The sequence below is a fragment of the Capricornis sumatraensis genome, chromosome 2, assembly GCF_032405125.1.
Source record: "Capricornis sumatraensis isolate serow.1 chromosome 2, serow.2, whole genome shotgun sequence".
Lineage (NCBI taxonomy): Eukaryota > Metazoa > Chordata > Mammalia > Artiodactyla > Bovidae > Capricornis > Capricornis sumatraensis.
The window spans coordinates 133,451,418-133,595,596 of NC_091070.1; the positions used below are offsets into that span (position 1 = coordinate 133,451,418).

Below are 144,179 nucleotides of genomic sequence, written 5' to 3' on the forward strand. Positions count from 1 at the left end.
AGGTGAGGGATACTGGTAACAACAGCAGCCATACTGAGGATACAGCAGTGGTTCTTGGTTCAAGTTAGGTGTGCTTTCCAGAATCCTGGGATGAAAGGCTGCTAGCCTTTCGTGAAATATTTGAAGTTGAGAGTGATTTGACAGTAGGAATCTCAGCTGAAGGAGTCAGTGAAGAACACTACATTGTTTCCATCAATAGGTCTGTCTGCCCATCACTTCCAGTTTGGAGCTTTCCATTTTAGACATCCTACTTCCAACTTCATTATTTTGAGAAGCCAGTTCAACTCTTTGGCTAAGGGCAGAGGGATCTCCGCATTGACATTTTTTCTCTGGGAAGAAAAGAGAATCATCATCTTAAAAGTCCAAAGTTTAGTAGTCACCTGGTCCCTCTTCCCTCTGTATCTCTACTGACAGCTTCTGTTTAAATACTGTAAGGGTCATGGAAACTTCTAGAAGCATCCTGTTTTTCAAAAATTCCATCTTTTTAATGTGTGTATGTGTGCGTGGCCCTCAGAGGCCCCTGGATTCTGTACAGAGAACACAAATGTTGTTGCAGGATGGAATAGGAGGCTGGGGTTACCGAATTGAAGTTAAAGTCAATATACTTTCATTTCAGGGCACAGAGACCTACTGCAGGTGGCGCATGTTCTACTGTCCACATGCCACCCCAAACTAGGCTGCTACTCTTCACAGCTTTCAAGAGTTAGTGCACTTTGTTAGGTAGTTTATGCCAGTGGTTCCTAATCCTAGTTCCGTATCTCAGGACTGGAGTCCTGGGGAGCTTATGAAAATATGAGGCTCCATCTTTAACCTACCAAATCATCATTAAAGATAGGACCCGGGAACCTGTATTTTTAAAACTTCTTCTGCTGATTCTGACACCTAACTGGGTATATAATATGCTCACAAGAATCAGGATCAACTGAGGTTTACTATAAACATAACTTGATCTCATGTTGATGGTTATGTAGAGTTGACCTAGATGTCTTCCAGATTTCCATTATGCTGAAAAAGATTCTAGCACCTGAGTCTGTAGCTTCAGCTCACTAAAACCTAGTATAGTGTAGAAGATAACGCTGGACCAGGATTCAGAAGATATGGATTCTAGTCTCCATTTGGAAAAGGAACAACTGTTGTGACACTGGTATGCCATTTAGCTTCTCCAAACCTCAGTTTCCACTGTAGGCAGTTAACATCTGCTGTGTCTATCTCATAAGACAATGATGTAACTCTGCCAAATTTAATTATCTTTCCTTCTTTTTTCCTTTGTCCTACCTTGTGACATCTGATCTACCCTAGCATTTTCTTGTATGAACTTCTCTACCCCAGATGCTGGAGAAGTTGCTAGCAAGCAAAGATAGTGAAAACTTCCCTTTCCTGCTACATTCTAGCAAAGAAATGAAAGGTTTCACTACCACTGCTAATCAAGATTACATGGAATTGATGGAATCATTAGAAGTGCAAGAAAGAGTTCTGGTTGCCAGGCAAAGCAGCACAGCTATTGTGTATCCATAATTAAGAATCAATAGTAAGATACCTCATTTTAGTCAATAGTTTAAACTTCTGCTGTTTGCCTCTTCATTCAAGCAACTGAACTACACACAATAGAAACAGATCTGGTTTATAGTTACTGAGGACACCTGTTTTTTGTTTCAAACTTGTAGCCAGAAAAGGAGAGTGGAAATATTCAATAATTGCCAAGAGAGGCACAAGCCTCTCTCATTTTAAATCTGGGGCAAGGGCTTGAGATTCTGAGAGCTACTAACCAGTCAATCCTAAAGGAAACCTGAATTTTCATTGGAAGGACTGATGCTGAAGCTCTAATAGCTTGGCCATGTGATACAAAGAGCTGACTCACTGGAAAAGACCCTAATCCTGGGAAAGACTGAAGGCAGGAGGAGAAGGAGATGACAGAGCATGAGATGGTTGGATGGTATCACCAACTCAATGGGCACGAGTCTGAGAAAACTTCAGAAGACAGTGAAGTACAGGCAAGCCTGGTGTGCTGCAGTCCATGGGGTCACAGAGTCAGACATGACTTAGCAGCTGAGGAACAACAACAAAGACCTATTAAATTCCTCTAGACTTTTAAGATTATGGTTCTCTTTTTACAAAGGGAAAAAAGACATAATCTCAAGGGCGACAACTATCACAACAAAAAACCTTCCAAGAGGGAAAATGAACATAGCACTCCCATGTTTTAAGTTAAACAGTTTTATACAAAATAGAAAGGTCAGAGGACACATGTTGACGATGTAGCGGACAATCTTATTTACTAAAGAACAAAAATAAATTTTGCTTAAAAATTTAAAAAGTGACATTAAAACTTAGTTTATCTTCCCACTGAATAAAACTGAGGAAAAAAGACTGGCTTTCGGATCATATGTTTATTTAAAAAAATAAAATGGATCGACAAAGTTACCACATTATTATGCATGCTAACAGGATTTCCCAAGCCCATGAGATACCATATCTTGAGCAATAAAAAAATGACTTCCTCAACAATGTAAAGATAGGAAACTTTTCAATCCAAATTCAAAATCTTTATCAAGTTCCACCTCATAAGCTAGTAGAATGTATCTGTGCCACAAGCTGAGCTCCTTAGTAAAGAAAGCTTGAGAAGATACTAAACAAGGATGTCACTAAAAAGATGATGATTTGTTAAAATTATAAAGCAACGAATTTTGGCCTGGAAATATTCTACATTAGAAATCTCCACCACTGGGGATCTGCCCCCCAGGACAATTTTACTCTGAATTCAGGATAATTACAAACACATGGTATTTTTTTCTTGCATGCTTTCTTGGGCCAACCCTGCATGACAACACGTACATTTACAGGATGGAACTTGAAATTCCCATTCTCACACAGGGATAGTTTAGAAGTGTTATCAATAACAAAGAATAAAAGTTATACAACATTGATTATTATAAATTGTTCTTAACCGCCCCATTCTCCTTAATATGTTCGGATTCTTTCCTGCAGAAAACATGAGCTTCCTATGTAACATCAGTTACATCATTAATGATGATTAGAATGAGCTGTGGAGACCTTGATTCTGAAGACATGTATATGCAGGTGAGATGCAATCTGATTGCAAACACTGACACAGTAGCGAATCAAATCAAAGAAAGAGAAGACCTGGAAAATACAAAAAAAAAGAGAGATTATTAGATTCTCAGCACCTGCTCAGGCCATCCCTAAAGCCGGAGAGGCTTCTGACTTTCTCTTCTCCTGAAATCCATCTTCAATTCCATACAATTTAATAACTCAATTTCCCCACAGATCTCCTTTATACCAAGGAGCAACAAACTTAGTGAATATTTTATGCTTTGTGGACCATACTTTGTCACACTGTTCAACTCTGCCTCTGAAGCATAAAAGCAACCACAGATAAGACATAAATGACAGGGCATAACTATGTTTCAAGAAAACTTTATTTACAAAACCTGACCACTGGCCCACACAGTATAGTCTGCCAACTACTGCTTTATAGTCGGAAATACGGAATTTATGAGCCAGGATGTAGGCAGGACTAATAAGAATACAAAAGAATGACTAAAGACAAAGTCACAAGGAACTCTCATGAAGTCCCATAAATGTTTTCTGGTATTCTAAATCATTACCATTAAAAAAAATTTTTTTTGGCCACACCCATGGCATGTGGGATCTTAGTTCCCTGATCAGGAATAGAACCCAAGTTCCTCATTTTGGCAGGTGGCGTTTTAACCACTGGATAACCAGGGAAGTCCCTAAATCATTATATGATCTATCTCTCAGGACTGGCGCACTGAAACAAGAAAACAAGCAGCCTCCAAATCATGAAATATAACATAGTACAAAACTTACCAGGGCTATCCAAAGTACAATATATTCATCAATAAAGCTGTTAAAATACTGGTCCAGAAACAAAAGTGCTGGACCTATGAATGCTGTGTCATGTAAGTGCATCTCACTTTTAGTCATGTGTGCCACCTATGAATAAAAGAGAATCAGTGATGTCGGCAGCCATATTCATTTTACAGCAATTGTGAGCTACACAGTAATCAGTATTGTGATCAAATATCATGTTTCAAGAATCCTTTAGCAGTATCTACTGAATGTTTAAAACTAAGATGACAACACAGAGTGGGTTTGGGAGCTATACACTGAAGGTATGTACCATGACAACTAAATCCCCCCCCCCAAAAGCTCTTCACAAAGAGCCTTAAGTGTACAGAATGAGAATGAAGAATAGAGATAAACTAAATAATGAAATTAAACTGTGGACAGAAGAGTTGCAGAGGTTTTAGGAGCTTCTGTTAATCTCAAATTGTAGCTTCATGTAACAGTAAAAACAGTTCCTATGTTGATGTCAAGAGATTTTGACTGGAGGAGAGCAAACTCTAGAATTGCTTAAGAAACTGTGAAATAAAAACTCTGGCCATAAAACCAAAATAAGAAAGTTAAAAACAAAACTGGTGCTTACCACAAGCTTATTGGTGATTTTGGCAGATACAAAACCAAATGTCAATATATAAAGACAGGGATGCTTTTCGAAAAGCTGAACTGCTGATTTCTTATAAATCATTGCAGCTAATGTAATTACTGATCCAATATGGAGGAAAGGAGAAAGGACACTTGTTCCCTGTTTAGAATAAAAAGAAGTGAGGAATTAGTGGTATTCTATACTGATAAGATACTGTATGGATCTGCTTGATGTAAGATAGCAACGAAACTTCTAAGAACCTCATGGTGTCTGAAAGCCAGCAATTTTTATAACTGAATACCAGAACTACCAGGGAAAAGTAGCAGTGTGGACTGGTTAGGCACAAACTGATTTTACGTAAAGAGGCCAGACATATTTTACAAAGCAGATTGCACTCTAAAAAAGATACACGTTTTTAAAAGTGTGTGTGTGTGTGAGTATATGTGCGTGCACAAAAATATGCAAATATGAGCATATAAATCTTTACATGTGTAAATAAAACAGAAGTTTCAGACACTACTTTTTTCTTTAACGCTAAGTGCAAATTCTCAATTAACAAGTGATTTTTAATTAATTCAAATAACAACTCAAATGAAAAAGCAATTACAAAACTAAGTCCGAGCACAGAGATTACAAAACTAAGTTTGAGCACAGATAATCACCGGAAATCTTAAGAAATACTTACTGCTATCGTTGATCCATTTTTTCCAACACCACCTGTGAAGATTACACGGAAGTAATTTGTACAGGAAAATATGGTCCCTGCTACAGTACAAAGTGCAGGAAAAATTTTCATTTGAATATTCAGCACTGGAATCTTTAACAGGTAGAGAGAGAGAGCAATTAATATATATATATACACATATACAGATTAACAAAACATATATTTGATTCATATTCTGATATATTCTCCATTCCTTCTATGGTTTGTAAATACTCAAACTGATGGAAGTTTCCCTAGCCTTTCCATTACAAACAACATAACAAGTCTCAACAAATGAGAGACTACATAAAAATTAATCTTACTTCTGATGCAACTTAAAAAAAAAAACTGGTTCAACTTTACTAGTCTGTGTCATAGCTAAGTTCACCTAACACATCCCAGAAGTCTGGCAACACTGAATCAGGTTATCCTCTAGCCTTTTTATAAAAGAAGTATGCTTTGCCTTTTTCTTTGTGCGTTTTTTGAACTCTGCTGATAAATCTGTCACTAGTTACTAATTGTTATGAGAAAAGCATAGAGTATAAAGAACTAGAAGTATGTGCAACAAGATTAAAAAAAATCTCCAAACTTGAGAATGGAAGACAAAAGTTCTACTGAAAAGAGGTCCCAGTTCCAAACTGTTGGAATATAAGCTGCTAGCAAAAGCAGAGAGCAACTAAGAAAGCATTCATATTCAAGAAGCTTCTGATAATCTCAAATTGTAGCTTCACATAAAAGTAAAAACAGCTCCCATATTGATGTCAAGAGGTTCTCACTGGAGGACAGAAAACTCAGGGACAGGAGGAAAAATATATGACACACACCCAAGCAGGTACAGCTCTATAATTGTGTATCCAAAATTTTAACATACAAGTTTACTTTTCGGAAGAAGTAATAAATTTTTGTAGTGTATGGAAAATATGAATCAATTTACCTAAGGTAAGGGCGGGCGGGGGGTGGGGGGGGCGGCTCAGTAGATTGAGATCACGTATCTAACCTTGCAAACACAATAACCTCATTTAAAACAAAACACACTTGTACTAAATCTTAAAAATCATTTTTAAATTTCCTTTTTACACTTCTCTTTTTAGCTTTTCTGAAGTCTCCAATTTTGTCCAGTATGGAAGGAAAAGAAAGCAATAGTAAAATGATAAATTCTATTAAGAGAAACAGAATGGCTCTAGAAATAAGATCCCAAAAGCTATGGTTTTCCAACAGCAATCATTCCAAAACAATGGTTTAATAGGTAATGAGTTCTTACGATGAAGACATTTTAATCAGGGCTATTTATACTTTTCAGGGCTGCCATCTGCCCATATTTTAAAAATCGAATAAATGTGAAATTGCCCATTCTTTTTGTGTTTAAAACCCCATGAAGATTGACAGATACAAAATTAAACATTTAGATACTCTGTTTCTTTAAAACTCTCAAGAATTCAGTTTATTTACACAACTCTATGACCTCTTGCAAAACTGTAGTCTAAAAAACAGGGGAAAATCAACTATTCAAATTTCAAGTTGTACTGTGGCAGTGTTTAATTTTCTAAAATGAAATAGGTCAACTTAAAAAATTAAGCCCAGAACTTTATGGAGCATCTTAAATTGTCCCCTTTTTTCTCTAATTGATCTCCAAACTCTTATTACAGTCCAAATTCAAAGTTTGTTTCCAATAAAGGAGAAAATCAACACCACAGGTTGCTCTGAACTCCAAGAGATTTCTTCTTCTTCTTTTATTTTTTTTTTTGCTCTCATTCAGAAAACTAAAGATATCACAATCTAAATCTGATGCACCTGGCTGAAATTCAATACTCTGGCTAGTTCCCCTTTCCCTCCAGACAAAGGACCTGCCTGGCAAAGGAGGAAATACTACACTCTTTCAGATTTCAAAGGAAGCAAAGCATTAATCCATTACAGCAGCATGCCTTTATTAGGGCCAGGGTACTAAATGAGTGCCAGTGACTTAGTGCCACAACTAAATGAGAGTGTAGCAGTAATTTGTGCCACAACTGAACTGAACAGCATCACTGCTGCTAAGTCGCTTCAGTCGTGTCTGACTCTGTGCGACCCCGTAGACAGCAGCCCACCAGGTTCCCCCGTCCCTGGGATTCTCCAGTCAAGAACACTGGAGTAGGGTGCCATTGCCTTCTCCAATGCATGACAGTGAAAAGTGAAAGTGAAGTCGCTCAGTTGTGTCCGACTCTTAGCGACCCCATGGACTGCAGACCACCAGCCTCCTCCATCCATGAGATTTTCCAGGCAAGAGTACTGGAGTGGGTGCCATTGCCTTCTCCAGAATAGCATCACAACTGTATTTAAAATTTGGTGAAAATGGTTTAGGATCATGGAAATTTTTGCTCTTTGAAAGAACAAACAGTAATATTACAAAAGCCAGCCAAAGCTTGGGCCACAAACCAAGCTACAGACTTGGGGCAAAGAATCATAAACATTCTTAGGGCCCTCTTCACCTCTGTCATATATGATAGCTATATACACCAAAACATTCACTCCTGAATGTAGGTTTATGCTTAAATTGATTTTTATATTCTCTAGAACCCTGGATATAGTAGGTGTTCAATATAAACTTGTCAAATAGATTAAGATGTCCTCCCTTTCTCTTACTCTCCATGTAGAACTTTTTTGAGATGCTATGCAGACACATCTTGCCCCCTCATTAAGAAGGAAAAAGGAAGTTAGCTACAAGAAAATGAGGCAACGTGAAGGAAACGCTGAAGTCAAAGGAATCCCAAGTCCTACCATGTGATTCCTTAAAGATCAGCCCAACTGAAGCACCTATAAAAAGTACTAAAAGAGTTGTCACTTTCACCTCACTCAAGATCAAGGAGGGTGGACACATTCTGTCTTTCTCAACCCTTCTCCTTCTGTCCTCATCTTCCTGGAACGTGTTCAAGGTGATCAAAGTGCATCCACCTTATAGACACTGACAGAAAGCTGTATCAAAAGACACCTTCATCTCAGGCCTACTAAGAGTGTCCTCAGTCTGAGGCTCGAAAGAAAACAAACTCACTTGGGTCACAGTGTCTGCTCTATAGCTAGGGTGAAATCCTCAAGTTGTTGCTTGGTCTGGTTGTTGTTAAGTTGTGTCTGACTCTCTAATCCCATGGACTGTGGCCCACCAGGCTCCTCTGTCCATGGGATTCTCCAGGCAAGACTAGTGGAGTGGGTTGCCACTTCCTTCTCCAAAGGGTCTTCCTGACCCAGGGATCTAACCCCTGACTCCTGCTTGGCAGGCAAATTCTTTACCACTGAGCCACCTGGGAAGCCCAAAATCCTTTGGACTCATGCCATAAATTATACAACCAAATAATACCAATCTAATGTAATTCATTTTCCAGAGATGAAAAAAATCTTAAACTCTCAGGTTTACAGATTAAAACAGACACAGATTTTGGTTGAATTGCTCAGATTAAAGCAAAATATCAGTTACTAATAAAATACTCTTATAGGCTTTGTAAATTTCAGCAGAAAGTATAATTTTGAGATTAGATACTTTCTTCCAAAGAATGTGGATATGTCTGTTTGTAAGTTATGACCAACCTAGATAGCATTTTAAAAAGCAGAGACATTACTTTGCCAACAAAGGTCCACCTAGTCAAAGCTATGGTTTTTCCAGTAGTCATGTATGGCTGTGAGAGTTGGACTATAAAGAAAGCTGAGTGCCAAAGAATTGATGCTTTTGAACTGGTACTGGAGAAGACTCTTGAGAGTCCCTTGGACTGCAAAGAGATCCAACAAGTCCATCCTAAAGGAGATCGGTCCTGAGTGTTCACTGGAGGGACTGATGTTGAAGCTGAAACTCTAATACTTTGGCCACCTGATGCAAAGAGCTGACTCACTTGAAAAGAGCCTCATGCTGGGAAAGACTGAAAGCAGGAGGAGAAGGGGACTACAGAGGATGAGATGGTTGGATGGCATCACAGATTCAATGGAGATGAGTCTGAGTAAACTCCGGGAGCTGGTGATGGACTGGCGCACAGCAGTCTGTGGGGCTGCAAAGAGTCGGACATGACTGAGCGACTGAACTGAATGTCTGATTTACTTAAGTATAAAGGCACTCCTGAAGTCTTTCAGTTTATCAGTAAGATATCTAATGAATTCTACCTAATGAATTCTGAAACTTCACCTGTAATGTTTGTGTGTACGCTCAGTCATGTCTGACTCTGTGACCCCATGGGCTGTGGACCGCCAGACTCCTCTGTCCATGGCAATTTTCCAGGCAAGAATACTGAAGTGTGTTGCCATTTCCTCCTCTCAGGGAAATCTTCCTGACCCAAGGATGAATCCTCTATCTCTTGTGTCTCCTGCATTGGTAGGTGGATTCTTTACCAACTGCGCCACTTGGGAAGCTCTTCTCCTGTAAAACCCCTCACCTGTAATAAACCCACCATTTGCCTAAACTGGATTCTAGAAGGTGTCTCCTGTTTTAACACACATTTATTTAACACACATCAACTGCTACTTAAATAATCAAATGTCAGTGAAAGTAACCAGCAGGGGGTTTTATGTGGATCCCTTCCAAAGTAATATTCCTTTTTTCAAGAGTAATATATATGATAGAAGATAGTTCCAAGACATCCCAAAAGGATATATTCTTTTGGAGAAGCAATACACCAAAAAATGTCTTGTTTCTTGCAATGAATAAACTATGTAGTAACTTTTGTGCATGAGAATAATTTCTTTTCTTAAAACACGGGGGAAAAGAAACACAAACCACACACACACAAATCCTAACCAACCTAAACAAACAAAAACTGACTACAACCTCTGGTAAAACAAACAAACAAAATCTCTTTGAAGGAAAAAAAAAAAAGCAAGAAGTAGGTGATCAATAAGCAGTAGATGGAAATCACTTACCTTTGCAAAACAGCTGATCTTCTAAAATCAGCTTTAAGAAGACATTTGCACTGTTTTTATTTGTTTTCACCATAAAGCTGCTTTCTTAAATATCAATAAAAGTCTTTAAATGAGGATTTGGAAGGCAATTTCCATTTTATGTCCTCAGGCTCAAGAGACAAAAAATTCATTCCTGGGCCCTAAATAAATATCTCCTCTCCACTTTGGCACACAAATAAATCAGGGCACTGGAAGTATAGTCTTTCCTGAACTAAGACAATGCATTTCAAAACACCTTATTCAGCCATGAGCTCATGGGGTCATGTATAAAGAAAAAAAGATAAGAGTGGTTGAAATCAATTATGGGAATCTGTACTGAAAACTGCTCAAAGAACACAAATATTTCTCTAAGCCTCTGAATATCACCAGAGAGGACAAGTCCTTTCCTTTTAGTTTAATGATGGTAACAGTAGAACCAATGATACTAATGATAAGACATGGCTTTGGGAATCTGTTTTCTTATTGCAACCGAACCTCACTAATGCTGGAATTGAATTGCTGGGTCTGGGACTTCCAATTCAGTCTTGGGTCTGAGAGTTCCTCAGATTACTTCTTTAAACATATAATAAAAAAGAATGATTGCATATATCTTGTCAATAAAGACAGGACAAAATATTTGATCCTTTTAAAGAAAAATAATTTCTGTTATGCACATGTACAGATTCTGTATATAAATCCTAATAAAGGGAACATGTTTACTTGAAGCAAATTTACTGCCAGGTATCACCTAAAAATTAAGGATATGTGTATAGCCTGCGTGAATACACAACTACATTGACAACAATGCTTTCCGTACTTCCATGCTGATATGGATAATTAGGTATATATACTTGATGTTGACTTGTTTCTAGACAATTAAGCCAGAAATTCTATTTTTTGCTATTGATATGTTGAAACAGTACAGGTAATTTATATGTGTATAAGAGATGCAAAGTAAATTTGGAGGGGGAGATATTTTGGTATAAAACACAAAGCCTATGAAAAAAATAATATAGTCAAGCGATAAAAAAAAATTAAGTGAGAGACAAGCTTTAGGCTTTATAAAACAGTTTCAGGAGAAGACTACTTTTTCTTCCCTTCTACAGCCAAACTGTTTAAAACTATTACCTATTTAACATTTTTATAGCTACTTATAACTGTTTACTATTTAGCCTACAAGAGAGCAAAAGAAATAACATTATATGAAATCCAAGATCTACAGAGAGATACATATATATAGGAGATGTTTATGTATCTATAGATCTTGGATTTCATTAGCGACAGTACTGGCATTTGAGACTAATGTGTAAAAAAGATGTGATTTTGAATGATACTATGCATGAACGGTTTCAGAATTTTCCTGGTTGACTAATGATTATTTTTATTCCTTCATTTCCCTCCTCACAAGGCTATCCTGTCAACAAAAGCCATTACGCAATTTCTGGTAATAAATACTTAGGGAAACATGTTAATTATACTTCCTCGAGTATCAAATTCACCATCATTAAATGAGTTAGGTAAAGGGAAAATTTTGCTGAGTAAATTTCCCTTATACTTAAATATTAATCTGACTTTTAAGAACTGTGTTTGTTTCAGTTCAGTTCAGTTCAGTCGCTCAGTCGTGTTCGACTCTTTGCGACCCCATGAATCACAGCACGCCAGGCCTCCCTGTCCACCACCATCTCCCGGAGTTCACTCAGACTCACGTCCATCGAGTCCGTGATGCCATCCAGCCATCTCATCCTGTGTTTGTTTAGGAGTAGGAAAAATTCCAAATGTAAGACCAGCCACAACTTCTCTTGAGGGCTTATCATTTGATGGAGACTGTTCCTGAGTGCTTTACACATACTCATTTAATCCACAAAATAACCTTATCAGACAGGTACTATTATTGTCCTCATTTTATAAGAGGAGAAAACTAAGCCACAGACAGTTGAATAACAGATCAAGTTCACTCAGTAGGCAGTGAAGCCAGTACCAAACTCAGGCAGTCTGGTTCCTTAGCCTGTGTTCTTGACCCCCCTGTATTATATATATTATATTCTTTCTCCAGAAGTTTGTGGGAAAGAACTTGTGTTTCTTGGGGATGACTATATTTCAGGTCAGGTTGAAAATTAGGGTCTCACCTTGTTGAAACAATCCTACAGCATTTATTTCAATACACATTTATTCTGTTCTGGGGTCAGAATTAATTTACTACCAAAATTCATTATTCAGCTTTAAGCATACAGTGGAGAAACTAGTAGACTCCTGTAGTTCAGCTGGAGAATAAAAGTCTGACTTAGTCTTGTCATTGGTTAACTTGATACACTACCTGCTGTTCCCTCACTTATACAATGGGATAACAAATAATAATTCTGAAAGCCTTTAAGAATACCCTTGAAATGGACCTACTGAACCACATAACTCCAAATAGTAAAATTCACTATGCCCTAAAGAGAAGCGTGTATCTTAACGTTGCTCTGACTTTTTGTTTTCGGAGAGAACAAAATAATTTGACATATCACCTTTTAACTGGATTATACTGGATTAGAAAAACACAAGCAAAAGACAACATGCATTACGTGGGATACACAATGTGAAGAGTTACCATAGATTGCCAAAAAGGTGGTCCTCCAATCACTGCCAGCAAATGCATGATTATTATGAAGATTTGCACTTCAGTCACATCAATTCTGATTAGGTACAAAAAGCCAAAAAAGCAGAATTACTCAAAACAATTTCAAGTTAATTACTTGCAAGCTTAGCAGCATTCCTCTATCATGCACAATAGAAAAAAAATCTCAAATATTGAGGAAAGGGGAAAAGGAGGTGTCAAAAATTTGTTATGAGCAAAATCAAATAAAATCCAGGGCATTTTCATTTAATTTAATCAATTTCACAGAGCAATAAAAACCCCTCCTTTCTGAAAATTTCTGAAGTTGGGTTGAAACTATAGCTTAACCTTTCTCACCAAAAAAAAAAAAAAAAGAAAGAAAGAAAAAAATAAGTGTGTGTATTAAATTTTGAATGTCAAGCAGAGGACTACACTGCACTGGTATATGAGATCTTGAAATAAGTGCTTTGTAGTATCAAATGGAAGAAATGGTGAGCTTTTACTAAAGTAACCTAAATCACAGATGCAAAACTTACTGTCCTTTTCATTCATTTAATGCCTTCCATGGTATGGGTGTGGAAAAAAATTCACCCAATTTTCAAATTCTTATGCTAATTAGGTCAATTACTCTAAGACATCCAGAAAGAAGATACTGAAAGCAGTCAAGAATTAGCTTTGAGGTTGTTGAAAATGATCTTTACAGTTAAGAAGAGACAAACCTGGTACAAAAACAGGGCAGTAGAAATTAGAAGTCTGAGAGTCTGGAAAAAGAATATGGGCAAAAAGACTGAGAAGTAAAGCATAAACTGGTGTTCCTTTCCCTCTATAAACCAGCACTTTATATAATCTTGAGACTGTCCTTCTCAGATTATTGGGTCCAAATGCCTTTCAGTTTCGATGATTTACCCTACGGTACGCTCACACAGAATGTCTGTACAAGGTGATTTACCACAGCATTATTCATGGTAGCAAAGCTTTAAATATATCTCTCAATGAGGCAACAGTTATAGAAAGTATGGTATTGTACTTCCATACAAGGGACTATTGGATAGTTTTTTTAAAAAAGAGTGGGACAGCTCTCTATCTGGTGATATGGAAAAATATCAGTTATATTAGGTGAAAAAAAAAAAGCTGCAGAAAAGTATATGCTACTTTTTGTGTAAAAAAAAAAAGAAGAAAAATAATATTCCATTTTAATTTTTGCCAATAATTACATAACAAATTTCTGGAAGGATACCTTACAAACTAAGAACAGTGGGTACCTACTGGAGAGGGCAGTGTGAGAACTGGACAGCTGGGAAATGAGGATGAGAAGAGACTATTCACTGTATAACTTTTTTATAATGTTAGTTTTTAAACAAAGTGAATAATTTATCTTTTAAGATAAACTAAAAAAAAAATTAGTCTAAGAAAGTGGACAGCAACAACAGCAAGGGGGTTCAAATTCTAGAGCAAAACAGAGTTCCCATTTCTAAAATTGATACTTCAAGCAGACAATCTATAATGTGAGGTTAAGAAATGTGAGTTTTATGCTCATAATAAACAACTAGACTGAAGCCAGTCTCTCAAAACTGAAGAAACTGATCTTTGATTGCTCAAGAATGTTTTTTAAACAGAAGCGTATTAAGCTGCAAACATAGTGATGTAGTTATCTTGATACACACATTTATCGGAAAGAAAAATGGACTGAATTAGGCTAAAAAGAATCTGTAGAGCTGACCTGGTGAGTGATGTTGCCAATAAGGGGAATTACACTCAGTAGCAGACTCAGGAGACTGAGCAGGTGTCAAAGATGATCGATTCTGTCTTGGGTGGAGGAGGGCAGACATCTTACAACATTTTGCTGGATATATGAAGTAGCCTTCTGGGAGGGGAAGGGCCAGAAGTATAGAATTACAAAATAAAAATGGAGGGAACCTCATGCAATTAATCTATGTACCTTGGATGAATGTAAGAGATTAGGAAACATGAATGATCTTTACAAAGCCCCAAACTGGGATTCCTAGGGAAATTTTAATGGATTTTATAACCTGTTTGGAAACTTTGGAAGACAGAATTTTGTAAACCATTCAGATAATATCACTGAATTTAGATCAACAATGTCTTAATGTTAGGAAGGAGAGTCAAGGAAAACTTACTTACCAGTTGGTAATTAGTTAAGAATATTTTTTCCCATGTGATTATATGATTTAGGGGAATACGCTGTACTCCCTCCTACTCTCAATCATGAGAACTGCCTATTACCACTCCTGGATGTGTGGCTCTAATCATTCTAATGAGTATCAGTCTAATCACTGACTGTTCACGAAAAAGGGTGCAGTGTGAGAAAGACAGAAAAAGCAAGCTAAGAGGGACACGGGGCAGAAACAATTAACAGTGAACAAGAATTAATAATTCTGTTTAGAAGAGAATTGGTTACCTGACAGTCCATTTTTTCATCCTCCACTAGGAAGTCTCTCAGTATGGGGTGAATTTACTGTGACACATATTAGGAGGGGGCTCATCTTAAGTTTTTTTGGCTATACAGGAAAGACATAATTATCTAGAGGGAAAATTCTATATAAAGGCAGGAATTTGGCATTTCTATAGCCACTTGCTTATTATTTTTTCTTCAAAATGACAACATGGGTGATAATACTTCCAAGTGCTGGAACTATTTCTCTAAAACAAAAGCAAACAACAAAAAAATCAATCTCCACAACCACAGCAAAAAATAAACCCTTCAGAGTACAAAGGCTATGGGGTAGAAAACCACCTAAAACACCACAGTGATTTTTTCAAAAGACATGGGAAAACAAATCTCATATCTGTAGGATTAGAGTTCTACAGCCTAAGAGTTTCAGAGAGGGGGGAACTAGATGATAGTAAATACAATTTTCTATAACCATGAAAGTATTTAAATATCTTGACTGGGATTGCTTAATAATTTCTTACTTCTACTTTATTTTAGAATAGGTTTTGTCAAAGAACAAAAGAAAACTCCCCAAATGCTATGGATAAATCTATGAGTGCTCTGGTCAGAACACAAAAAATCACTACAGCAAGCCAACCAAACAATATCCTGGTGGTTGTCACAGAAGAAAGATGGAAAAAAGCAAACTAGTTGTGGAGACAGCTCTCTCATTTTTCTGACTGGGAGGCTGTAAAGTGTGGCAGTCCTGAGTCAAAGTAACCTTAGAGACTCAGAGCAAATCCCTTAGTCCATCACTCCTTACAGCATCCTAGTGATCTATTGATTAAGAGGTAAAGATATCAGGGTGTCCTAAATAAATATGAGTAATTTAAACTTCTGAACAGGAAATAGAAATTTTCTAGTTGTAGTGACGATCTTAGGGAGCATTCATCACCAGAGAAAGGCAGCTTAGAAAGTTCCCTGATCAGGACAATTATTACATGAGAAGTACAGCTTTTAAAAGTGTTTAAGGGATATAACAACTCCGAATTATTTAAGTTACCTAATTGTAAAGAAAATTTCTATTCTGAATGTTTCATTTTATGCATTTGGTTTGAATTCCAACAAGACTCAGCATTAACTGAGGGATGTGAAGGGATTTAACTGACATTCTGTGAACATCGATAAGTATGTTAATCATCATTTCCTAGAATTTTAATATCAGAAATAAGACAATTTAATCTAGTTTTTTTCTACATATAACATATGTATTACTTGCAGTTAATTTGGAAATTAATTTTTCTGTTAAACTACGTATAGTAAATATGATTTTGTTTTAACTGGGTTGGCTATTAACTTGGTTAACAGAGACTGTGCACTAGGGTTAAATTCACAATGTCACAGAAATTCTGATTTGTATAATCTGACTTGTCAGTTATTTTAAAAGAAGCATTCTTCTTAGAAGTCACTGAAGCGGGCTGGAGTCCTAGTTAAGGATTAGATTGTTATTAATTACAGATTTGCAATTATTTATAAATGAATCTGATGTTCTAGGGAACTTATATATAAGCAGAATTGGATGGCATCATCGACAATGGATATAAATTTGAGCAAACTTCAGGAGATGGTGAAGGACAGGGAGCCTAGTGTGCTGCAGTCCGTGGGGTTGCAAAGAGTCAGATTCGACTTAGTGGCTGTATTGGTATTGGTAGACTGAGGACTGACCTAGAAATTCAACATATTGCCTTCCAATATTTTACTTTCTACCCTTGATAAGGGGAAAATTGGGCATGACAAATTTAATGTTAATAACATTAAACATATAGCTAACAGACAACTAAGAGTATTTTAAAGTCAAGTGTTATATATAAAGCCTAAGCCTCTATCTTTGAAATATTTATAACAGTACTATCTACCACATGAATGACTATAGGGATCTTTAAGAGTATCTGAGAAAACTAAAACAAAACAACCCATTCAGTGACTTCAAATAAGAGAAAAATAGGCAAAGGCTAGAGCAGAACAAGTCCTCTAAGAGGAACGAAAGTTTAGGTCTCAAATTTAAGAGGCAGCCTATCCCTATCACCTTTGGAAATAGAAAAATTAAAAGAGAGGACTCTTCTCTCATTTAGTAATAATCTCAGAGTTAAATAAAGAGGTCATAGACATATATATGATAAGCACTGTAGTCAGCACATAGCATGTTTTTTACTTTTTGAACCTTCACAACTATCCTAGGAGGTAGGAAATATTACCACCATTTATAGATGAGGAAAATCTGGTCAGATACGGTAAGTGACTTTTTCATGGTTATAGAATGATAAGTGGAAGAGTCTTGAAAGAAATTAATGTTGTTCCTCCATATTAGAAGAGTGCTGTAACTCTTCTAATTTTCAGTCTACTAATCATCTGGGACAAACATTTGACATATGCTTTTAACTTGCTGTCTTTAAGATGTCTGTATGTTTTAGCATGACACTTCTTACATTCTAACACAATTTTCCCTAAAATGGCAGAATACAACAGGCAACAGCTAATACAGGTTTAGACACTAATAAACTGAAATAAGTTGGAAATAAATTAGAAAGAACAACTCTTTCTGAAGCTTAGAACTTCCTCTGAACTTTGTAAATAAAAAAGAAAGTACATCTGACAATTTCATTTCTATGATCAAATCAGTTAAAGCAACACACATTAAAAGCAAAGGAAAATCTATGCAAGTTAGCAATTGATAAAAGTGAAGACAATATATCTGGAGAAAAAAATGTATTTCTAAAACATTTTTCATGATGGTAAAATTAAAATGCATTTTTAAAAACATTTTAATAGGAAGCACTCTATAAACAGAAAGTACTTTGTTATAGACAGACAAAGTGAAGGTAAAAGAGTAAATATCCTATTAATATAATTAAGAACACTAGTGGAAAAAACTTTTGGTAAGTTTAATATTAATAAATGAGCTATCAAAAATTATAAATCTAGACAACTGCAGTGAGAACAAAGCTTCAGGTCTTTGGAGAAAGTACTAGAAACAGGCTAAAGGTAAAGGAGAGCTATAGAATGACACATCCTGAACTATGCACATTGTTCTGCTCGGGGAGGGAATCTCACAAAAAACTATGCCAATATATTGTAATTCAACTGAAAATGGCTTCAGTTTTGCTTCTAAAACATGCCTATAGTACTTCTTAATATATTCCATATTCCAAGTTAATTTGAAAAAATGGTGTAGGATATCCCTATTAATTTGTCCCCACAGCCACCACTACCACCACTGAATAAATGGATTTACAATGCTGCAAGATACTTTTCAGAAAGCACTCTGCTATCAGAGACTCACTATTTCTATCATATTACTGAAGCATTTTTGGATACGCGGACTCAATGCACAAAACCTAATGCAGCCTTCTAGCCTTGTATTATGGAGGAGCCTGGTGGGCTGCAGTCCATGGGGTCACTACGAGTTGGACACGACTGAGCAACTTCACTTTCACTTTTCACTTTGATGCATTGGAGGAGGAAATGGCAACCCACTCCAGCGTTCTTGCCTGGAGAATCCCAGGGATGGGGGAGCCTGGTGGGCTGCCGTCTATGGGGTTGCACAGAGTCGGACACGACTGAAGCAACTTAGCAGCAGCAGCAGACGTGTATTGCTAGAATGATCTATAATATGAACAGTTCCCCAATATTATTTTTTTCCCAATACTATTTAAACTGTAAAAATTTTTTTGAAAACTGTTTTTCTTATAAATAAAATCTTTCAGACTAAAGTGTAAAGGATTCTGGAAAATTTCACTGGGAAACCATTTCCTAATAAGTTTTTTTGAACATTTAAAAGTTATAAGGCCAAAATTATAATTCTAATATGAAGGGGGGCAAAAGATCATTACTTACTTTGTTAGCATTAAGGAAATAATATTTACCAAAACAAAATAGAAAAAAGAAGGTATTCAAAGAATGACCTATAGTAACATGAAAAGCTAAGAATACTTAGTTTTTAAAGCACAACTAAGAGAGGAAAACAGTAAGCAAAACAAATAGAAGTGACAATAGCTTCTAGCATTATTTTTTTTAAACCAAGATCATTTAATAGAAGCAGAAGAACTAGTACCAGGTATAAGAGAATAAACAGAATCTTTTCTATATAATTATAAAGAAGCTTCTCAAATTACCTATCTAAGGAAAACTCTGCTTGGCTTATCTTTTCCAAAATATAAATACCAAAAAGTTCTGTTTAATGGTGGAAAGGTATTTGTTTCAAAAATATTACATAGAGCAAAAATAATATAAGGTATATCAGGTAAATGGGAAAGAACTGTTTTTAGCATCAAATCACCAGAAATATTAATGTCAAAAAATTTTGTTTAATAGGGTGGATTTTTATTGCCCTATTATATATTAAAATTATTTGTTTTCTAATGACCTGTTTGTCTGTGAAATACCACCAGGAAGACTTTTGAATTTTTGTTTTTTAATTACTCTGTGCATGACAAAGGTGCTGTCTTTATTGAGTTCACGCCATTGTTCATTGGACAGCATGAATATTCTAGCAGTTACCGTGAAGTTCCAGAACCAAGGTCCCAGGGTTCCTGTGAGAAGCTGGCATATTATAATTATGATCTGGGACTCTGTAACATCGAATCTATGCATAAGGAAACAAACATTTCAAAGTAACTTTACTCAGAACTTTTGCTAAATAGCCCTACGAAAACAAGGGAGCAAAAACAGATTTAAAATGTAGCATTCTCCTTATAAAGACATCTAAAGATTCAATGATACAATTTATACGGTACTATTATTATCCTTATGCATACAGGTATTCTTACCCAAATCAAAATAGTATAGAAGTTTAAAAATCAAAACTAATACACTGAACAAATGACTTACAAATAGGCAGTTGGAAACAATGGAACTAAAAACACAGTCAATGCTCAGTTACCTAGGAATGTTGAATACTGCTTGCCAAAAATAATCACACTGTCTGTGACATAGGTCCCTTCAGTGCCAGAACCTACCCAGACTTCCCGGTGGATAATACTTCCCAGGAGCCCCAATGGACAGTCATCTATGTGTCTGCAAAACCACTAATCATCTGACACCCCTTTACTTCTCCATACCTCATCCTGCTCCTGCCTTTGCAAGCTCAGTAAAATTCTCACATGGATGTAGAAAGGGCAAGTAGCAGAGTGAATGTGTGACCTCTTTTAATACAGTCAGAGCAAAAATCAAATTGGCCATTTATCTATCCTGCTTCCCGATAATCTCTAGTCTAGAATCTTATTCTTCTTCCTCTCTCTTCCCTTAATTCCTCATAAGCATTATATCTCTCTACTGTATGGGATTACTTTATTAGTCATAAAAATCATTAAAACATCCAATATAATCACTAAAGAAGTTCTGGAACACATGGTGACAGAAAAAGAGAGGCAGTATAGAAGAGACTTCAATAAAAACTACACAATAAAAATTAAGAACTGAGGAATGAGAATAAGAAAGAAGTCTGTGATTTTACCTGATGATCTGAGAGTCAAACTACAGTCTAGGTTTTACATTAATATAGATAGTTATTTTAGTATAAAAGTGAAGTCGCTCAGTCTTGTCTGACTCTTTGCGACCTCATAGCCTATAGCCTAACAGAATCCTCTGTCCATGGGATTTTCCAGGCAAGAATACTGGAGTGGGTTGCCATTTCCTTCTCTAGATCTTCCCAACCCAGGGACTGAGCCCGGGTCTCCCGCATTGTAGGCAGACCCTTTATCATCTGAGCCACCAGAAAGTATTACCTATAATAATTTGATAAAATTTAAATGGGCAAGTCCAACTGAATCAATTATTACTGAGGGGAAAAAAAACAGGAACTAGAAACTAAAAGGAAAATCTCTGGTACTAAATAATTAATGTGATAAATCTTAAACATTTAAAGACAGGTAGATCCTATATAGGCATTCAATAGGAAATTTCCTTCTTTTATTTTTTATTGAAGTATAGTTGATTTACAATGTTGTGTTAAGTTTCTACTGCATAGCAAAGTGATTCAGTTATATAAGATATAACATTACATATATATAAAATATGTTATATACATAATACACATATTCTTTTTTATATTCTTTTCTATTATGGTTTATTACAGGGTATTGAATATAGTTCCCTGTGCTATACAGTAGGATCTTGTTTATCTATTTTATATATAGGAAATTTCCTAATTCTTAATCCACAGAAAGTAGATTATGTATCAACAGACAACAATTTTTAATTACTTGGAGGCAGGAGGTCTCTGAGCACTTATTCTTTAGAGGTTATCAGGATAAGAAGATGCACTTGATTTGTCAGACTACCAGTAAATACACAGCCTATTAACTTTTTTCAATTAACTACAGAAAAGGAAAAAGTCATAAGTTATTTACATAGGAATAAATGCTGGTGGCCAGGTTTTTGGTTAATGTAAATGTGAAACCCTAGACATATGAACTGAAAAATGCCATAAGCTGAAATAATATCTGTAAAAGTAACAGACTCACAGAAGGAACCTTAGATATCAAACTCTTACAAGTTGGGAAATGAGGCCCACAAAAGTCATGGGCCTTGCCAAAGCTGATATGCAGATAATACGGAGATAACACCTGAGGAAAGACACTGGCATGAGTTCAGTCTATTACAATTTCTTTCTTTTTTTCTCTTCTGAAAAGACAACTTGAGTCATTTTTTTTCCTGAAATAGTAATTTAATGGTTTTACCTTTTACAATGTGTAAGATTTTTTAAGGCCTTCATTTTATATAAATATAGTTTTATTAAAGATTGTTTAGGGTTTCTAAGCATTTAATTTATAAAAATGTTTCTATACATACAAGTTATATTTAAAAGTATCTAGATATAGAAGGCTTAGGCCTTAAGAAATATGAACTCTTTCATTTATATAATCCATGAACAATTAAAAGACTATTTTACAAATGTTTACCCATGAGCTTCAATTCATAATTTTTCTTTTCCTCCTAACCTATGCTTCTATGAAGTTCTAACATCTAAGGCCACATCCCTCCCTCAGTTTTTCATATCCAGGGCTAGGAAAAGTTCCAAAGGTATAAACTGGGTCAAGAAGGGTCCCAATTAGCAGTACTTATCTCCATCAGATCTCTACTTGCTTAGTCCAGAAGCACTAAAGGACAGAGGTCTGTCTAGATGTGAAAGGTATTGATACTCTGTGCAAGGCAGCTTTCAGCAAATCAGATTTCAGTGATCAGAGCAAAGATACAGCTCATAATTCCATTCACTTCTATTCCCTATGGTATGGCCTCATTTTGAGTCTTGGCAGCATTTAGCATTGTTCTCTTTTGAAATTCATCCCTCTTCTGGCTTTTCTTTCTGGTATGCCTCCTCCTACTCTGGCTGTTCAATAATTTTCACAGGCTTCTTTCTAGGCTTGCTCTCTACATTTTCTGCTATTCTCATTCTGTTTAGATGTCTAAAATACGTCACATACGTGTTCTAGAGAAAACTATTCCTTCAAATAGGTTCCTTTTCCCATCTTTCATTCAGCTACCCTAGAAGGGGAAATGGGACTCATTCCAACCTCTGCTCTCTCATTCATTCTCCATATTCAAATACAGACTATGGCCTATAGTTTCTACCTGTTAAGTTTCTCTCTAACATATCCCTTTCTTGTCTTTTTTTTTAAAGATTTTTTGATGTGGACCATTTTTAAAGTCTTTATTGAATTTGTTATGATACTGCTTCTGTTTCATGTTTTGGTTCTTTGGACATAAGGCATGTGGCATGTTAGCTCCCTAACAAGGACTGAACCCACACTCCCTGCACTGGAAGGCAAAGTACCAAACACTGGATGGTCAGAGAAATTCCCCCTTTCTCTACAATAGCACTGTGACTGCTAGTTCAGATTTCATCATTCCTCATATTTAATTATGTTAATGCCTCCTAAAGGATCTAACTTCTGTCATAGCCCACTCCAATTCACCCTCCAAACTGTTGCCAGACTGATCTTTTCTCACTTCCTGCAAAGATTCTCCATTGATTGAGAATGAAAAGGCCTCAGTTATCGGCAGAACACAGAAGGCCTGTGATTTTCTGGATCTTCTCCAGCCTTATCTCCTACCACACCCCTACAGGCATCTTATGATTTAACAATATAGAACTGCTTGCAATTCTCCAAGTATGTATTTCATCAAAGGAATATACCACCTGGGAAATTTCAAGACTGGCAAAAAGAAAGCAGTCACAGCAAATCACCCCTAAAAATACTGTCTATTTAACTCTTCCCCTGTTCCATGGTTCATTTGCTTTCCTTTCTTCACTTCCCACACCATAAGACTGGTGCTGCTTTACTTGAAAGGGAAAGAAAATAAATTAGGGCTAAGTGATAAATAAGCTTTCAAAATAAGGGTTTGAAAGTTAACCCTAACATAATAACAAATGAAACATAAACTATGTGAAACCTAAGTACTACAAATTCTGCTATTTTTGAAAACAATAACATCACTAACAATTAAAACTGAATTAGAGCAAATCAAGTGATCTTAGAAGTCCTTTATATTTTGTGGTTTTTACCTAATGCAGATAAAGACTATGAAAACATTACTGAGATTACAATGAAACTATGAAAATATTGAAAAAAAATCTGTACACAATATTTTTGATTACTGCTTTTTTAAAGTATTTGATATCTTCCATATTTTCTGAGCATAGATCATTTTATAAATTGCTGATGAATGCACAGAACAGTTTTCAATTAGAAACTCATGACAACTATTGTCACTTAAGCTGTGCCTTAAACACATTCTCTAAATCCCTCTATTTTTAAGTCATTCCAAGACATGTCTTTTAGTTAACATTCAAATTATTATTAATTATTCATTTACTGTCATAAGAACATCTTAAATCCTATTTAAATAAGGTTAGCAAAAATCACCTGAAGAGAACTTGTAGGGGACAGCTAAATTTCTATGCTTTCTGGCTTTTTCAAGGACTAGAAAACTAAGTTTATCAGTGACCTAAAATTTTAAAATCCGTTAATGATTTGTCTTAATGAAAGACTTGGTTAAGACGGTCTCCTATCACTTCACATCAGAGATTTTTATTATGATATTCCATGAAGTTTTCAGAGTCTTTTCTCACGCTCTTTTTCATTTAACCTACACCAGGAAAAAATTAAAAGACTAACTACAGTAGTGTAAATCAGATCTGTGATACTTAATTAAACACCAGTTGGTGAATTCCATCCTTAACCTTTCCAAGACTGGCTTACTCATGAATATTTACACAAACACACACAAAATATTTACAGAAAAGCACTAATTATCAAGTAGGAACTATTCATTTTGGAGTTTAAAGAAAGTTCCTATTTCATTTTTTAAATTCCTAGGCATTTTGTTAGCAGTAATAATCTATATGTTGTGCTCATATCCTCTAAAGTATCATGAGTTTAGATATTTATAGATTCATAAATAAAAATAAATGGAGAGAAAAATCTAATTAAGCTATGATATTTAAACAGTTGCTCTTAGCTTTCATAAACTATCTTTTCTTTCCTGAAAATACAACTTCATAGGTCAAAATAAAACACAGTATTAAGATGAATAACAGTGGGGAAAAAGAAAAATGAATTTGAGGGAAAAACAGCTGGATATGAGTGAAGGGGCTATTATTTTTCATATCACTTTAAAAATATTGGTTGGGAGTTTCTAATATTTCCTTTTAAACAGTGTGACAGAAGGACACATGATAAAATAATGAAAGTTTCTTTTATTTACTAAATTAGTGATTTGACCAATTTCTAATACTTAAACATCTATGAGCAACATTCTTCATATCTGAGAGAGAAAAAACACACACCATTAACTGTTACTTACATTCCAAATCGTAATGTTCCAGAAACATATGTTTGCCAGTGTGCACAATAGAACATGAATGTCCCAGCAAAACAACAAAAAAACATCCAATCAGGGTTTGTCCCCAGTTGCACTGCAATACAAGTTCCAAGAACCACAAAAACTGAAAAAGAAAGATTACAGTGAAAAAACTAAACAATCTGATTAACAAACATTAACTAAGCTGGTAATGATTTTCAGTTCAGTTCAGTTCAGTCACTCAGGCGTGTCCGACTCTTTGCGACCCCATGAATTGCAGCACACCAGGCCTCCCTGTCCATCACCATCTCCCGGAGATCACTCAAACTCATGTCCATTGAGTCGGTGATGCCATCCAGCCATCTCATCCTCTGTCGCCCCCTTCTCCTCCTGCCCCCAATCTCTCCCAGCATCAGAGTCTTTTCCAATGAGTCAACTCTTCGCATGAGGTGGCCAAAGTACTGTAGTTTCAGCTTTAGCATCAGTCCTTCCAAAGAACACCCAGGACTGATTTCCATAATGATTTTAGATGAGGCAAAAAGATATGAATGTTTAATCTTTTTTCAGTCATCTACGCAAGTAGGAAAGCAGGCTACAGTCTTTTATATTAACATTTACCCTGTAACTTCGATCTGTTATTTCACTATATCACTAGGTGAAAACAAACTTCTTGAAAGCAACTAAAATACTTTAGCATTTTTTTGGAGTATATGCGTATCTCGTTTTATTACACTTTACAGATGTGCTTCTAGATATTGCTTTTTTTTTTTTCAATTAAAGGTTTGTGACAGCCTTGCATTGCATGTCTATCAGTGCCACTTTCTTTTCAACAGTTTTAGCTCACTTAGTATCTCTGTGTCACATTTTGGTCATTGTTAAAATACTTCCAATTTTTTTCCATTATTACATTTGTCATGATTTCTGATCAGTGATCTTTGATGTTACTACTGCAAAAAAGATTACAACTTGCTGAAGGCTCAGATGATAGCATTTTTTTAAATCAATATTTTTTAATTAAATAACGTACATTTTTCAGAAATAATGTTACTGCACAGTTAACAGACTAAACCGTAGTGTAAAAATAAGTTTTACATACACTAGGAAATCAAAAAAACTTGTGTGTCTCACTTTATTGCAATATTCACTGTATTGCAGTGGTCTGAAACTGAATCCCCAATGCATCTGAGGTATGTCTCTATTCCCTCAACTCAATGATACAGTACTAGTGAGCAGTGAAAAATTACAAGGAAGAAAGTCAAAAAGAAAGAAAGACAAAAGCCTAGATAATTCACTGGCTTTAGATAGCAATCTTTTTTATTGAGCAGATTTCACTATGGGTAATATACATTAAAAACAAACAAAAAAAGGACTGCCTATAAAAGTTTCGAACTCAAACTACAATGCAAAAATGACTATCACTTAGAAAAAAATCCAGAACTATCATTCTGCTGTTACCAAATTAAATTATAACAGTTTTTCAAGATGTCCAACTAGCATCTTCAGTAGAAGCTTTTTCTTAAGATTTTCATGAACTTATCTGTTCCTTCCCCTCTGCTAAGCAAACTGCTCTCAGGATACAATCAAACATGATTTTAATATATGCTTACATTTGTGAATCTGAGTTCACAAAGTAAAACCATCAAGGGTTTTTGTTTGCCTCTTTAAAAATATTTTAAATGCTGTGCCAAATGACAAGAAACCAACTGAAGAACTAAATAAAAAAGTAAGTGTGTTGGGAGGAGTATGTGGCAAGGTGGGGAGTCAGGGGGAACAGAGTTCTTGAAGACTAGTTAGAAACTGTCATTTAATTTCTAAATCTCTTTTTTCCCTCTAAAGAAGTAATAAATTATTATTCTTGGTACAAATAAAGACATATCACATATACTCTAATTATAGTAATATCTTTTGCTAGCACCTTAGTGTACTTTTTTTTAGTCTTTTCATCGAAGCCCACTATCACAGTTACAGTCCAAGTCTACAATGAAATTTTAAATGTCTGTATAATATCTATTTAAAGACTATCTTATAAAACTGATCAACATTTATCTACCAGTACAAAATTAATAGCTAATATAACCTGGAGTAGAATCAGAATTCAGAAATATCTTTAGAGTTAAAATAATGGCTGAATTTACTAAGTGTTCATACGCGATGTCTAAAACAGGCAAATTCATAGAGATAGTAACTTGGTGGTTACCAGGGCCTGGGGGAAGTAGGGAATGCAGAGTGACTACTAGCAAATGATTCCCTTTTGGAGTGGAAAGGAAAAAAGTGACATTTGACAAAATGTTTTGGAATTAGAGGGCTTCCCTGGTGGCTCAGCTGGTAAAGAATCCGCTTGCAAGGCGGGAGACCTGAGTTCGACCCTTGGGTTGGGACGATCCCCTTGAGAAGGGAACTGCTACCCACTCCAGTATTCTGACCTGGAGAATACCATGGACTGTAGGGGGTCACAAAGAGTCAGACACGACTGAGCGACTTTCACTTTTCACTTTGGAATTAGATAATGGTAATGGTTGCATAATTTTGTGACTACACTAAAAGTCACTAAACTGTACACTTTAAAAGGATGAATTTTATAGTAAGTGAATTATATCTTAATAAAAACTTTAAAAAGGCAAAAACAAAAATACAAAGACTATGAATTTCTTAGTCTCCCATTACTGAACTCTCATCTATAATTTATGAGAATTTTTTCATGATAACAATTATGCCCTAAGAATTTAAAAACAACAGGTGCCAAAACAATAACATTTAGGGTTAAAAATAACTTCGGTAGAAATTAATTTCTAAATTTCCTGATATCATCAAATAATGAACAAGTATTAACCAGCTTTATATTTTTTGACAATATTAAAACAATATAAAATCACTTCTTCTGATAACTACTATACTATCACAAGCCTGTTATTTATCTTATCATTTTTTTCATATTCCTTTTAACACTATTAATCATTAACATTAAAAAATCAACAATACCTGTTGATAGTGAATCACACCCATGATCAAAAAGTTCTCCCAATGGAGAACTACTATTAGTTCTTCTTGCCTGTTTTCCATCAATAGCATCCAAAGACTGGTAAATGAAAAGGCCACACGCACAAGCAATATACGCCCACAGGGGTGCCTGTGAAATAAAATTTAAAAAACAAGAGTAACAAGACATATTAATATTATGTTTGGTGAATATATCTTTACTTGCAGATATGTTATATTCATTCTCCAGAGAAGTTGGAAGCTATGGGAGAGAAGATCCAGGTGCTACATAATGAAAAACTTTTCAAAACAATCAGAATTATGAGAGGATTAAATTCCCTGTTTTGCAGGGATACTCAAGCAGATGCTGGGTAACTACTTCACAGAGGTAATACAGAAATGCCATGCGAGATTAGATTAGGCAACTTGTGTAAGATTCCTCCTAACATTTAGACTCTAAGAATCAATTAATGAATAGCTAATAAGGTTTTTCCTAAGTTGTATTTTTGAAGATGTTTATAGGTATTACTGGAGAAGGCAATGGCACCCCACTCCAGTCCTCTTGCCTGGAAAATCCCATGGACGGCCTGGTAGGCTGCAGTCCATGGGGTCGCAAACAGTTGGACACGACTGAGCAACTTCACTTTCACTTTTCACTTTCATGCACTGGAGAAGGAAATGGCAACCCACTCCAGTGTTCTTGCCTGGAGAATCCCCGGGACAGGGGAGCCTGGTGGGCTGCCGTCTATGGGGTCACACAGAGTCGGACACGACTGAAGTGACTTAGCAGCAGCAGCAGCATAGGTATTACACAAAAAGAAAATTTCCATGTTAAACTCAGTTGGAAAACACCGGATTAAACAATGTTAAAGCGATTTTTCCACTGCAGGACTGCTTCCAGGCCTTAAGACTGCTAACGCATATTGTGCATGTTCAAGGAGGATGCAACATGCTGCCATTTCCCAAATGTATTTGAGCATGTGACTTATTTTTTTCACTGTTTCATGAAGCAACACTATGGAAATAATGATCTACTTACTAGACAGAGTGCTTACATTACTTTCCAAATACTTATTATGGTCACATTTTCAAGAAACAATTTCTCTTTTGTCAGACAGAAACTAAACCACTAACACTGAATTTAAATGTGATGCATTAAAAAAGGGAGCTTCTATTTGGTCTGTTCTCTGTAAGAAAGTAAGAGTTTTTTTGCATCATTTTTTCCTATTTTCCTATGCTTAGGCCATGAAAACAATTTTATAACCACAAGATATTTTCTCAGATATTGGTTTTCAAGTTAACTGTACTAAATGCTCAGAGCTGCAAAGTAAACTACTCAGAGCTGCCAAAAATATTCAGTATATGCTGCACTACAAAGAGGTATCTCCCTGAGAGAGATCGATTTGTGAGTGGGTGCTCAGTCATGTCCAACTCTTGCAGCCCAAAGGACTGTAGCTTGCCAGGCTCCTCTGTCCATGGGAATTTTCGGGTAAGAATACTGGAGTGGGTTGCCAATTCCTTCTTCAGGGGATCTTCCTAATACAGGGATCAAACCCACCCACATCTCCTGCATTGACAGGCAGATTCTTTACCACTGAGCTACCTGGGAAGCCCAGAGACCTATTTAGACTCAGTTACTAAAGGTAAAGATCTTCTCTTAAATTTTTTTTTTTTGGCATCTCATACTTTAAAACACTGAGGCTGATAAAAAGATCATCATATATACCTCCCCCAAGCTCGAGTTACAAACCTGGAAAAGAATAACTGTGATTTTGTAACCACGTTTACATGGCAGCACTGGACTAAGTGGTTCATCTTTTTTTTTAAACGTATTTGTTTCTTAAAGTTTTTATTATTACTTTTGGTTGTGCTGTGTCTTCACTGCTGTACACAGGCTTTCTCTAGTGGTGGAGAGTAGGGGCTCCTCTCCAGTTGTGTTGCAGAGGTTTCTCACTGCAGTGTCTTCTATTTCAGGGCAGGCACTAGGCGCCCAGGCTTAGCAGCGGGAGCATGTGCACTTAGGAGCTGTGGCTCACTGGCTCTGGAGTGTGCATGCATCAGTCGCTGCAGCATGGAGGCTCAGTGGGTGCAGCCCATGGGCTCTAGAGAGTGGGCTCAGCAATTGTGGCGCACGGGCTTAGTTGTTCCAAGGCATGTAGAATCTTCCCGGACCAGGGATCAAATCCATGTCCCCTGCATGGGCAGGGGGATTCTTATCCACTGAGCCACCAGGAAAGTCCACTAAGTGATTACTCTTATGTGACTAAGAACTCTCCCTTCTAAACTTGGGTTTACTGCTTATTTCTAGAGGAATCCAGTAATTCTCTAGAGCTTCACTGTCTTATACAATGGCCATTAGCCAGCCATCTGTGACTATTTTAGTTTAAATTCATTATAAGAAACCAAAAATTCAGTTCCTCAGCTGCTAGGTACATTTCAAATATTCAATAGCCATACGTACCTATGGCCTCCATATCAGATCACACAGACACAGAACACTATCATCATCACCGAAAATTCTACTGAACACTACTGCTTTAGGGGACTAGAAAAACAAGGAACTTCTTGGGGGAGGGGCGGTTTAGGATTTTAATGGGGAAATGTGTTACCCTGGAACAGAATTGGATACAACTTAGTGACTAAATAACAACCTCCTAGAAAACAGCAAGATGGTAATTACATATATAAGAGAGAGAAGCAAAGCCTTCTTATCTTTGGACTTTTCTTGTGAATATGTAGAACATTTTAATATTTATCTATTTCTTCTTTGTTTCCATTATTTCACAACTCACAGAGTTGTTTTAAGAAGAAAGCCTTCTCATTCAGGAGCAAGTAAGGTCTCAGCTGGGTTAAGAGTCTGATACACTTAATGTGTAAGTCAGGAAACTATTATAGTCATAATCTATCTTGATTTCTCCCAGTAGCATTCTGAAATGAGCGTAGTTCCTATTCTGGGAGTTTCCCAAGGATTTAACTAATGCCAGGGTTACTCTAATAATTCCAAATCACTTAAGAAAAGAGGCTGAAGAAAAGTGTTACAGGGAACATGGTGCCTGGTACAGTCTGCTGCTGTTGCTGCTAAGTTGCTTCAGTCATGCCCAACTCTGTGTGACCCCATAGACGGCAGCCCACCAGGCTTCTCTGTCCCTGAGATTCTCTAGGCAAGAATATTGGAGTGGGTTGCCATTTCCTTCTCCAATGCATGCACGCATGCTAAGTTGCTTCAGTCATGTCCGACTCTGTGCAACCCTATGGACAGCAGCCCACCAGGCTCCTCTGTCCACAGGATTCTCTAGACAAGAATACTGGAATGGGTTGCCATCTAGGTGTTCAAAAAATGACTATTAGTGGCCAAGCTAATCTTGAACTTGTTCTCATTCCCTGATCTTTCTCCTGGAATTAGTTTAGAACTTAGAAGGTTTCAACTGGAAGCAACCCACTTCCCTGTTGTATCTCTAAGGATGTGTGAGATCTGGACCAGATTCCTCTGGAAGGAGATGTCAGAGCCTCAAGTGATCCACAGGAAAAACAGCGCCAAGGAAATGTGATAAAGAATCCCAAGATATATTTAAACAATTGTACAGGTGTTTATTTTTGTTTCCAGATTGACGTAAAGCAAGATAGTTAAAAAAATGAGGGGAAACCAGAAATATATCCATATAATCTGTATGAATTATATCTGCATAGTAAAAGAGGAATTAAAGGTAATCAAGGGGGAGGGGAAAATAAGTATTTGGAAAAAGACAAAAAACAAAAATATGTTTTATATGTAACTGTGACCCTCAATACCTGTTTACAGTAACAGCTATATGTGGAAACAAATGAATTAATGAAAACAGAAAGGGATAAGGGATTAAATGATGATAATTTTACCTCAAAAAAAAAAATCAGCTGAAAAAGACTACATTGAAAAAATTACTTCAAGTTTAAAACAAGACAAGGAGCATTGTAGCCATTATGATTTACACAGTCACTTTCAACAGCTTTACTTGAGGATCACCTTCTATCTTCTTGGCTTATCTGTATTGATCATTCTGGCACAGTAAATGTTTTGATTCTCTTTCATCTACCTAACTACCTTGGTTAACTTTTTGACAAGGACAGGGAGGCCTGGCATGCTGTGATTCATGGGGTCGCAAAGAGTCAGACATGACTGAGCAACTGAACTGAACTGAACTGAAGGACATTTTGAAGCCAAATAAACTTCAATTTACCCACTGAGTTTCAGTTTTGGTTTTAAGTAGTCAGTAGAGGGAAGGTAGGGAGAAGGCAATGGCACCCCACTCCAGTACTCTTGCCTGGAAAATCCCATGGATGGAGGAGCCTGGTAGGCTGCAGTCCATGGGGTCCCTAAGAGTCAGACACGACTGAGCAACTTCACTTTCACTTTTCACTCTCATGCATTGGAGAAGGAAATGGCAACCCACTCCAGTGTTCTTGCCTGGAGAATCCCAGGGACGGGGGAGCCTGATGGGCTGCTGTCTATGGGGTCACACAGAGTTGGACACGACTGAAGCGACTTAGCAGCAGAGGGAAGGTAAAAGTGAAAGAGCAGCAGAGACATTTATATTTGAGAATGCCCAGCAATACCATATTTCCTTTTTTTAACAGCAGCCACAGCAAGATACAGAGCAGGAAATACATTACATCGTTTCTTTCTTCTATTCTCTTTTGCTGTGTTAAAATAACAGAACAACAGAGATACACCTGGGGTTATCAGCCACATATGTTTACAGGAAGAGAAAAGGGATATTCAACAACTCTCACTGGAAATCAAGAGAACACTTTCAATATGACTAATTTATAGCTGTGCCATCTTCCTACCAGAGACTTTCTTCTCTGATCATTTTAAACCTTGCTAAGACTTTATTGGAGAAGGAAATGGCAACCCACTCCAGTATTCTTGCCTGGAAAATCCCATGGACGGAGAAGCCTGGTGGGCTATAGTCCATGGGGTCGCAAAGAGTTGGACACGACTGAGCGACTTGACTTGACGACTTTATTAGCCATAATAAAGGGGGATAAAATTGTTTTTGTAAAGCAGTGAGATTTACTGATTTTAAAGGAACACTTTACATGTTAATCTCAACTAACATTAATTTATCCACTGGCATCAGAGTCCACACTTTGCTTCTGGTTTCTCATAAGCATAGTGTATGTAAAGTAGGTTGTAGTTATGAGTTATTAATAGTATATATGACAGGATACTTTAAAACAGCTGACAAATAGCTGTTACATTATCTTACCTTTAGCTAAAATAACCTAAAAATCCCAATTATAGTGTTTCCGGCATGCAATAAATGTTTATATCTGTTATAAAAGAAATTCCTCTTACCTGCTCTGTAGCTGTAGGGCAGTAGAAGACTAATAAAACAGTTGTACAGATGTTTATTGACAATCCAATGATCGTGATCAGATTTGGAGCAATCCAGGAGGGAACTCTGCCAACGAGCCATTCCCAATACCCCTGCATCAAAGGCTCAAGCAAGGACCGTCCGGCACTCTGATACCTGTGTTCTTCTAGCCGCTTAAGTTGATGTCTTGACAATGGTGGTGTAGGTAACTGGAACAACTTATTTAATACACACCCAGGAGTACTCATATGCCCGAAGCCCAAAGGGGACTCCGGGTGAGAATCTCCACATCGTTTCCTTGTCGACCGATGCCCACTCATGGATCTTGGCTTTCTTTTATTTGAGGAGAATACTTTATCTTGTTTTATAGCTTTTGGTGGATGGTCTTTCCCTGGGGGTAGGAAAAAAAAGGTATATTTGTCAGCCACTATTTATATCAATGTCAGTACATTTTTAAAAATCGAACTGGCAATAAAATACACATTAAACAGGGATCAGAAAAACAGGGATCTGCTTTTAGTTCTAATTCTTACTGGTGCAAAGCCAAAAGAAGTCACATAACCTCATCTTTATGTGAAAAATATTAAGAATTTTAATAATAATATGCTTCCTGTTACCTTATAGCTTACCTGACTTCAAAGCTCATGATTTTTTTTTTCAGTTTCACACTACTATCACAGTATAAATTGGAAAAAACCTAATAATGACCTGATCATTTCACATATGCAGAAACTGAGGTCCAAGACACACTCAAAGACAACTAGTAAACCAGTCTTAATATTGGATAAATGACTTAAATAGAATGGGTCTTAAACTAGATTTTTATTTAATGTGAATAGCTAATACTTATTGAGCACTTACTATGTACTAAACACTTTAAGCAAGTTTTATATATTTACTCATTTAATCTTCACAACCACCATAGATGCTAAATACTATTAATTACTCCAGTTTTTACAGAAAATTAAACTAAGGCACAGAGAGGCTAATTAACTTGTCCAAGTTCACAAAGCTGTTAAATGAGGTTCATATAAACAGGGTTTCTGTTTAAATTAAAAGACAGAACTTTTTAGTGGAAAGGGACATAGATAATATTCCATGAGGGAATAAACAACAATGAAAAAAATTAACTTTAAGAGGACAGTATTTATGTGTTAGCAGAGTGAACTGATAAACTGAGGCAGTAAAAAAACAGTTATAAGTGCATTCAGTGACGACTGTTTATGCTGTTGTTCAGTCACAAACCCATGTCCGACTCTTCGCGACCCCATGCACTGCAGCAGGCCAGGCCTCCCTGTCCCTCATAAGGTTTTTTGTAAACCTTAAATTTAAACCCACAAAGTACTTGTACCTGACTTAGAAAGGATCAGAAATAATATAATTACCGTAAGTTATTAACCAATGTAAGAAAACAATGAGAAGCTGATAACATACAAAAATTAGTATGGTGACACCTAAGGTTTGAAGTGGTGAGGGCCTATAGTAGGGTGGTAAAAATGGAAATATGAAGACAGTCAAATCTGTAAGTAATTAGGAGGAGGAATCAAGAGGAAATACTTAGGAGAGTTTAGAAGGAAAATCAGTTATTTTGGCTTTTGGGAGGTATGAGATGAGAGGGGATCTCGGAATGAAAGTAGGAAAGACATACATGCAACTTTTATGTAGAGAGGTTTTAGACAAAAATCAAATGACTGGAGTTTGGGTGAGATATCAAAATTTCAATTCTTTAACTTGGAAGCTAACGCCTAGTTGAAGATTGGAAAGCAGAAAATTTCTTAAAAGGATTAAGTATGAAGAGAAAAAGAAACTCTTGGTTAGTGAGCAGGAAGAGAAACCATTAAAGGATTAAGAAAGAAAAAAAAATCTTAACAGAACTAAAAGGGTAGTGGCATTTGACCAACACAGGTGTACTTTGATCTGGCAGAAAGCTATCCAGAACACAGTACGAAATTCCCAGAAATGCTGCACTATGGGAATACAGAATGTGATACAGGGTCTAGGACAACTCAGCAATGAACTTAGTATCAAAATATGCCCACAACTTCTCTCTATTCCCATAAATAAATTCCAGTGTCACTAATGATCTAAAGTGGCATCCCAAACCTCAGTTAATCCTGTATCTCAATAATTGGTTTAGAGAATAGTTACTGTAGTTATTAACTGACTTACATTTTCAGAAATTGCGAAAGAATCACTGGTAGCCCAGTTTAACTAACTCAAGTGCTCTGAAATAAAAATAACAAAATAATTTCAAGCCAAGACAAACCAAAGTTAATTTTCTACTATTTCAAAGAATTCTTTCACACACTCAATTGTATCATAAAGAAACTGATTTAAAGTGTTTTAAAGTAATATCTATATAATGTCAAACATCTGGTTACAAAATCATTTTAGATGATGAAATAACAGACCAATGACCACCAAAATACTGTACTATGAAGTGGCCAAATTTTCAGAAGTCAAACTGAATGATGTATTTTCATATTTGGTGAGCTATAATCAATCAGCTCTTACAGATTTCCACTTAAATGGGAATAAAAAGTTTGGCCAACTCAATTTATATTTTATTATTATAGTGACCCATTCTCCCATAGTTTGAAAAAAAAAAAGTGACACATTGAGGATGCTGGCCTGCTTTTGGCACTAAACAGCTACAAGTTTCTGATCCTAATGGTTTTAAGTCTGAGCATCTGGCAGGACTATATGATAAACTGGATACTCTTCCTTTTAAGTGTTTTCCCCTTCTGACCTAGATTTTTGTCCTTCTATTTAAGAAAAATCTACCTTTTGACCAACCTTCCTAGACCTACTTATTATATAATACATACATGTAAAAAGGATATTTCAATTTGGCAACACTATCTCTGTGAAGCTTACTAGCAACAAGATTGCAAATAAAAATTCAGATGCACGCTGCCCTTTGCTTTCCACACACAGGTAGCCAAAGAGGCTGCTGACACTGCCACAGATCCAGCTCCACTCTTCCTTCCTCCCATCACACCTGAGACCAGGAGGCAACTTCCAGGAAAACCATCTCAGGAAAAAAGAAAGAGGAGTTTCTGAATTTCAGCAAGTGAAAAGCAAGCATATCAAGGGAGCAAGACAGTGAAGGTTGCTACAATAGAAGAGGAGACTCCATGGAGAGAAAGGGGAAAGGATCTGAGATAGGAGTATGGAAAGAAGGTACAAACATTACAAAAATTATTTTAGCTACCTGAGATTTTTATCTAGAGTCAAGCCTATGACCAAAAGGTTGAGGAGAAAACATCATTTTCTACCCACACTACAAGGAACTAAAAAATTAATGCAAGAAATGAAAACTAGTGCTGGTTAGCTTAGAAATCCAGCCACCACTGATAAGTTTTTATGCGAAAATGGATTCCAAGTTTCAAATGCATTCAGCCAATATCTGAGTGCAGTAAACAAGATAGACATGATCCCAGTTCCCAAGTCCAATGGAAAAATAAGTAAAAAAAGGCAAATAAGCAAATGACATTACACACTTACACACTGTGGTGGGCAGTATGAAGAAAACAAGATGTGGAGTCAGAAAATAGTTGAAGACGAACATTGTAGATAAGGTGGTTGAAGACCATGAAAAAGAAGCATTTATACCTGGTGGCTCAGATAGTAAAGTGTCTGTCTGCAATGCAGGAGGCCCAGGTTCGACCCCTGTGCTGGGAAGATCCCCTGGAGAAGGAAATGGCAGCCCACTCCAGTACTCTTGCCTGGAAAATCCCATGGACCGAGGAGCCTGGTAGGCTACAGCCCATGGGGTAGCAAAGAGTAGGACACGACTGAGCAACTTCACCTTCACTTCACATACTAAATTCAGAGGAAAAGAAGAGAGCCATTCCAAGAGCAAGAGAACAGTTCAAGAAAGGAAAACAGACCCTGAGGCAAAATCCAGCTTATCTTTCTTATTCATATCTGTGGGATCACTATAGCTGGATCATAGTAAACCATACGAAAGAGTGAGATAAAGGAGAGTATGAAAAGCCCAACAATGCAGAGGTTTACAGATTGTGGCAAGGAGTTAATATTTTATTCTGATCTTATAGAAAGCCATCAATTAACCTATAAAGGAATCTATAATTTTGCAGCACAGCCAGTTTATTAACTGAGAAAGTGTTTTAACAAATTATAACAATAAAAGTGAACATTTTATATGTTTTAAAATCCTCATTACCTGGAATTCAGATTACAATAATACTGATCACTGTCCTGTGTAACCTCTCCAGTTGTCAACAGCAAATTTCCCTCCTCTGCTATAACTTGGCTTGAACATGATACTTCTTTCATAGCACTTAACACATTTTGAAGTTTTTTTTGTTAATTGTTGGGTTTTTTTGGTCTTTTCCCCACACTGATGTGTAAGACACAGGAGTGCAGGAGCCATGCGTATCTTAACATTCTTTTCCCAAAATCTTATACCATACCTAACACTAGGTGGGTGATCCGTACTTATTTGTGGGACAATGAACAAATGTGATACATCTAGTTATTTAATAGCACCGGATTGTTCTAGATCTTTGAGGAAACAGAAAGATTGAAATATGCCATCCATGCCCTCAAGCTCAAAGTGGTGGTGGGGAGTCTTGTAAATAACTAAGCTATAACATATTGTGAACAAACTGCTGTGGGAGTTCAGGGAAGGGTGCACATATGGTCTAACAAAATTCCTCTTTGCATAGACATGTATTTATGTGAAACGTCCAATGAAGGTACAAAAATAAAATCATAGACATTTAATAAGTATCTTTACTAAAATTATACACAATTTGTAGACCTTAATATTTAAGTCTGTGATGCAAAACATCTGTGCTTATAGCTCTAAAGATAATAACATGCTGCCTACAATATTCCAATGTTCAGCACTGGTGAAAATCTGACAAGTATCACACTAAAAAAGGAATCTCCAATCGCCCAGCAGAGCATAAGGTAAGCTCACACAATATCCAACCTGTAGTGTGAAATTCCAGAATTCCCATCCCCCCTCTGTCTAAGAGTGCCAAGTTTTGAGCTGCACTGATTCAGCAGTATGTTTACAACCCTTTCACAGGAATTGGTGACTACACAGCTCTTTCCACTTCTATGGCACTATTAAAGGAAAATACCAATGGTGAACAATATTTGGGAGGCAGAGCAAACTATAAAAAAATCAAGCTTAAAAAAATTAAAAGGATCACAGGATTACATTCAGCATTATTTAACAAGTGATACACAGAACAAGTTACCAAAAACAAAAGCCTTTTCAGAAGACTTGGAAGCTAAAACAGTACTGTGTAACAATTTAGATCTACTGCTTTGCTGAAGTGAAACCGTGCATTCCTTAAAAAACAAAAGGAAACAATTTCTTTCAGAAACAAGCAAAAAAAGCCAAAGCTTAACATTTGGTGGATTATTTTCCTCTTCCCTTAAAAGAGACAGCATAGCATGACCCTCAAAAAGAATGTCACCGGTACTTTTAGCCTTATCAAGTCTACTGCTGCCTAGAAAACACACTGACTATGCAGTAATATTTAACGGGGGTTATAAAACAAGTTTATATTTAAATATCAAACATATAATAGTGTTTATTTTAAGAGATTGGGTATGGGAGAGGAAGAAGAATGCATTTATGAAACCATAATTGTAAATATTCAATAATAACCTAATAGCTGGACAACAAATGAAGGTACCTCTGTCAGAACAGGTTAATACAAGAGGCAGCTTTATCTGGCTTTCTTCCTAAATGCAAGGGTTGTAAAGACAAGTTGCACAAGGGGCTTCCAAATAGTTTTTGCTCAGCACGAAATGAATAGGTAGCAAAATGCCTTTAGAACTTCAACATCTGGAATTTTACGTGAAAGCCAATGGTTCTTAAGTTCTTATGGTCCAAATGCTCTCAATTCAACACCTCCACTGAACACATGCCCAGCAGTACGAGAGTAGAAACAGAATCTTTATTCCTTGTTTACACACACGACCCTAACGTTTGTTTAAAGATAATTATGAACTTGCCTATTACCGTTAACAGGGATTCATCAATGAACTAAGAGACTTAAAGCAAAATCATACATATATACTAATACCAATGATGAAAAATGTCATAAATGACACAAAAACGCCAATCACCGAACTGGAGTAAAAACAAGTTAAACACAGCAACATTTAAAGATCCCATTCATCTAGTGTTCTAGGGACACCGGCAAAGACTAGCAAGCAAACCCTTCCGTCCTTCCAAGAATACTTCTGAAATAAATCCTAGGTGGCAACCTTAGAGATCGTCAGTATACTCTGAGATTTCTAGAAAAGTTGCTGACCAAGAAGTGTGGCCCCAGCCACGAATCACCAGCACCGTATTCCAAACGGAAGGCAAATTCGGCACAGGATTCAACACGGTTTGTGGACTTAGCAACACCTGAGCAGGAGGGTGTGGACCTGACAGGCAAGGTCGGTTCCGCGCAGGCAGCGCCCCTAGCCCTCGGCCCGCCCAGCCCGGGCCGCCGAGGTTTTCTCCAGCCTTACACCCAGCACAGTAGCCCCCGAGCTCTCGCGCTGGCAATGCGCCACTTCAATCTCTCCTTCAGGGTCAGAGGAGCACTAGCCCCTCGCCCTCCCCACAAGCCCGCGCGCGAGGCTAACTGCGCGAGGAAGAAACTGCGTTCACCTCGCGCGAGTCCATACAGAGATATATTCCAATGCCCCACCCCACAACTTGCAGCCCTCTCTCCGCCCCTTTTGAGAGTCGTGGCCCCCGACACATTCTTTATACTCTGGCTGTTTCCCCAGGACCGAGCCTCGCAACCTTACCACGGCCCGCAAAAGCACACCGCTAGAATTAAGACCTGCGACTCCAGCCGACTGGGTGACTCTGATCCGCGGCAGCACGTTCACGACACTTTCGCGATTGCCGTAAAGGGATACAGTGTCGGAGCAGGCGGCGGCGCGAGCGCGCACCTCCGAGTAGTGAGCGCGCCCCGGGACCGGCTTGGCTGCTCGGGAGCGCGGTTCTGGGCCCTGCCCCATCTCGGTTCAGCCGGCCGCCTCCCGACCCGGCGGTCCGTACTGGCAGGGTCGTCTGAGCGAGGTAGGCCAAATAGGGGATGAGAGCCGGCTCCAGCCCCAGCTAAGTAGGGGTGTGTTAGAGAATGGGATCGGGCGGGTCAGAGAGGGGGATGCTGCCAGGAGCCCCACAACCCCGTGGCGGGCGTGCGAGGCGTCCAGCTTCCAGGGACCACGCTGTGCGACTTGCGGGAGAGGGACCAGATGGCAGCCGGAGCGCGGACGGACTGCTGGGAGTCCGAGTGGGGAGGAGGGGTCTTGAGTGGGTGCAGGCTGGGTTCAGGTCTCCTCGCCTCACCTTTCTGTGTGAGTTCTTGGTCTTTCCCCCTCCCCCGCACTCCTCCACGCCTCGCTTGCCCCAAGCCCTGCCAAGCCTCCGCCTCCCACGTCTTTTCTTTGCCTCAGGCACGGGTTAATCGAGCTCTTCGTCCCAGTTCTTTGCGCCTCCGGAAGAAGGCAGCGGTGGGTGTAAATAATTCCTTGGTTTTATTTGGTTTAAGCGGTTATCGAGAACCTTTGCCCCAGTCCCACAAAAACCTGTGATTGAGTACACCTTCCCTTTGTCACTCCCGGGCTTGGATTCCTTGGAAGGGTGGGGTAGGGGAGGAAGGTTTTTGTGGTGACATGCTAAGGAAACAGCAACCAGCTCCAGTATTCACGCCTGGAAAATCCCATGGACCGAGGAGCCTGGGGGCTACAGTCCATGGGGTCGCAGAGTCGGACACGACTGAGCGACTTCACTTTCACTTTCATTTTGTGTTTACCCGAAGCTCCTGTCTGCCCTGGGGTGAGCAGAGTATTGTGTGTTTGTGTGTGTGTGTGTGTGTTGCGTATGTTAGTCGCTCAGTCGTGCCCCACTCTTTGGGACTCCTGGACCGGGGCCCGCCAGGTTCCTCTGTCTATAGACTTCTTCAGGCAATAATAAGGGTAGCCATTCCCTTCTCCAGGGGATCTCCCTCACCCAAGGATCGAACCCGGGTCTCCTGCATTGCAGGCAGATTCTTTACCGTCTGAGCCACCAGGAAAGTCCAGTATAGAAAGGTTAATACCTAGTCCTTTGTATCCTCACAACTGTGCTTACATTAGGATACATTTGTAAAACTCCACATTTTTCCAGTTCTCCCAAATTTAAATTTATAAACCAATACTAAGTACAGCTCTAATTTGCCATGCACCATCAGATTCTCCCTCGAATTCTCTCCCTGTAATGTTTGATCTGACTTGTAAAAGTGTTACTTAAATTTCTATTTAATTTTTAATCATTATGAGAATAGTATGTTTGTTAGAAGGCCAAATTAGAGTTTAGAAAAATAACCATTTACTATTATGCTTTGCTTTGGGCATGATTCTGTGTACCCGTGGCTTGCTTTCTTCACTTGGAATATCCAGAATTTACTTTTTTATTGTCCCTAAGCAGTCACCACTTAGAGGAGACAGCATAAAGAATTCATCTTTTTACTGGTAGCATTTAAATATTGCAGAATTTAAAACTTGTAGGTGCAGTTCTGATTCAAGGGTCTTCAAGGAAAGCAGAGGTAAGATAGATGAGAAATGAAATGCAAGAACATTTTGTTAAATGTTTCTGTCATTGCTATGTGAAGGTTATTCCTGCATATTTTCAAGAATCTTGAAAGGTTTCTTAAATTATTAAGCATTAAAATTCCAATTTTGCTTGGTTGGCAGTGCTTCCACCTTTTCAGTGTGATAATACACAGGCAACAGTAGTCTTCCTCACCTCCATGCAGTTAAATTTCTCAGTGGACCTTTGCAAACTGGTAAACCATTTGCCCAATAACCTCAGATATGCAGATAAGACTAGCCTAATGGCAGAAAGCCAAGAGGAACTAAAGAGCCTCTTGATGAAGGTACAAGAGGACAGTGAAAAAACTGGCTTCAAACTCAACATTCAAAAAACTAAACATCATGGCATCTGGTCCCATCACTTGATGGCAAATAGATGGGGAAAAAATGGAAACAATGAAAGACTTCATTTTCTTGGGCTCCAAAATCACTGTGGATGGTGACTGTAGCCATGATATTGAAAGATGCTTGCTCCTTGGAAGAAAAGCTATGACAAACTTAGAGTATTAAAAATCAGAGACATCACCTTGCCAACAAAGGGCGGTATAGTCAAAGCTATGGTTTTTCCAGTAGTTATGTATGGATGTGAGAATTGGACCATAAAGAAGGCTGAGTGCCAAAGAATTGATGCTTTCAAATTGTGGTGCTGGAGAAGACTCTTGAGAGTCTTTTGGACAGCAAGGAGATCAAACCAATTAGTCCTAAAGGAAATCAAACCTGAGTGTTCATTGGAAAGACTGATGCTGAAGCTGAAGCTCTCATACTTTGGCCAGCTGATGCGAAGAGCTAATTGGAAAAGACCCTGATGCTGGGAAAGATTGAGGGCAGGAGAAGGGGGTGACAGAGGATGGGATGGTTGTATGGCATCACCGACTCAGTGAACATGAGCTGAGCAAACTTCAGGAGATAGTGAAGGACCGGGAAGCCTGGCATACTGCAGTCCATGGGGTCCCAAACAGTTGGATATGACTGAGCAGCTGAACAACAACCATTTGCTGCTACTTTTCCTCTAAATTGTCAATTTAGATAACTAGAACTCTCAAAACCTAAAGAGATAGGAATCTAAGATGATTCACATGTACAAGGAATTAAGAATTGTCATTCCCCATCCCTGTGGCTAATTGTGGTTGTACAGAGTTGATAAATCACCTATCATTATTATGGGGCTTCACAGGTGGCTCAGTGGTGAAGAATCCGCCTGCCAGTGCAGGGAACCCTGGAGATACAAGTTCCATCCCTGGGTGAGGAAGATCCCCTGGAGGAGGAAATGGCAGCCTACTCCAGTATCCTTGCCTGGAAATTCCCATGGACAGAGGAGCCAGTGGTCTACAGTCCATAGGGTCAGAAAGAGTTGGACATGACTTAGTGATTGAGCAGGAGCATCATGATTATTTGTATGTTTACTCTGTACTACTCTAAGGAATAGCTACTTTACAAATCAGAATACTGAAACTCAGAGAAGCTAAGTAACTTGCCTGAAATTGTACAGCTGGGATGTGATAAAGCTGAGATTTGCACTTATGTAAATCTGATCTTACAACTGTGTTCTTCCCATTGCATCTCAGGGACTGGTCAGTGCTGTATTTGGCTTAATAATAAGCTATCATTTTTTTCCTCATTATTCTGTGGAAGGGAACTCAGTGTTCTTCATTTAATTTTATCCTTTTTGAGATCAGTGAAAGGTGTCTAATGTGAGAAAGAATGAGAAAATTGAAATCCCAGATTTAAAATATTATTTAATTCTATATATTTTATTATTATACACACATATCAACTCTTTAAAGAATATGTGAGTTTCAGGATTTACAAAAAGGTGCAAGTTTCGGCATATTTGAAGACTGGTATTTTGTGAACTTTCATCTTTTACATTCTAAAAGAGGAGCAAATGTTTACTGACCACCCGTGAGAGCATCTTTACATATATGATCTCATTTACTTCTTGAGTAAACCTCTCTGAAGCAGGTATTCTTTTAGAGCATTTAACAGTTAATACTAAAAGGTACCAGTATCAGTAAGTGTTTAGGTTCTTTACTTGTGCTATGTCAGTGTAATCCCTGTAATAGTAATCCAGCACTGTCCAACAGAACTTTTCCATGATAATGGAAATGTTCCATGTTTTCACCATCCTGTATGGTAGCTACAGCTGTGGCTTCTGAGCACTTGAAATGCATCTAGTACAACTGAGGAACTGAAATTTTTAATTTAAATAGTCACATGTGGCTTTGTTATTGTTATTCAGTCACTAAGTTATTCCATTCTTTGTGACCCCATGGACTGCAGCAAGCCAGGCTCGTCTGTCCTCCACTGTCTCCCCAAGTTTGTTCATTGAGTCTCTGATGCTATCTAACCATCTCCTCTGCCGCCTCCTTCTCCTTTTGTCTTCAGTCTTTCCCAGCATCAGTATCTTTTCCAGTGAGTCAGCTCTTTGCCTGTGGCTGGTACTGACTGTATTGGACAGTACAGCCTTTGCCGATAATATTATTGTCATTTTTCAAAGGAGCAACTGGTTCAGAGAAATTAATGGAGCTTGCCCAAGTTCACACGATTTTATTTAAAGAAGTTTTTGAGCAGAAATATGTTTTAGGAAAGTTAATTTGGCAGCGCATGTAGAATGGATGGAGGGGAAGGAAAAACACAGGCCAAAAGAAATGAGAATCTTACTTGAGTGTTTACAGTGGTAGCTAGTGGAGAAGGCAATGGCACCTGACTCCAGTACTCTTGCCTGGAAAATCCCATGGACAGAGGAGCCTGGTAGGCTGCAGTTCATGGGGTTGCTAAGAGTCAGACACGACTGAGTGACTTCACTTTCACTTTTTACTTTCATGCATTGAGGAAATGGCACCCCACTGCACTGTTCTTGCCTGGAGAATCCCAGGGGTGGGGGAGCCTGGTGGGCTGCCATCTATGGGGTCGCACAGAGTCGGACACGACTGAAGCGATTTAGCAGCAGCAGTGGTAACTAGAAATAAGAATGGTTGCAAATGACCAGGAGCTGCATCTTGTCACAAGAATATTGTACCGCATATCACTAGGCTAGGAAAAGGGCAAAATTTGAAATGTGATTTCTACTGAATGTAAATTGCTTTTGCACCATCGTAAAGATAGAACTACTAAAAAAAAAAAAAAAAGATAGAACTACTGTAAGTTGGGGATCGCTTGTACTGTTAACTGAAATAGAAAATTCATGAACCTTTTTGGGGTTTATGAGCATCTGGTTTGGGTTTGAGTACTTTTTATGGGCAAGTCCCTATTCTGTGAGTAGAGAAGGGGAATTCCTCATCAAGGATTTTATCCACTTCAGACATCCTCCCCAATTTTTATACTGTTAAAGAAAATGAGCTGTAAGGGATGTGCAAGTCAGGTGTTCTCAGAAGAAGGAATGTTTATTTCCAGATCCAAATGGATTAGGGAAGGTTGTGTGGATATGGTATCTCAGCGTGATTTTGAAGAACAGGAAAGATCTGGACATGTACAAACAATTAAAGGAAGAGGTCATGTGGGAATTCTCTGGTGGCCCAGTAGTTAAGAGTACCAGGCTTTCACTGCCATGGCCTGGGTTCAGTCCCTGGTCCAGGAACTGAGATCGTGCAAGCTGCATGGCAAGGCCGAAAAAGTAAAATAAAATAAAATAGGCTTTCCCATTCTCCCTGGACAAAGACAGTGCTTTCCCTAACGTTGAACAAAATGAATCATCTATCTCCAGCACTCCTACTCTCTTCTCTGACTTTATCCCATATTCTGGAACTTGACTGGGACCACAGCCTCCAACATACCTGAGATTAACACAGCCCTTGGGATTCTGGGAGTTTTGGTGTTTGTTTGTTTGTTTGTTTTTAAGAGGTCATGCGTCTAGCAATAGGGTGGACAAAATCTTCTGAAAATCCCTTATGCCAAAATACCCAAATGCTGAATAAATTATATTAGCCTTGTAAATGTATAGCAGTCCTCATAGGAAAGAAGGGAAAATTCCCAGGGCTAAAAAGTCGAAGAGAGTTGACACCAGGGTCGTAAACTAGTAGTGTGTCTTTTGAGGGGGCTTTGAAATAAAGTACAGTTACAGATAAATGATAGGCTACCCCTGTTACCACCCAAGTTAGAGAGAGAGAATTCATAACCCTTTGACCTCCCGGATGTATAACTTCCAGAGACACCATTCATGTTATATAATTTGTGTAGGTGATGCCTGTGTGTCAGGGGATGACTTTTTCATAAAAGAAGTGTAAATATTCCCATTTGCAGTTGTACAACTTGTGGCCTTGGAGAACCACCTCTGCCCTCAAATCAACCGGGAGCCTCAAAAATCTACATATTCAATGAAAGATGGGCTAGGAAGAAATATCTCCTTCCTGGCAGAGAGGGATCACAAATTTGTTCCTTTTATCACAGCTCCAGGTGGGGGAATAAAGATACCACATAAGAACTTAAAACTATAGGGCCTGTCATCACTCAGATTCAAAGTTTAAATTTACTTGTATACATGATCTGAAAAACTGGGAAGCCAAGAAATTAAAGTCAACCCAGGTTCATAATGTGCCAGAGTACCTGGAAAAAATACAGACTCTCTGGAATGATTCACCCTTAATCTAAGCCTTTTAGAATACTCCCAATTAAGATAATCTAAACAGGTTCTTTGGTGGCTCGGAGGTTAAAGCGTCTGCCCGCAATGCGGGAGACCCGGGTCCGATCCCTGGGTCCGATCCCTGGATCAGGAAGATCCCCTGGAGAAGGAAATGGCAACCCACTCCAGTATTCTTGCCTGGAGAATTCCATGGACAGAGGAGCCTGGCAGCCTACAGTCTATGGGGTCGCAAAGAGTCGGACACGACTGAGCGATTTCACTTTCACTTCAAACAGGAGCACATAGTAAAAAATTGGAAAAAAAAATGTGTGCAAGGGCTATCAGAACCAACAAATTCGAAACTAGACTCCTAAAGATTTTAAATTCAAATTTTTAGAAGTTACTAAAAATTTATAGAAATTAAGAATTATTGTCCAGAAACATGCTGGGGAAAGTCCTATAGGAACTTCGCAAGGAATTGGCATCAGGTGAAGAAGGACTGGGAGTGATCCCTGAGAGATGGGAAACAATGGCTCCAATTTACTGCCTAGGAAGAGTTCCCAAGCAAGACACCCAATGTGAAAGTGTTAGTTGCTCAATCATGTCCGACTCTTTGCGACCCCATGGACTGTAGCCCACCAGGCTCCTCTGTCCATGGAATTTCTCCAGGCAGGGATACTGAAGTGGGTTGCCATTTCCTTCTCCCAGGGATCTTTCTGAACCAGGGACTGAACTTGGGTCTACAGCATTGCAAGAAGATTCTTTACCACCTGAGCCACAAGGGAAGCCCCAGGGAACTAGCATGATTAACTAAATAGAGGAGTAAAATTGATGAAATGTTTAGGGATGACAGGAAGAAAGAACAGAAAAGAGATTATGATGATTCAGACAGGAAATTACTCAAATTGGGTGTACAATGGTGACTCTAGGGATAAAGGAAAAGAAACTTATTTAGCAAGGTTTAGATGTACATATTTAGTAGCAAGTCAGATGATCAGAGTTAAAGAGAAGTACAAGTCAAAAATGGCTGAGGTTTCATTATTTGGAAGGTCAGTCTGAGATGAGGAAGCTGAGCATGTTCAAGGATCATGGAGATAAGAGTGTAAGTTTTTACAGAGTTCATGGGAAATACTGAATTGCAGTCTGTCACACTATGAGAAGGTACTCCTCCAAATATGAAATTATTTTCACATGTGTAATAGTAATTTCTTATAATTTGAAAGTATTTCTATATTTTAAAAAATTAAATGCATGGAGATAAATTAATATTTCCTAATTCATATTATTGACACCTCATTACTCACCAACATCCTTAGTCTGGAATTTAAGGGAGAAAGTGGTGATGTATGGTATAAGTGTAGATAGGCCTTCTAAAGTTAAGTGAGAAAGAAAACCAAACAAGCAGTGTCCTTGTTGAGAAAGTAAGGGTGCTGTTGGAAACAAAACAGGAATACTCAGATGAAGCTAGAAGAGTTGAGACTTGAAATGTATAGCAATTAATGTGTGGTAGTGGAGGAGGAGGTGTGACACTATTTGTAGCCAGACAAAACAAAGGTTCAAAGGTGTGCAAGAGGGCATGACACAGTTGGCAACCGAAAGAGATTTGCATCATGATTGGTGTTAGAATGGAACTGCCTGAGTTTGAATACTGTCTCTACTGCAGCCCTATGACCTTGGGCAGTTCTCTTAACTTCTATGATTCTGTTCTGAGGAATAAAGGAGATCATATGTTTAAGGTACTTAGTAGGCTTGTTGACACAGTAAGCACTGTTTTTGTATTGATGGTGAAGATGATGATAGCTAGGGCAGGGAACTGGGAGCAGACAGAGAAGTGGCCAGAGAGGAATGTATTGAATAAATAGAGATCAGACAATAAAAAGACCATAGGCCATGTTAAGAAGGAAAGAAAACTTGTAAGGGCATGGGGGGAGGCACTGAAAGGTTCTCTGGAGGAGAACAAAGTGGTCAGATTGGTATTTTAGAATTAGAATGCTTTTTTAAAAATATAGTAGAGTCTGGGTTGGTTGTGGTCCAGACTAAGGGAGGACCATTTAGAAGGTTATAATAATAATCTGGTCAAGAAATGATGGTGGTCTAGGTAGAGTAGTAGCAGTGAAGATGGAGAGAAGGGGCAGATTTGAGGAAATCCAAGAGGTGAAATTAATAGTCGTTAGTAATTGATTATGTGTGGAAAGATGGGGTAGAGAGATAGTGTCTGGATGCAAAAAGTGGTTGATTCCTGGTTCCATTTACTACGAAACTGAAGGAGAATAGGTGTCAGTAGATGGTGTGGGAATTGATCAGAAGTGAAACAGCCGAGGATGAAAAGTACAATTTTGTGGGATGGGATGGCCGAAGTAGAATAGATGAAATACTCTTGAATAATCTTACCTAATTTGGTTTTTTTTTTTCTGCCTCAGGAGACCTGTTTGAGATGTGGTGGTTTCAGCAAGGCCTCAGTTTCCTTCCTTCAGCCCTTGTAATTTGGACGGCTGCTGCTTTCATATTTTCATATATCACTGCTATCACACTTCACCATGTTGACCCTGTTTTGCCTTATATCAGGTCAGTGAAATGTATTCTTTTGTGGAGAATGGTATGTATCATTCATGTTTTAATATTGAACTCAACATTTAATTTTAACATTTTGAAATTCAAATTTTATGTTTGATATTACAATAATAAAAGCAGAAAAAGGAAGTTGTATTTGGTTCTTTCTGTGTCACAGAGAAATATGGAGACAGATGGTTAAGGTTTAGTTAGTGAATTGTGATACCTCAATGCCTGTTTTCCAAATAAGTATTCAAGGTTTCAGGAGATAGAGTTGGAATTGTTTTCCCTTTACAATTCAAAAATACTAGAACAACAGTAATAAGTATCTGCCTACAATGTGGGGGACTTGAGATCCATCTCTGGATCAGGAAGATCCCCTGGAGAAGGGCATGGCAACCCACTCCAGTATTCTTGCCTGGAGAATTCCATGGACAGAAGATCCTGGCGGGCTACAGTCCATGGAGTCTCAAAGAGTTGGACACGACTGAATGACAGTTTCACTTTCTTTCAAAGATAACGGTAATGGCAAACATCAATTGATTTGCTTACTGTGTACAAGGTAGTGTTCTAAGCATTCTTCTTAAATAGGTCTTAAATAATTGAATCTTTACAGCCACCCTTTGAGTTAGGAACTATTACCCCCATTTGATAGAGGAAGGAAAGAGGTCCAAGGAGGTTGTTTGTTCAAGGGCATATGACTCAGTAATTGATGGAACCAAGATTCAGTTTGACCAGGTGAACCGTTCGATTCTAGAGACTATGATCTTATTCTTTATGATATGTTGCCTAGATTTTTCTGACACACTAAGTATCTACATTTGTTGATAATGTTTTTGAAATATCAAAACTACTTGTGATTTAAATATGGGTACTTGATTACATGTGCTATGTCCATAATCTTTTTTTTTCCAGTTATAAAGGCAATACGTTCTTATTATAACACATTTTAAACAGTACTAGAGTGATTATAAAAGTGAAATTCAAAGTCTTTTCCAGCCTCCCTCTAGTTTCTGCTCCTCCAGGAGTGATTAACGACTTGGTTGATTTCCTCCCAGTTTGGTTGGTTGTTGTAGTTGTTTCATTTGTTTGTGTACCCTCTGAAAAATAACCTTTCCAACACAGAAAGTAGAGCACTTCTTAAAGGTGATAGACTTAAAGGTTAACTTTATCTGTTTTAAATGTCAAGAAGAGATCAGGGCAGTGCCATTTCATTTATTGTTTCCACAATGGTATGGTGTAGCACACAGGTCACCCACAGATTGAGTCTACTTTAAGATTTATAAAATCCAAAGATATAAAGTTTCCAGTTCTAGGAATAATTTTGATAAGTCGCCACTGTTCACCACTCTGATCTAAGGACCTGTAGCTTAAAGAGCCAGTTCATTTTCTAGTAACCCCAAGAGAGCATACATATTCGTGAGAGTCTTCCATCATTTTTATTTCCCCTTAGAGAATTTGCTTTTCATTTCAAAGAGCTCTTTATAATTTGAGGCCATTGAGTTCGTTATGAGTTTCAGTTCTCTGATGGTACTGCGTGTGATTTTCTGATAGAACACTAGACACTTCCTTTTCTGTCTCTGTTCTGCTGCCTTTTACTTCTTTTTTGCTAATGAACTTAGTAGTATTATCTGGAGAATTTCCTCCCACATTTTAATGTATGTAAACTCAGTGGTACTTATGTTTACTTCTCCTAGGCTCATTGTCTTCATCTGAAAAATGATAGAGTTAGCTAGATACTCTGCAAAGTTCCTTTCAGCTCATAGACCCTACCTGCAAGACTTCACTGTTACACTCCCCATACGACATACAACCAAATATAAATTTCACCTCAGGGATAATTCACAGTTCAGAGACAGTTCTGCAAGTGTGCTTCAGGTGTTCTCTTGGTTCAAGTTATGAATGTGTAGGTAGGGTGCATGAGACTAGCCACTGGGGTATAAGAAGAAATTGTTAGAATGTCTATGTATTTTATATTTCAAAATATTTAAACTTTTATTTGGGAATTCCCTGGTGGTCCAGTGGTCAGAACTCCTCACTTCACTACCAAGGGCCTGGGTTTGATCCCTCGTTGGGGAACTGAAATCCCACAAACCACGCTACGTGGCCAAAAAAAGAAAATAACTTGTATTTAATATATGCATAATAATATAAATAACATAATAGTGATCAGATAATTTTTTTTAATGATGCATAATGACCACTGGGTTGGAATGCGATGCTGATGAGGTGATGGGCTTGGCTATTTTTATTTGTAGGCCAGTTTGTCATTCTGATCCAGAGCACACTTAGCCAGCCATCTTGGAAGTGCATGCTATTATTTACTTGAAAGTGAAAGTGTTAGTCACTCAGTTGTGTCTGACTCTGTGCAACCCCATGGACTGTAGCCTGCCGGGCTCCTCTGTCCATAGAATACTCCAGGCAAGAATACTGGAGTGGTTTGCTATGCTCTTCTCCGAGGGATCTTCCTGACCCAGGGATTGAACCCATGTCTCCTGCATTGCAGGCAGATTCCTTACCATCTGAGCCACCTGGGAAGCCCCATAAGTTAGTTACTTATGGGTAATCTAAAACAGGAGCATCATTTGAAATACCACAGTTAAAATTATGAATTTTTTTTTTCTAATTTACTTTTATTTTTTGGTGATACCATGCAGCTTGTGGGATCTTAGCTCCACAACCACGGATCAAACCCATGCCCCCTGCCTTTGAAGCACAGAGTTTTAACCATTGGACCACCAGGGAAGTTCCATGAATTTTTTTCTGATTATAAGAATAATACATATGTATTTATTCTTGAAAAATTGAAAGGTAGAAGCAAAGACAATCCCCACTCTCTGAAGATGATCAAAGAGTAACAAAATCTTTTGTGTCTTAAGAAACATTGTAGAGCGGGAAGGAGCAGTCCTTTGAATCAGTATTTGATACTTTACCTTCCTAAACCTGATCCAAATATTCACCAGATATTTATTATTGATTCCTTAGCGGATATGACTTTCCTCTTTTTTTTTGATTAACATTATCAGGGTTGAGATCCTTCTTATCTCCTTCCAATATTACTTCAATTTGAGGATAAAAACTTTGTCTTTTTAATCTTTTCAGTAGTTTGAGGAAATGGGAAGGAACTAACATTCACAGAGTGTCTTCTGTGTGCCTGCAGCTATGCTGCATGATACTTTGCATGCATGACCACGGTTTCATTTCCTTACGTTGATCTGATGAGTCTGGGAAGGAATTGCTAGCTTCGTTTTTTAGATAGGGGGCAACCGTGGGTATACATAGAACATACTCAAGGTTCCCCGGTTAGTAAATGGTGGGGTGTTAATCAGGATCTATGCATTTCATCCTGCACTGAAAGACGGGCATGTAAACAGACACATTGCAATACAGTGTGATCTGTGATTTTAATAGAAGTCTGGAGTGGAAGCTGTGTGAGTCACCTAGGCTGTAGAGAGGAGAGAACTCAACACTGGCCTTGAGTGGAATCTCCAGAAGGGCAAAGGCAAGGGCTTTGTCTCTTTTATTTCCACAGTGTTTTTGTCCCTAAAATGCTGTCTGACAATCCTGTTAGGTGCTTGATAAATATTTTTAAAAAGTAATCAAGAAACAATTAGGTGTTAATTATAGGCAGAGAACAACAGATGCCCAAAGGATCTGAAAGGATCTTTGGTATTTAGGAAATATTCAGGTGAGACAGATAAACATGGTGCCTGGCTGATGTAAGTTAGTAATGCAGATACAACCTCAACATGACAAGGATAGCTATTTTATCAATTTATAGTGAATTCTATTATATGAAAAAGAAATAACCTTAACTGATATGAGAAAAAAGTGAACATCATATATTGAGAGCTGAAATTGTCATGTTCTCATTATAAAATTAAGGGTTGAGTCATGGAATTTATAAAAAGATAAAGGATTTGAAATAACCTCTTTTGTTTCTTATCCATTAGAAGAAATACACGTGTATATCTAAATCTAATATGAGAAATCCTCATACCTATTTTTTTTTCTTTTTTCTTTTTCTAGTGACACTGGTACAGTGGCTCCAGAAAAATGCTTGTTTGGGGCAATGTTAAATATCGCCGCAGTTTTATGTAAGTAGTAAGAATGATTTTGGGAATCAAAATTTATAGCTGAATTGCCCTTTACTGTTGGGTTACTTGTTTTACTTGCTAGTTACATTGAAGGAAGGTTATCATCACTAAATTATTGATGACAGATATGTTTATTTTAAAGTAAAAACAATGTCTAGAAATGCTAAATTATGGAAATAAATCTTTTAAAAATATCTATAGAGCTATTTGATTACTCATGCAAATAGAAGCTGTAAAGTATAACCAAATATTCCTTGAGGTCTTAAGGGGATTTCTTAAGCAACCAGTAGAGGACAAAGAGCTATCAACACACTGACCACAACTAACCTCAACAAAATTCCTTTAAGATAAACAATTGAGAAGTTTGAGAATAGCTATGAAACTGTTTTGATTTTTGAGTGATATTCTAATGCCATAGAAATGGGAGTTCTACCATACTATTTTGCATTCCTTTCATTATTTTTTGAGTTAATTTTTAAATTAATCGTTTACTAAAATAATGCTTTTTCCACCAATTGTGATTGTTTTAAATATTTGCATTTTTCTATATCATGTTTATTATTTGCTCAGGGCAAACACTAAAGTTAAAAAATTATTTCATCTTATAACTAAAGTTTTCAGAAATATGTCTCTACAAGAGTATATCTCTGTTATGTTTCCTACACTTTTAGTTCTTTGGCAATATTTTTGCAATGGAAGGTTTAATTTGGCCCTTTCTTAACCAGTAAGGACAGTCAAGTGGGGTTTTGTTTTTTTTCCTGACTACTGTATCTGATTGAGCCAAGTTGTAGCAATTTGAAATGAAATGAGAGTGAGGCAAATAATCCTTTGGTATTTTTTGCCTATGTCTATCTTATCCATATTCTTCAAACTAATTACTTTAGACTTTAATGCTAATCATATGTAATAGTTTGTGTGAAGTCGCTTTACTTATATCTGACTCTTTGGGACCCCAAGGACTGTAGCCTGCCAGGCTCCTCTTTCCATGGGATTCTCCAGGCAAGAATATTGGCATGGTTGCCATCCCCTCCACCAAAGGATCTTCCTGACACAGGGATCCATGTCTCTCATATCTCTTGCATTGGCAGGTGTGTTCTTTACCACTAGCACCACCTGGGAAACCCCCAGTTTGTGCTTTATATAACATATATTATTAGAGATTTTCAGAAAACATCAAACTCACCTCCTAAATTTTTCCAAAGTATTTTTACCATGAGGCCCACAGGAAGCAAAGAACTTGCTCAGTTCCACAGAGATAATAGTAGTTTTACAGTACAATCTTTTTTTTTTTTTTACATTTCCCAATTTTTTTTTATTAATTTTAAGGTAATCTTTTCATTTGCTGAAAGGTTTTTTTTTTTTTGGTTTTATTTTTTTATTTTACTTTACAATACTGTATTGGTTTTGCCATACATCAATATGAATCTACCACAGGTGTACATGTGTTCCCAATCCTGAACCTCCCTCCCACCTCCCTCCCCATACCATCTCTCTGGGTCATCCCAGTGCACCAGCTCCAAGCATCCTGTATCCTGCATCGAACCTAGCCTGGTGATTCATTTTTTATATGATATTATACATGTTTCAATGTCATTCTCCCAAATCATCCCACCCTCTCCCTCTCCCACAGAGTCCAAAAGACTGTTTTATACATCTGTGTCTCTTTTGCTGTCTCTCATACAGGGTTATCGTTACCATCTTTCTAAATTCCATATATATGTGTTAGTATCCTGTATTGGTGTTTTTCTTTCTGACTTACTTCACTCTGTATAATCGGCTCCAGTTTCATCCACCTCATTAGAACTGATTCAAATGTATTCTTTTTAATGGCTGAGTAATACTCCATTGTGTATACGTACCACAGCTTTCTTATCCATTCATCTGCTGATGGACATCTAGATTGCTTCCATGTCTTGGCTATTATAAACAGTGCTGCGATGAACATTGGGGTACACGTGTCTGTTTCAATTTTGGTTTCCTCAGTGTGTATGCCCAGCAGTGGGATTGCTGGGTCATAAGGCAGTTCTATTTGCAGTTTTTTAAGGAATCTCCACACTGTTCTCCATAGTGGCTGTACTAGTTTGTATTCCCACCAACAGTGTAAGAGGGTTCCCTTTTCTCCACACCCTCTCCAGCATTTATTGCTTGTAGACTTTTGTATCGCAGCCATTCTGACTGGTGTGAAATGGTACCTCATTGTGGTTTTGATTTGCATTTCTCTACAGTAGAATCTTAAAAGTTCTTTAGAAACTATAGCTGGTTCTTTGCTTGTTTTGTTTTTTCTTCTCTCAGATTATCTTTAAAAGGAAACTATGCTTCTTGAGACTTCCCTGGTGGTCTAGTGGTTAAGACTGAACTTCCAATGCAGGGGGCATGGTATTGATCCCTGGTCAGGGAACTAAGATCCCACGTGCAGTGGGGTCAAGGGGTGGAGTGAGGGCGGGGGTAACTCCATGTTTCTAGATACCACTGACTTTTGTGAGCTCTTTATTGGCAACTTTATTCCTTAGTTATGTATTACTTTTTTGTTTTTCCGATTGTCTTTTCCCAGGTGTTGCGACCATTTATGTTCGTTATAAGCAAGTTCATGCTCTGAATCCGGAAGAGAATCGAATCATCAGATTAAACAAGGCTGGCCTTGTACTTGGATTACTGAGTTGTTTAGGACTTTCTCTTGTGGCAAACTTCCAGGTTTGTGTTTTAGCCTAGCATGAGTATTTTCCTGAAGTACATAAAAATACATGCTAAAAAAGGAAACCTAAACATCCAGTTACATAATCTATAATACATAAGCAGATATTAGAGTAATGCTTGCTGCTATAACAAAGTCCAAAATTTAAGTATCTTAACACAATTGAAGTTTATTTTTTACATAGATGTATCACATGCTGGTATTTTTGGTTGGTAGGTGGCTTATCTTCCACAGTGATTTAAGTCCACACACTGCCCATCTTTGGGCCTTGCAAATCCTTAAGACTCTTTTGTCTTCTGCATCTAGCTGCCTGAAACAAAGAGAACATGCAAAATTCACACCTGCTTCTTAAAAACTTTGACCTGGCAGTGACTCACATGGTTCTGTTCACATTCATTTTTGCTAGATACAAGAAAGGCTGGAAAATAAAATCTTGCTGGGCAGCAGTTCCCAGGGCAACTCTATACTATGGAAGGGATACAGAAATTTGTGTGGACAGCTAGCTAGCTGTCTACCACAAATATGGTCCTGCCTTCTGTAGTCGGTTTGTATAGCTCAGTGTTTAAAAATGTGTTTGGAGGTTTTTAGTATTTGGATAGTGATTCTTTGCTCCAGTTATCCCTTGATCAATTTAACAATATTTCTCTAATCACTGTATAGTAAAAATGGATTGCAAAGTGACCTTTACATTTAACATAGCTACTTCTATTTGTAGCTGATACTTTTATACACAGCCCAGTGAATTCCAGTGGGAGTTCCTAATAGCATCCATGCAAAACTGCCTTTCTCTCTTAATCTCATTCAGCCATTAAAACAGTTTATATTTGTATACATTCTTAATTTTCAGCTTCCATTCTGATTCACATTCATCACAAGGGTCTCTTTGACCTTGTAATTTTGAGTCAAATTACTTTTTCTCTTGATAATATCTATTTTCATGCAGCTTTGGACCTGTTGAATGAATATGCTTTACATCTTTTACTTATGGCTTCATGGCCTGTTCATAAGCAAACCCTGTAGCATTACTCACATAGCAAACAGTTCTCCTTCCTTCCTTTCTAATGTAAACTTTCACTGCTTATTTAAAATGATGAGTTAAATGCCTCTTTCTCTTCTCCCCACTTCTCTCTTGCAGAGACAAACTCTAGTTGATTCATATAGGAAAAATTGTACACAAACCAGGTCTACAAAGGATTTATAGGTGCAGAGCTTAAATTGGAAGAGAGACACTTTATTTTAAAATAGGAACTTGTTGGTTTTGTCTCTTAAATATTTCTTGAAATCATCTGCTTCTCCATTTTTTTCCCAACTGTCTCTACATCTCCTGCTCAACCAGTTTAGATTTTACCACCTCTCCTCTGGATTACTGCCATAGTCTCCCTAATAGTTCTTCTGCATTCAGTGTTACATCCCTTTAATTTGATACTGCAGCCAAAGTAATCTTTTAGAAATATATGTACACCTCATTCCTGTTTCCTTGTACCCCTGCTTAAAGCTCACAGGTCCAAGGTCACGTGAAAAGAGATGAAATCAAGAGAGGAAAAAAAATAATTTGTTAAACTGCCAAGCTGCTTAATTAATCAAAAGGTGCTGTGAGATCTGACTGCTGTCTACCTGTATAGCCTCATGCTGCATCATTGCACCTCCTTATATTATACATAGCAGGAGTCTTTCTGTGTTCCTTAAATAAGGTTTACTTAACTGTGTTTCATACATTGTTTCTTCTGTTGCACATGCTACAAACCAAGCCTAGATAGATGTAGGCAGACTTTATTTCCTCAGGGCAGTCTTTTTTTGTCAGTAGATTTCCTCTTGTAAATTTCAGGTTTTCTTTCTTTGTGTTTTCTAATCCTCTGGAAGCTAATTCTTTGCAGTACTTCTGGTAGTATAATCTCTTATTTATGTTTTTTAAAATTTATTTTTAATTTTTAAGTTGATATATTTCTCCATTAAGTATAGCTCAGTGGTTTCATTCACCATTGTATACCCAGCACCTAACATAGTGCTTAGCACAGACATGCTTTCATATTAAGTATTAATATTTAGTAACTTACTGAGAGAGGCTAAAGGAACTAAGCGGGATAGATAAAAAATTCCCTGTGATTACTGTGATCATCTGCATTTAAAGAGACCTAATAATTACAATATGGCCTTTGAAAACTCTGACTTAAAAAAATACATTATTTAATTTATCTGAAAACAAGTGTGTATAAAAGGATCCAGCAAGGGAATTCCCTAGTGGTCTAGTGGTTAGGACTCTGTGCTTTCACTGCCAAAGTTTTTGTATGTGTGTGCTTGGTCACTCAGTCATGTCCAACTCTCTGCGCTCCCATGGACTGTAGCCAGCCAGGCTTCTCTGTCCATGGAATTTTCTAGGCAAGCATACTGGAGTGAGTTGCCACTGTCTGCTCCAGGGGATCTTCCTGAACCAGAGATTGAACTCACGTTTCTTGCGTCTCCTGCATTGGCAGACAGATTCTCTTTCAGAGGGCTTGAGGTCAGTTCCTGGTTGAAGTAAAATCCTGCAAGCGTACAGCCAAACAATTAAAAAAAAAATGCAGTGAAACAAATATGTGTCCTCAGTGTTTAGGAATTTTTCCCATCCTAGTGTGTCAACTGAAATAAAAATATACCATGTGAGAGATGTGAGAGATGTGAATTGCAGTTTTATTTGGGAACTTATGAGGGCTTCCCTTGTGGCTCAGCTGGTAAAGAATCTGCCTGCAATGCGAAAGACCTGGGTTCAATCCTGGGTTGGGAAGATCCCCTGGAGAAGGGAAAGGCTACCCACTCGTGTTCTGGCCTGGAGAATTCCACGGACTATACAGTCCACGGGGTCGCAAAGAGTTGGATACAACTGAGCGACTTTCACTGAGGACGATAGCCTGGAGGCATCCTCTGAGATAGCTATGGGGAACTGCTCCAGAGAAGTTAAGGGGGCTCCCATCAGCATATATGTGATACTGGAAAAAGAGTATATTCAGTCAAACACATGTCTCATAGAAAGTTGCTGCTAGTCATAAGGCAGGACTGTCTAAGTTAGTGCTTATCTAAGTATGAGAGGATACAAGAATTTGGGTTCATAAAATTATCTCTTGAAAATTATCTCTGAAGGCCTGTTGTGCCAGTTTTTCCCAGCACACAGAGTGCCTCATTACAGATCTCTGCCCTGAGCTCTGTTCAGAGTGTGTTGAAGATGAGTGATTACCAGGGCTAATCCCTGTAGGTCCAGATGGTGAGTGACATTCTTTAGTTGACTCTAGAAAAATTTATCCTCAAGGAAACTTGGAAGGGATAACTAGGCAGGAATCTATATTGATTTTCTAAAGCTGTCATAACAAAATACCACAAGCTGGATATTAAAAAATCAGAGAAATTTATTCTTTCAGGGTTCAGGAGGCCAGAAACCTGAAATCAAGATGTTAGTAGAGTTGGTTCCCTTTTGGGGGTTCAGAGGGAGAATCTATTTCGTGCCTCTCTCTCAGCTTTTAGTAATTCTTGGCATTTCTTGGCTTGTGGCGGCATAACTGTAATTTATGCCTCTGTTATCACATGGCATTCTTATTTCCTAGAAAATTTATCTTCAAGGAGACTTTGGAAGGAATATCATTCAGTTCAGTTACTCAGTCGTGTCCAACTCTTTGCGACACCATGGACTGCTGTATGCTAGGCCTCCCTATCCATCACCAACTCCCGGAGTTTACTCAAACTCAGGTCCATTGAATCAGGGATGCCATCCAACCATCTCATCCTCTGTCGTCCCCTTCCCCTCCTGCCTTCGTCATCCTGCTTTCCCAGCATCAGGGTCTTTTCAAATGAGTCAGCTCTTCACAGCAGGTGGCCAAAGTATTAGAGTTTCAGCTTCAACATCAGTCCTTCCAATGAACACTCAGGACTGATCTCCTTTAGGATGGACTGGTTGAGTCTCCTTGCAGTCCAAGGGACTCTCAAGAGTCTTTTGCAACACCACAGTTCAAAAGCATCAATTCTTTGGCACTCAGCTTTCTTTATAGTCCAACTCTCACATCCGTACATGACTAGTTTTTAAGTTTCATTAAAACTTTTAGGTGAAGATTACAGGGTTTATAATTTCTGTAGCAAACATTTGCCCCTGATCACACACATACCTCTATAATTTGTCTTGTCTTTGTCAAGGAGTATGTTTTTGTTTTTGTTAAAGTTTATCTATTTTCCAGGCAAGAGTACTGGAGTGGTGTGCCATTGCCTTCTCCGATATATATATGATTGATTGATTGATTTTTTGGCCATGCTGGGTCTTTGTTGCTGTGTGAGGGCTTTCTCTACTTGCAGTGATCGAGGGCTGCTGTTTAGTTGCAGTGCACAGGCTTCTCATTGCAGTGGCTTCTCTTGTGAAGCATGGGCTATAGGGTGCATGTAGGCTCAGTAGTTGTGGCCAACGGAATCAGTTGCTCTGTGGCATGTGGGATCTTTCTGGATCAGGGGTTAAACCAGTATCCCTTGCATTGCAAGCAGATTCTTAACCACTGGAGCACCAGGGAAGTCCTAAATATATTTTTAAAGAAGATAAAATTGTGACTGTTGTGGTACATGTGTCAGAGATTGCATTTAATTTATTAATTAATGAGAGGAATAGTCAATACTGCAAACCACTTCAAAAAGAAGTCAAAGTGCCATACAATTATAAGTCAGAAAAGAAATGCTCAAATGAATTTACAAATAGATTCTAAACTAACAAAACTGGTCATTATTCACAAAGTGAAAGTCAGTTGCATTCAGTGGGACACAGTACGCCTTTCTATTCACATTGATTACTTGTGTTACTATGCATTTTCAATAAGTTAACTTTTATCTCTACACATAATATCTATCATTGTACCAGTTCTCTCTGCAAAATAGCCTAATCAAAGCCAAGAACAATTAACATTTCTATAGAATCATTCCCACAGGCTCTAGCATTCTATTGAAAGGGTATCTGTTGCCCATTTCAAGATCTTTTGCTGTTTCCCTAGTCTCTAAATGACAAAATTAAATGGATTAAGCTGAAGTACTGTCAGTTAAAACCAGCTTTATACACCTCCATTCTGGTTATAAACGTAGTAGTGAATGCTCTCCATTCTTTTTCTTATAACTGTGGGATTTTGTTGATGGAACTGTGTGCTGATCACATGTGGGCATTGATCAGACTTATCTGTATTTAGCTTCATCAATATGTGAATGAAAAATGTTGCCTGCCACGTCAGTAAACAAAGGATATTGCAGTCATCAAGCCACTACAGCCGTCCCCAACAGTGAGCCTTGAGAAAACTCAGGATGGAGACAAATGGGCTCCCAGCTGCCAAGCCTTCAGCCACTGCAGCCACCACCCAGCAGTGTACCCTGAGGGGACTCAGGATGGGGACTGGATACTGGACCTAGATAGTTAAGGTGCTTATCAAAGGAATGATTTCAATGAGCCCAGGCTCTTGCATCTTTCCATATATAGAAAAGCACAAAACTAAGTTGAGATATCTGGTTTTCTTTAATTAATAGTAGTCATCTTTGTTGCAAAACTTACATGTATCTGGCTCCTTCCTTACCTCTTCAGGACAGTTTCTTAGAGCTATCTGAGAGGCTACCTCCTGGACTTGAAGTCTTCAGAAAGTCTTCCAAATAAAATGTAACTCTCAAGGTAGCTTAGATGGTAAAGAATCTGCCTGCAGTGAGACCTGGGTTCGATCCCTGGGTTGGGAAGATGCTGGAGGAGGGTGTGGCACTCTAGTATTCTTTCGTGGAGAATCCCCATGGACAAGGAGCCTTGTGGGCTACAGTCCACGGGGTTACAAAGAGTTGGACATGACTGAACAACTAAACACAGCACACACTCAACTTTTATCTTGTGCATGTTTTTCAGTCAACAAATACATGTGAGAATATTTTTAAGGAGAAAAATCCTGCTCTTAGCCCTAAATCAATTTCATTTTTGCAGCCTGTATCCATATATACTGGTAAATTCACATGAACCAAGAAGATACTACCATTTTGTATTGTTTTATGGGTGCTGAATTTTTTTTTTCTTTGTGACCCAAGGTGATAGTAACGATTTTTTTCCCTTCCCAGTGCTCGTAACTTACTGCCAGTTAAAACATCCCAAACCTTATCAAAGTAGCACTTTCTCCAAAGGAATCCAAATAACTTGTTATCTTTATTTCTTTATACTTGAGACTTCTTACACCTTCAGCTTAAAAAAGACTATATGTGAATTAGCATAGTTGTTTATAGAAGGAGAGAACCAACCCCTAACCTAATCTCTCTTCTATTACCTTAGTCATACCCTCTTTTTTCTTTTAATGTAAATTTTACTTTTTCAATTGTAATGTAATTGATTTACAATGCTGTTAGTTTCTGCTGTACAATGAAGTGAATTAGCTATGAAAGTGTAGTCGCTCAGTCATGTCCCACTCTTTGTGACCCCATGGACTGTATGTAGTCCACCACGCTCCTCTGTCCATGGAATTTTCCAGGCAAGAATATGGGAGTGAGTTGCCATTCCCTTCTCCAGGACATCTTCCCAACTTGGGGATCAAACCCAGGTCTCCCGCATTGCTAGTAAGTTCTTTACCGTCTAAGCCACCAGGGAACATATCCGCTCTCTCTCGGATCTCACTCCCACCTCTCCTCCCCGCCCCCGCCACCCCGCATCCCTTCCATTTAGGTCATCACAACACCAAGCTGAGCTCCCGGTGCTATACAGCAGGTTCCCATTAACTGTCTGTTTTACACATGGTAGTGTATATATGTCAATCCCATTTTGTCTCAATTGTCCTACCTTCCTCTTCCCCATTGTGTCTACATGTCCATTCTAGATTCCACATATATGTGTTAATATATGATATTTGTTTTTCTCTTTCTGACTTACTTCACTTGGTATGACAGACTCTCATTCCACCTACGTCTCTACAGATGACCCTGTTTCATTCCTTTTAATGGCTGAGTAATATTCCATTGTGTATATGTATCATATTTTATCCATTCATCTGTCAGTGGACATTTAGGTTGTTTCCATGTCCTGGCTATTGAAAATAGTGCTGCAGTGAATACTGGGGAGTCATACCCTCATACCACCTGCTGTGTGGTATCTTGTCAACCAACTGACACAGGCAGCATCAGTTTAGAAAACTGTATTAGGTTGGTACAAAAGTAATTGTGATTTTGCATTGTTGAACTTTGCTGTTTGATATTGAAATACATTCTTAAGTAAATGTGATTATGTTATACACTATTTTTTTTTTTGCTAATGACTTAGTACTTGTTTATTTTATATTTATTTTAGACTAGGGAAATTATGTTAGATGAAGCAAATTTGAACAATTTTCTTATTCAAGTTCAAAATGGGTCGTAAAGCAGTGGAGACAACTTGCAACATCAGCACATTTCACCTAGGAACTGCTAAGGAACATACATTGCAATGGTGGTTCAAGAAATTTTGCAAAGGAGACGAGAGCCTTGAAGATGGGGAGCACTGTGACTGGCTGTTGGAAGTTGACAACAACCAATTGAGAGGATCACTGAAGTTGATCCTCTTAAAACAACACGAGAAGTTGCCGAAGAACTCAGTGCCAACCATTCTATTGTCGTTCAGCATTTGAAGCAAATTGGAAAAGTGAAAAAGCTCAGTAAGTAGGTGTCTCATGAGCTGACTGCAAAAAAAAAAAAAAGTCATCATTTTGAAGTGTTGTCTTCTCTTATTCTATGTAACAGCAAACCGTTTCTCAATTGGATTGTGATGTGCGATGAAAAGTGGGTTTCATACAGCAATGGGAAATGACCAGTGCAGTGGCTGGACTGAAAGGAAGCTCTAGAGCACTTCCCAAAGCCAGACTTGGTCATGGTCACTGTTTGGTGGTCTGCTTGCTGCCTGGCTGAACTTCTTCAGCTTTCTGAATCTCAGCAAAACCATTTCATCTGAGAAGTATGTTCAGCAAATAGATGAGATGCAATGAAAACTGCAGTGCCTACAGCTGGCATTGGTCAACAGATAGGGCCCAGTTCTGCTCCACTACAGCATCCAACTGCACATTGCATAACCAACACTTCAAAAGTTGAACAAATTGAGCTGTGAGGTTTTGCCTCATCCGCCATATTCACCTGACCTCTTGACAACTGACTACAACTTCTTTAAGCATCTCGACAACTTTTTTCAGGGAAAATGCTTCCACAACTAGCAGGAGGCAGAAAATGCTTTCCAAGAGTTCACTGAATCTCACGGCAAGAATTTTTATGCTACAGGAATAAACAAACTTATTTCTCATTGGTAAAAATGTGTCATTGTGATGGTTCTTATTTTGATTAATAAAGATATGTTTGAGCCTAGTTGCAGTGGTCCAAAACCATAATTACTTTTTCACCAACCTAATACTTCAACCAAAGGCTTTGATAATAGAATTTTTGGGGAGTTACTGTCATCACTTTTAAATGGGGGCATATATAGTAAAAAGTAAAATGTAAGGGGATATTAATGAGAGTAAGGCAAAGGAAAACAATAAATTAATTCAAAAACAAAGAGTAAGGCAACAGAGAAAAAATTTGCAATTTATGCTAATCCCTTATTGTATAATTTATCAAAACAAGTCAAACTAGAAACAAGGAAGAATGTTTTAATTTCTTGAACCTTTAAATTGTATTTAGATTTTATTTAAATTTAAGTTGATACTCCTTGCCTCCTGCATTCCCAGCCATCCTAGTTCTCTTTACTTTGTTCTACTCTTTTTCTATAACCCATATCACTATTTAACATATATGGAATTATTTCTAAAGTTTATTTTTTATTGTTTGTTTTCCTTCACTTGAATGTAAGCTGTGAGGGCCAAATTTTTATCTGATTTGTTTACTCATATATCTGAATGCTTAGAACAGTAGCTTGACACATAAGTGGCACCCAAATAAGCATGAGTAAATGAGTAATTACTGTCATGTTTTCACTAGTGGCATATGAAGTAATTTGGATGACTGTAATTTTCAGGTTTATGCTGAGTACTGAGAGAAAATTATCTCAGGAAATAATCTGTAGATTCTACATAGCTTTCCTACTCAGTGAATGTCCTGTTGAATTTGCTGGACTTGTGTTTTTAAATACTGTGTTTGCGATTTTGTAGTTTCTTTTATTGACTTATTTCTTCCTTTTACCTCTCAGAAAACCACCTTTTTTGCTGTACATGTGTGTGGAGCTGTGCTCACATTTGGTATGGGCTCGTTATATATGTTTGTTCAGACTATCCTTTCCTACCAAATGCAGCCCAAAATTCACGGCAAACAAGTCTTCTGGATCAGACTGTTATTGGTTATCTGGTGTGGAGTAAGTGCATTTAGCAGTATCCTTTGCTGTAAAATGTGGCTATCCTTGAAAGGGAATTGAACAACAACATTTAAGTGAACACTGTTGACATGTTGTAAACAGACCTTTTGTGGGTGAGCTTCTTGGTTTACTAAATCCTAAATTAATTTGAATCATGAAATTCAAATTTTTACTTGGGACATGGTAACTGAGTGAGAAGCAAAGATAATGTCTAGCCTAATCATACTCACTTCAAAGATAGGAAAGATGAGTTGATTTCCTCCTTAAGAACAATTGTGTAGCAAAAGCTTATGATAGAACTAAGAGTTTATTGAGCAAAGAGAAACTGACTCTGCAAAGCATTTCATAATAATCTGGGCACATTTTAAATTTTACTAATGCCATGTAATATGAAGTCTTTAAGAAAATGGTTTTGGGCCTTGGAAACAAATACACGTGTGATCCTTTTAGATCTTTGAAGATATTTGTTTTTAATTTTGAGTTTAACTTAAACTTGCAGGTCTTCCTTGAGATTCTTCCTTGACTTATTTCTTTTTAATAGTGCTGACTTGCTCATCACTTTTGTACAATGGCAGTTTTGGTGCTGATATAGTACAGAAACTCCACTGGAACCCTGAGGACAAAGTAAGAACTGAAATAATTTACTAGATACTCCTAATCAGAATCCATATTTTAATGCTCAAAATGTAGTATCAAGTTTGTCATGAGCATTTTTTGCATGTGTGCATGTTCAGTTGCTCAGTCATATCCAACTTTTTGGGATTCTATCGACTGTAGCCTGCCAGGCTTCTCCGTCCATGGAATTTTCCATGCAAGAATACTGGAGTGGGTTGCCATTCCCTTCTGCAGGGGATCTTCCTGACCCAGGGATCGAATCTGCATCTCCTGCATTGCAAGCGGATTCTTTATACCACTGAGCCACCTATTAACCTGAGCATTGTTTACTTAAACTTTTTTAGTGGCATTTAATGGCTCATGACTTTGGAAAAGGCAGTAACTTCTTGGTTGTAGAGTTAAGTTCTCCTGTTCTTAGTTATTTGAATGAAAATTTTACTTGCTATAAATGAAAATGTGATAGGTCATTTAGGATGTCTTTAATGTCCACCTTTAATTCTAGAGATATGTCAAATAAATCAAGGGTTGATATTTCAGAATACTGATTGGTTTATAAATATTACAGGTTTTTTATTTGAGGTCATATGAATGAAATTTCACAGAACTGTCTTTTTTTGTTGTTGTCACTTCAGGGTTATGTGCTTCACATGATTACTACAGCAGCAGAATGGTCTATGTCACTTTCCTTCTTTGGTTTTTTCCTGACTTACATTCGTGATTTTCAGGTAAGAAAATGTAGAATCAGATATATGCTGTCAAACTTCCTTTGGTGGAATAAGAAACTTTCTATAGGCAACTCTCTCGCCTTTTCAAAAATTAGCTTCTTAAGGAGTGAGCCAGAAGAGGAGCTTCTAACGTGATTTGTTTCTGTGCTTTGAGAAATAGTGTTCTTTTAGCAAGGTTAAGCCTTGAAAATAGGGTTGTAAACCAATTAAATTTGCAGATATTCTCTCAGAGTTTTTATCAACTCAGGCTACATTTATATAGGCCATCCTCAACATTTAGTTTTATTGATTCTTCATAGAAACCAGAGAAAACCAAGGAACTTCTGAAGAAAGAAGCTTATTTTTTGGCAGTACAACAGCCATCTCTCTCTTGTTCTTCATTAGAATTGGTTTACATTCTGGATCCCAAGATATTCCCAGAATATACTGAACATGTTATCTGTCTTTAAGGAGCAAACTTCTATATGTAATTTTCTTTTCTGTTCCAGAAAATTTCTTTACGGGTCGAAGCCACTTTACATGGATTAACCCTTTATGACACTGCTCCTTGCCCTGTTAACAATGAACGAACATGGCTACTTTCCAGAGATGTATGATGAAACGAGAAAATATACCTTTCGTGATTATGATTCTCAGGGATTGGGGAGATATTCGTGAAAGTTACTTATTCTGCTCTGAAGTTTTCAACCATTTAATCAAGGCTGACTGTGACATGAAAGAATCCTGATAATCAAGCGACGTGAATTAAGACATTTGATGTTATTTTAAAGGACATCTTCAAGAGGATCATGTAAAAACATTTATGCCTATACTTTTTTAGCCCAGAAAGTAAAACCAAAGGACTACAAAATTGTATATTTTTTTCTACTTTTTTTTTTTTAAGAGAAGCAACCAGAACTGCACCAAGCAGTCTGCAAAATCCAATTTTTCACATTTTTAAAACCATTAAAACTCATGTTTTGTTTGGAGCACTTATGTAAGAGAAATGTTTCAGGACCCCAAATAATCAGCAATGCTCAACAGCTCCTTTAGAATTGGGTTTTGAAGTTATAGTTTTACCATGTTAATACATTTCATACAGTCTTTATAAAATTTATTTCTTCTGGAATCCAACTTTAAAGGGAAGTAGACCTGAATTCACATGAGCACTTTAATTGCATAAGCTTTGCACAAGATATTCTGTGGATATTGATTTGATTCCTGCCGCAAGGCCGGATATTATGCTAAATGGTCTATCACACATGCTCACTCACACTTGTTTCATGAAGCTTAGTCTCTGATGTGAAATTTTAATTACTAATGAATAGAAAAAATAGCTGTAGGTAAATGTACTCCAGTTGCGTTTTGTATAGAACAGTGGTCAGTGTTCCTACACTAGGCTGAGAAGTTTGTGAATAACAGCAAGTATAATTAATATAAAAGTCACCTCAAACTGCACTCAAGAATTTCTTAAGATTTCATTTATAGCAAATTATAATTATTTGAAAAAGAAACCTTGAACAGATGTTGGACCTTTTTTAATGGGATGTGATCTTTGTAGAACCCCAATTCTAAAGGATAGAAACAGCAATCCAGAAAAACTAGGTGTAGAGTAATTATGATACATGTACCCACCAAAATAATTTTCTCTCTGGACATGCAAGTAATTGGAGCACTTCTACTTGAATCCTTATCTGTGCAGATAAAGAATGGTTTACAGATCCCAGATAAAATTCAGAAGAAGAAAACACTCATCTGGAAGGTACCCAGTGATCAACTGATTTGCGAAAGAATCTCTGAAGAAGATTAACAAAGTTTTTCTTTTTAGAAGAAGTGGGTCCATAGCCAGAATAAAAGATGGTAAGGAAAAGTTTAAAGTGTAAGAGGGAGCAATTAAGGGAAGATGGTTATATAGTAGAACCATAGATCTCAATTATGAAAAGCTTTCTGGTTGTAAAAAGGTAAATGTTTCTGAAGACTTCTATACTTCTAGAAAATGGAATACAATACTGTTTAGCTATATAAAGCAACAGTGAACATGGGGAACATTTCAGTAAACACTGATTGAAATCTGACATCAATGAAAAAAATTTTCAGTACAAACCATAAAACATCTTTTTCATGCCTCTGAAAATCTTGATTTTCATCATGTGCAACCACATCATGTGCAACCATATCTGTGAAACAGTATCTAGTCCTGACTGCTGTCCCTCAAGGAGGCTGTAATCTAAGTTGTGAAGGACCACAGTATGGTAAGAAGGAAACAGATAAAGTTCATAAAATTATAGTTTATGTGGGGGCAAGATGGCACAAGGAAGAACATGGACTTGTGCTTCCATATTAGAACTTAGAGGTACATTAACAACTTTAAATTATTTTAAAAACAAAAAATATTACTTGAATAGTATTTTAATTTCATTATTTAACTTTTACCCTTAGAAATAACATGGGCTGAAAATATGAATGTTTTAAAAGAGATTATAAATAGAAATTTTTGAATTTGCCTTCATCCCTTATCTTAAGCCTGAAGTAATGGAAGCTAACCATACCCTCCTTCAAAGTGTGCCTTGCCAACACTGTTAGATAGTAGTATTAATAACTTGAATGAATGGGTAAGGTAGTTCAATGAATTTTGTTTTGCATGTAGACTTTTGAGAATAGGAGGTTAAGCGACAAAATCAACGGATACTGTTTCCTGTGTTCTTAAAGACACGCAAGACAACATTTCCCTTTTAGTTAAGTATAGGCAGAAGAATGAATTTTAGTCATGAAATGTAAATGAAATGGATGTGTCTATTTCAGCATTATGATTTTAAAAAACGAGAATGCTGTTTCCCAACCTTTTCTCCTTACATCAGTTGTTTATTGATGAGAACAGGGTTTTAGGAGATGGCAGACTAACATGTAGGAGCCTGAACTAATTCTCTTTTAATCAGATTTTAGAATATCAACCTAGATATCTAATATAATGTAAGAACTCTTTTTAATTATCCTGCTTTCCAAGATAATCTATTTCTAGAATAGTGTCATGCTGTAAATACTCAGTGGATTTATGAAAGAGAAAGACAACTTTTCTTGTGCAGTGTTCTATACAGACTTGCCATGAAATGAAATTGAATAAATGTTGGATTACTGCCCTAATATTGTCTTTTTTTCAACCAGCCAGAGTGCTGGTTTTTAAAACAGTGTATTTATTAGAAAGGTAAGAATGTAGAATAGATCTAAGACGAAGGAAAGGTCTTTCTGAGGCATTATTGGTCTTAGCAACGTAAACAGTTGTATCCTCCACAAGGCATGGTAATTTGAAATACAGTTTATCTGAGAATTCACCTACTCAGAAGGCTTGAACAGAATATAAAGAGAATGCCTCAGAAATTCTAAAATATAGTCAGAATGTAGGGCAGAGAGAAATTCCCCATGTTTGGATAACTGGCAGCTCAAATGAAAAGCACAAAGATTCCAGTAGAATCATGTGAATCAAACTAGCAGTAACAAAGCTCATCTCCACCTCAACTGTAAATCATGTTAACTAACCTTCCATTCTATATACCTGACAAAATAGGCATTCCCCTTTTGGGAGGCAACTGCCATTTTTAATACTTACTGTTCTTTTATAGAATATATACAGCATATAGTCAGAACTTATACAATCATTCAAAGGAGCAGAAAAATTTGATACAGACAGGAAATTGTCAATAGAAGCAAACTCAGAGATTGCTCAGGTGTTGCAGTTATCAGAGGGAGATAACTATGATAAAAGTGCTGAAGGAGCTAGTAAAAAGTAGAAAACATGCATGAAAAGGGGGGATTTCAGCAGAGAAATGTTCATTTGGAAAGCAAAATAATTCTAGAGTATGATATGACTATGCAGAGGAAAGGATGTAAACTAAAAGATAGGGCAGTTGAAAGTATAAAACCTGGAAACCAAAGAAAAAAAGCAAAAATAAAAAGAATTGAATGTCTGAGTTTTGAAGGCAAAATTATATGATCTTAATCTTATAATTGGGTTTCAGAAGATAAAAATGGTACTGAAGAAATATTTGAAAGGTATTGACTGAGGACATTTCCAAAGTTAATGGAAATTAACAGAAAATCAACCAAATCAAAAGTGAGACTTCAGAAATTATAAAATTGATAAACACCTAGGCCGACTGATACACTATATTGAATGATATTTCTCGCAAAGTCACGTCCATCCAGAAGTTCAGAATATGACCTTATTTGGAAATAGGATATTTCAGATGTAATAAGTTATGATGAAATTGACAAGGTGATTGTAAAATTTTGAAATTCACAGCGTCTAAAATAGTCAAAACAATCTTGAAAAAATTGCATGTCTTGGGCTGTCTGGTTTCAAAATGTATTATAATGTTAAATAAAACAGTATAGTTATTGACATAAAGATAGACCAATACACCAGTAAAATGGGATAGCATCCTAAAATAGACCATACCTACATAGTCAGTTTATTTTCAGATGGAGTCCCAGAAAAGGTAATGAGAAAAAAGTCTTCAACAACTGATGATCTTACACCAGAATATCCAAGTAGAAAACAGTGAGCTGCAACATTTTTCTTGGTCCTGTACAGACATATCAAGGTTTATCTCAGGCCTTCAAGAAAGAGTCCAAACTGTATAGCTTCTAGATGATAATTTAGGAAAACATCTTGGTGACACAGGGGAGGCAAAGCTTTCTTAGCAACACAAAAGAAAATTATATGAAGGATGTTTTTCAAAATTTAAGATTTCTGTTTATCAAAAGATACCCCCTGGGGACTTCCCTGGTGGTCAAGTGGTTAAGAACCTGCCTTCCAATGCAGAGGATGAGAGTTCAATTCTGGATCAGGGAACTAAGATCACACATGCTGCAGGGCAGCTTAACCCATGCATCACAGTCACTAAGCCCAGGCACCTCAACTAGAGAGTCCACATGCCAGAAACTACAGATCCCAAGGATTCTGGAGCCCGCATGCCACAGCAGAGCCCACCCACTACAACAAAAGATCCCACATATTGCAACAAAGACCCGATACAACCCAAAATAAATATGTTTAAAAGATACCCCTTAGAATCTGAAGAGGCAAACCACAGATTGGGTGAACATATTCACAATATTTACAGTTTACAAAGAACTTGTATGCAAAATATATAGAGAACATAAAAAGTGCATGTTCAGTTTTTTTAAAATGTGCAAAGGGCAGAAAGATACTTCATGAAATAAAGGACATGAATACACAAGAAAAGGATGCACACATCAGAGTAATGAAAATAGATGTCACAACTGCTATAGACCCACTAGTATGGTTAGAATAAAAAAGACTGACAGTACCATATCTTGGTAAGACAGAAACTGGACCTCTTGTCTTGCTGGTAAACCAATTGGGAGAATGCTTTGGTAGTTTCTTCTAAAGTTAAACTAAATCTACTTAGTGACCCTGAAAAATCCATTCATAGGAATTTACTTAAATGAAAACATGTTCACAAGAAAACTAACAAGGATCTTCCCACCAATCAATAATAATTAAAGAGTGACAATAACTTTAATGACCATCAGTAAGAAAATGGATAAATAAGTTGAGGTATATTTATGCAATGGCATACTGCTTGGCAGTAAAAAGAGATAAGCTACAGATATGTACAATGACATGTATGAATCACAAAAGCATTGTATGGAGAAAAACACACACACAAATATGTATAATTTATTTGAAGCAAAATAGCAGGTGAAATTATGGTAAATAGAAGTCAGAAAGTGATTCTTATGGGAAAAATTTACTAGAAAGAGGTTTAGGAGATTGTTACAGATTGATTGTGTCTCTCCACAATTTCTATTTTTAACTTGGAAGTCCTCAGACTTGATAATCTATGTGGAGAATGTCTTTAAAGAGATAATTAAGTGAAGGTCATTAAGGTGTGCCTAATCCAATATGACTAACATTTTTATAAGAAGAAATTAGAACAAAGACATATACAGAGAGAAGACCATAGGATGGCACAGGGGGAATATGGCCATCCACAAGCCAAAGATAGAGGTTTTAGGAGAAACCAACCCTACCAACACCTTGGTCTCAAACTGCTAGTGTCCACGACTGAAAAAATAAATTTGTTGAAGCTGCCTAGTCTGTGATATTTTGTTATGACAATCCCAGTAAACTAATATAATTTTTTTTTTACTGGGGATGATGCAAACATTCTCCATCTTGAAGTAGATGGTATGATAGGTGTATACAGTTATCAGTTCCTCATACTGAACTATTATTTCAAATAAGAAAAGATAAAAGAAGAAAATAGAAGAACAGACAATTAGCTGGTGCTGTGGGGAGAAATTAGTAAAATACATAAAATTTTAGCTAACCTTTTTAAAAATATTAAAATGTACAAAATGAGAACTATTCAGGAAAAATAATTGAAAAAGCAAAAATGTTAATGAGAATACTTTGCATAAATTTATAGAAATAAATTTGACATTTTCAGCAGTTCTCAAGAATATGTAATTTATCAAAATTGATTTAATCTGAAATAGAAATTTTAAAGCAATTTCCATAGAATAGAGAATGTTAACATTATGTGTAAATTGGTAGGAAAACAAAATAACTAAAATTTTGTGTGAGGTATACATCTATATTACTTTACCAATACTTTCGCAACAAAATACCATGGACTATGTGGCTTGAATAGAAAATTTATTTTATTTTATTTTTAACAATTCTGGAGGCTGGAATTTCATGTTGAAAGTGTCAGCAGGTTTGATTTCTTCTGAGTCCTCCTTAGCTTCTAGTTTGGTGCCTTCTTGCTGTGTCTTCACCCATAGTCTCTGTGCATTTACATCACTGGCATATCTTAATGTGTCCAAATTTCGTTATAACGACACCATTCAGATTAGGTCACAATCTAACAGCCTCATTTTAATTAATATGATCTACAGTCATTCAGCATCACAGTAATCCAAGTCTATGCCCCAACCACTAATGATGAAGAAGCTGAAGTCAAACAGTTCTATGAAGACCAATAAGACCTTCTAGAACTAACACCAAAAAAAAAAAAAAAAGATGTCCTTTTCATCATGGGGATTGGAATGTGAAAGTGGGAAGTCAAGAGACAGCTGGAGCCAAGTTAGGCCTTGGAGTACAAAATGAAGCAGGGCAAAGACTAACAGTTTTCCCAAGAGAACACACTGGTCATAGCAAAACCATCTTGTAGCAACACAAAAGATGACTCTACAGTTGGATGTCACCAAATGGTCAATACTGAAATCAGATTTATTATATTCTTTGCAGTTGAAGATGGAGAAGCTGTATACAGTCAATAAAAACAAAACCAAGAGCTGACTGTGGGTCAGATCATGAGCTCCTTACTGCAAAATTCAGACTTAAATTGAAGAAACTAGGGAAGCCACTAGGCCATTCAGGTATCTAAATCAAATCCCTTATTATGATTATACAGCAGAAGTGACACAGATTCAAGGGAGTAGATCTGATAGAGTACCTGAAGAACTATGGATGGAGTTTCATAACATTGTATGTGAGGTGATGACCAAAACCATGCCCAAGAAAAAGAAATGCAAGAAGGCAAATTGATTGTCTGAGGAGGCCTTAGAAATAGCTGAGAAAAGAAGAGAAGCAAAACATAAAGGAGAAAGGGAAAGGTATACCCAACTGAGTGCAGAGCTCTGAAGAATAGCAAGGAGAGATAAGAAACCCTTCTAAAGTGAGCAAAGAAATAGAGGAAAACAATAGAATGGCAAAGACTAGAGGTCTCTTCAAGAAAATTAGAGATACCAAGGGAATATTTCATGCAAAGATGGGCACAATAAAACAGAAATGGTAAGGTCATAATAAAAGCGAAAGAGATTGAGAGGTGGCAAGAATACACAGAACTGTGTCAAAAACGTCTTAATGACCCAGGTAACCACGATAGCGTGATCACTCACCTAGAGCCAGACATCCTGGAAAGCAAAGTCAAGTGGACCTTAGGAAGCATTATGATGAGCAAAGCTATTGGAGGTGACAGAATTCCAGCCGAGCTGTTTCATATCCTAAAAGATGATGCTGTGAAAATGCTGCACTCAACATGCCAGCAAATTTGGAAAACTCAACAGTGTCCACAGGACTAGAAAAGGTCAATTTACATTCCAATTCCAAAGAAGGGCAATGCCAAAGAATGTTCAAACTATGACACAACTATGCTTATTTCACATGCTAGCAAGGTAATGCACAAAATCCTTCAAGCTAGGCTTTGACAGTATGTGAACCAAGAACTTCCAGATGTACACGCTGGATTTAGAAAAGGCAGGGGAAACAGAGATCAAATTGCCAACATTTGTTGGATCGTAGAAAAAGCAAAAGAATTCCAGAAAATCTACTTCTGCTTCATTGGCTACACTGAAGCCTTTGACTGTGTGGTTCACAACAAAGTGGAAAATTCTTCAAGAGATGGAAATACCAGACCACCTTACCTGCTTCCTGAGAAACCTGTATGCAGGTCAAGAAGCAGCAGTTAAAACTGGACATGGAACAATGAACTGGTTCAAGTTTGGGAAAGCTGTATAACAAGGCTGAATATTGTCAGCCTGCTTATTTAACTTCTACATAGAGTACATCATGCTGAATGCCGGCTGGTGTATCAGAAGCTGGAGTCAACAATTCTAAGAGAAATAACAACCACCCCAGACAGGCAGATGACAACACCCTAATGGTAGAAAGAGAAGAGGAACTGAAGAGCCTGTTGACGAAAGTGAAGAGGAGAGTGAAAAAGCTGGCTTAAAACTCAACATTCAAAAATCTAAGATCATGGCATTTGGTCCCATCACTTCATGGCAATACATGGGGAAAAAAAATGGAAGCAGTGACAGACTTAATTTTCTTGGGCTCCAAAATCACTGTGGTTGCTGTCTCCAGCCATGTAATTAGAAGATGCTTGCTGTTCGAAAGGAAAGCTATGACAAACCTAAACAACATATTGAAAAACAACGACATCACTTTGCTGACAAAGGTCCATATATAGTCATAGCTATGGTTTTTCCAATAGTCATGTGTGGATGTGAGAACTGGACCATAAAGTAGACTGAGCACTGAAGAATTGATGCTTTCGAACTGTGGTGCTGGAGAAGACCCTTGAGAGTCTCTTGGACAATAAGGAGATCAAACCAGTCAATCCTAAAGGAAATTAACCCAGAAAATTCATTGGAAGGACTGATGCTGAAGCTGAAGCTTCAGTAATTTGGCCACCTCTTGTAAAGATTCTATTCATCAGAAAAGACCCTGATGCTGGAAAAGTTTGAGGGTATGAGAAGAAGGGGATGACAGAGGATTAGATGGTTGGATGGCATCAGTGACTCAATGGACATGAGTTTTACCAAACTCCGGAAAGTAGTGAAGGACAGGGATGCCTGGTGTGCTGCAGTCCATGGGGTTGCAAAGAGTCAGACACAACTGGTGGTTTAGTCACTAAATTGTGTCTGACTCTTGGCAACCCCATGCCAGGCTCCTCTGTCCATGGGATTCTCCAGGCAAGAATACTGGAGTGGGTTGCTGTTTCCTTCTTTAAGACACAGTTGAGCGACTGAATAACAACAACAGCAGTCATGTTTTGTGGAACGGGACTAGGATTTCATACAAAGTTTGCCTGCTAAGTTACTTCAGTCATGTCTGATTCTTTGTGACCCTATAGACTGTAGCCCACCGGGCTTCTCTGTCCCTGGGCTTCACCAGGCAACAACACTGGAGTGGGTTGCCATTTTCTTCTCCAGGGGATCTTTCCAACCCAGGAATCGAATCTGTGTCTCATGCCTCCTGCTCTGGCAGACGAGTTCTTTACCACTGTTGCCACCTGGGAAGCTCATATGAAGTTTGAGGATACACAGTCCAGCTCATAGCACTCCACTTTCTAGACCTCTGAAATTCACGTTCTCGTATGCAAAATACATGTGTCCACATCACAACAGCCAAACATCTTAACCATTCCATCATCAACTCTAAATCTCAAGTCTTAACTAAATACCATCTAAATCAGATTAGCAAGACTCAAAGTCTAATTCACTCTGAATCAAAGTTCTTATCCAACTGTCAGCCTGTGAAATCAGATAAGATCTGCTTCCAAAATGCAATGGTGGAACAGACATCGGATAGACATTTCTATTCTAAAAAGGAGAAATCAGAAGACAGGAGTCACTGCTTCCAAATGAGATGAAAACCTAGCAAGCAACATTCCATTAGATTTTTTTAAGACTGGAGAATAATTCTGTTTGGCTCAGTACTCTGTCTTCCAAGCCCATTGGGGAGGTTGTCCAGCCTGATGCCTAGATGTCAGTCTTCTCCTTACAACCTTGGGCAGCAATCTGGCCTGCAGAAACCATGGAGGTGGCTATGCCATTTGGAATCAAAGAAGAAACAATCTTGACACCTGGACCTGTGCCCTATGATACAACAGTGGCAGTGTCAGGCAGCCCTGTACTGATCTCTGAATTATCTTCAAAGTAATTCTTCCATTTTCTTGAAGGATAAATCATGTTGACAGATATACAACTCTGCCATTCAATTCTATAGTACCCCAGAACAGAAGTCTAATAGCCTGCTTTCATTTTGTCTCATCTCTGTCTCCCCTTAGTCCAAGCTAGGAGTAATGAGTATAATCCATCTCTATTCCTGACTTAAGCTGAGACAGCTAATTACTTCCATGAATAATACTGGTGTTCTTAGTCCATTTTGGCTGCTATAAAAATACCATAAATACTTCTCACAATTTTGGAGGGTGGGACATCCAAAATCAAAGGGCCAGCATTTTTGGTATCTGATGCTGTGAAAGTGCTGCACTCAATATGCCAGCAAATTTGGAAAACTCAGCAGTGGCCACAGGACTGGAAAAGGTCAGCTTTCATTACAATCCCAAAGAAAGGCAATGCCAAAGAATGCTCAAACTACCACACAGTTGCATGCATCTCACACGCTAGTAAAGTAATGCTCAAAATTCTCCAAGCCAGGCTTCAGCAATATGTGAACCATGAACTTCCAGATGTTCAAGCTGGTTTTAGAAAAGGCAGAGGAACCAGAGATCAAATTGCCAACATTTGCTGGATCATGGAAAAAGCAAGAGAGTTCCAGAAAAACATCTATTTCTGCTTTATTGACTATGCCAAAGACTTTTGACTGTGTGGATCACAATAAACTGGAAAATTCTAAAAGAGATGGGAATACCAGACCACCTCACCTGCCTCTTGAGAAACCTGTATGCAGGTCAGGAAGCAACATTTAGAACTGGATATGGAACAACAGACAGGTTCCAAATAGGAAAAGGAGTACGTCAAGGCTGTATATTGTCACCCTGCTTGTTTAACTTATAGGCAGAGTACATCATGAGAAACGCTGGGCTGGAAGAAGCACAAGCTGGAATCAAGATTGCTGGGAGAAATAATCAATAACCTCAGATATACAGATGACACCACCCTTATGGCAGAAAGTGAAGAGGAACTAAAAAGCCTCTTGATGAAAGTGAAAGAGGAGAGTGAAAAAGTTGGCTTAAAGCTCAACATTCAGAAAACGAAGATCATGGCATCTGGTCCCATCACTTCATGGGAAATAGATGGGGAAACAGTGGAAATAGTGTCAGACTTTATTTTTGGGGGCTCCAAAATCACTGCAGATGGTGATTGCAGCCATGAAATTAAAAGACACTTACTCCTTGGAAAGAAAGTTATGACCAACCTAGACAGCATGTTGAAAAGCAGAGACATTACTTTGCCAACGAAGGCCCGTCTAATCAAGGCTATGGTTTATCCAGTGGTCATGTATGGATGTGAGAGTTGGACTGTGAGGAAAGCTGAGCACCGAAGAATTGATGCCTTTGAACTGTGGTGTTGGAGAAGACTCTCGAGAGTCTCTTGGACTGCAAAGAAATCCAACCGGTCCATTCTAAAGGAGATCAGTCCTGGGTGTTCATTGGAAGGACTGATGCTAAAGCTGAAACTCCAATACTTTGGCCACCTCATGCCAAGAGTTAACCCATTGGAAAAGACTCTGATGCTGGGAGGGATTGGGGGCAGGAGGAGAAGGGGACAGGAGAATGAGATGGCTGGATGGCATCACCAACTCGATGGACATGAGTGGGTAAACTCTAGGAGTTGGTGATGGATGGGGAGGCCTGGTGTGCTGCAATTCATGGGATTGGAAAGAGTCGGACACGACTGAGCGACTGAACTGAACTGAAGGACCTCTTCAGGCTTCCCAGGTGGCACTAGTGGTCAAGAACCCACCTGCTAATGCAGGAGACTATGCGAGATATGGGTGTGATCCCTGGGTCAGGAAGATCCCCTGGAGAAGGGTATGGCAACCCACTGCAGTATTCTTGCCTGGATAATCCCATAGACAGAGGAGCCTTATGGGCTACAATCCATAGGGTCGCAGAGAGTTGGACACAATCGAAATAACTTAGCACATGTGCATGCAAGGATCCTTTTCCTGATTAATAATTGTCTTTTTGTTGTGTCCTCACATGGCTTCCCTGGTAGCTCAGACAGTAAAGAATCTGCCTGCAATACAGAAGACCAGAGTTTGAACCTTGTGTGGTGAGGATCCCCTGTAGCAGGAAATGGCAACCCACTCCACTGTTGCCTTGACAATCCTATGGACAGAGGAGTCTGGTGGGCTACAGTCCATGGAGTTGCAAAGAGTCAGACACGACTGAGCAACTGACACTTTGACATGGCAGAAAAATGAAGGGGGTCTCTCTGGAGTGTCTTCTTTAGGACACCAACCCCATTATGAAGGCTCCATCCTCATCACCTAATCACCTCCTTTAGGCTGTATCTCCAAATATCATGTGAAGTCAACATATGAGTTGGAATGACACACTTAGTCTGTAGCACACATGTAGCCTCTTTATCAAATAATTGTTCAGCCACACTCTTAATGTTCTGTCAAAGCATGTTTGCTTTTTTTGTTTTTGCTTTTTTAAATTATGGATGAGCTGAGACTATTCAAAATTATTAAGTCCTGGCTACGTTTTGCGTATCAACTTCATCTTCACTTTATCCCTTTCTTCATGTTTTACCATAAGCTATAAAGAGGAACCAGCCCACTTCAACACTTTGAGTAGAAATCTCAGTTAAATATCCAAGTTCATCACTTACTCAGGGAACTCTACTCAATACTCTGTAATGGCCTAAAAAAGGTGTGCATATATTTATATGTATGACTGATTTACTTTGCTATACACCTGAAACTAACAATATTGTAAATCAACTAAAATCCAATTAAATTTTTTTGAAAAGAAATGGACAAATTCATAGAAACACAAAATCTACCAAGACTAAACCATGAAAAAATAAGAAATCTGAATAGACCTAAAAGTATTAAGTAGATGAATCAGTAATCAAAATCTCCCAACAAAGAAAAACCCTAGACCTGATGGTTTGCTTTACTGGTGAATTCTACCAAACACTTAAAGAAGAACTAACAGCAATTCTCAGACTTATTAAAAAAAAATTGAATAGAAGAGTACACTTCCTAACTTATTCTGTGCCCCCATCCCTCTTATATCCAAGACAAACTCTATAATAAGAAAACTAGACCAATATTTGTTGTGAACACCGACACAGAAATTCTCAGCAAAATACTAAGAAACAGAATTTGGCTACATATTTAAAGGATTGGACGTCATAAGTGGAATTTACTCCTGGAAAGCAAGGGTGGTTCAACATACGAAAACTGATCAATGTAATACACCATATCAATAGGCTGAAAGGGGAAAATCCCACATGAACATCTCATTTGATGCAAGAAAAGAACTTGACAAAATTCCACACCCTTTCATGATAAAACCTCTCAACAAACTAGGAGTAAAAGGAAGCTGTGTGCATGCCTACTAAGTTGCTTTAGTCATGTCCAACTCTTTGTGACCCCCTAGGCACCTCTGTCCATGGGGATTCTTCAGGCAAAAATATTGGAGTGGGTTGCCATGCCCTCCTCCAGGGGATCTTCCCAACCCAGGGATCGAACCTGAGTCTCTTATGTCTCCTGCATTGGTAGGTGAGCTCTTTACCACTAGCACCACCTGGGAAGCCCAGAAGAAAGCTACCTTAACAAAGTGGAAGCCATTTATGAAAAATTCACTGTGAAACTTGTTGGTGAAAGAAGAGAAGCATTTCCTATAAGACCAGGCCCAAGGCAAGGATGCCCTTTTAACCTATCTTATTGAAAACAGTACTGGCAGTTCTAGCCAGAGTAATTAGGCAAGATAAAAAACAAACAAACATAAGAGATATCCAAATTGGAAAGAAAAAAGTAAAATCATGGCTTTGCATATTACATGATTTAATGTATATGTAAATAACCCTAAACATTCAACAGAAACTCAGAACTAATAAATTAATACAGCAAAGGAACAGGATGCTAAGCAACACCCAAAAGCCAGTTGCATTTCTTTACACTAACAATGAACAATCTGAAAGGGATATTATAAAAGCAGTTTGAAATTGAATTTTAAAATACTTAGTAATTAATTTGGAAATATAATACACAGGATGGGACATATGGAAACTGTACTATCTGCTCAATTTTTCTGTAAATCTGAAATTGTTCTAAAAATTAAAGTTTACTAATAAAAAATTTAGAGGACAAAAAATTACTTAGTAATTAATTTAGCAAAAAAAGATGAAAGACTTGTATACTGAAACTACAAAATACTGCTGAAAGAAATTAAAGGAAATGTCAATAAATGGAAACACATCCTATATTGATGGATTGGAAGGAAGACTTAACTACTTTGAATTGTTGATACTACTGAAAGTGATCTACAGATTCAATGTAATCCCTACCATAATGCAAATGACGTTGTATTTTTTTTTTTTTGCAGAAGTAGAAAAACCTAAAAATCATATATCTCAAGGGACCTGAGAAGCCAAAACAGTCATGAAAAATAAAAAAGTCAGAGTTTCCAAAACTTATTACAAAGTACCAGTAATCCAAAAGTGTTGTGTTGGCATAAGGACAGACTTATATAGACTGATAGAGTAGAAGAGAGAGCCCAGAAATAAATCCTTATATATATGGTCAAATGATTTTTGACAAGTTGCTAAGACCATCCAATGGGTAAAGGCCAGTCTTTTCAATGAATGGTTCTGGGAAAACTGGGTATCCCTATGTAAAAGAAAAAAGTTGGACCCTTAACAATATATCCAAAAATTATTAAGTATCAGGAACATAAATGTAAGACCTAAAGTATGAAATTCTTAGAAGAAACAGGACAAAACCTTTAAAACATTGGTTTTAGCAATGGTTTCCAGAACGTGATAGCAAAGATACAGATATCAAAAGAAAAAAATAGGCAAGTTGTGTTTCTTAAAAAAATTATTTTAAAAAGTGATACATTAGAAGACACTGCCAATGGAGTAGAAAGGCAACCCACATAGTATCAGAAGACACTTGGAAGTCATATATCTGATAAGGGGTTAATATACAGGATATATAGAAAACTCCTAAAACAATAACAAAAGCCCAATTTTCCATTCAAAAATGAGAAAAGGAATAAACAACCATTTCTAAAAAGAAGATATATGGTATATTCAGTAAACCATGAGAAAGTGCTCAACAACACTAATCTATAGTTGTTCAGATGCTAAGTCATGTCTGAATCGGTGTGACCCCATGGGCTGCAGTAAGCCAGGCTCCTCTGTCCTTCACTATCTCTCAGAGTTTGCTCAAATTCATGTCCTTTGAATTGGGCTTCCCTGGTGACTCAGACAATAAAGAATCTGCCTGCAATGTGGGAGACCCAGGTTTGATCCCTGGGTCAGGAAGATCACCTGGAGAAGGGTACGGCTATGCAATCCAGTATTCTTGTCTGGAGAATTCCATGGACAGAGGAGCCTAACAGCTACACCTAGTACAAATTATGGTATTTCTCTTTCTCTATTTCATTAAGCATAATACCCCCCAGATCCATCCATGTTGTTGCAAATGGCAGAATTTTATTCCTTTTTGTGGTTGAATAATATTCTGTTACATATGCTCTAGGTGAGTGATCATACCATCGTGATTATCTTGGTTGTGAAGATCATTTTTGTACAGTTCCTCTGTGTATTCTTGCCACATCTACTTAATATCTTCTCCTTCTGTTAGGTCCATACCATTTCTGTCCTTTATCGAGCCCATCTTTGCATGAAATGTTCCCTTGGTATCTCTAATTTTCTTGAAGAGATCTCTAGTCTTTCCCATTCTGTTGTTTTCCTCTATTTCTTTGCATTGATCGCTGAAGAAGGCTTTCTTATCTCTTTTTGCTATTCTTTGGAACTCTGCATTCAGATGTTTATATCTTTCCTTTTGTCCTTTGCTTTTTGCTTCTCTTCTTTTCACCGCTATTTGTAAGGCCTCCCCAGACAGCCATTTTGCTTTTTTGCATTTCTTTTCCATGGGGATGGTCTTGATCCCTGTCTCCTGTACAATGTCACGAACCTCCATCCATAGTTCACCAGGCACTCTATCTATCAGATCTAGTCCCTTAAATCTATTTCTCACTTCCACTGAATAATCATAAGGGATTTTATTTAGGTCATACCTGAATGGTCTAGTGTTTTTCTCTACTTTCTTCAATTTAAGTCTGAATTTGGCAATAAGGAGTTCATGATCTGAGCCACAGTCAGCTCCTGGTCTTGTTTTTGCTGACTGTATAGAGCTTCTCCATCTTTGGCTGCAAAGAATATAATCAATCTGATTTTGGTGTTGACCATCTGGTGATGTCCATGTGTAGAATCTTCTCTTGTGTTGTTGGAAGAGGGTGTTTGCTATGACCAGTGCATTTTCTTGGCAAAACTCTATTAGTCTTTGCCCTGCTTCATTCTGCATTCCAAGGCCAAATTTGCCTGTTACTCCAGGTGTTTCTTGACTTCCTACTTTTGCATTCCAGTCCCCTATAATGAAAAGGATATCTTTTTTGTGTGTTAGTTCTAAAGGGTCTTATTGATCTTCATAGAACCATTCAACTCAGCTTCTTCAGCATTACTGGTTGGGGCATAGACTTGGATTACTGTGATATTGAATGGGTTGCCTTGGAAATGAAAAGAGATCATTCTGTCGTTTTTGAGATTGCACCCAAGTACTGCATTTCGGACTCTTTTATTATCGATGATGGCTGCTCCATTTCTTCTAAGGGATTCCTGCCCACAGTAGTAGATATAATGGCCATCTGAGTTAAATTCACCCATTCCAGTCCATTTTAGTTCGCTGATTCCTAGAATGTCGACATTCTCTTTTGGCATCTCCTGTTTGACCACTTCCAATTTGCCTTGATTCATGGATCTAACATTCCTTCCTGTGCAATATTGCTCTTTACAGCATCGAACCTTGCTTTTATCACCAGTCACATCCACAACTGGATATTGTTTTTGCTTTGGCTCCATCCCTTCATTCTTTCTGGAGTTATTTCTCCACTGATCTCCAGTAGCATATTGGGCACCTACTGACCTGCAGAGTTCCTCTTTCAGTATCCTATCATTTTTCCTTTTCATACTGTTCATGGGGTTCTCAAGGCAAGAATACTGAAGTGGTTTGCCATTCCCTTCTCCAGTGGACTACGTTCTGTCAGACCTCTTCACCATGAACTGCCCATCTTGGGAATGTGAAGTCAAGTGGGCCTTAGAAAGCATCACTGCAAACAAAGCTAGTGGAGGTTATGGAATTCCAGTTGAGCTATTTCAACTCTTGAAAGATGATGCTGTGAAAGTGCTGCACTCAATATGCCAGCAAATTTGGAAAACTCAGCAGTGGCCACAGGACTGGAAAAGGTCAATTTTCATTCCAATTCCAAAGAAAGGAAATGCTAAGGAATGCTCAAACTACCACACAATTGTACTCATCTCACATGCTAGTAAAGTAATGCTCAAAATTATCCAAGCCAGGATTCAGCAATACGTGAACCATGAAATTCCAGATGTTCAAGCTGGTTTTAGAAAAGGCAGAGGAACCAGAGATCAAATTGCCAACATCCACTGGATCGTGGAAAAAGCAAGAGAATTCCAGAAAAACATCTATTCTTGCTTTATTGACTATGCCAAAGACTTTGACTGTGTGGATCACAAAAAACTGTGGAAAATTCTGAAAGAGATGGGCATACCAGACCACCTGAGCTGCCTCTTGAGAAATCTGTATGCAGGTCAGGAAGCAACAGTTAGAACTGGACATGGAACAGCAGACAGGTTCCAAATAGGAAAAGGTATATATCAAGGCCATATAGTATCACTGTGTTTATTTAACTTATATGCAGAGTACATCATGAGAAACTCTGGGCTGGAAGAAGCACAAGCTGAAATCAAGATTGCTGGGAGAAATATCAATAACCTCAGATATGCAGATGACACCACCCTTATGGCAGACAGTGAAGAGGAACTAAAAAGCCTCTTGATGAAAGTGAAAAAGGAGAGCGAAAAAGTTGGCTTAAAGCTCAACATTCAGAAAACGAAGATCATGGCATCCGGTCCCATCACTTTATGGGAAATAGATGGGGAAACAATGGAAACAGTGACAGACTCTATTTTTTTGGGTGCCAAAATCACTGCAGATGGTGACTGCAGCCATGAAATTAAAAGACGCTGACTCCTTGGAAGGAAAGTTATGACCAACCTAGACAGCATATTGAAAAGCAGAGGCATTACTTTGCCAACAAAGGTCCATCTAATCAAGGCTATGGTTTAGCCAGTGGTCATGTATGGATGTGAGAGTTGGACTGTGAAGAAAGCTGAATGCCAAAGAATTGATTTTTTTGAATTGTGGTGTTGGAGAAGACTCTTGAGAGTCCGTTGGACTGCAAGGAGATCCAACCAGTCCATTCTGAAGCAGATCAGCCCTGGGATTTCTTTGGAAGGAATGATGCTAAACCTGAACCTCCAGTACTTTGGCCACCTCATGCGAAGAGTTGACTCATTGGAAAAGACTCTGATGCTGGGAGGGATTGGGGGCAGGAGGAGAAGTGGACGACAGAGGATGAGATGGCTGGATGGCATCACTGACTCGATGGACGTGAGTCTTAGTGAAATCTGGAAGTTGGTGATGGACAGGGAGGACTTGGCGTGCTGCAATTCATGGGGTTGCAAAGAGTCGGACACGACTGAGTGATTGAACTGAACTGACATATATGTAAACACATCTTCTTTAGACTTGTATTTTTTGCACACTTAGATTGCTTCCATATTTTGTAGATAATACTGTTATGAATATGGGGGTGCATGTATCTTTTCAAATTACTGTTTTCATCTTTTTTCAGATAAATACCCCAGAGTAGAATTGCTGGGTCATATAATGTTTTTATGTTTAGTATCATAAAGTATGCTTTATGTTTAGTATCTTGAGGAACTTCTGTGCTATCTTCGTAGTGGTTACACCAACTTACATTTCCACTAAGAGTGTAAAAAGTTTTCCATATTCTCCATACCCTCATCAACACTTGGTATTTGTCGACGCAGTGATTATAGCCATTCTGACAAGTGTGAGGTGATAACCTTTTTGTTGTTTTGATTCACATTTCTTTGATGAATAGTAATATCAGGAATGTTTTCACATGCCTGTTGGCTATCTGTATGTCTTCTTTGGAAATTGTCTACTCAACTCTTTGCCAAGTTTTTATTTTTTAATTTGATTGTTTCTTTGATATTGAGTTATTTGATCTAAACAATATATTTTGGATATTAACCCCGTATTGTTCATATCACTTGAAATATATTCTTCCTTTGTGTAAATTGTCTCTTTGTTTTATTGATGGTTATATTTGTTGTTGTGAAAAGCTTTCAATTTTAACTAAGTCTCATTTTTGTTGTTGTTTTTTCTTTTGCCCTAGGAGCCAGATCCCAAAATAAAATATTGCTGGAGTTTATTTCAAATGGTGTTCTTCCTGTATTTTTTCCTAAGAACTTTGTGATTTCCAGTCTTATATTTAGGTCTTTAATCCATTTTGAGTTTACTTTTGTATATGATATAAGAAAATGTTCTATTTTTTTTCTTTTACATGTTAGTGTCCGCTTTCCCCAGAACCACTTATTAAAGAGACTGTCTTTTCTCCTTTGTATAGTTTTGCCACTTTTGTTCTATATTAATTGCTAATAACTGAGCGAGTTTATTTTTGAGGTCTCTATTTTGCTTCATTGATCTGTCTTTTTGTGTGTGTGTACCATTACCATGCTGTTTTAATTACTGTAGCTTTGTAGTGTAGCCTGAAGTCTAGGAGGATGATACCACCAGCTTCGTTCTTTTTCTCAAGATTTCTTTGACAGACTGGGGTCTTTCATGGTTCCATATAAATTTTAGAATTATTCTAGTTCTGTGAGAAATTTCACGGTTATTTTGACCAAATTTGCATTAAATCAATAGATCACTTTGAGTAGTATGATCATTTTAACAATTTTAATTCTTCCAATCCAAAAGCATGGAATATTTTTCTACTTTTTTGTATCATTTTCAAATTCCTTCATCATTGTTTTATAGTTTTCAGAGTATAAGTCTTTCACTTTCTTGGTTAAATTTGTTCCTAGGCATTTTATTATTTTTGATGAGATTTTAAATCGCTTGTTTTCTTGCTTTCTCTTTCTTCGGGTTCATTATTAATGTATACAAAAACCCCCACAAATTTCTGTGTATTAATCTTGTATCCTGAAACTTCACTGAATTCATTTATTTGTTCTATTAGTATTTTGGTGGAGACTTTAGGGTTTTCTATAAATAATACCATATTATCTGCAAACAGTGACAGTTTTCCTTCCTTTCTGCCAATTTAGATATTTTTATTATTTTCTTGTCTGAATGCTGTGGCTAGGACTTCCAAGACTGTGTTGAATAGAAGTTGGAAGGGTGGGCGTCCTTGTCTTGTCCCTGACTTTAGAGGAAGATTTCCAGCTTTTCACTATTGAATATGATGTAAGCTTTGGTTTTGTCATAATTGGCCTGTATTATGTTGAGATATATTCCCTCTGTACAAACTTTGATGAGAGTTTTTATTATTAATGGATGTTGAATTTTCTGTTGTTTCTTTTGATACCTGTGCCTTTGGTATCATATGCCAAAATCTTTGCCAAAGTCAATGCCATGAAGTTGTTTTCCAGTGTTTTCTTCTAAGAATTTTATGATTTAAGTCTCATTTAGATCAGTCATGGATCTATTTTGAGTTAATTTTTATATATGGTGATAGGTAAGGGTCTGACTTCATTTGTTTGCATTGTGGATACTCAGTGTCTCTCAGTATTATTTGTTGAAAATATTTTCTTTTCTTGATTGAATGGTCTTGGTATCCTTGTTGAAAATCACTTGACTATTTTCATGCTGGTCTATTTCTGGACTCTTTTTTTCTGTGAGTCTGTATTTCCTTGTGCCAGTGCAACACTCTTTTCATTATTGTAAGGTTGTATTAAGTTTTGAATTCAGGTAATGTGAGTAGTCCAATGTTCTTACTTTTCAGAGTTCATTTAGCTATTTGTGGTTCCTTGAGATTTCATATGAATTTTCAGATGAGTTTCTTGATTTCTGGAAAAAAATTTCATTGGAGTTTTGATAGTGACTACTTTGAGTCTGTAGATCATTTTGGACAGTATTCACATTTTAACAATAGTAAGTCTTCCAATTCTTGAACATAGGATATGTTTTCTATTTATTGATGTTTCCTTTAATTTCTTTCAGCAGTATTTTATAGTTTTCATTGTACAAGTTTTTCATCTCCTTGGCTAATTATTTCTATTAAATTAATGTTATTTCAAATGAAATATTTTTGCAGTTTTCAGATTGTTCATTGTTACTGAATAGAAATGCAACTTATTTTTGTGTGTGGGTTTGTATTCTGCTTCTTTGCTGAATTAATTTATCAATTCTAAGGGTTTTTTTTTTTTGCTGTCTTTAGGATTTTCTGTTTTCTATATATTAGATTATAACGTGTGCAAAGATAATTTTAATTTTTCCTTTCCAATATAGATACTTTAAATTTATTTATTTATTTACTGCTCTGGCTAGAACATCCAGTATGGTGTTGAATAGAAGTGCAAAAAGTGGGTATCCTTGATTTGTTTCAGTCTTAGGTGAAAATATTTTAGTGTTTCAACATTTAGTATATTTTTTGTGAGTTTATTATTTATGGCTTCTATTATGTTAAGGTAGTTTACTTCTATTTCTAGTTTGTTGAGTGTTTCAGTATGAATGTGTGTGTTCAATTCTATCAGATTATTTTTTGCATCAATGAATGAGGTGATCATGCTTTTTCCCTTCATTCTGTTAATGTGTTGTATTACATTCAATATTTGTTATTTGTTTGTTGAACCATCCTTATGTCCTAGGCATAAGCTTAATTTTCTTGTGCCATGTAATCTTTTAAATATGTAGCTGAATTTGGTTTGTGAGTATTTTGTTAAGACTTGTTGCATCAGTGTTTACAATGGCCATTGGTGAATAGTTTTCTGATAGTGCTTTTCTCTGGCTTTAGTATCACTGTAATGGCGATATTGTAAAATTAGAGAATATTCTCACCAAATTGTTGGAATCACTGTGATTATTGTTAAGTCTTTAAATGTTTGATGGATATCACCTGTGAAGCCATCAAGTCTAGGATTTATCTTGGTAAGGAGATTTTTGATTACTGACTTACTCTCCTAACTATCAGTGTGTTTAAATTTTCTATTTCTTCATGACTCAGTTTGGGTAGATTTTATGTTTTTAGAAATTTGAACATTTCATTTAGGTTTTCGTATTTATTGCCATGTGATTGCCAATAATCTTCTGTTATGATTCTTTTTATTTCTGGAGAATCAGTAATAATGTCCCCAGTTTCATTTCTGACTTTAGTAATTTGAATTTTTTTTTTCAGTCCCATCTACCTAAACATTTGTCCTTTCTTTATTGTAATTTTCAAAGAACTAATTTGGGTTTTGTTTATTATCTCTTATTTTTCTACTCTCTTTTGTTTATCTCTAACCTAATTTCTGCAGCTTTGTCTCATTTGTTCTTCTTTTTCTAGTTCCTTAAATTGTGATGTTAGTTTGTTGTCTTGACATATTTGTCACTAGTATAATTATTTATGGCTATAAAATTTCCCCTTAGGACTGCTTTTACTATGCCACACAAATTTGGGTAACTTGTGTTTTGTTTTTATTCATCTCTAATCCTTCTAATTACTCTTGTGATTATATCTTTGACCCATCTCTTTTAGAAGAGTGTGTTGTTAAGTTACCACTAATTCGTGAATCAATAGAAACAATTTATGGCCTAACATTTGGTCTATACTTGGTTGAAATGTACCAAATACTTGAGAAGCATATATATTCCATTTCTATTGCATCATATGCGTTGTACAGGTCTCTTAGATCTAGCTGGTTTGTTGTATTGCTCAAGTCCTCTATGTTTTGTTTTTTTAACTTCTGTCTGGATTTTCTAATATACATGAGATGTTGAAATTTCTAAGTATTATTGTACAGCTGTCTATTTTCCATTCAGTTCTGCCTTTTTGCTTCAAATATTTTGATAGTCTGTTATTAGTTATGTAAATGCTTATAACTGTCTATTTTACTGATGTATTGAAACTTTTACTAATATATAATATACTTCTTTATCTCAGGTTACCTCTTTTAATTTGAATTCTATTTGTCTGATATTAATATATCCACCCCAACTCCTTTGGTTACTATTTACATGGGATATCCTTTTCTGTTCTTTCGCTTTTAACCTATTTATGTATTTTTAAAATCTATCCACCAGTCTCTGGTTTTTGATTGCAAAGCTTATTCATTTATACCTAAATTAATTAGGTATAAATTAAAATTAAGGATGTACTTACTTCTGTCATTTTCCTATTTGTTTTCTATAGTCCTTGTGGCTCTTTTATCCCGTATTTCCTGTACTACTCTTCAGTTTCAGTGGTTAGTTGATTTTTTATAGTGAAATTGCTAAATTATTTTATAATCTCCTCTTATGTATATTCTTTGGTCATTGTCTTTGTAATTACCATGGGGAGTACATTTAACATCCTAAAGTTATCTTAATTTGAATTTATACCAGTTTAACTTCAATAACATGCAAAACCTCTGCTTCTTTAACAGCTTTGTCCCCACGTCTTTTGGTTAGTGTCACAAAATTACAACTTTATACATTGTGTAGCCAAAACAAAAGAGTTTTTAAATCCAGTAGTCCCTTTAACTATGTAGAAAAGAAAATGTGGAGTTACAATCCAAATTTATGATAAAGCTAGCTTTTAGACAATGATTTTCAATTGACTTTTAAATCATTTTTAACATAAAAAGTGGAGTTATATACCATTGTTACAATAATACTAATATTTATTTATTTAATTTATTTTTTTGTTTTTAGCTACACTGGATCCTTGTGGCACACAGGCTTTCTCTAGATGCAGAGTGTGAGGGTTTCTCTTCAGTTGCAGTGTGTGCACTTCTCTTGCTGTGGCACAAAGTGTCTCTTTGAAGTGCACAAATTTCTCTAGTTGCAGTACACAGGCTTGATTGCTCCACCTCATCTTAGTTCCCCAACTTGTGGCATCTTAGTTCCTCAACCAGGGATCAAACCCACATCCCTTGAATTGGAAGATAGATTCTTAATCACTGGACCAACAGGGAAATCCCAATACTTTTTAATTTAATTTTTATTTTTACTTTATTTTGCTTTACAATACTGTATTGCCTATGTATTTAGTTTTACTGAACTTCCCTGGTGGCTCAGATGGTAAAGTGTCTGTCTGCAATGCAGGAGAGCTGGGTTCGATCCCTGGGTCAGGAAGATTCCCTGGAGAAGGAAATGGCAACCCACTCCAGTACTCTTGCCTAGAAAATCCCATGGATGGAGGAGCCTGGTTCAGGCTACTGTCCATGGGGTCGGAGCCTGGTGCAGGCTACTACTGTCCATGGGGTCACAAAGAGTCAGAAATGACTGAGCAACTTCACTTTCACTTTATTTACTTTTACTGAAATCTTTCTTAATATGGCTTTAAATTATTGTCTATTTCCTTTTGTTTCAGCCTTCAGGATTCTCTATAGTATTTCTCAGGGCAATTCTAATTGAGCTTGTTCAACTTTTTTTATTTGGTAATTTATTAATTTCTTCTTTACTTTTGAAAGAGTTTTGCCAGATCTAGATTTCTTGTTTGGCAGGTATGTTTTTTTTCTTTTAGCCCTTTAGATATACCAGGCTATAGTCTCCAAAGTTTTGTTGAGAAATCTGCTGCAATCTTATTGAAGAACTCTTACATGTAAAGAGTTGCATTTCCTAAATTCTCTATGTCTTTGACTTTTGACAGATTGATTATATTTTGTTTCAGTGTCAATCTCTTTGAATTGATTCTTCTTTTCTCTTCTGGGACTCTCACAGTACATATGTTGGTCTTCTTGTTGGTGTTGTACTGGTTTTGGTTTTGGTTTTCTTCACTTTTTTCAATCTCCTTTTTTTTCCTTGCCTCCTCATATATGATAATTTCCATTGTTTTATCATCAAGACCACCTTTCTTCTGACTAATTCAATTGACCTTCAGATTCCACTGTGATTTTTTTTAAATTTTGTTATTTTACTTTTCAACTCTTGCATTTCTTTTTAATTACTGCTTAAGATTTTTCTCTATTGATACTTTATTTTGCTCTTACATTGTTTCTTGACTTTCTTCACATCTTCTTTTAGTTCTTTTAGCATTTTTAGGATAATTGTTTTAAATCTTTGTCTAGTAGGTCCACCATGAGATCTTTTTCAGGGACAGTTTCTGTTTTTCTTTTTACTTTGAATTTTCCTGCTTCTTTGTATGACTGCTGATTTTCTGGTTGAAAAGCAGACATTTAAATCTGAAAATATGGTAACTCTGGAAACCAAAATTTCCCTCTCCCCCACAGTTTTTTAGCTTTTGTTTTTATTGCTTTAGTCTGTCTCTATGTTGCAAAGTTAAGGTTTTTTCTGAGCCTGTGCCTTCCTTTGAACATACATCGTGACTTTCTAATTTCCTCACATATATGGTTGCTTTTAACGTTTTTAATGTCTGCCAAAATAGGAAAATAGAAAAAGAAAGGGATAGGAATATCCTGACCTTTAATTCCCCTCTAGTTCAATTCAGCCAGAAGAGGAGGGGCTTACAACAATAGAGGGAGTTGCAACAACTATGACTACAAACTTTTTCTTCACATTTCTGTCATTAGAAGCAGCAATCAGTGATCACAGCACGGATGCCCAATGTTTGGAGGACACGTTTCATTTTGCTGACCTTGGCTCCTGAAATTTTTGTGTAAGTTCCTCCAGGAACACTTTCACAACTGCCTTTCACTGGCTGATGGTTGAGTGATGGATAAATTCCACTGTGTTATAAATGAAATTAATATTAACTGCAATTTTTCATCCATGACTTCTCTTGAAAATTGAGTCTTCACCACACTTCAGAGTACCAATATAGTTAAACCTATAGTTAAACAGTACCAATATAGTTATAGTCGCAAAGAGTCAAACATGACTGAGCAACTTCACTCACTCACTCATAGTTGAACCAGATACATTCTGCCAAGCAGTTGGCTAGGTGGAGACACAGTTTTCTGGTTCTCTGCTCTGCCATCTTCTTAGAAGACTGTATTTCCCTCATGGCGACGGATAATTTTTCAGGATACAGAATACTCATTTCTTGCTTGTAAGGTTTCTGAGGAAAAGTAAGTTGTAATTTTTTCTGTGTTTTGTTTCAAACTTTTTTTTTCTTTATCCATGTTTCTACACTTTGAACACAAGATGCCTGCCTTTAGGGTTTTATGTTTAGTTGGGCATTAATTTTGTTTTGTGTTTTCTAATCTTGCTGGACCTATGATGTGCTGTCTAACATTAATTTGGGGAAGTTGTCTTGTATTATTGCTACTAATATTTTTTCTTTTCTCTTCTTTCTTTTCCTTTTGGTACCTTTATCATGTGTACCTTTCAGTTTTTGTGGTTTTCCCAAAGTTCTTGGACATTCTGTTATTTTTCCTAGTGTATTCTTTTGCTTTTTTAGTTTTTGGAAGTTTCTGTTGATACATTCTAAATATCAGGTATTCTTCAGCCATGTCTCATCTACTAAGGAAACTATCAAAGTTAAGTTACCATTACAGTTCTCTTGATCTCTAGCATTTCTCATTGATTACTTCTTTGAAATCGCAATCCACTCCAGTACTATAGCCTGGAAAATCCCATGGACACAGGAGCCGGGTAGGCTACAGTCCATGGGGTCTCAAAGAGTCGGACAGGACTGAGCGACTTCACTCACTTTCACTTTCTATGCTTATGTTACTGATGTGTTCTAAACTATTGTAAATTATCCTGTTAGAGTTCTAACATCAGTTCAGTTCAGTTCAGTTCAGTCACTCAGTCGTGTCTGACTCTTTGCAACCCCACGAATTGCAGCACGCCAGGCCTCCCTGTCCATCACCAGCTCCCGGAGTTCACTCAGAATCACGTCCATCGAGTCAGTGATGCTATCCAGCCATCTCATCCTCTGTCGTACCCTTCTCCTTCTGCTCCCAATCCCTCCCAGCATCAGAGTCTTTTCCAGTGGGTCCACTCTTCGCATGAGGTGGCCAAAGTACTGGAGCTTCAGCTTTAGGATCACTCCTTCCAAAGAAATCCCAGGGCTGATCTGCTTCAGAATGGACTGGTTGGATCTCCTTGCAGTCCAAGGGACTCTCAAGAGTCTTCTCCAACACCACAGTTCAAAAGCATCCATTCTTTGACACTCAGCTTTCTTCACAGTCCAACTCTCACATCCATACATGACCACAGGAAAAACCATAGCCTTGACTAGACAGACCTTAGTCGGCAAAGTAATGTCTCTGTTTTTGAATATGCTATCTAGGTTGGTCATAACTTTTCTTCCAAGGAGTCAGCGTCTTTTAATTTCATGGCTGCAGTCACCATCTGCAGTGATTTTGGAGCCCCCCAAAATAAAGTCTGACACTGTTTCCACTGTTTCCCCATCTATTTCCCATGAAGTGATGGGACCAGATGCCATGATCTTCGTTTTCTGAATGTTGAGCTTAAGCCAACTTTTTCACTCTCGTCTTTCACTTTCATCAGGAGGCTTTTTAGTTCCTCTTCACCCTCTGCCATAAGGGTGGTGTCATCTGCATATCTGAGGTTATTGATATTTCTCCCAGCAATCTTGATTCCAGCTTGTGTTTCTTCCAGTCCAGCATTCCTTATGATGTACTCTGCATCAGTTCAGTTCAGTTGCTCAGTCGTGTCCAACTCTTTGCGACACCATGAATCGCAGCACGCCAGGCTTGCCTGTCCATCACCATCTCCCGGAGCTCACTCAGACTCACATCCATCGAGTCCGTGATGCCATCCAGCCATCTCATCCTGGGTCGTCTTCTTCTCCTGCCCCCAATCCCTCCCAGCATCAAAGTCTTTTCCAATGAGTCATCTCTTCACATGAGGTGTCCAAAGTACTGGAGCTTCAGCTTTAGCATCACTCCTTCCAACAAAATCCCAGGGTTGATTTCCTTCAGAATGGACAGGTTGGATCTCCTTGCAGTCCAAGGGACTCTCAAGAGTCTTCTCCAACACCACAGTTTAAACGCATCAATTCTTTGGCGCTCAGCCTTCTTCACAGTCCAACTTTCACATCCATACATGACCACAGGTAAAACCATAGCCTTGACTACATGGACCTTAGTTGGTAAAAGTAATGTCTCTGCTTTTGAATATACTATCTAGGTTGGTCATAACTTTTCTTCCAAGGAGTCAGTGTCTTTTAATTTCATGGCTGCACTCACCATCTGCAGTGATTTTGGAGCCCCCCAAAATAAAGTCTGACACTGTTTCCACTGTTTCCCCATCTATTTCCCATGAAGTGATGGGACCAGACGCCATGATCTTCATTTCCTGAATGTTCAGCTTTAAGCCAAATTTTTCACTCTCCTCTTTCACTTTCATCAAGAGGCTTTTTTGTTCCTCTTCACTTTCTTCCATAAGGGTGATGTCATCTGCATATCTGAGGTTATTGATATTTCTCCCGGCAATCTTGATTCCAGCTTGTGTTTCTTCCAGTCCAGCGTTTCTCATGATGTACTCTGCATATAAATTAAATAAGCAGGGTGACAATACACAGCCTTGACGTACTCCTTTTCCTATTTGGAACCAGTCTGTTGTTCCATGTCCAGTTCTAACTGTTGCTTCCTGACCTCAGGGCAAGTGGTCTGGTATTCCCATCTCTCTCAGAATTTTCCATAGTTTATTGTGGTCCACACAGTCAAAGGCTTTGGCATAGTCAATAAAGCAGGAATAGATGTTTTTCTTGAATTCTCTTGCTTTTTCCATGATCCAGCGGATGTTGGCAATTTGATCTCTGGTTCCTCTGCCTTTTCTAAAACCAGCTTGAACATCAGGGAGTTCACAGTTCACGTATTGCTGAAGTCTGGCTAGGAAAATTTTGAGCATTACTTTACTATCTTGTGAAATGAGTGCAATTGTGCGGTAGTTTGAGCAATCCTTAACATTTCCTTTCTTTGGAATTGGAATGAAAATTGACCTTTTCCAGTCCTGTGGCCACTGCTGAGTTTTCCAAATTTGCTGGCATATTGAGTGCAGCACTTTCACAGCACCATCTTTCAGGATTTGAAACAGCTCAACTGGAATTCCATCACCTCCACTAGGTTTGTTCATAGTGATGCTTTCTAAGGGCGACTTGACTTCACGTTCCAGGATGTCTGGCTCTAGATGAGTGATCACAGCATCGTGATTATCCTAGTCGTGAAGATCTTTTTTTGTACAGTTGTTCTATGTATTCTTGTCACCTTTTCTTAATATCTTCTGCTTCTATTAGGTCCATACCATTTCTGTCCTTTATCGAGCCCATCTTTGCATGAAATGTTCCCTTGGTATCTCTAATTTTCTTGAAGAGATCTCTAGTCTTTCCCATTCTGTTCTTTTCCTCAATTTCTTTGCATTGATCCCTGAAGAAGGCTTTCTTATCTCTTCTTGCTATTCTTTGGAACTCTGCATTCAGATGCTTATATCTTTCCTTTTCTCCTTTGCTTTTCGCCTCTCTTCTTTTCACAACTATTTGTAAGGCCTCCCCAGACAGCCATTTTGCTTTTTTGCATTTCTTTTCCATGGGCATAGTCTTGATCCCTGTCTCCTGTACAGTGTCACGAACCTCATTCCATAGTTCATCAGGCACTCTATCTATCAGATCTAGGCCCTTAAGTCTATTTCTCATTTCCACTATATAATAATAAGGGATTTGATTTAGGTTATAGCTAAATGGTCTAGCGGTTTTCCCTACTTTCTTCAATTTCAGTCTGAATTTGGCAATAAGGAGTTCATGATCTGAGCTACAGTCAGCTCCCGGTCTTGATTTTGCTGACTGTATAGAGCTTCTCCATCTTTGGCTGCAAAGAATATAATCAATCTGATTTCAGTGTTGACCATCTGGTGATGTCCATGTGTAGAGTCTTCTCTTGTTTGTTGGAAGAGGCTGTTTGCTATGACCAGTGCATTTTCTTGGCAAAACTCTATTAGTCTTTGCCCTGCTTCATTCTGTACTCCAAGGCCAAATTTGCCTGTTACTCCAGGTGTTTCTTGACTTCCTACTTTTGCATTCCAGTCCCCTATAATGAAAAAGACATCTTTTGGGGGTGTTAGTTCTACAAGGTCTTGTAGGTCTTCATAGAGCTGTTCAACTTCAGCTTTTTCAGCATTACTGGTTGGGGCATAGACTTGGATTACGGTGATATTGAATGGTTTGCCTTGGAAACGAACAGAGATCATTCTGTCATTTTTGAGATTGCATGCAACTACTGCATTTCGGACTCTTTCACTGACCTTGATGGCTACTCCATTTCTTCTGAGGGATTCCTGCCCACAGTAGTAGATATAATGGTCATCTGAGTTAAATTCACCCATTCCAGTCCATTTTAGTTCACTGATTCCTAGAATGTCGATGTTCACTTTTGCCATCTCTTGTTTGACTACTTCCAATTTGCCTTGATTCATGGACCTGACATTCCAGGTTCCTATGCAATATTGCTCTTTACAGCATCGAACTTTGTTTCTATTACCAGTCACATCCACAGCTCGGTATTGTTTTTGCTTTTGCTCCATCCGTTCTTTCTTTCTGGAGTTATTTCTCCACTGATCTCCAGTAGCATGTTGGACACCTACTGACCTGAGAAGTTCCTCATTCAGTATCCTATCATTTTGCCTTTTCATACTGTTCATGGGGTTCTCAAGGCAAGAATACTGAAGTGGTTTGGCATTCCCTTCTCCAGTGGACCACATTCTGTCAGACCTCTCCACCATGACCCGCCCATCTTCGATTGCCCCGCGGGCATGGCTTGGTTTCATTGAGTTAGGCAAGGCTGTGGTCCTAGTGTGATTAGACTGACTAATTTTCTGTGAGTATGGTTTCAGTGTGTCTGCCCTCTGATGCCCTTTGGCAACACCTGCCATCTTACTTGGGTTTCTCTTACCTTGCGCGAAGCGCAGCTGCTGCTCCTTACCTTGGACGAAGGGTATCTCCTCACCACCACCCTTCCTGTCCTTCAACGTGGGGTAGCTCCTCTAGGCCCTCCTGTGCCAGCGCAGCCACCGCTCCTTGGACGTTGCTTGATCTTCCTGGCCGCCATCCCTGGCCTCGGTCACGGGGTGGCTCCTCCCAGCCCCCGACCTTGGCCTCGTATGCTGGGTGGCTCCTCCAGACCGTTGCCCCTGACCTCGGACTTGGGGTGGCTTCTCCCAGCCACCGCCCCTGATCTCGGACGCGGGCTGGTTCCTTTCGGCCATTCCTGTGCCGTCGCAGCCTGGCACTCTCGGCTACTGCCTCTGACCTCGAACGTGGGGTAGCTCCTTTCTTCCGCACTGAGGAGTGCGCCGGCCGTCGCAGCCACTTGCGCTGAGTGTGCCAGCCATCGCAGCCGCTTGTTTCTTTAAATTCTTGGTCTAATTATTCCAATATTTGTGCCATATCTAAGTCTGGTTTGATAATATGTTGCTTCACCTATTTTTTTTTCTTTTAGAATGTTTTGTAACATTTGTCCCCCAAAATGGACATAGTAGGTAAAAGAAACCCAAAATAAAGTTTCTATAGTCCTGATTAGATCACAGTTTCATGTGAGAGTTGCCTGTTCAAATTATTTTCCCATTAACAACATTCTATTGTCTTTTTATTATTGAGCTGGAAAAGTATTTGGTATGCTAAGTTGTTTTGGTCATGTCCAGCTCTTTGCAACCACATTCTTTAGACAAGAATACTGGAATGGGTATCCATGCCCTTCTCCAGGAAGAGTACTTCAGTTCAGTTCAGTTCAGTTCAGTCGCTCAGTCGTGTCTGACTCTTTGCGACCCCATGAATCGCAGCACACCTCCCTGTCCATCACCAACTCCCAGAGTTCACTCAGATTCATGTCCATCGAGTCAGTGATGCCATCCAGCCATCTCATCCTCTGTCATCCCCTTCTCCTCCTGCCCCCAATCCCTCCCAGCATCAGAGTCTTTTCCAATGACTCAACTCTTCGCATGAGGTGGCCAGAGTATTGGAGTTTCAGCTTTAGCATCAGTACTTCCAAAGAATACCCAGGACTGATCTGCTTCAGAATGGACTGGTTGGATCTCCTTGCAGTCCAAGGGACTCTCAAGAGTCCTCTCCAACACCACAGTTCAAAATCATCAATTCTTCAGTGCTCAGCTTTCTTCAATATAAATTTACTCTGAGATATATGATTTGCAAATATTTTCTTCATTTTATAATTGTCTTTTTTACTTCCTTGATGATATTCTTTCATGTACAAAGCTTTTCACTTTAATGAAACCCAATTTATCTTATTTTGTTGGTGTTGATTGTGCTTTTGCTGGCATATGTAAGAATCTTTCACCAATTCCAAGGTATCAAAGGCTTACTCCTATGTTTTCCTCTAAGAGTGTTATAGTTTTTACTCTTACATTTAGGTGTTTGCCCATTTTGAGTTAATTTTTGTTTATGATATTAAATAATTCCACTTTATTCTTTTGCATGTGGCTATCCAGTTGCCTATCATAATTTATTTACAGAAGCATTATTTCCCCCAATGAATGATCTTGGTAGCTTTGTTTAAAAATCTGTTGTCTTTAGATATGTGGGGTTATTTCAGGACTCTCATTCCAGTTACATTTTAATCTAGATGTGTCCTTGTTCTACTACAGCATTTTCTTTATTACTGTTGCTTTGTAGTAAGTTCTGAAATGAGCAAAAGCAAATTCTCCTGTTTTATTCTTCTTTTTCAGGATTGTTTCAACTATCCTTGGCCTGAAATTCCTTATGAATTTTAGAATTGGCTTATCAGTTAGTAAAAAGAACTCAGCTGCAATTCTGTAGGAATTATGATGAATCTGCCAATCTGTTTGAGGGGCCTTTCCATCTTTAAAATATTTTCTCAATCCATGAAAATGGTAATGTTTTTTCATTTATTTAGTTTTTAAATTCTTTGTACAATATTTTGAAGTTTTCAGAGTCTAAGTTTTGTACCTCTTTTGTTAAATTTATTTCTAAGTATTATATTCATCTTGATGAAATGTTCTCTTAATTTTATTTTCAGATTGATTATTACAAGTGTTTAGAAGTCCAATTGAAGAGAGATCAAAACCAAGATGCAGATAGAAGGGCTTTGGTCTCACTTCCTCTCATAAGCACACATAACCACTATTAACTGTGGAACCATCATCAACAAAAAGAATAGAACCTGCCAAAAATACATTCTGCATCATAGAATATAAAGAAGAACCACAAGATGGTAGGAGGGGCACATTTGTGATACAATCAAGATCTCATATATCCTGTGTGGCTGTTCTACAAACTGGAGAATAATTAAATCATCTAAGTTCTCCTGTAGGAATAAGAGTTCTGAGCCCCATCAGACATCTCAGCCTCAGAGTCTTACATCAGGGGAAGAAGCCTCCAAGAATTTGGCTTTGAAGGCCCATAGGGCTTGACTGCAGGAGCTCCACCTGACTACAGGGGCAGTGGGAGGAAGCATAAACTTCATTCTTGGAGGACACACACAAGGTCTTATGTGTACCAAGACTCAGGGCAAAAGCAGTGACTTCATAGGAGCCTGGGTCAAATCTACAAGCTGGTCCTGGACAGTTTCCTGGGGATGTATCATATGGCTGTGGCTCGCCCTTACGACATGGACACTGATGGTGGAGATTTCAAGTAGTCAGCTACTTTAACTCTTGTGGAGACAAACATCTTGTTTTCATCAGGACCAACACCTGGTCCTACCCAAAAAAACCCTGCAGGTTCTAGTAGTTGGATGCCTCAGGCCAAACAATGAACAGGCTGGGAACACAGCCCCACCCATCAGCAAACATCCTGAGGGACTTCCCTGGTGGCTGATTTGTTAACACCCTGCATTTCACTGCACGGGACACAGTTTCAACCCTTGGTTGAGGAAATAAAACCCTGCATGCTGCATGACAAAGCCCCCCCAAAAAAATCCTGAGCTCACACCCACCTCTAAACATACACCTTAACAGCCTTGCCCAACTGGGCCAAAACCCAGCTCTACCAACTAGTGGGTAGGCACCAGTTCTTCCAAACAGGAGGCCTGCACAGGCCTGTAGACAAGCCTCCACCAGGAGGGCAGACACCATTAGCAGGAAAACTGCAACCCAGTAGCCTGAAGAACCAAATCCACAAACACAGATATTAGACAAAATGAGAGTGCAGAAGAATATGGCCCAGATGAAGAAACAAGATAAAATCCCAAAAGAACAACTGAGTGAAGTGGAGCTAGGCAATCTACCAGGGAAAGACTTCAGAGTCAGAATCATAAAAATGATCCAAGATCTTGGAAAAAGAATGGGTGCACAGTGCAAGAAGTTGCAAGAAATTTTAACCAAAAATGAGAAAATATAAAGAATAACAAAGCAGAGTTGAAGAATAAAATAACTAAAATGAAAAATACACTGGAAGAAATCAATAGTAGAATAAACAAGGCAGAAAAACAGATAAGTAAACTGAAAGGCAGAATGGGGAAATCACTGCCATGGAACAGAAGAAAGAAAAAAGAATGAAGATAAGAGAGTTTAAGAGACCTCTGGGCCAAGTTTAAATGCAACATTTGAATTATAGAGGTCCCAGAAGGAAGAGCAAGAAAGTATTTGAAGAAATAAGAGCTAAAAACTTCCCTAATGTGAGAAAGAAAGCAATAAGCCAAGTCCAGAAAGTATAAAGTACCAGGCAAAATTAATCCAAGAAATAACATGCTAAGACACATATTAATCAAATTGACAAAAATTAAAGACAGAAGAGAAAGTAATAAAAGCAATAAGGGAAAGGCAACAAATAACATGCAAGGGAATACCCATAAAGTCATCAGCTGATTTTTCAGCAAAAGCTATAAAGGTAAGAAGGGAGTGACATGATATATTTAAAGTTATGAAAGCAAGACATCTATGACCAAGAATATCCTATCCAGCAAGGTTCTCACTCATATTTTACAGAAAGATAAAAATTTTTACAGATAAGCAAAAGCTAAAAAAATTCAGCACCACCAAACCAAAGGTAAAGGAACGTCTCTAGGTAGAAAAGAAAGTCACAACTAGAAACAAGAAGACTATGAAATGACAAAGGGACACATACAGTGAAGTTAGGAAATCACCCACACACAAATATGATATCAAAACTCGTAGGCATGAGAGGTGGAGAATACAAATGCAGGATATTTGAAAAAATACATTTGAAATTAAGAGATCTTCAACCTAAAACAATCATGTATTTATTTAGACTGCTATATAAAAACCTCATGGTAACTTCAAACCAAAAATCTATAATAGATGTATATACAATAAAGAAAAAGGAATCCAAATATAACACTGAAAATATTTATCAAATCAAAAGAGGGAACAAAGAAAAAAGACTTTCTAAAACAAATCCAAAACAATGAACAAAATGGCGGGAAGATTATACATATTGAGAATTCATCATGTAAATGGATTTTAATGCTTCAACCGAAAGACATATTCTGGCTAAATGTATACAAAAACAAAACTTGAATATTAGCTGTTTACAAAGCACTCGTTTCAGATCTGGAAACACATATAGGTCGAAAGTGAAGGAATGGAAAAAGATATCCTATCCAAATGAAAATCAAATCTGGAGTACAATATTCACATCAGACAAAATAGACCTTAAAGACTGTTGCAAGAGACAAAGGACACTACATAATGATCAAGGAATCAATCCAGGAAGAAAATATAACAGTTGTAAATATATATACAACCAACACAGGAGTACCTCAATATATAAGGGAAATACTAACAAATAAAAAATGAGGAATTGATAGTAACTGAATAATAGTGGGGGACTTTTAACACCTCATTTACATCAGTCAACAGATCAAGACAAATAAGGAAACACAGCTTTAAATATCACATCAGTCCTGCTGCTTCTGCTGCTAAGTCGCTTCAGTCATGTCCGACTCTGTGTGACTCCATAGACGGCAGCCCACCAGGCTCCCTCATCCCTGGGATTCTCCAGGCAAGAACACTGGAGTGGGTTGCCATTTCCTTCTCCAATGGATAAAAGTGAAAAGTGAAAGTGAAATCACTCAGTCGTGTCCGACTCCTAGCGACCCCATGGACTGTAGCCCACCAGGCTCCTCCATCCATGGGGTTTTCCAGGCAAGACTACAGGAGTGGGTTGCCATTGCGTTCTCACATCAGTCCAGATGGACTTAATTGATACCTATAGAGTGTTGCATCTAAAAGCAGCAGGATACACATTCTTCTCAAGTGCAAATGGAACATTCTCTAGGATATATCACATGTTTGGCCACAAAGCAAGACTTGGCACATTTAAGAAAATTGAAATATCACTTAAGCATTTTTCTGACCACCAACACTATGAAATTAGAAGTCAAATATAAGGGGGAAAAAACCCCAAAACACAAATACGGGAAGCTAAAACATATGCTACTAAACAACCAGTGTATCACTGAAGAAATCAAAGACTAAATTTGAAAAATACCTAGAGACAGATGAAAATAAAAACACAGCAATCCAAAGCCTATTGGGATGCAGCAAAAGTAGTTCTGCTGCTGCTAAGTCGCCTCAGTCATGTCCGACTCTATGCGACCCCAGAGACGGCAGCCCACCAGGCTCCCCCGTCCCTGGGATTCTCCAGGCAAGAACACTGCAGTGGGTTGCCATTTCCTTCTCCAATGCATGAAAGTGAAAAGTGAAAGTGAAGTCGCTCAGTCGTGTCCGACTCTTAGCAACCCAATGGACTGCAGCCCACCAGGCTCCTCCATCCGTGGGATTTTCCAGGCAAGAGTACTGGAGCGGGGTGCCATTGCCTTCTCCGAAAAGTAGCTCTAGAAGGGAATTTTATAATAATACAAACTTACCTCAGGAACTGAGAAAAATCTCAAATAAACAACGTAAATGTACACCTAAAGCAAATAAAGAAGAACAAGCAAAACCCAAAGTCAGTAAAAGGAAAGAAATAAAGATCAGAGCAGAAATAAATGAAATAGATGACAAAAATAATAGAAAATATTTATAAAACTAAAAGCAAGTTCACTGAAAACATAAGCAAAACTGATAAATCTTTAGCCAGACTCATCAAGAAAAATAAGGAGAGAGCACAAATCAGCAAAAATTAGAAGGGAAGAGGAAGAAGTTAAAGTAGAAACCACAGAATACAAAGGATCATAATAGAGTAATACAAGCAACTATATGCTGATAAAATATAGAGGAAATGAACAGATTCTTAGAAAGGTACAAGCTCCCAAGACTGAACCAGGAAGAAAGAGAAAATATGAACAGACCAATCACAAATATTGAAATTGGAACTGTGATATTAAAACTCCCAACAAACAGAAGTACATAACCAAATGGCTTCACAGGCGAATCCTGTCAGCCATTTAGAGAAGAGTTAACATCTATCCTTCTGAAATGCTTCCAAAAAATCACAGAGGATAGACCATCACCCTGATACCAGAAACCAATAAAGATAGCACAAAAAAGAAAATTGTAGGGTCATATCACTGGTGAACATAGATGCAAAAACCCTCAACAAAATACTAGCAAACTGACTCCAACAAACATTAAAAGAATTATATCTCATGATCAAGTGGGATTTATCTCAGGGATGTGAGGATTTTTCTATCTCCACAAATCAATCAATATGATACATCACATTAACAAACTGACAGATGAAAATCATGATCATCTCATTAGATGCAGAAGAGCTTCTGAGAAATCCCAACACCCATTTATGATTAAAAAAAAAATTCCAGAAAATGAGAATATAGGGAACACACCTCAATATAATAAAGGCCATATATGAAAACTCACAGCTAACTTCATATTCAATGATAAAAGTTGAAAGCATTTCCCTTAATATCATTAACAATACAAGAATATCCACTCTTGCCAATTTAATTCAACATAGTTTTGGAAGTCCTAGCTATGACAATAAGGGAAGACAAAGAAAAGGAATCCAAATTGGAAATGAAGTAATATTGTCAGTGTCTGCAGATAATATAACTTTATACATAGAAAATCCTAGAGACACCAACAGAAAACTTATACAGCTCTTCAATGAAATTGGTAAAGTTGTGGATACAAAATTAATATATAGAAACCAGTTACATTTCTAAACACTAGCAATGAATGATCAGAAAGGGAGCTTAAGGAAATTATCCCATTACCAGCTCATCAAAAAAACAAACAAACAAACCAAAAAACCCTGTGTGCTCAGTTGTTCAGTCGTGTCCAACTCTTTGTGACCCCACGTACTGTAGCCTGCCATGCTCCTCTCTCCATGGAGTTTTCCAGGCAAGAACACCGGAGCAGGTCTCTATTTCCTATTCCAGGGATCTTCTCAATCCAGGGATCAAACCCACGGCTCTTGCATCTCCTGCATTGGCAGGCAGATTCTTTACCAGTGGGTATACCAATTTACATTTCCACCAACAGGTTATAAGCTATTTATAGATACTATAAAATATTGTCTATATTCCTCATGTTGTTCAATATATCCTTGTAGCTTAATGCATATTAGTTTGCAGCTCTTAATTCTCTACCCCATCTTGCACCTCCCCTTACCTCTCCCCACTGGTAACCACTAATTTGTACCCTATATTTATGAATCTGCTTCTTTCTTGTTATATTTACTAGTTCATTGTATTTCTTAGATTCCACATATAAATGATATCATACAGGGTTTGCCTTTCTCTTTCTTAATACCCTCCAAGTCCATCCATGTTGCTGCAAAATTCATTCCTTTTTATGGCTGAGTAGTATTTCACTGTAAATATATACCCTGTCTTCTTTATTCATTCATCTTTTGTTAAACACTTAAATTGCTTTCATGTCTTGACAATTGTAAATAATACTGCTATGAACTTTGGGATGTGTATGTCTTTTTGGATTAGTGTTTTTGATTTTTGGGATATATACCCAGAAGTGAAATTTCTAGATCAAGTGATAGTTATATTTTTACTTTTTTGAGACTCCTCCATACTGTTTTCCACAGTGGCTACATAAATTTACATTCCCACCAACAGTATATGAAGGTTTCCTTTTCTTCACATTCTTGGCAACATTTATTATTTGTTTTCTTGCTGTTCGCCATTCTCACAGATGTGAAGTGATATTTCATTGTGGATTTGATTTGCATTTTTCTGATACTAGTGATGTTAAGCATCTTTCCATGTGCCTGTTGGCCATCTATATGTCTTCTTGGAAAAATGTCAATTCATTACTTCTGTCTAATTTTTTAAATTATTGTTTTTTAAAATATTGAATTATATGAGCTGTCTATATAACTTGGGTATTTACCTCTTAATTGCAAATCATTTGCAAATATTTTCCATTCAGTAGGTTATTTTTTCATTTTGTTGATTGTTTCCCCTGCTAGGTAAAAGCTTTTAAATTTAGATCCCATTTGTTAATTTTCGTCTTGTTTACTTTGCTTTAGGAGACAGATCCCCTGCAAGTGTTGCTACAATTAATGCTAAAGAGTCTTCTGCCTATGTTTTTTTCTAGGAGTTTTGTGGTTGCCAGTCTTACATTTGGGTCTTTAAACCATTTCAAGTTTACTTCTGTATATGGTGTTAGAGAGTGTTCTAATTTCATTCTCTAACATGCAGCTGTCCAGTGTTCTCAGTGCCACTTATTGAATAGAATGTCTTTTCTCCATTATGTAGTCTGCCTCCTCTGTTGTAGACTAATTGCCCGTTCAGTTCAGTTCAGTTCATTTGCTCAGTCGTGTCCTACTCTTTGTGACCCCATGAGCCTCCCTGTCCATCACCAACTCCCGGAGTTTACTCAAACTCATGTCCATTGACTTGGTGATGGCATCCAACCATCTCATCCTCTATTATCCCCTTCTCCTCACGCCTTCTGTTTTTCCCAGCAAAATTTTTAAATTTCATGGCTGCAGTCACCATCTGCAGTGATTTTGGAGTACCCCCCCCCAAAAAAAATTCAGTCATTGTTTCCACTGTTTCCCCGTCTATTTGTCATGAAGTGATGGGACCCGGCGGAGAAGGCGATGGCACCCCACTCCAGTACTCTTGCCTGGAAAATCCCATGGACAGAGGAGCCTGGTAGGCTGTGGTCTATGAGGTCGTGAAGAGTCAGACACAAGTGAGTGACTTCCCTTTCGCTCTCATGCATTGGAGAAGGAAATGGCAACCCACTCCAGGGTTCTTGCCTGGAGAATCCCAGGGAAGGGGGAGCCTGATGGGCTGCCATCTCTGGGGTCACACAGAGTCGGACACAACTGAAGTGACAGCAGCAGCAGCAGATGGGACCGGAAGTTGGTGATGGACAGGGAGGCCTGGCGTGCTGTGATTCATGGGGTCGCAAAGAGTCAGACATGACTGAGCAACTGAACTGAATTGATGGGACCAGATGCCATGATCTTAATTTTGTGAATGTTGAGCTTTAAGCCAACATTTTCACTCTTCTCTTTCACTTTTATCAAGAGGCTCTTTAGTTCTTCTTCGCTTTCTGCCATAAGGGTGGTATCATCTGCATATCTGAGGTTGTTGATATATCTCCTGGCAATATTGATTCCAGCTTATGCATCATCCAGCCCAGAGTTTCTCATGATGTACTCTGCATATAAGTTAAATAAGCAGGGTGACAATATACAGCCTTGACGTACTCCTTTTCCCATTTGAAACGAATCTGTTGTTACATGTCCAGTTCTAACTGTTGCTTCCTGACCTGCATATAGATTCCTCAAGAGGCAGATCAGGTGGTCTGGCATTCCCATCTCTTGAAGAATTTTACACAGTTTATTGTGATCCACACAGTCAAAGGCTTTGGCACAGTCAGCAAAGCAGAAATAGATGTTTTTCTGGAACGCCCTTGCTTTTGTGATGATCCAACTGATGTTGGCAGTTTGATCTGATTCCTCTGCCTTTTCTAAATCCAGTTTGAACACATGGAAGTTCATGGTTGATGTACTGTTGAAGCCTGGCTTAGAGAATTTTGAGCATTACTTTACTAGCATGTGACTTGAGTGCAATTCTGCAGGAGTTTGAACATTCTTTGGCATTGCCTTTCTCTAGGATTGGAATGAAAACTGACCTTTTCCAGTCCTGTGGCCACTGCTGTGTTTTCCAAATTTGCTGGCATGTTGAGTGCAGCACTTTCACAGGATCATCTTTTAGGATCTGAAATAGCTCCACTGGAATTCATCACCTCCACTAGCTTGTTCTTAGTGATGCTTCCTAAGGCCCATGTGACTTCGCTTTCCAGGATTTCTGGCTCTAGGTTAGTGATGATACCATTGTGATTATCTGAGTCATGAAGATCTTTTTTGTATAGTTCTTCTGTGTATTTTTGCCACCTCTTCTTAATGTCTTCTGCTTCTCTTAGATCCACACCATTTCTGTCCTTTATTGTTCCCATCTTTGCACGAAAGTTTTCCTTGGTATCTCTAATTTTCTTGAAAAGATCTCTAGTCTTTCCCATTCTATTGTTTTCCTCTATTTCTTTGCACTGATCACTGAGAAAGGCTTTCTTATCTCTCCTTGCTATTCTTTGGAACTCTGCCTCAAATGGGTTTATCTATCCTTTTCTCCTTTGCTTTTCACTGCTCTTCTTTTCACAGCTGTTTGTAAAACCACCACAGATGGCCATTTTGCTTTTTGGCATTTGTTTTTCTTGGGGATGGTCTTGATCCTTGTCTCCTGTACAGTGTCACGAACCTCCTTCCATGATTCTTCAGGCACTCTATCAGATCTAATCCTTTGAATCTTTCTCACTTCCACTGTATAATCATAAGGGATTTGATTTAGGTCATAACTGAATGGTCTAGTGGTTTTCCCTACTTTCTTCTATTTAAGTCTGAATTTTGCAATAAGGAGCTCGTGATCTGAGCCACAGTCAGCTCCTGGTCTTGTTTTTGCTGACTATATAGAGCTTCTCCATCTTTGGATGCAAGGAATGTAATCAATCTGATTTCAGTATTGACCATCTGGTGAGGTCCATGTGTAGAGTCTTCTCTTGTGTTGTTGGAAGAGGGTGTTATGACCAGTGCATTCTCTTGGCAAAAGTCTATTAGCCTTTGCCTTGCTTCATTCTGTACTCCAAGGCCAAATTTTCCTGTTACTCCAGGTGTTTCTTGACTTCCTATTGTTTTGTTCCGGTCCCTTATAATGAAAAGGACATCCCTTTTGGGTGTTAGTTCTAGAAGGTTTTGTAGATCTTCATAGAATCATTCAACTTCTGCTTCTTCAGCATTACCGGTCAGGGCATAGACTTGGATTACTGTGATATTGAATGCCTTGCCTTGGAAATGAACAGAGATCATTCTGTCATTTTTGAGACTGCATCCAAGTACTGAATTTCATACTCTTGTTGGCTATGATGGGTACTCCATTTCTTCTAAGGGATCCTTGCCCACAGTAGTAGATATAATGGTCATCTGAGTTAAATTCACCCATAGTGCATATGTTTATTTCTGGGCTTTCTTTTCTGCTCCATCAATTTATATTTCTGATTTATGCCACTACCATAGCATTTTGAGTATTGTAACTTTGTAATATAGTCTGAAATCAGAGCACATGATACTTTGAGTATGGCATTTTCACCCCCTCAATATTTGCTTTGGCTATTTGGGTTCTTTTGTGTTTCCATACAAATTTTTTAATTATTTGTTTGCTTCTGTGAAAAATTCCATATGTATTTGGATATGGATTGTATCGAATCTGTGGTTTGCCTTAGGTAGTAATGTTATTATTAACTTTATTTTGGCTGCATCAGGCAGCTTACATATCTCAGTTCCCCAACTGAGGATTGAACTTGAGCCACGGCAGTGAGAGCCCTGAACTCTAACACTGTACCACCAGGGAACTCCCTAGTATGGTTATTTTAAAAATATTAATTCTTCCATCCATGAATGTGGTGTACCTTTCCATTAGTTTGTGTCATCTTTGATTTCTTTTATTCGTATCTTATATTTTTCCAAGTATAGATCCTTTACCTCCTTATGCATGTTTGCTTGTAGATATTTTCTTCTTTTTCATGTAAATGAAATTGTTTCTGTAATTTCTTTTTCTGATGCTTTGTTGTTAGTGTACAGAGATTAAACAGATTTCTAAATATTAGTTGGGTATCCTGTAACTTATTCAAATAATAGTTTTTTGGTGACATCTATAATATCTATAAGGCTTTTCTATCTATAATATCATGTTGTCTATAAACAAGAACAGTCTTACTTCTTCCTTTTCAGCTTGGATTTCTTTTATTTCTTTTTGTTTGATCCCTATGGCTATGACTTGGAACACTGTTGAATAAATGTGGCAATAGTGAGCATCCTTGTCTTGATTTTGATCTTAACTGCACCACTGTGGATGATTCTAGCTGTGAATTTTCATTAAATCAATTTCATATATTGAGTTATATCCCCTCTATATCAACTTTGATGAGAGGGTTTTTTTCTGTTTGTTTTTTATAATGAATGAATGTTGATTTTTTAATTAATTAATTTTAATCGAAGGCTTATTGTTTTACAATATTGTGTTGGTTTTTGCCATACATTGGCATGGATCAGCCATGGTGTATATGTGTTCCCCCATCCTGAACTCCCCTTCCCACCTCTCACCCATCCCATCCCTCTGAGTTTTCCCAGAGAACCGGCTTTGAGTGCTTTGCTTCATGCATTGAACTTACACTGGTCATCTGTTTTACATATGGTAAGATACATGTTTCAACACTATTCTCTCAAATTTTCCCACCCTTGCCTTCTCCCACATAGTCCAAAAGAATGTTCTTTACATGTGTCTCTTTTGCTGTCTTGCATATAGGACCATCATAACCATCTTTCTAAATTACATATATATGCATTAATATACTGTATTGATGTGTCTCCCTTTGTGACTTACTTCAGAATGTATGGGGGCTTCCCTTGTGGCTCAGCAGGTAAAGAACCCACATGCAATGCAGGAGACCTGGATTCAATCCCTGGGTTGGGAATATCCCCTGGAAAAGGAAAGGCTACCCATTCGAGTGTTCTGGCATAAAGAATTCCACAGATTGTATAGTCCTTGGGCTCTCAAAGAATTGGACACGACTGAGCAACCTAGACAGCATATTTAAAAGCAGAGACATTACTTTGCCAACAAAGGTCCATCTAGTCAAGGCTATGGTTTTTCCAGTGGTCATGTATGGATGTGAGAGTTGAACTGTGAAGAAAGCTGAGTGCTGAAGAATTGATGCTTTTGAACTGTGGTGTTGGAGAAGACTCTTGAGAGTCCCTTGGACTGCAAGGAGATCCAACCAGTCCATTCTGAAGGAGATCAGCCCTGGGCTTTCTTTGGAGGGAATGATGCTGAAGCTGAAACTCCAGTACTTTGGCCACCTCATGTGAAGAGTTGACTCATTGGAAAAACTCAGATGCTGGGAGGTATTGGGGGCAGGAGGAGAAGGGGACGAGAGAGGATGAGATGGCTGGATGGCGTCACTGACTCGATGGACATGAGTCTGAGTAAACCCCGGGAGTTGGTGATAGACAGAGAGGCCTGGCGTGCTGCGATTCATGGGGTCGCAAAGAGTCAGACACGACTGAGCGACTGAACTGAACTGAACTGAGCAACTTTCACTTTGCTTCACTCTATAATAGGCTCCAGTTTGACCCATCTCATTAAAACTGACTCAGATGCATTCTTTTTTATAGCTGAGTAATATTCCATTGTGTTAACATACCATAACTTCCTTATCCATTCTTCTGTCGATGGACATCTAGGTTGCTTCCATATTCCAGCTATTGTGAAAGTGCTACAGTGAACATTGGGGTATATCTGTCTCTTTCAGTTCTGGCTTCCTCAGTGTGTATGCCCAGCAGTGAGATTGCTGGGTTGTGTGGCAGTTCAATTTCCATTTTTTTTAAAGGAATCTCTACATTGTTCTCCATAGTGGCTATACTAGTTTGCATTCCCACCAATAGTGTAAGATGGTTCCCTTTTCTCCACACCCTCTCCAGCATTTATTGTTTGGAGACTTTTTGATAGCAGCCATTCTGACTGGCGTGAGATGATAACTCGTTGTGGTTTTGATTTGGATTTCTGTAATAATGAGTGATGTTGAGCATCTTTTCATGTGTTTGTTAGCCATCAGTATGTCTTTTTTAGAGAAATGTCGGTTTAGTTCTTTGGCCCACTTTTTGATTCAGTCATTTATTTTTCTGGTGTTGAGGTGTATGAGCTGCTTGTATATTTTGGAGATTAATTCTATGTCAATTGTTTCATTTGCTATTATTTTCTCCATTCTGAAGGCTGCCTTTTCACCTTGCTTATAGTTCCCTTTGTTGTACAAAAGCTTTTAATTAGGTCCTACTTGTTTATTTTTGTTTTTATTTCCATTACTCTGGGAGATGGGTCGTAGAGAATGTTGCTGTGATTTACGTCAGAGAGTGTTGTGCCTATGTTTTCCTCTAAGAATTTTCTACTTTCTGGAAACTTACATTTATATCTTTAACCCATTTTGAGTTTATTTTTGTGTATGGTGTTAGAAAGTGTTCTAGTTTCATCCTTTTACAGGTGGTTGATCAGTTCTCTCAGCACCAGTTGTTAAAGAGATTGTCCTTTTTCATTGTGTATTTTTGCCTCCTTTGTCAAAGAAAAGATGTCCATAGGTGCATGGATTTAACTCTGGGATTTCTGTTTTGTTCCATTGATCTATAATTCTGTCATTGTGCCAGCACCACACTGTCTTGATGACTGTAGCTTTGTAGTATAGTCTGAAGTCAGGAAGGTTGATTCCTCCAGTTCCATTCTTTTTCAAGATTGCTTTGGCTATTTGAGTTTTTTTTGTGTTTTCACACAAATTGTGAATTTATTTGTTCTAGTTCGGTGAAAAATACTGTTGGTAGCTTGATGGGATTGGGTTGAATCTGTAGATTACTTTGGGTAGTGTGCTCATTTTCATTATATTGATTCTTCTAGTCCACAAACATGGTATGTTTCTCCATCTATTTGTGTCATCATTGATTTCTTTCATCAGTATTTTATAGTTTTCCATATATAGATCTTTTGTTTCTTTAGGTAAATTTATTCATAAGTATTTTATTCTTTTCTTTGCAATGGTGAATGAGATTGTTTCCTTAATTTCTCTTTCTGTTTTCTCATTTTTAGTGTATAGGAATGCAAGGGATTTCTGTGTACTAATTATTTTATATCCTGCAACTTTACTATATACATTGATTAGCTCTACTGGTTTTCTGGTGGTGTCTTTAGGGTTTTCTATGTAGAGGATCGTATCATCTGCAAACAATGAGAGGTTAACTTTTTCTTTTCCAATCTGGATTTCCTTTATTTCTTTTTCTTTTCTGATTGCTGTGGCCAGGACTTGCAAAACTATGTTGAATAGTGGTGGTGAGAGTGGGCACTCTTGTCTTGTTCCTGATTTTAGAGGAAATGCTTTTAATTTTTTGCTATTGAGGATAATGTTTTCTGTGGGTTTGTTGTATATGGCTTTTTTATGTTGAGGTGTGTTCTTATATGCCTGCTTTATGGAGAATTTTGATCATAAATGGGTGTTGAATTTTGTCAAAAGCTTTCTCTGTATCTACTGAAATAATCATATGGTTTTTATTTTTCAATTTGTTAATATGATGTGTCACATTGATTGATTTGCAAATATTGAGGAATCCTTGTATCCCTGGGATAAAGTCCACTTGGTCATGATGTATGATTTTTTTAAAAATGTTATTGGATTCTGTTTGCTAGAATTTTGTTGAGGATTTTTGCATCTATGTCCATCAGTGATATTGGCCTGTAGTTTTCTTCTTTGGTGGCATCTTTGTCTGGTTTTGGTATTAGGGTTAGGGTGGCCTCATAGAGTGAGTTTGGGAATTTACTTTCCTCTGCAATTTTCTGGAAGGATTTGAGTAGCATAGGTGTTAGGTCTTCTCTAAATGTTTGGTAGAATTCACCTGTGAAGCCATCTGGTCTTGGGCATTTGTTTGTTGGAAGATTTTTTATTACAGTTTTGATTTCTATGTTTGGAATGGATCTGTTAAGAGTTTCTATTTTTTCCTGGTTCAGTTTTGAAAGGTTATACTTTTCTAAGAATTTGTCCATTTCTTCCACGTTGTCCATTTTATTGGCACATAATTGCTCATAGTAACCTCTTATGATCTTTTGTGTTTCTGTGTTATCTGTTGTGATTTATCAGTTTTCATTTCTAATTTGATTAGTTTTATACTTCAACTTTTTTTTTGATGAGTCTGGCTAATGGTTTGTTTATTTATTTTCTCAAAGAACCAGCTTTTAGTTTTGTTGATTTTTGGTATAGTCTCTTTAGTTTCTTTTTCATTTATTTCTGCTCAGATTTTTATTATTTCTTTCCTTCTACTAACTTTTGGGTTCTTTTCTTCTTTTTCTAGTTGCTTTAGGCATAAAGTTAGGTTGTTTATTTGATGTTTCTCTTGTTTCTTGAACTAGGCTTATATTGCTATGAACCTTCATCTTAGCACTGCTTTTACTGAATCCCATAGGTTTTGGGTTGTCATATTTTCATTTTCATTTGTTTCCATGCATATTTTGAGTTCCTTTTTTATTTCTCCTGTGATCTGTTGGTTTTTCAGTAGTTTATTGTTTACCTTTCATATGTTTATATTTTTAATAGTTATTTTATCCTGTAGTTGACATCTTAATCTTACCACAATGTGATCAGAATAGATGCTTGAAATGATTTCAGTTTTTTAAAAATTTACCAACGCTAGATTTATGGCCCAGGATGTGATCTATCCTGGAGAATGTTTTATGTGCACTTGAGAAAAAAGTGAATTCCATTGTTTTGGAGTGAAATGCCCTATAGATACAAATTAGGTCTAACTGGTACATTGTATCATTTACAACTTGTGTTTCCTTGCTAATTTTCTATTTGGTTGATCTATCCATAGGTGTGAGTGGGGTATTAAAGTCCCCCACTATTATTGTAAATGTTAACTTGCTCTTTCATATTTGTTAGTATTTGCCTTACATATTGAGTTGCTCCTATGTTGGGTGCATATATATTTATAGTTGTTATATCTTTTTTTCAGACTGATCTATTGATTATGTAGTATCCTTCTTTGTTTCTTATCATGGTCTTTATTTCCAAGCCTATTTTATCTAATATGACTATTGCTAATCCTGCTTTCTTTTGTTCTCCATTTGCATGAAATATCTTTTTCCAGCCCTTCACTTTCAGTCTGTATGTGTCCCTGGGTTTGAGGCAGGTTTCTTGTAGACAGTATACATAGGGGTCTTGTTTTCGTATCCATTCAGCCAGCCTTTATCTTTTGGTTGGAGCATTTAACCCATTTACATTTAAGGTAGTTATTGATAAGTATGGTCCCATTACCACTTATTTTGTTCTTTTGGATTCATTTTTATAAACCTTGTCTGTGTTTCCTCTCTAGAGAAGATACTTTTTGCATTTGATAAAGATCTAGTTTGGTGGTGCTGAATTCTCTCAGCTTTGGCTCGTCTGTAAAGCTTTTGATTTCTCCTTTGAATCTCAATGAGATCCTTGCTGGGTAGAGAAATCTTGGTTGTAGGTTTTTCTTTTTCAGCACTTGAAGTATACCCTGTAATTCCCTTCTGGCCTACATAGTTTCTATTGAAAGATTAGCTTTTATACTTATGCGGATCCCCTTGTGTGCTATTTGTTGCTTTTCCCTTGCTGCTTTTAATATTTTCTCTTTGTGTTTGATCTTTGTTAGTTTGATTAATATGTGTCTTGGGGTGTTCTGCCTTGGGTTTATTCTGTTTGGGACTGTCTGGGTTTCTTAGACCTTGGTGACTATTTCCTTCCCCATTTTAAGGAAGTTTTTGACTAATAACTCCTCAAGTATATTCTCATGCCCTTTGTTTTTGTCCTTTTCTTCTGGGACTCCTATAACTAGAATGTTGGGGCATTTAACATTGTCCCAGTGGTGTCTGAGGTTGTTCTCATTTCTTTTAAGTCTTTTTTCTTTTTTCCTCTCTGCTTTATTTATTTCCACCATTCTATCTGCCTCCACTCTTATCCTCTCTTCTTCCTCAGTTATTCTATTGTTGGTTCCCTCCAGAGTGCTTTTCATCTGAGTTATTGTGTTGTTCATTATCATTGACTCTTCTTTATTTCTTCTAGGTCCTTGTTAATTAAACGTTTCTTTCATCTTCTCAATCCTTGTCTCTAGTCTATTTATCTGTAACTCTGTTTTGTTTTCAACATTTTGGATCATCTTTACTATCATTATTCTGAATTTTTTTCCAAGTAGACTCCCTATCTTCTCCTCTTTTGTTTGGTTTGGAGGGTTTTTATCATGTTCCTTCACCAGCTGGATATTTCTCTGCCATTTCATCTTGCTTAGATTGTTGTTTGGGGTACCGTTTCTGCAGACTGGAAGTTCATGGTTCCTCTTAATTGTGGAGTCTGCTCCATGTGTGTGGGGTTGGACTAGTGGCTTGTTAAGGTTTCCTGTTTTGGGGGGAGGTGGGGTGCTTGCATCTATGTTCTGGTGGGTGAAGCTGGATCGCTTCTCTCTGGAGTGCAATGAAGTATCCAGTAGTCAACTTTGGGTAGTCTATGGGTTTGGCATAGCTTTGGGTAGCCATTATTTTAATGTTCTGGGTTGTACTCCTGTTTTCCTGGCGAATTACCATGGTGTGTCTTGCACTGGAACTTGTTGACTCTTGGTTGGGGGTTTGTTTCAGTGTAGGTATGGAGACTTTTGGGTGAACTCTTATCTATTAAAATTCCCTGGAGTCATGCGTTCTCTTATGGTCTAAAGTTTTGGAGTTAAGCCTCCTGCCTCTGGATTTGCTCCTTCTCTTACAGTAGCCTTAAGACTTCTCCATCCACATAGCACAGAAGAGAAAAGCCCTCAGTTCAGTTAAGTTCAGTTGCTCAGTCGTGTCTGACTCTTTACGACCCCATGAATCGCAGCACACCTCCTTGTCCATCACCAACTCCCAGAGTTCACTCAGATTCACGTCCATCCAGTCCGTGATGCCATCCAGCCATCTCATCCTCTATTGTCCCCTTCTTCTTCTGCCCCCAATCCCTCCCAGCATCAGAGTCTTTTCCAATGAGTCAACTCTTCGCATGAGGTGGCCAAAGTACTGGAGTTTCAGCTTTAGCATCAGTCCTTCCAAAGAAATCCCAGGGCTGATCTTCAGAATGGACTGATTGGATCTCCTTGCAGTCCATCGGACTCTCAAGAGTCTTCTCCAACACCACAGTTCAAAAGCATCAATTCTTCAGTGCTCACCTTTCTTCACAGTCCAACTCTCACATCCATACATGACCAATGGAAAAACCATAGCCTTGACTAGATGGACCTTAGTCAGCAAAGTAATGTCTCTGCTTTTGAATATGCTGTCTAAGTTGGTCATAACTTTTCTTCCAAGGAGTCAGCGTCTTTTAATTTCATGGCTGCACTCACCATCTGCAGTGATTTTGGAGCCCCCCCAAATAAAGTCTGACACTGTTTCCACTATTTCCCCATCTATTTCCCATGAAGTGATGGGAGCGGATGCCATGATCTTTGTTTTCTGAATCTTGAGCTTTAAGCCACCTTGTCACTCTCCTCTTTCACTTTCATCAAGAGGCTCTTTATTTCCTCTTCACTTTCTGCCATAAGTGTGGTGTCATCTGCATATCTGAGGTTATTGATATTTCTCCCGGCAATCTTGATTCCAGCTTGTGTTTCTTCCAGTCCAGCGTTTCTCATGATGTCCTCTGCATAGAAGTTAAATAAGCAGGGTGACAATATACAGCCTTGACGTACTCCTTTTCCTATTTGGAACCAGTCTGTTGTTCCATGTCCAGTTCTAACTGCTGCTTACTGACCTGCATACAGATTTCTCAAGAGGCAGGGCAGGTGGTCTGGTATTCCCATCTGTCTCAGAATTTTCCACAGTTTATTGTGATCCACACAGTCAAAGGCTTTGGCATAGTCAATAAAGCAGAAATAGATGTTTTTCTTGAATTCTCTTGCTTTTTCCATGATCCAGCGGATGTTGGCAATTTGATCTCTGGTTCCTCTGCCTTTTCTAAAACCAGCTTGAACATCAGGAAGTTCACGGTTCACGTATTGCTGAAGCCTGGCTTGGGGAATTTTAAGCATTACTTTACTAGCATGTGAGATGAGTGCAATTTTGCGGTAGTTTGAGCATTCTAGGGCCTTGCCTTTCTTTGGGATTGGAATGAAAACTGACCTTTTCCAGTCCTTTGGCCACTGCTGAGTTTTCCAAATTTGCTAGCATACTGAGTGCAGCACTTTCACAGCATCATCTTTCAGGATTTGAAATAGCTCCACTGGAATTCCATCACCTCCACTAGCTTTGTTCGTAGTGATGCTTTCTAAGGCCCACTTGACTTCACATTCTAGAATGTCTGGCTCTAGATGAGTGATCACACCATCGTGATTATCTAGGCTGTGAAGATCTTTGTACAGTTCCTCTGTGTATTCTCGTCACCTCTTCTTAATATCTTCTGCTTCTGTTAGGTCCAGACAATTTCTGTCCTTTATCGAGCCCATCTTTGCATGAAATGTTCCCTTGGTATCTCCACTTTTCTTGAAGAGATCTCTAGTTTTTCCCAATCTGTTGTTTTCCTCTATTTCTTTGCATTGATCGCTGAAGAAGGCTTTCTTATCTCTCCTTACTATTCTTTGGAACTCTGCATTCAGATGCTTATATCTTTCCTTTTCTCCTTTGCTTTTTGCTTCTCTTCTATTCACTGCTATTTGTAAGGCCTTCTCAGACAACCATTTTGCTTTTTTGCATTTCTTTTCCATGGGGATGGTCTTGATCCCTGTCTCCTGTACAATGTCACGAACCTCCATCCATAGTTCATCAGGCACTCTATCTCTCAGATCTAGGCCCTTAAATCTATTTCTAACTTCCACTGTATAATCATAAGGGATTTGATTTAGGTCATACTTGAATGGTCTAGTGGTTTTCCCTACTTTCTTTAATTTAAGTCTGAATTTGGCAATAAGGAGTTCATGATCTGAGCCACAGTCAGCTCCTGGTCTTGTTTTTGCTGACTGTATAGAACTTCTCCATTTTTGGCTGCAAAGAATATGATCAATCTGATTTTGGTGTTGACCATCTGGTGATGTCCATGTGTAGAGTCTTCTCTTGTGTTGTTGGAAGAGGGTGTTTGCTATGACCAGTGCATTTTCTTGGCAAAACTCTATTAGTCTTTGCCCTGCTTCATTCTGCATTCCAAGGCCAAATTTGCCTGTTACTCCAGGTGTTTCTTGACTTCCTATTTTTGCATTCCAGTCCCCTAAAATGTAAAGGACATCTTTTTTGGGTGTTAGTTCTACAAGGTCTTGTAGGTCTTCATAGAACGGTTCAACTTCAGCTTCTTCAGTGTTACTGATTGGGGCATAGACTTGGATAACTCTGATATTGAATGGTTTGCCTCTGAGACGAAAAGAGATCATTCTGTCGTTTTTGAGATTGCATCCAAGTACTGCATTTTGGACTCTTTTGTTTACCATGATGGCTACTCCATTTCTTCTGAGGGATTCCTGCCTGCAGTAGTAGATATAATGGTCATCTGCATTAAATTCACCCATTCCAGTCCATTTTAGTTCGCTGATTCCTAGAATGTCGACGTTCACCCTTGCCATCTCTTGTTTGACTACTTCAAATTTGTCTTGATTCATGGATCTGACATTCCTTCCTATGCAATATTGCTCTTTACAACGTCGGACCTTGCTTGTGTCACCAGTCACATCCACAGCTAGGTATTGTTTTTGCTTTGGCTCCATCCCTTCATTCTTTCTGGAGTTATTTCTCCACTGATCTCCAGTAGCATATTGGACACCTATTGACCTGGGGAGTTCCTCATTTAGTATCCTATCATTTTGCCTTTTCATACTGTTCATGGGGTTCTCAAGGCAAGAATACTGAAGTGCTTTGCCATTCCCTTCTCTAGTGGACCACATTCTGTCAGACCTCTCCACCATGCCCCGCCAGTCTTGGGTTGCCCCTTGAGCATTGCTTAGTTTCATTGAGTTAGACACGGCTGTGGTCCTAGTGTGATTAGATTGACAAGTTTTCTGTGAGTATGGTTTCAATGTGTCTGCCCTCTGATGCCCTCTTGCAACACCTACCATCTTACTTGGGTTTCTCTTACCTTGGGCATGGGGTATCTCTTCACGGCTGCTCAAGCAAAGCGCAGCTGCTGCTCCTTAGCTTGGATGAGGGGTATCTCCTCACCGCCGCCCTTCCTGACCTTCAACGTGGGATGGCTCCTCTAGGCCTTCTTGTGCCCGTGCAGCCACCGCTCCTTGGACATGGGGTTGCTCCTCCTGGCCTCTGCCCCTGGCCTCAGGCACACAGTTGCTCCTCCTGGCTGCCGCCCCTGGCCTTGGATGCAGGGTGGCTCCTCTAAGCTGTTCCTGTGCCATCGCAACCTGGCACTCTCGGCTGCTGCCCCTGACCTCTGAAGTGTGGTAACTGCTCCTGGCCACCACCCTTCAGGCATGGGGTCCTCCCGGTATCTGTCCCTGACCTCGGACATGGGGTAGCTCCTCTCGGCCGAGCTTGGTGTGCCAGTCGCAGCTGCCTGAGCTGTCAATGATTAACTTTATGGATTATTTTCTGAGCACAGCTGCAGAAGGCTTTGTGCCTTCTCATGTTCCTCTCAAGAACAATAAGCACCTTAATATTCCTTTTCAGTCAACTCAGCCGAGGAGAGGAAAAGACAAGTCAGAATTACAAGTCAGAATTGCAGTCCATGCCTACAAAATAAGGAGAGGAAGCTGGGGGCCATGCCTCCATTTTGTCAGTAACGCCTAATGCGGCTCCCAACAATATGGTAGATTTATTCCTGGTTTTTTAAGGAATCTCCAAACTGCTCTCAGTAATGGCTGTATCAGTTTACATTCCCACCAACAGTGTAGGAGGGTTCCCTTTTCTCCACATCCGTTCAAGCATTAATTGTTTGTAGATATTTTTGGTGATGGCCATTCTGGCTAGTGTGACTTAATTAAGCAGAAGAAAGAATCTGTGAACTTGAAAATATACCCCTTTCCGGTCAGAGAGGAAAATAGAAACAGGAAAGAAAATGAGTGAAGAAAGCCTATAGGATTATGGGACACCATTATGAGAGTCCCTTGAACAACAAGGACATCAAATCAGTCAATCCTAATGGAAATCAACCTTGAATAATCGTTGGAAGGACTGATGCTGAAGGTGAAGCTCCAATAATTTGGCCACCTGTTGCAAAGAGCCAACTCACTGGAAAAAACCCTAATACAGGGAAGGATTGAAGACAGGAAGAGAAGGGGATAATAGAGGATGAGATGGCCGGATGGCATCACCAACTCAATGGACATGAGTTTGGTCAAATTCTGGGAGATGATGGAAGACAGGGAAGCCTGGTGTGCTGCAGTCCATGGGGTCAGAAAGAGTCAGACACAACTGAGTGACTGAACAACAAATTATGAGAGCAAATGTACTTATTAAAGTAGTCCCAGGAGATGAAGAATGAAGAAGCTTATTAAAAAAAATAATGCTTGAAAAATTCCCAAATCTAGAGAGAGATATGGACACCCATCATCAATTTCAAAGGTCCTTGAGTGAGTGAGTGAAGTCGCTCAGTCGTGTCTGACTCTTTGTGACCCTGTGGGCTGTAGCCTACAAGGCTTCTCCGTCGATGGGATTCTCCAGGCAAGAATACTGGAGTGGGTTACCATTTCCTTCTCCAGGGGATCTTCCCAACCCAAGGATCGAACCCAGGTCTCCCACATTGGAAGCAGACATTTTAACCTCTGAGCCGCCAGGAAAGCCCCAAAATGTCCTTAAACAGACTCAACTCAAAGAGATCTTCAGAAAGAGATCTTTACTCAAAGAGGTATTCACTAAGACATAATAAACTCTCAAAAATAAAAAATAAAGTGAGGATTTTTAAAGCAGGGAGAGAAAAAGTCTTCATTTACAAGGGATATTTGGTAAAACTATCAGCCGATTTCCCTGTAGGAACCTTGCAGGCCAGGAGACAGTGGGATGATATATTCAAAGTATTGAAAGTTAAAAAAAAAGAAATGCCAACTTAGAATACTTTACCCAAGTTGTCCTTCAGAAATAAAAGAAAGAAAAGGCCCTTCTTAGACAAACAAAGCTAAAGGAGTTCATCACCATTAGAAAAACATCCCAAATATAGCAGAAGAAAGGCTATAATAAAGATTAGGGCAGAAATGAATAGAATACAAGGACAACTGGATCAATTAAACAGTTGGCTTAAGAGGTGCAAACTACTATGTGTAAAGTAAATAAGATACATTGATATATTGTACAGCACGGGGAGTACAGCCAATATTTTATAATATCTTTGCTGCTACTGCTAAGTCACTTCAGTCGTGTCCAACTCTGTGCGACCCCCTAGACGGCAGCCCACCAGGCTCCCCCATCCCTGGGATTCTCCAGGCAAGAACACTGGAGTGGTCTGCCATTTCCTTCTCCAAATAGAGAGTAATCTATAAAAATACCAAATCACTCTTGTACAAGATAAAAACCTTTCCTCTAAAGATCAGGATCAAGATAAAAATGCCGACTCTTATTAATTTTATTTCCCATAGTATTGGAAGTCCTAGCCACAGCAATTAGGCAAAAAAAGAAATAAAAGACATCCAAATCAGAAAGGAAAAATAAAACTATCTTTATCTTCAAATTATATAATTTTCTATATGGAAAACCCTAAAGACTCCCTAAAACTTTTATAACTATGATATTCAGTAATGTTACAGGATACAAAATCAACATATAGAAATCAATTGCATTTCTATACACTAACAATAAACTATCTCAGAGAATTTAAGAAAGCAACACAATTTAAAGTAACATTAAAAACAACAAAACAGTTAGGAATAAATTAAACCAAGGATGTGAAAGACCTACACACTGTAAAAACTACGATGTTGTGAAAGAAATTGAAGACATAAATAAATGGAAAGATATCCTATGTTCTTGAATTGGAAGTATTTATACTGGACATTAAATTGTCCTACTACTCAAAGCAATCTACAGATTCAATGGGATCCTTATCAAAATTGCAATGACATTTTCCACAGAAATGAAATTTCAATCCTAAAATTTGTATGGAATCACTGTGTTGTGCTTAGTCACTCAGTTGTGTATAACTCTTTGCGAACCCATGCACCATAGCTCACCAGGCTCCCCAGTCCGTGGAGATTGTCCAGGCAAAAATACTGGAGTGGGCTGCCATGCCCTCCTCCAGGGGATCTTCCCAACCCGGGGATCAAACCCAGGTCTCCTGCATTGCAGGTGGATGCTTTACCATCTGAGCCACCAGGGAAACCCATGGAATCACTAAGGACTCTAACTAAAGCAATCTTGAGCAATGAATCCAAAGAAACGCACAATGAGACACATTATCATTATTTTAAAATGTTTAAAGACAGAGAGATATTGAAAGCAGCAAGAGAGAAACAACTCATACAAACAAGAAATTCTCAATAAGACTATCAGCCTATTTCTCAGAAACCTTGAAACTAAGAGCACAATAGGATGATACTGGAATAAAAATACTGTCAACTGTGAAGTCTGTATCTGGCAAAAATATCCTGCCAAAATAAGGGAGAAATTAAGACAGTCACAGATAAACAAATGCTGAATGAGTTTGTTACCACTAGAGCTACCCTGCAAGCAATGCTAAAAGTAATCCTTAAGTTTGAAGTGAAAGGAAATTGGACAGTAATTCAAGGCTAAAGGTAAAGAGTGTCTGGTAAAGACAAATACATGGGAAATTATAAAATTTATTATTATTGTAATTTTGGTTTGTTACTTCACTTTTTATTTTCCATATGATTTAAAAGATATATGTATTAAAAGTAATTATTAATCTATGTTATGGCACTTAATGTATAAGAATGTAATCTGTAACATCAGTAATAGGAGGTTGCAGACAGACATGTAGGAGCAAGTTTTTGTATCCCTTTGAAGTGAAATTGGAAAGCATAACTGAAAGTGAAAAAAGTGAAAGTGAAAGCATAATTTCAAATTGGATTGTTTTAAGTGTAAGATATCACAAATCATCCTTATAGTTACCCAAAAGAGGATATCTATAGAAAAAGGCATTAAAATATTGAGAAAGGAATCAAAATGTCTCACAAGGAGAACAAAAAACAGCTAACACAAAAGGCAGCATTAGAGAAAATGAGGAAATAAGTATGTTATATGATAACAATTCACAAACTGGTAGAAGTTAAGTCCTTACTTATAAGTAATTATTTTAAATGTAACAGCTTAAACTCTAATCAAAAGATAGATATTTGCAAAATGTATTTTTTAATTAATTTATTTTAACTGGAGGCTAATTACAATAGTGTAGTGGTTTTTGCCATACATTGACATGAATCAGCCTTGGGTGTACATGTGTTCCCCCATCCTGAAACCCCCTCCAACCTCCTTCCCCACTTCATCCTTCAGGGTTGTCCAAGTGTGCCAGCTTTCAGTGCCTTGTTTCATGAATCAAATTTGGACTCGTGATTTATTTCACATATGGCAATATATATGTTTCAGTGCTCTTCTCTCAAATCATTCCACCCTCACCTTCTCCCACAGAGTCCAAAAGTCTGTTCTTTATATCTGTGTCTCTTTGGCTGTCTCATATATACCATCTTTCTAAACTCCATATATAGGCATTAATAGACTGTATTGGTGTTTTTCTTTCTGACTTACTTCACTCTGAATAATAGGCTCCAGCTTCATCCACCTCATGAGAACTGATTCAAATGCATTCTTTTTAATAGCTGAGTAATATTCCATTGTGTATATGTACCACAGTTTTCTTATCCATTCATCTTCCAATGGACATCCAGGTTGCTTCCATGTCCTAGCTATGGTAAACAGTGCTGCAGTGAACTCTGAGTACACGTGTCTCTTTCAATTCTGGTTTCCTCGATGTGTATGCCCAGCAGTGGGATTGCTGAGTTACCTGGGAGTTCTATTTCCAGTTTTTTAAGGAATCTCCACACTGTCCTCCATAGTGGCTTACTAGTTTGCATTCCCACCAACAGTCTAAGAGGGTTCCCTTTTATCTACACCTTCTCCAGCAATTGTTGTTTGTAGACTTTTTGATTGCAGCCATTCTGACCGGCATGAGGTGGTACCTCATTATGGTTTTGATTTGCATTTCTCGTGGTGTTGGAGAAGACTCTTGAGAGTCCCTTGGACTGCAAGGAGATCCAACAATCCATTCTGAAGGAGATCAGCCCTGGGATTTCTTTGGAAGGAATGATGCTAAAGCTGAAACTCCAGTACTTTGGCCACCTCATGTGAAGAGTTGACTCATTGGAAAAGACTCTGATGCTGGGAGGGATTGGGGGCAGGAGAAGAAGGGGACGACAGAGGATGAGATGGCTGGATGGCATCACCGACTCGATGGACGTGAGTCTGAGTGAACTCCGGGAGTTGGTGATGGACAGGGAGGCCTGGCGTGCTGCGATTCATGGGGTTGCAAAGAGTCGGACACGACTGAGTGACTGAACTGAACTGAACTGAACTGAATAATAAGTCAGTGCAGCACTTTCACAGCATCATCTTTCAGGATTTGAAATAGCTCAACTGGAATTCCATCACCTATACTATTGTTCGTAGTGATGCTTCCTAAGGCCCACTTGACTTCACACTCCAGGATGTCTGGCTCTAGGTGAGTGATCACACCATCGTGACTATCTGGGTCATGAAGCTCTTTTTAATACAGTTCTGTGTATTCTTGCCACTTCTAAATATCTTCTGCTTCTGCTAGGTCCATACCATTTCTGTCCTTTATTGAGCCCATCTTTGCATGAAATGTTCCCTTGGTATCTCTAATTTTCTTGAAGAGATCTCTAGTCTTTCCCATTCTGTTGTTTTCCTCTATTTCTTTGCATTGATTGCTGAAGAAGGCTTTCTTATCTCTCCTTGCTATTCTTTGGAACTCTGCATTCAGATGCTTATATCTTTCCTTTTCTCCTTTGCTTTTTGCTTCTTTTCTTGTCACAGCTATTTGTAAGGCTCCCCAGACAGCCATTTTGCTTTTTTGCATTTCTTTTCTACGGGGATGGTCTTGATCCCTGTCTCCTGTACAATGTCATGAACCTCTGTCCATAGTTCATCAGGCACTCTATCAGATCTAGTCCCTTAAATCTATTTCTCACTTCCACTGTATAATTATAAGGGATTTGATTTAGGTCATAACTGAATGGTCTAGTGATTTTCCCTACTTTCTTCAATTTATATCTGAATTTGGCAATAAGGAGTTCATGATCTGAGCTACAGTCAGCTCCTGGTCTTGTTTTTGCTGATTGTATAGAGCTTCTCCATCTTTGGCTGTAAAGAATATAATCAATCTGATTTAAGTGTTGACCATTTGGTGATGTCCATGTGTAGAGTCTTCTCTTGTGTTGTTGGAAGAGGGTGTTTGCTATGACCAGTGCATTCTCTTGGCAAAACTCTCTTAGCCTTTGCCCTGCTTCATTCCGTATTCCAAGGTCAAATTTGCCTGTTACCCCAGGTGTTTCTTGACTTCCTACTTTTTCATTCCAGTCCCCTATAATGAAAATAACATCTTTTTTGGGTGTGAGTAGACCTTTTAGAACTGCTTGACTTCAGCTTCTTCAGCTTTACTGGTTGGGGCATAGACTTGGATTATTGTGATATTGAATGGCTTGAGAGTCCCTTGGACTGCAAGGAGATCCAACCAGTCCATTCTAAAGGAGATCAGCCTTGGGTGTTCTTTGGAAGGACTGATGCTAAAGCTGAAACTCCAATACTTTGGCAACCTCATGCAAAGAGTTGACTCATTGGAAAAGACTCTGATGCTGGGAGGGATTGGAGGCAGGAGGAGAAGGGGACAACAGAGGATGAGATGGCTGGATGGCATCACCGACTCTATGGACATGAGTTTGAGTGAACTCCGGGAGTTGGTGATGGATGGAGAGGCTGGCGTGCTGCAGTTTATGGGGTCGCAGAGTCGGACACGACTGAGCGACAGAACTGAACTGAATGAGTGATCAGTTCAGTAGCTCAGTCATGTCTGATGCTCTGTGACCCCATGGAGTGCAGCACGCCAGGCCTCCCTGTCCATCACCAACTCCCAGAGTTTACTCAAACTCATGTCCGTTGAGTTGGGGATGCCATCTAACCATCCCATCTTCTGTCGTCCACTTCTCCTCCTACCTTCAGTCTTTCCCATCATCAAGTCTTTTCCAATGAGTCAGTTCTTTGCATCAAGTGGCCAAAGTATTGGAATTTCAGCTTCAGCATCAGTCCTTCCAATGACTATTCAGGACTGATTTCCTTTAGGATGGACTGGTTGGATCTCCTTGCAGTCCAAGGGACTCTCAAGAGTCTTCTCCAACACCACAGTTCAAAGCATAAATTATTTGGCCCTCAGCTTTCTTTAAAGTCCAACTCTCACATCCATACATGACTACTAGAAAAAACCATAGCTTTGGCTATACAGACCTTTGTTGGCAAAGTAATTCTCTGCTTTTTAACATGCTGTCATAATGAGTGATGTTGAGCATCTTTCATATGCTTGTTAACCATCTGTATGTCTTCTTTGGAGAAATGTCTGTTTAGTACTTTGGTCCATTTTTTGATTGGGTCATTTATATTTCTGGTATTGAGCTTCATGAGCTGCTTGTATGTTTTTTAGATTAATTCTTTGTCAGTTGCTTTATTTGCTGTTATTTTTTCCCATTCTGAAGGCTCTTTTCACCTTGCTTATAGTTTCCTTCATTGTGCAAAAGCTTTTAAGTTTAATTAGGTTCCATTTATTTATTTTTGGTTTTATTTCCATTACTCTGGGAGGTGGGTCAAATGATGCAACTCTGCTGTTTACAAGAAATTCACTTTAGAGCTGATGACACAAATACTTTAAAGTAGAAGTATAGAAAAATTTATTCCATGCAAATAGTAATCAAAAGATTGTTGTGTGGCTACAATATTAGACAAAATAGATTTGAAATGCCAAAAAAAAATTGGTTCCAATAGATGAAGGACAGTCTATATTGATAAAGGCTTAATACAGCAAAAGTCTATAACAATTATAAATATTTATGCACCTAACGACAGACCTCCAAAATATTTGAAGCAAAAATTGACATAATTGAAAGAGAAAATAGTTCTACAATAACAGTTAAAATTTTCAACACCCCACTTTCAATAATGGATCGATCAACCATGCAGAAATAAGTAGGAAAAAAAACACCAGATTTGAAAACACCATAAATGGACTAGACTTAACATACATAAGAACACTGTGCCCAATAAGGGGAAAACACGTACCCTTCTCAAGTTCACATAGGACATTCTCCAAATATCCTGTATGCCAGGCCACAGAACAATTCTCAGTAGATTTTTAAAAATAGATGGCATACAAGTAATTTTCTCTAACCACAATGGAACAAAGCTAGAAATCAATAACAGAAGGAGTACTACAAAGCCCCAAAATGCATAGAAATTAAACAACACAATCTTAATTAATGATTTGACCAAAAAAGATATCATGAGGGAAATTAGAAGATACTTGGAAGTAGATGAAAATAGAAACACAACATACAAATACTTATGGGATGAAGCAAAAGTAGTGCTCAGAGGGAAATTTATAGTAATAATCACTAGAAAGAAAGATCTTAAATCAATAACCTAACTTTCCACCATAAGACACAAACAGAAGATAAAATGAAACCCAAAATTACCTGAAGAAAGAAAATAATAAACATTAGAGTGGGAATGAATGAAACAATGGAACACCAACAGAAAATCGATAGAAAAAGTTTGTTCTTTGAAAATATCAACAAAATTAATAAAATCTAGCAGGAATGAAAAAGAATAAAATAAAGAGACAGTCATTAAAATTATAAACTTAAGTGGGGACTTCACTAGTGACTTTACAGATACCTAGACTTTAGATACCTAGAAGAAATGAAAAAAATTCCTTGATGTATACAAATGATCTAAACTGAAGAAACAGCCTGAAAAGACCTATAACTATTCATGAGATTGAATCCATAATTAAAAACTTCTCAAGAAAGAAAAATCCTAGACTTAATGTTTCATCAGTCAATTCTACTGCATATTTAAAGAATTAACACAAATAATTCTCTAACTCTTATAAAAAGTAGAAGAGGAAAAACTTCTAATTCATTCTAAAATACAAGAATTACTGACACCAGATAAAGATATAATAAAAGAAAATTTTGTATCCTTATGAATATAAATTTTAAAATCCTAAAATAATATTAGCAAACTGAGGCATCACTTCTCACCAGTCAGAATGGCCATCATAAGAATGTCTGCAAATAATAAATGTTGAAGAGGGTGTGGAGAAAAGGGAATGCTTGTACACTATTGGTGGGTATATGAATTGGTGCAGACACTATGGGAAACAATATGAGATTCCTTAAAAAACTTAAAGTAGCCTTATATGATCTAGCAATCCCACTCCTGGGAGTATACCAAGAAAAGATGAAAACCCTAATTTGAAAAGATACATGCCAAGAAATGGAAGCAACCTAAGTGTCGGTCAACAGGTGAATGGAGAAAAGATGTGGTATATAAATATAGATATACAGGTATACATATATATGTATGTATATATATACACAATGGGATATTATTCATCCATAAAAAGATTGAAATATTGTCATATGCAGCAATTTAGATGGACCTACATATTATCATACTGAATGAAGGAAGTCATACAAAGACAAATATTATGTGACATTACTTGTATGTGAAAACTGAAAAATAATACAAATGAACTTATTTACAAAGCAGACTCACAGACAGAAAACAAACATGGTTATCAAAGGGAAAAAGAAGGGAATGATAGGAGTATAGGATTAACAGACACATACCACTATCAATAGCTAAACAACAAGGGTTTACTGTATAGCACAGGGAATTATGTTCAGTATCTTGTAATTACCTATAATATTCAATAACTTGTAATTACCTATCTTATATTACATACCTATATAGCTATATAGATAGATACATACATACAGAATCACTTTGCTGTACATCTGAAACTAATAGAATATTGTAAAACAACTATACTTTTTAAAATTTATATAATTTTTAATTGAAAGATAATTGCTTTACAGAATTTTTCTGTTTTCTGTCAAACTTCAACATGCATCAGTCATAGGTATACATATATCCCCTCTCTTTTGAACCTCCCTCCCATCTCCCTCCTCATCCCACCCCTTTAGGTTGATACAGAGCCCCTGTTAGAGTTTCCGGAGCCATAGAGCAAATTCCTGTTGGCTATCTATTTTACATATGGTAATGTAAGTTTCCATGTTACTCTCTCCATACGTCTCACCCTCTCCTCCCCTCGCCCCATGTCCATAAGTCTATTTTCTATGTCTGTTTCTCCATTGCTGCCCTGTAAATAAATTCGTCAGTACCATTTTTCTAGATTCCGTATATATGCATTAGAATGCGATATTTATCTTTCTCTTTCTGACTCACTTCACTCTGTATAATAGGCTCTAGGCTCATCCACCTCATTAGAACTGACTCAAATGCATTCCTTTTTATGGCTGAGTGATATTCCATTGTGTATATGTATCACAACTTTATCCATTCATCTGTTGATGGGCATCTAGGGTGCTTCCATGTTCTAGCTGTTGAAAATAGTACTGCAATGAACAATGAAATACATGTGTTTTGTTTTTTTTTTTTTCAATTTTGGTTCCCTCAGGGTATATGCCTAGGAGTGGGATTTCTGGGTCATATAGTAGTTTTGTTCCCAGGTTTTTAAGGAATCTCCATACAGCCTTCTATTGTGGCTGCATCAATTTACATTCCCACCAACAGTGCAAGAGTGTTCTCTTTTCTCCACACCCTCTCCAGCATTTATTGTTTGTAGACTTTTTGATGATGGCCATTCTGACCAGTGTGAGGTGATATATCATTGTAGTTTTGATTTATGTTTCTCTAATAATGAGTGATATTGAGCATATTTTCATGTGTTTGTTAGCCATCTGTATGTCTTCTTTGGAGAAATGTCTGTTGAGGTCTTTTCCCCACTTATTGATTGGGTTGTTTGTTTTTCTGGTATTGAGTTATATGAACTGCTTGTATATTGTGGAAATTAATCCTTTGTCAGTTGTTTCATTTGCTGTTATTTTCTCCCATTCTGAGGGTTGTCTTTTCACCTTGCTTATAGTTTCCTTTGCTTTGCAAAAGCTTTTAAGTTTAATCAGGTCCCATTTGTTTACTTTTGTTTTTATTTCCATTACGCTAGGAGGTGGGTCATAGAGGATTTTGCTTTATGTCATCGAATGTTCTGCCTATATTTTCCTCTAATAGCTTTATAGTTTCTGGTCTTACATTTAGATCTTTAATCCATTTTCAGTTTATCTTTGTGTATGGTGTTAGGAAGTGTTCTAATTTCATTCTTTTACATGTAGCTGTCCAGTTTTCCCAGCACCATTTATTGAAGAGGCTGTCTTTGCCACATTGTATATTCTTGCCTCCTCTGTCAAAAATAAGTTACCAGGTACTCAAAGGTGCATGAGTTTATTTCTGGGCTTTCTATCTTGTTCCATTGGTCTATATTTCTGCTTTTGTGCCAGTACCATACTGTCTTGATGACTGTAGCTTTGTAGTGTAATCTGAAACCAGGAAGGTTGATTCCTCCAGCTCCATTCTTCTTTCTCAAGACTGCTTTGGCTATTCAGGATCTTTTGTGTTTTCATATGAACTGTGAAATTTTGTTCTAGTTCTGTGAAAAAATGCCATTGGTAGTTTGATGCAGATCACATTGAATCTGTAGATTGTGTTTGATAGTATAGTCATTTTCACAATACTGATTCTTCCTACCCAGGAACATGGACTGTATCTCTATCTGTTTATGTCATCTTTGGTTTCTTTCATCAGTGTCTTATACTTGTGTGTGTGTAGAGTTCTTTTGTCTCCTTAGGTAAGTTTATTCCTAGATATTTTATTATTTTTGTTGCAATGATGAATGGGATTGATTCCTTAATTTCTCTTTCTGATTTTTCATTGTTAGTATATAGAAATGCAAGTGATCTCTATATACTAACAGTGTATATAGAAATGCAAGAATCCTTGCATCCCTGGTATAAACCCAACTTGATCATGGTGTGTAAGTTTTTTGATGTGTTGCTGAATTCTGTTTACTAAAATTTTCTTGAGAAAATTTGCATCTATGATCATCAGTGATATTGGCCTGTAGTTTTCTTTTTTGTGTGTTGTCTTGTCTGGTTTTGGTATCAGGGTGATGGTGGCCTAGTAGAGTGAGTTAGGAGTTGTTCCTTCCTCTGCAATTTTTTGAAAGAGTTTTAGAAGGATAGGCATTAACTTTTCTCTAAATGTTTGATAGAATTCTCCTGTGAAGTCATCTTGTCCTGGGCTCTTGTTTTTCGGGAGACTTTTTTAAAATCACAACTTCAATTTCAGTGCTTGCTATTGAGTTGTTCATAATTTCTATTTCTTCCTAGTTTACTCTTGGAAGATTGAACTTTTCTGAGAATCTATCCTTCTCTTCCAGGTTATCCATTTTATTGCCATGTAATTGTTCATAATAGCCTCTTATAATCCTTTGTATTTCTGCATTATCTGTTGTAACCTCTCCTTTTTTATTTCTAATTTTGTTGATATGATTCTTTTCTCTTTTTTGTTGATGAGTCTGGCTAAAAGTTTGTGAATTTTATCTTCTCAAAGAGCCAGCTTTTAGTTTTATTAATCTTTACTATTGTTTCATTTCTTTTTCATTTATTTCTGCTCTGATCATTATGTTTTCTTTCCTTTTGCTAATTCTGGTGTTTTTTCAGTTGTTTTAGGTGTAAAGTTAGGTTGCCTATTCGATGTTTTTCTAGTTTCTTGATGGAGGATTAGAATGAAAACTGACCTTTTCCAGCTTTGCCGACTAAGGTCCGTCTAGTCAAGGCTATGGTTTTTCCAGTAGTCATGTATGGATGTGAGAGTTGGACTGTGAAAAAGGCTGAGCGCCGAAGAATTGATGCTTTTGAACTGTGCTGTTGGAGAAGACTCTTGAGAGTCCCTTGGACTGCAAGGAGATCCAACAACTCCATTTTGAAGGAGATTAACCCTGGGATTTCTTTGGAAGGAATGATGCTAAAGCTGAAACTCCAGTACTTTGGCCACCTCATGTGAAGAGTTGACTCATTGGAAAAGACTCTGATGCTGGGAGGGATTGGGGGCAGGAGGAGAAGGGGACGACAGAGGATGAGATGGCTGGATGGCATCACTGACTCGGTGGGCATGAGTGTGAGTGAACTCTGGGAGTTGGTGATGGACAAGGAGGCCTGGCGTGCTGCGATTCATGGGGTTGCAAAGAGTCAGACATGACTGAGTGACTGAACTGAACTGAACTGAACTGGCTTTGGGCTTTCTTATTGTAGGCATAAAGGCTTATTTCATGCCAGGTGCAACACTGGAACAAATCAAAGTCCCTGGCTCTACTAGTCTTATTTGCAAAGTGAGACCCCATGGGACTGTCCCTGCCAGTAAAGTGGTGAACATGACACAGAATCCCATGACAAGATACTGTTTGCTTTCTACCTGGCACCTTCCAGTTATATTGTGGTCCAAACTCACAGGCACAGCACCTTATGTATTTTTATTTTGCCAATTTCCCCACAGGTTTTCCCTAATAAAATCATACCCCAGTGAGCAATGGTTACATAGGAGATTCCCTAATTCCTTTATACACTAGGTACCTCCTTGTTTCTATAAACCAAAGACACCAAGCAAAATGGGCAATATTTATCCCTATCTTAATAGCACTTGCCATAGCTATAAGAGTTGGCAGAATTGGCAGAGAAGCAGTCTTTGTCAAATAAAATCAGATTATAACTGTCAACCATCACATTCAGTTGACTTTTCAGATCATATTTAAAGGCTTGTCAAAACACCATCCATTTTACAACTAGTCCATTGGTGGCTCAGACAGTAAAGAATCTGCCTGGAATGCTGGAGATCTGGGTTCAATCCCTGAGCTGGGAAGAGCACCTGGAGAAAGGAATAGCTTCCCACTCCAGTATTCTTATCTGAAGAATCCCATGGACAGAGGAGCCTGGTGGGCTACACTTCATGAGGTCAGAAAGAGTCAGACATGACTGAGTGACAGAGCACACAGGCCATTAGTCTCTAGGCCAAATGTTAATGAAAAGAAGATTGGCTCTTGTCTTTTTGCTAGCCAGGGAAGGAGGGGTTTGTGCTATTCAGGATACCTTCTGTTGTATGTCCATGAATAACTCCGAACATGTACAGACAGACCAAGTTTTGAGGAATGACAAGAGGTAAAGATCTTTCATAATATAACCAACATCGTTCAACAGATTTCTTTAATTCAGATGTGATGGGTTTTGTTCCACAAGGTAGGGTGCCTTGTGAACTGAGTGGGTGCCAAACCCTCATAATATCCCTAATAGAACTCCTACTAGTTGTCACCTTTGTCAACATTTACTTTCGGTGGCTAAGTCAAGCTGTTCCATTCACCTTTAACATCTCCAAAACCTAGGGGGCAAGCATTATCCATTCTGACTCCCCATTAGAGTTGTCATTGATGTTGAACCACAGGGTCAATGGTACTGTAAATTTTAAAACTTCATTTTTTTTTTCTGCTGCCTCAACATCCCCACAGCAGCTCACAGTAGGCTGTGAGCATCCTGCCCAGGTGAGTAGATGTGATAGGGTTGGCCCTTGCCATAAGTTCCCTCTTGTCATCCTCTGGCTGTGACCTACTGACATTGAAACACACCAGTGAAATCCTCTGGCACTTTTTGCTTGTATAGTCCCCTGACCCCCAATAAAAGCACATGCTCACAAGTTCCCTCTCTCTCATGCAGCTTGTTGAATCTGCTCCCTCACTGCTCCTCACCTTCGAGGATCTGCATGAATGTAGCTAACTGTCCGTGCTCCCCCTTGTGGCCGCACCCGATTCACCATCACTTAAAAGAATACAGAAGAGGAAACTGGTTTAAGATAGCAACAGAGGAAGATCCTGAACACACTTCTTACACAAACATAACAAATTTACAACTGCATGTGGAATAACTATCCTCTGAAAAGGACCTGAGAACTAGAGGAACAGCATATTTACAACAAAAGAAAAGAAATGCCTCAAAATATAGAGGAGAGGCAGGGACTTTGTCTTGCCTGGGACCCAACATCAGGCATGGCATTACACAACAGGGGAAGAATTCCCCAAATACAGAATATTCCCAAGGGCAGTCAAGGGACTGTGCCCTACCACAGACATTAACCCCAACTCTTGGATCTTGTACCAGCAAGACAAATCCCCAAAATATCTGGCTTTGAAAATGAACAGGGATTCAATCTAGGAACTATAGGGAATCAAGAACTTCTTAAAGGGTTCATATGCAGACCCACTCACTCTGATGTCCAGTGCAAAAACAACAGTTTAAAAAATACCTAGATCATAAGTAAGGGGATACCTACTCACTAATCCTAAAGCAGTTGCCAGAGAGGCAGGAACCTGAGTGACTCTAGGGACAGAAGCACTACTGAGAATCACTTTTGATGCCCTTTCTATAGCCTACAAGCACAAGAAGGCATGCTCTGCACATCACCTACCCCACACAACAGCTACCCCATAAGCAGGACAGGCAAGCACACGGTGCCCCACCATGTCTGAGCAGCAGCTGCATGTAAGCAGGCAGGGCAAGTGTCCTGAGCCCCACCACCCTATCCAGCAGCCACACTACAGTCAGGTGAGTGCCCCAAGCCCTGCCCTTACTATGCACCAGCCATACCACAACCGAGCCAAGGGAATGCCTTGAGCCCCATTTACCTCATGCTGTACTTCTGCCATAGCTGTGTCAGGTGACCACATCACACCCTGCCCTCCCTGTGCAGTAGCTGAAGCCCTGCCATAACTGGTAGGGGGACACAGTCTGCACAAGAAATGCCTCTTGACAGCCTGGCTCTGGAAAACAGAGGAGATTGTGCTTCTGGGCCTCATGGATCATCTACACAAAACCTCTCCTTTGAGACTGAGAGGAGTGGCTTTTTTGGCTAATACATATAGATAAATACAGAGAGTCAGACAAAATAAGAAGGCAAAGGAATATGTTCCTAACCAAAGAACAAGACAGAGCCCTAGAAAAAGACCATAATTAAAAAGAGATTTAAAGAAAGGATAAGTAGGGGGCTGGGAGTAAGGAGAGGGATAAATTGAGAGAATGGGGTTGACATATATACCCTGCTATATATAGAAAATAGGCAATGAATGGGGACCTACGGTATAGCACAGGGACCTCTACTCAGTACTCTGTAATGACATATATGGGAAGAGAATCTAAAAAGGAAAAAGGATGAAATTATGTAGATTGATAACATTCACTTTGCTGTACAGCAGAAAGTAACAAAACATTGTAAATTAACTATACTTCAATAAAAATTTTAAATAAAATTTTTATAAAGGAGATAAGGAACCTATCTGATAAAGAGTTCAAGGTAATGGTCATCAGGATGCTCTCTTATCTCAGGAGACAAGGGGATGAAAAAAAATGAGAACTTAAAGAAAAATTAGATCTATAAGAAAGTACCAAACAATCGAAAAATATAGTGGGGGTTTCAAGAGCAGAATGGATGAAGTAAGAGCACAAATCAGTTAGCTGGATTACAAAGCAATAGGTCTCACCCAGATAGAGCAGCAAAATTAAAGAATTTTTTAAAAGTGAGGATAACTTAGGGGATCCATAAGACAACATCAAGCAGAATAGCAATTGCACCACAGGGGCCCCAGGAGGATGAGAGTGAAAGAGAGAGAGAAAAAGGGGCAGAAGAATTATTTGAAGAAATTATATATGAAATGTTCCTTAATCTGGGAAAGGAGACAGACATCCATATTCAAGAAGCCCAGAGAGTTCCAAATACAGTGACCCAAAGAGAACCACACCACAGCACATAATAATTAACATTTAAAAAGTTAAGGATAAAGACAATTTTAAAAGCATCTAGAGAGAGAGGGGGTCCCAAGATGGCAGAGGAATAGGATGGGGAGACCACTTTCTCCCCAATAAATATATCAAAAGATGATCTGCACGTGGAGCAACTTCCACAGAACAACTTATGAACACTGGCAGACGACACCAGATACCCAGAAAGGCAAACCAATCTCTTGGAAATGAGATAGGACAAAGGATAAAGATGAAAAGCAAGACAGAGGATTTCAGGACAGAGACCCGTCCTGGGGGGGGAGTCATGAAAGACAATTTTCCACACAACAGGAAACCCACTCACATGCAGGAGCTTTGGAATCTCAGAGGGCAGCCTAACTGGATAAGCAGAGCGGTGGGGGGTGGGGGTGGGGTGGGGAGTAGGGGGGTGGAATTGGATGGGAACCACCACAGAAATCACACCCAATGGCAATTACCAGCCAAGAAGAGGCTCACAGGTCACATCTGCCTGCAGCGAGTTGGGGCTGACTGCAGATGTGCTGGCTGCATCCTCAGTCCTTAGAAAAAGGAGCAGGGTTGAATGCCCTAAGGACACTCTGAGGGGACTAATGTGACATAGCACAGACATAATAGGGAAAACTTAAACTGTGGGAATGCCAGAGAGATAAAAACAAAAGACCTTACCCACAGAAAGGCTATAATGCTGCACTGTGATGCCCGGTGCACTCATAGAACGAAGGATCCCACCCTAGTGAATACCAAAAGACAGCAAGCCAGCTGCTATTTGTGGCCCTCTCTGGAGGCAGAGAGAGGGCTTCCCTCATAGTCAGTAAAGAATCTTCCTGCAATGCAGGAGACCTGGGTTTAATTCCTGGGTCAGGAAGATCCCCTGGAGAAGGAAATGGCAACCTATTCCAATACTCTTGCATAGAGAATCTCATAGACAGAGGAGCCTGGCAGGCTATAGACCATGGTGTCGCAAGAGTCAGACATGACTTAGTGACTAAACCACCACCACTGGAGGCAGAGAGGTAGGTACATGACAGCCAGAGGCAGAAGGCAAGGGGCCGCTGCAATCTTAGCCCCAGAGACCATTTTTCCCACCAAGCTGTGAGTGGGAACCCAGTCGCTAACCACATCTTCCTGGGATACTGCACAGTTCATATCTGCCAAGAGTGTGACAGCCTGAAACAAGCTCCCCTGAGGAGACGCATGGTCCACCTGGGACTGTGCCCTTGTGGCGCATCCAGGACCCTGAGTGGCTTGGACCTGGGAAGGGCACAACACTGGATTGTGGCAACCCCTGTGTGGTCCATCCACCGTGAGCACTGGCAGATACATGCCAGTGGGATTTGTTTGCAGTGTCCCTCCTCCTCTGCAGCATATATGAGCAAGTGAGCTCAAATGAGTGGCCACTTTCCACCCCCTCATGTCAGGGCAGAGATCAGACAGTGAAGAGAGACTTGCAAGCAGAAAAGGCCAACCTAAGCAAAGAAAAAAAGGGGAACCAGACCAGAAATGGTAGGTCCAACAGATTAAAATCCTGCAGTTAAATTGAGACTATGCATTTGAGGGGCAATTGTAGACTTTGAGAACAGGTACAAGCTAGAACAAGGGATTATCTGACACTGAATTGATTCCACACTGCCCACAATGGCTCCAGAGAAATTCCTATACATATATATTTTCTTTATTATTATTATTTTTTACTTTTAAAAATTTCTTTTAATTTTTTATTCTTAGTTTTTCTTTTTTCTCTCTTTTTTCCCCTTTCTTCCCCTTCTCCTTTTCTTTTGTCCTCTCATTCTGTCCTAATATAGTTCTTTATTTCTCCTATAAGTTTTTTTTAGAGACTACTTTTATCTTTTTTAAAAAAAAACACCTTTATTTTTAAAATAAATTCCATTTTAAAAATAATTGTTTTCCATTGTACATTTGAGAGTCTAATTTTTATTCTAGGTTTTAAATTTTTGCTTTTTGTTATTAATTTTGTGTCTTTAAGAGTCTAACTTTTAGTATCAATTTTTCACTTAGGGATTTGATTACTGTCTTCATTGCTCTTTTCCCTTTTGACTCTCCCTTTTCTCTTCCTAGTCACCTCTGTCTCTTTCTTCCCTTTTCTCTCCTCTATATAACTCTGCGAATCTCTGGGTGCTATTGTCTGTGGAGAATTGTTTCGTCATTAACCTAGGGGTTTTGTTTTCTGTGTTGTATGAAGGGAGAAGTCCTGATGCTATTGTAAGAGGTCAGGACCAAAACCCAGAGGCAGTAGCCTCAACTCCAGAAGTTTAGACCATCGTAGAACTTCTGACTTCAGGGAACATTAAAAGACAAGAGCCCACCCAAAAGCCTCCATACCTATACTGGCACTGAACTCCACCAAAGAGCTAGCAAGCTTCAGTGCAATACACCTCACACTACTCCTCCAGCAAAACAAAAACACAACCCTGAACGCTAAAAGATAGGCTGCCTAAAGCCATACCAAACCCATAGACACCCCTAAACTCACTACTAGACACTCCACTGCCCTCCAGAGAGATTATATGCAGCTCCACCCACCAGAACACAGACACAAGCTCCTCCAACCAGGAAACCTTCATAAACTACTGGTCCAACTCCACCCACAGGGAACAGACTCTATAATTAAGAGGAACTATGACACTCCAGACTGCAGACAGGAGACCCCAAATAAATCAAAATAAACAAAATGAAAAGGCAGAGAAATATACAGCTGGTTAAGGAACATGATAAAAACCCACCAAACCAAACAAAAGAGGAGGAGATAGGGAGCCTACCTAAGAAAGAATTCAGAGTAATGATAGTTCAGTTCAGTTCAGTTCAGTCGCTCAGTATAATGATAGTAGAGATGATCCAAAATCTTGAAAACAAAATGGAGATACAGATAAATAAACTAGAGACATGGATTGAGAAGGTGCAAGATATGGTTAACAAGGACCCAGAAAAAATAAAGAATAGTCAGTCAGAAATGAACAATTTAATAACTGAGATTAAAAACACTCAAGGGAATCAACAGTAGAGTAATTGAGGTGGAAGGAAGGATAAGTGAGCTGGAAGATAGAATGGTGGGAATAAATGAAGCAGAGTGTAAAAAAGAAAAATTAAAAAGAAATTAGGACAGCCTCAGAGACCTCTGGGACAATGCTAAGCACCCCAACATTCAAATCATAGGCATCCCAGAAAAAGAAATCAAAAGGAAAGGGCATTGGAAAATATTTGAGGAGATAATAGTCAAAAACTTCCCTAAAGTGGGGTAAGATATAGCCACCCAAGTCCAAGAAGCCCAGAGAGTCACATACAGGATAAACCCAAGGAGAAACATGCCAAGACACATATAAATCAAACTAACAAAAATTAAACACAAAGAACAAATATTGACAGCCTCAAGGGAAAAAGAACAAACAACATACAAGTGGATCCCATTAAGGATAAGAGCTGATCTTTCAACAGAAACTCTGCAAGCCAGAAGGGAAAGGCAGGCCATACTTAAAGTGGTGAAAAATAAAAACCTACAACCAAGATTACTCTACCCAGCAAGGATCCCATTCGGATTCGAAGAAGAAATCAAAAGCTCTACAGACAAGCAAAAGTTGAAAGAATTCAGCACCACCAATCCAGTTCTTCAACAAATGCTAAAGGATGTTCTCTAGACAAGAAACAGAAAAGGTTTATAAAAATGAACCCCAAACAATAAATAAAAATGGGATCATATCTTTCAATAATTACCTTAAAAGTAAATGGGTTAAATACTCCAACCAAAAGACAAAGACTGGTCGAATGGATACAAAAACAAGACCCCTATACATGCTGTCTGTGAGAGATCCACCTCAAACCTAGGGACACACACAGACTGAAAGTGAGGGGATGGAAAAAGATATTTCATGCAAATGGAGACCAAGAGAAAGCAGGACTAGTAATATTTATATCAGATAAAAATAGACTTTAAAATAAAGACTGTTATAAGAGACAAAGAAGGACAATACATAATGATCAAGGGATCAATCAAAGAAGAAGATATAACAATTATAAATATATATGCACCCAACATGGGAAAATCTCAATACATAAGACAAATACTAACAACTATTAAGGGGAGAGTTGACACAATAATAGTGAGGGACGTTAATACCCCACTCATACCAATGGACAGATCATCCAGACAGGAAATTAACAAGGAAAAACAAGCTTTAAATGATACACTGGACAAGTTAGAACTACAGGGCATTTCACCCACAACCAATGGATTTCACCTTTTTCTCAAGTGCACATGGAACATTCTCCAGAATAGATCACATCAAGCCTTGGTAAATTTTTAAAAATTGAAATCTCTTCAAGTATCTTTTCTTATTACAAAGCTATAAAATTACATATCACCTACAGGGGAAAAAAGCTATAAAAAACAAACATATGAAATCTAAATGACATGCTTTTGAATAACCAACAGGTCACTGAAGAAATAAAAAAGGAAATCAAGAGTCCTCAATGGTGAAAAATTGAAACCATTTCCTCTGAAATCAGGAACAATTCAGGAGTGCCCACTCTCACCACTACTATTCAACAAATTTTGGAAGTCCTAGCCAAAGTAATCAGACAAGAAAAAGAAACAAAAGGAATTCAGACTGCAAAAGAAGTAAAACTCACATTTTTTGTAAATGATATGATCCTCTACATAGAAAACCCTAAAGACACCACCAGAAGATGACTAGAGCTAATCAATGAATATAGTAAACTTGCAGGATAAAATTAACACAGAGAAATCACTTTTATTCCTATATACTAACAATGAAAAATCAGAAAGAGAAATTAAGGAAATAATCCCATTCATCATTGCAATGAAAAGAATAAAATACATAGGAATAAATTTACCTAAAGAACCAAAAGACCTGTATACAGGAAACTATAAAACACTGATGAAAGAAATCAAAGATGACACAAATAAATGGAGAAATATACCATATTCTTGGACTGGAAGAATCAATATAGTGCAAATGAGTATACTACCCAAAGCAATCTATAGGTTCAATGCAATCACTATCAAACTACCAACAGTATTTTTCAGAGAACTAGAATAGGCAATTTCATAATTTGTATAAACACAAGAATGGAACTGGAGGAATAGACCTTCCTCACTTCAGACTACTACAAAGCTACCATCAACAAGACAGTATGGTATTGGCACAAAGACAGAAATATAGATCAATGGAACAAAATGGAAAGTCCAGAGATAAATCCACACACCTTTGGATACCTTATCTTTGACAAAGGAGGCAAAAATATACAATGGAGAAAAGACAGTCTCTTCAACAAGTGGTGTTGGGAAAATTGCTCAACTACGTGTAAAAGAATGAAACTAGAACACTTTCTAATACCATATACAAAAATAAACTCAAAATGGAATAAAGATCTGAATATAAGACCAGAAAATTATAAAACTCTTAGAGGAAAACATAGGCAGAAAGTGAAAGTGAAGTCACTCAGTCGAGTCTGACTCTTTGTGACCCCATGGACTATAGCCTACCAGGTTCCTCCATCCATGGAATTTTCCAGGCAAGAGTACTGGAGTGGGTTGCCATTTCCTTCTCCAGGGTATCTTCCCGACCCAGGGATCAAACCAAGGTCTCCTGCATTGCAGGCAGATGCTTTACCATCTGAGCCACCAGGGAAGCCCTGGTGGCAGAACACCCTCTGAAATAAATCACAAGATCCTGTATGATCCACCTCCTAGAGTAATGGAAATAAAAACAAAAGTAAACAAATGGGACCTGATTAAACTTAAAAGCTTTTGCAAAGCAAAGGAAACTATAAGCAAGGTGAAAAGACAACCCTTAGAATGGGAGAAAATAATAGCAAATGAAACAACTGACCAAGAATTAATCTCCAAAATATACAAGCAGTTCATATAACTCAATACCAGAAAAACAAACAACACAATCAAAGAGTGGGCAAAGTACCTAAGCAGATATTTCTGCAAAGAAGAAGTACACATGGCTAATAAAAACATGAAAAGATGTTCAACACCACTCATTATTAGATAAATGCAAATCAAAACCACAATAAGGTATCATCTCACACTGGTCAGAATGCCTGTCATCAACAAGCCTACAAACAATAAATGCTGGAGAGGGTATAGAGAAAAAGGAACCCTCTTACAGTTGGTGGGAATGAAAACTGGTATAGCCACTGTGGAGAATAGTGTGGAGATTCCTTTAAAAACTGGGACTAGAACTCCCATACGACCCAGTAATCCCACTGCTGGGCATATACCCTGAGGAAACCAGAATTGAAAGAAACACATGTACCAAATGTTCATTGCAGCACTATTTACAATAACTAGGACATGGAAGCAACCTAGATGTCCATTGCCAGATAAATGGATAAGGAAGTTTTGGTACATATACACAATGGAATATTACTCAGTAAAAAGGAACACATTTGAGTCAGTTCTAATGAGGAGCCTATTATACAGTGAAGTAAGTGAGAAAGAGAAAGACAAACACTATATATTAGTGTATATATATGTAATTTAGAAAGATGATACCAATGATCCTACATGCAGGGAAACAAAGGAGACACAGGCATAAAGAATGGGCTTTTGGACTCAGTGGAAGAAAGTGAGGGTGGGATGATTTGAGAGAATAGTATTGAAGCATATACATTACCATATTTAAAATAGATGACCAGTGTGAGTCCAATGAATGAAGCAGAGCACCCAAAGCTGGTGCTCTGGGACAACCTAGAAGGTGGAGTGGGGAGGGAGGTGGGGTGGGGAGTTCGTGATTGCGGGGACACATGTATACCTATGGCTGATTCAGACTGATGTATGGCAAAAGCCATCATAACATTGTAAAGTAATTATAGTCCAATTAAAATAAACAAATAAATAAAGGCAGCAAGAGAAAAAACAATGTATTACATGCAAGGGGAACCCCATGAGACTATCAGTAGAATTCTCAGGCCAGAGAGGAGTAGAATGACATAGTCACAGTGCTGAAAGAAAAGACTTCCAACCCAGAACTGTCTACCCAGAAAGGTTATTGTTCAGAATCGAAGAAGAGACTAAGAGATTTCCACACAAACAAAAGTTAAAGGAGCTCATCATCACTAAATAAGCCTTATAAGAAATGTTGAAAAGAATTATATAAGTTGAAAAAATATACTAATTAATAATAAGAAAACATACAAAGCAATCATCTCACTGGGAAAGATCAACAAAAATTAAAGGTAGAAAGGTAGTGAATCAATCACTTATAAAGGAAGTATGAAGGTCAAAAAATAAAAGTAGAATTAAAATTGTAATAACTAGTTTAAGGGATGCATAAAATAAAAATATGTAAAACCAGCCTAAAATATGAAGACTGACTGGAAGAGTAAAAATGTAAAGCTTT

At 38.1% G+C, this 144,179-nt stretch overlaps 2 protein-coding genes across 5 annotated transcripts; one reads left to right on the plus strand and one right to left on the minus strand.

The window, feature by feature from the left end:
* Positions 1 to 2,247: 2,247 nt before the first annotated feature.
* Positions 2,248 to 40,092, minus strand: CEPT1 (choline/ethanolamine phosphotransferase 1). Of its 2 annotated transcripts, none has more exons than XM_068964392.1 (9): positions 40,036 to 40,092; positions 33,222 to 33,631; positions 27,890 to 28,037; positions 24,914 to 25,055; positions 12,652 to 12,736; positions 5,154 to 5,285; positions 4,469 to 4,627; positions 3,850 to 3,975; positions 2,248 to 3,141 (listed from the first exon to the last, which is right to left on the minus strand). In XM_068964392.1, exons 2-9 carry the CDS (start codon positions 33,558 to 33,560, stop codon positions 3,022 to 3,024), a joined length of 1,251 nt encoding a protein of 416 aa, XP_068820493.1. In that variant the 5' UTR covers positions 33,561 to 33,631; positions 40,036 to 40,092; the 3' UTR covers positions 2,248 to 3,021. The 2 variants fall into 2 exon arrangements, with proteins under 2 accessions (XP_068820493.1, XP_068820494.1); XM_068964393.1 differs by lacking the exon at positions 12,652 to 12,736 and adding an exon at positions 19,607 to 19,691.
* Positions 40,093 to 40,202: 110 nt separating this feature from the next.
* Positions 40,203 to 70,529, plus strand: DRAM2 (DNA damage regulated autophagy modulator 2). 3 transcript variants are annotated; one of them, XM_068963661.1, is made up of 8 exons: positions 40,203 to 40,312; positions 48,847 to 48,991; positions 53,006 to 53,073; positions 55,625 to 55,764; positions 64,917 to 65,094; positions 65,620 to 65,702; positions 66,326 to 66,418; positions 66,907 to 70,529. In XM_068963661.1, exons 2-8 carry the CDS (start codon positions 48,861 to 48,863, stop codon positions 67,012 to 67,014), a joined length of 801 nt encoding a protein of 266 aa, XP_068819762.1. In that variant the 5' UTR covers positions 40,203 to 40,312; positions 48,847 to 48,860; the 3' UTR covers positions 67,015 to 70,529. The 3 variants fall into 3 exon arrangements, with proteins under 3 accessions (XP_068819762.1, XP_068819763.1, XP_068819765.1); XM_068963662.1 differs by lacking the exon at positions 65,620 to 65,702 and having other exon boundaries at positions 64,917 to 65,078; XM_068963664.1 differs by lacking the exons at positions 40,203 to 40,312; positions 48,847 to 48,991; positions 55,625 to 55,764 and having other exon boundaries at positions 53,020 to 53,073.
* The last annotated feature ends 73,650 nt before the right edge of the window (positions 70,530 to 144,179 follow it).

Coding starts and splice junctions, on each gene's coding strand:
- CEPT1 (XM_068964392.1), bottom strand. CDS start 33,560: ATGAGTGGGCATCGGTCGACAAGGAAACGATGTGGAGATTCTCACCCG. Junction 5,286..12,651: donor CACCTTTTTGGCAATCTATG/GTAACTCTTCAC, acceptor TACCTGTTAAAG/ATTCCAGTGCTGAATATTCA. Junction 3,142..3,849: donor TTGTACTTTGGATAGCCCTG/GTAAGTTTTGTA, acceptor TGTATTTTCCAG/GTCTTCTCTTTCTTTGATTT.
- DRAM2 (XM_068963661.1), top strand. CDS start 48,861: ATGTGGTGGTTTCAGCAAGGCCTCAGTTTCCTTCCTTCAGCCCTTGTA. Junction 48,992..53,005: donor CCTGTTTTGCCTTATATCAG/GTCAGTGAAATG, acceptor TTCTTTTTCTAG/TGACACTGGTACAGTGGCTC. Junction 65,703..66,325: donor ACTGGAACCCTGAGGACAAA/GTAAGAACTGAA, acceptor TTGTCACTTCAG/GGTTATGTGCTTCACATGAT.